This window comes from Callorhinus ursinus, unplaced genomic scaffold, assembly GCF_003265705.2.
Source record: "Callorhinus ursinus isolate GAN/ISIS: 27379988/994484 unplaced genomic scaffold, GSC_fseal_2.0 scaffold59, whole genome shotgun sequence".
In the NCBI taxonomy this organism is placed as follows: domain Eukaryota; kingdom Metazoa; phylum Chordata; class Mammalia; order Carnivora; family Otariidae; genus Callorhinus; species Callorhinus ursinus.
The window spans coordinates 5,347,520-5,471,199 of NW_027397121.1; the positions used below are offsets into that span (position 1 = coordinate 5,347,520).

Below are 123,680 nucleotides of genomic sequence, written 5' to 3' on the forward strand. Positions count from 1 at the left end.
GCTGACAGGCTGACCCACTCTCCTCATGTTCCAATAGTAAATGCACACACTGGTTAAGACTCCTTGAGTTCAAATCCTGCCTGCCTACTTCCTAGTTACAGGACAACCAGGGTACCAGTTTCCTATCTGTGAAATGCTTCCACCACATAGGATAAAGATGGAGGAAAAAAAGAGAGAGAGGGTTTTAAGTAGAAATCCTATTTCAGAACATACCAGCACCTGACTGGTCAACTTAGGGGAGCTCACCTGTTTAAAAAGAATCTTCAAAGCAAATATAAAAAGAATCTTTAAAAGGTTAAAAACTACCACTCAAGTTAACCCACCACAGCAATCTTTTCCATCATGATTCTCTGCACCCTCTTCCATCATTTTAAAATCCAAATGGCAGTACCGCCACTTTTCTACCACTCCCATGACAACTGTCTGCCCAAATACAAAACCACCCTAAGGCACACTCACCCAACTTCTTAACTAATTTCTTATTCTTGTTGAGTTTCTTCAGCGCCTCAATATCCATGTGAGGAATATCCACTGCCTTGGCCTCATCACAGTGCTGCTGATCCCCCAAAACACATACGGAGAACTTGGGGCGGGGAGTGGACTTAAGCCTGCGTTTTGGGGGACAGAAGAGGTCAAGCCCAGCGTGGGGTTCCGAAAGCAGGTGAAGGGGCCTGGGACCGCTGCAGCCACGGAGCCTTACCCAGAACGTCCACATTCACCAACAGCTAGTGTAGCTTCTCAAACTAGCCGGCGGGCTCGGCCAAGGCCTCCCCACGCCTCCCCTCTTATTTTAAGACCCAGGGTGGGGGTCCGTCCAGCCACGCCTGCCCGGGGCAGGGGGTCTGAACTACCCAGGCGCGTCCGTGCCACCCGCGCCCGCCCGTCTCAAGCTCAACAGGAGCCTGGAGGGTGGCGACGGGCACGGGGGCGCACGGAGAGCTGGGTGGGGTCAGAGCGGTGCCAACCTGACGGTGCCCGAGAAGCGTTTGTCCTTCTGAGGGTCATAGTTCTTCAGACTGATCTGCAGTTCCACCGTCTCCAAAAACCTTAGAGAAGGCGACAAAGTCAGGCGGACGCCCGCGGCTTCCACGCCGCCGCCCTGCCCCCCGAGCCCGGGCTTACCTCCGGCGCTTGCGCTGGTTCCCGTGCAGGACTTCCCGCACCGCCTCGTACAGGGTGTCGCGGGAGACTTTGCTGCTGCGGGAGAGACGCAAGACGAGCGCTCGGCACCTGGAGGCTTCGGCGCGGTCGGAAGCCTCGGGCCTCCAGACGCACCCCACCCGGGGGGATTCCGGACACCACGTCGGGCGATTTGGGCGCAACAATGAAGCAAGCCCCGAGGAAGAGATACCCTACCGGGGGCCGGGGACTACAGGACGACGCCCGGCGAGAAATGCCCCTCAGCGAAACAGGGGCAAAGACCACCCCCGATTCAGCCCGCAAATCTCCCTCCTTACCAGGGTGCCAGGAATCGCGGATGGGGGCGGATGGCTCCCCCAGCGCCACTCACCTCATAGTTCTTCGCGCCGCAGTAACCGGAAAGGAGAGAATTCATTCGCGCATGCGCTCAAATAAGGCTCTTGTTCTCGCGAGATGCCTTTTCCTGTGGCTTCCTCCCGAGCCCGGCCGGGTAGCTCAATCCCGGGGAGCGCCGCCGTCCGCGGCCGCTAGACGGCGCTGCCGCGCGCTGCACAACTAAACTGGCTCCAAGGCGAGGAGGTGCGGCGGTCCCGGGCGCCCCGTGGCACGCGGACAACATCCCCATTGGCGCCTGCTACTGCCGGCCACTTAAGAGGCTGGTCCTGGGCACCGCAGCGTGATGGCCGCTGAGAGCGTGCAGTTCCCGCATGTTTGTCCCTCCACCCTTTTCTGCCCACCGCATCTGCTTCGGGTCTCAAAAGCAGGCTTTACTCCTGACCTCTCCCTAATCATCTTGCTCTGGGGCTCATGGTTTCAGAGAAGTGGTGAGAAGGGAAATGTCGTGAAAGTTCTGTTCCCGGCCCCTCGAAGCCTGCAGTGGGGAAGAGCTGGGAAGGTAGCTGATAGCTGATTGAATCACACCTACCCAGTTAAGTGTTTACTATGAACAAACCTTCTGCAACTCCAGACAGCTGCACCCACCTTCAAGGCCCTATTCCCCAGGGGTCAGTGCACACTTCACCCACTCAACAGACAGCTCTGATAGGGCTGAGGGGAGTGGTATCACACATCATCGCCAAGAACCTGAATGAATGAACTTGAGAACTTTGTCACCTTCACCAGGAAAAAGATGCCCCTTGTCACTGAGTAGGGTGGGTGGTGGTGGTGTCTGTTGGGTTTCAACAAATACCCAGAGTTCATAGGAAGGCAGCCGTTGCTTTGAAGAAAATATTAAAACTTCCTGCTTTTTATTAAATAACTGCTTTTTAATAAATTATCCAAGTCAGAACACAGAGGGTCATAACATACACTTGAGCGCAAGAGATTTGTGCTGAGGACACAGGTTACCTCAGGGATCCTGAAGCATCATTCATCTACCTAGGTCTGCTTTGACCCTACTGAGGCCTTTCAGAAAGTTTCTGTCCCCACGGTCTGAAGTAAAAGTGACAAGGAGTGAGCCCAAAGTCAGCATCCCTTGGAAATAAAGCTCATCAAGGCTGCTTAGCCCAGGACCTTCCCTGCTGGCTGGGAGGCCAAGATGTCCTCTCTGCATCCTGGAACAGGGAGGCAGCGGACCCCTGGGTTGGCCAGGCTCAGCCTTTACCCCCAGGCAAGGGGTCAGGATGAGGTGCTGAGGGCAGAAGTATCCTTCAGGCAGCTGGTGAGGGAGCTCCAGGAGTGTGGTCCCTTAGTGCATGGTCAGGGGGCCAGATGTCTCAGGGCGGCCTTCAGGGACTTCCTCAGGAAAGTGGTGTTGAGCTCTAGGGCTGTGGCCAGGCCCAGCCTCTGGATCTCAGTGATCTGAGGAGAAGGAAGAATCATATCAGGACTCCAGCAACCGATCCTTCCCCTTTCCCCTCTGCCCCATGGCACTGTTTAGGAGGAAAGAGAGAGGAATCAGGACACAAGGACAATGGAGGAGATATCTAAATGCATTACTTTTACTTCACCATGATTATACAAGGTCTTTGTGTTCAAGTGGACCTGCGGTCAAATATTAACTGTTCAACTTACTAAGTCAGCCACACTAATAACAGATGACAATTATTGGATGCTTACTACGTAGCAACACTTTATAAACATAACTTCATGTAATCTGCACAACACTCCCATTATACAGATGAGAAAACTGAGGGTCAGAGATACTCCGTTGTGGCTGCCACATTCCTTATGGGGCCTGCTATTTCTTCCCTGACCTACCACTACAACCTCCTGACAGGTCTCTGCCATGTATCTTCTCTCCAGTCTCCACTCCTTATAGATGCCAGAGACTCCTTTATAAAATGCAAATCTGACCAAGTCACTCAAGCTTCAGCGGGACCCTGGGATAACTACCAATGTCTCATATTGGAGGCCCTTCTTCCAGGATCTACAGGGTCTCCAGAGGATCCAGGAGCCTCCTGAAATTGCGCATTAGATGTGTGTTCAGATTTTCATTTTTCTGGGAGGATCTATAGCTTTCATCAAGTCATCAGATGGGACTGTGACTCCCCAAAAAAGGTAAAGAGCCAACAGCCAAGAACACCTGACCGTCAAGATAAAGTCCATGCTCCTCATCATAACCTACAGGGTCTTCCATAAGATGCTAGCATGGCCTGGCCATGGGACCTTGGGCAGGTCACTTTAATCTTTCTGGGTTTCAACTTCCTCATCTATAAAATGGAGCTAATAATAGTATTTTATCATTGGGCCAACACACGGAATAAACTAACAAGTTAACATAAGCAAAGGGCTTCGAACAGTGCCTAAGCCGTAGCAGGGGCTCTGTGGTATCAGCTCTCAGTGTTTTAATTCTGACGTCTAACCTCACCCCTACCACCAACCACTCTCATGTTTTTAGGCCTCAGCTACTACCCGTAGATCCCCTTGGACGCTCATCGCTTATACTGTTTCCTTTGCCTGAAATGCCCTTTCCTCAGCCTTGGCCCTTGGCCACCACTCACCCTTTCAGAGCTGAGCAGCCTGTCCGAACTCCCAACCACAAACAAGGTTTAGTTGCGCCTCCTCCCCCTCTGCAACCAAATGCCCCGCACACACCTCTCGCCTGGCTCCTTCCAGATACTGTGCTGATCTGGTTATCATCTCTCTCCCGCCTCACTGGCCTGGCACCGGTGGAGAGTGTCAAGTCAAGGACAGGGACTGTGTTATGGACACTGTTGATTCCTCAGGGCCCCATACAGCATCTGGCTCATGGCAGTGTGGGCTGGATGAATGAACTCCTAAGCAGTCTCGTTCCCCCCCAAGGCTTGAACTTGTAGTTTCCCTGGCTAACACTCAGGGTGTCTTCCCTGGCAAACATCTAGACGTACGCACTCGTGGCATACTCAGAGCAGCAGGACCAGCCCTCATGGCCCTACCAATACTCACACTGGCCTGATACTTGGTCATCACCGTCAGCATGAGCTTGGCATAGGCCACAGATGTGGTGGCCACTGGCCCCTCTTTACAGAGCTTCTCCATCAACACACTGAACTTTTCAGGGGTCATCTCCACCTGCACACATTGGGAGATGAGACAAGAGAAGAAAGTGCCCTGGATTCAATTCCGACCTCTACCACTTTCTAACTAAGTAACCCTAGACAGGTCACATAACCAAACAAAGCCTCAGTTTCTGCATCTGTAAAAATGGTGCTCATGATATCTAACGCTAAAGACGGTAAAGAATTAAATGAAATAATACACATAAAGCCTGGCGCACAGGTCTCAGCCTCCCTTGGTGGTTGAAGATATAAAGGCGCAAGGAGTCCCCAGGGTACTGCCAGCATAATAACAATAGCTCTCCTTAATAATAATTTAATAAATACTTGTTATGCATCAGGCACCGTTCTGAGCATTTTACACCAATGACCATTTCGACCACACCCCGGCCTTGTGTGGTATATACTATCATCACTCCCATTTTGTAGAGGGGAAAACTGAGGTGTAAAGAGGTTAGGTCAGCTCCCTAAGTTATAAACAAATGAGGCAGAACTTTAGGTAGTCATATGGCAAAACTGCAAAAATATACTGTAAGTTAAAAAAGCAAAGTACAGAGCACTGAGCTCGGTGTGTTGCCATCTACGTAAAAAAGTAGGCAAAAAGTCAACTTAAACACGTGTTCTTGTATATAAAAGCATCTCTGGGAGAGTTCCCCTGAAACCCACTAACACTGACTAGCCCTGGAGAGGGGAGTCTGGATGGCGGGGAGGGGGCGGCATTTTTCACTATATCCTTTGAGCTTTAAAATTTGTGAACATAGAGGCACCTGGGTGCCTCAGTCGGTTAAGCATCTGACTCTTGGTTTCGGCTCAGGTCATGATCTCAGGGTGATGGGGTTGAGCCCCAAGTAGGGCTCTGCACTGAGTGGGGAGTCTGCTTGGGATTCTGGCTCTCCCTCTTCCTCCGCTCCCCCCACACATATGCACTCTCTCTCTCTCTCTCAAGTAAATAAGTAAAATCTTAAAAAAAATTTTGTGAGGGGAGCCTGGGTGGCTCAGTTGGTTAAGTGTCTGCCTTCGGCTCAGATCATGATCCCAAAGTCTTGGGATTGAGCTGGGATCGAGTCCCGCATCAGGCTCCCTGCTCCACGGGGAGTTTGCTTCTCCCTCTCCTCCCCATTCGTGCTATCTCTGTCTTTCTCGCTCAAATAAATAAATAAAATCTTTTTTAAAAATTGTGAATATGTTTATTATTTATTTATTCAAAAATAAAATTAAATTTGGGGTGCCTCGTGGCTCAGTCAGTTAAGCATCTGACTCTTAATTCTGTTCAGGTCACGATCCCAGGATTATGGGATCGAGCCCCCTGTCAGGCTTCGTGCTCAGCATAGAGTCTGCTTCAGATTCTCTCTCCCTCTCCCTCCTGCATTCACTTGCTCCCTCTCTCTCAAATAAATAAAATAAAATAAAATAAAAATAAAATAAAACAAATAAAATAAATAAAAAATTTCACACACACACACACACACACACACAGTCCCTCCCCAAGGCCACGCAGCTAGGAAGAAGTGGAGCTGGGCTCTACCATGCAGTCCTCTCTCGGCTACTAGCCTTTCAAGCCTTAGGACTCACCCACTGTCAAGAGCCCAGCTTGCTGCAGGGCAGCTGTTCCGCTTGCCTCCATCCCCGGAGGGACCAGAAACCCAGGAGGCCCACGCCTGTCCACAGCACTGCGGCACGTCCTCAGCCACCCTTCCCCAAGGCAGCCTGCTCACCTGCCGCTCCAGCAGTGACTGCAACACCAAGAAAGTGTCCTCTTTCCAGGGCAGCTCCAAGATCTGTCTACAAAAAGCACAGGCCCCGCTGAGGACAGCCCACATCTGGGTATCTACTGCTCCTACCCTCAAGGCAGAGCAAGGCCCCGGAGACAGCCAAGATCCCCCAGCCATCAGAGCAAGTAGTCAGAGCCACCCCACCCCACCCGCCGACCCATGTTGGCGGCCACACAGTAGCCAGTCCACACTAAGTGCTTGGAAGGCTACAGCCCAAGACTCCTGGGGCAGACCACGAAGGATCTGGCGTAAGGTGCACCAAGGTTTCCTGAAAAGCAAGCAGGAGTGGAGAGTGCATCGTGGGTACAGAAGGTGAGGGTGACCCAGGGAAGAGGGTGATGGTGCAGTGAGAGGCCCATAAGGCTTTCTCGAGGGCAGAGCCTGGCCCACGGGGACGGCCACTCCAGCCGTGCTTCCCGGGCTAGGGCAGTCCTCTACCCGTGTGGAAAGGGACTGTGTCACACCCGGGAGCAAGCAGTGTGGCCTCTTGGCTGCACAGCCTTGAGTCTGATCCCAGGCTTTATCACTTGCCTTGCTGGCTCTGTGACCTTTGGCCCATGTCCCTTAACAGCCCTGGGCTTCAGGTTTTCTGTCTCTAGGGCAGCCACGGCACCCACCTCACAGCACTGGGTGAAGACTAACTGAGAGAATGACTGTAAAGCACAGAGAAAGGACTCGATCAGTGGTGGCTGACGTGACTGTTCTGACTGTCCCCTTCTCATGTGAGAGTCAGCATTTTATAGTTCACTTTAGTGTCAGTGGGCTCTTAGCTACTCATTTGTTTCTACGTGTCTGGATCTTGACTCCCCAGTTTTAATACCCAAATTGAACACCAATTTAATGACAATTTTTGAGCACCAACTCGGGGCCAAGTACTGTGCTGAGGTCTATATGCATTATCACATTTAATCTAGAAAAACACATCTAGAAAAATCCTACCGAGTAAATATCAGCCCCATCTTTCATATGAGGAACCAGAGGCTCAGAGACATGGAGAAAGCTGTTTGAATTGACCCAGGGCAAGGCTGAGATTCGAAATCCTGTCCGCCTGGCTCCAGAGCCAGAACTCTTAACCATGCTCGGGTGACCACCAGCCTCTCCCCTGTGCTCCCCAAGGCACCTGGCCCAGAAGCCTGGAACCCGGCACCACCTGCGCAGGGTCCCGGGATGGCAACTTGCACAGGCCCACGGGGGCAAGGCACAAGCCAGGCTCGGGCCACAGCGAGAGACTGTTGCAGTCACTGCTGGACCGCTGCCCATCTTTCAGGCACAGGACCTGCTACCCAGGCGGCTCCAGCTCCAGAATGCCAGGAGCAGGCTGGGCCAGTGAGAGGGGCTGGGAGTAGGGGCCTGTACACTCACCCCAGCATTAGAAGCTGCATGTCTGGCTCCAGGGCCTCATCCTTCAGGAGGCAACACAATAACTCTGTTTGAGCTGGACCTGGGGAGGGGACAGCAGAGTGGGGGGGTCTGGGGGCAGATGGCAGGAGAGGATGGAACAGAACGCCTGGCTCGTTATAGGGGGGCATCGTCAGGGAAGCAAGGTATCTTTACTGACTGAATACACAACTGCCAAGGTCCCCTGGAGTGAAGGGTGCTGGGAACCCAGAGGGCAGAGCTACCAGGCCTGGGGCTGGTTCCAGAATTACCTGTTCCTGGGGCCTGGAGCACGGGGCCAAGAAGGGCTCTGCAGACAGGATAGGCATACTTGGCACAGAAGGAGGTCAGGGCAGTCATGAGCAGGCGGGAGGCTGAGGAAGTCAGGGAGAGAATCTACAGCCAACGGGGAGGAAAATATTAATCCATTCGTTTCTTCTTCCTTTTAATAAATGTTTACCAGACATGTATTTAAGATGGTGATACATGTTACAAAGAAAAAACAGAAGTTCTTTTATCTAGAACTCACATGGATTCCCCCATTGGAAAAGACACAAAACTTCCTTCCTCAGCTCCGAAATCCCTTCAGCTTCTGGGAGGGTCTGGGGCCCACAAGGGAGGAATCTGATGCTGTGTGGATAGATGGCCTAGAGGTCCATGCCCTTCCCTTGCCCCAGGCTGCCTCGACTAGCCAGACGCCTTACAAGGTTGGGAACCTGCTCTCCGAAGCGCCACCCTTCTGAGGGCTCAGATTCTCTCCCCCATAGTCCGTAGCATGCCAAGTGTATCGCAACACACCTACCCGTCTAAGGAAGAGGCTCTTGGTCAGAACGGTCGCATTGCTAAGGCTAAGATCTGGTGAAACGGACAGGAGCCAGGTGCAGAGCTGCAGGAGAGCTGGGTCCGAGAGCTGCGGGAGCTGCAGCTGGGCACACAGCAGGTCCATCTGCCAAGTAGGAGGGATGACACAGATGCACTCAGTCTGCCCCTGCTAGGCTGTCTCAAGCTGACCTGGCAGCAGAATGGGCGGGGCAAGGACACTCCAAGGTAAGGTGAGGCAGGGAAAGCTACCCCTGTGGTGAATATCCAAGGGCTAAAAGAGAACACACAGGGTGCCCCCTACCCAAGGGGCCAAAAACCCCAACAAAATCCCCTCCCCCAATTCCCATATGAGGCAAGGAAACACAGACTTAAATGGAAAAAGGCTGGGGAGAGGGGATGTACCCTCAGGGCCAGGCAGTCTTTCTGGACTCACCTGGCTAGGACTGCATTCATGGAGAAGCTGCAGCTCAGGCGGGGGGGCACCCTCCGACCCCTGGAAAGGCAAATCCATGTTCGTGCTGGCAGAGCCCTTGGTGACGAGTCAGAGACCACCCCTTTGTCTGGCAGCATGGGTGAATGAGGAGCCTGGATGCTACCAGAGGAGAGGGACTTGTCTGGGGTTAGATGATGTATCTGTCCTTGGGCCAAGACAAGCCCCTGCAGTGACTGTCCTCAGACCCCCACTCCAACCCCCCGCTGTCCAAACAGTCTGTGCTTCCCTGGGCAGGGCTGAGGTCTAGGTGGCAGGTGGACGAGGGGCAACGGTGAGCGGGGGCCAGGTACCTCCCCGAAGGTCTTGAGCAGCTGCTGCAGCCTGGGAACCTGGTCCTGCAGAGGAGAGCCCAGTCACTGCCAAGTTCCTACCAACACGGTGTGGCCCCAGGCCATCCTAGCCCCCTCTCCCAAGAAGGCCCCGGATCAGTGGGAGCTAGCAGGCAAGGATGATTCAAGAGAGTCAAGAACACGAAGCCTAAACCTTGAGAGGTGCTTAAGAACTCGAAGTCAACAAGGCCCGTGGAAATGCAGCTGCTTAGACTTGTCCTCCCTGCACCCACCCTAATGGGTTGGGAGGACTGGCTGGCTGGAGGCTGGCACGATTCCACACCCTCCACAGGACAGCTCTGGACCTTCTCTTCTTGCCTGGCAATCCCTTAACCTCGTGTTGTAGATCATTGAGGCCAAGGGACCCTCCCTTTCCACTAACTTCCTCACCACCCCCTCCCCAGAGTCTGGGGAGCAGAGACTACTCCCTTAATCCCACCCCTGCTCCGTGGACTCCAGTTATCCCAGTTGGGAAATAGTCTCCCAACCAGCTTTTGCCCTGGATAAACCCCTCCACTCCTGGAGGATCACTCTAAACCCAACCTCCCCCCCTCTAGTACCTGGACAGCTTTGGGCAACTCCAAATTCTCGGCTAGGCCCTGAGCCTCCTCCAGACTCTGACCAGCCTCCCTGGGCTCAGCTCTGACAGGCTGGTTCTTGATGGGTGAGGCACCTCCTCCAGCTGCCCGGGTCTCCAAAGATTCAGGTTCACGTCTCTCCTCCTCCTGACCTCCTTCCCCTTCCCTTTCCAAACGCCGGAACCTTTTGGGGGCCCTCTGGCCCTCAGGACTGGCAAGCTCTTCCTCTGGCCCCTTTCTGCGTTTCCCAGGCCGCGGGGAGTCCTGGCCCTCCTTCTCTTCCTCGTCGGGAACGGGAGCCTGGGCTAACTGCAGCCTCCGGCCTCCCTGGCGCAGCCGCCCGCACAGGCCCTGGAGCTCTCTCTGGCAGTGTGTAGACAGGGGGCCCGCTCCCTCAACCGCTACCCCGGCGCTCAGGTCCCTCCGCAGCAACTGCCCCAGGGCCCGGAGCCAGGCGTCGGCTTGTTGCGCTTGTTGTGCAATCTGCAGCACCGGGAGCAGGCTGCTCTCGGGCAGCGAGGGCCGGACAGCCATCAGCAGGGACATCAGGTTCCTCTGGCATAACGGGGGCAATCGCAGCAGCAGTGGCCTCCTGGTAGCAGGAGGAGGAGAAGCAGTTAAGAGCATCTTGCTGGAAGGAGCAGAGGACAGCCGGGGCAGAGCTAGAGGTGGGAGGGCAATGGACAGACAGGGCGGCTAGGAGGCGGTGCCTGCAGGGCAGTGGGGACGGAGGGGGTCAGCATGAGGCCTTCACTGAGCATGTATGTTTTGCTGTGGTGGTGAAGCCAGTTTGAGTTCCTTTTACTATTGCTAAACAGCCAAAAGTTCTCTGAGCAATTCCACTTTTTTTTTTTTTTTAACAATTCCATTTTGTTAAAGTTGAGCACGTATTCATGTATTCTGTGCTAGGCTCTGCTCTTCAACACTTAGTTCAGCTCAAAAAATTCACACTGAAACCTACTCTAGGGGCACCTGGGTGGCTCAGTCCTTAAGCGTCTGCCTTCGGCTCGGGTCATGATCCCAGGGTCCTGGGATCGAGTCCCATATCAGGCTCCCTGATCAAAAGGGAGTCTGCTTCTCCTTCTCCCTCTGCCCCTCCCCGTGCTGTGCTCTCTCTCTCTCTCTCTCTCCCAACAAATAAATAAATAAAATCTTAAAAAAAAGAAAAAGAAACCTACTCTATAAAGATCCTTGTTTTACATTAAAAAAAAGTCCCTTCCCCAACTTTAAATAAAAATAATACTCCGGGGCCCCTGGTTGCCTTGGTCAGTAGAGCATCTGACTTTTTTTTTTTTTTAAGATTTTATTTATTTATTTAGGGGCGCCTGGGTGGCTCAGTCGTTAAGCGTCTGCCTTCCGCTCAGGTCATGATCCCAGGGTCCTGGGATCGAGCCCCGCATCGGGCTCCCTGCTCCGCAGGGGGTCTGCTTCTCCCTCGCCCTCAGCCTGCCGTTCCCCTTGCTTGTGCTCTCTCTATCAAATAAATAAAATAAAATCTTTAAAAAAAAAAGATTTTATTTATTTATTTAAAATAAACTCTACACCCAACATGGGGCTCAAACTCACAACCCCAAGATCACAAGTCACAAGCTTCACTGACTGAGCCACCCAGGCACCCCTTAGAGCATGTGTCTCGTGATCTCAGGGTCCTGAGTTCAAGCCCCACATTGAGCTTACTTAAAAAGATAAATAAATTAAAAAAACTTTTTGGAAAGATTTTATTGTTTGACAGAGAGAGAGAGACTGCGAGAGAGGGAAGACAAGCAGGGGGAGTGGGAGAGGGAGAGGCAGGCTTCCCCCTGAGGAGGGAGCCCAATGTGGGGCTTGATCCCAGGACCCTGGGATCATGAGCTGAGCCGAAGGCAGACGCTTAACGACTGAGCCACCCAGGCGCCCCAATAAATTAAATTTAAAAAAAAAAAGAATGTGCTATGGGATGGGCCAAGACCCAAAACAAAAATAATAATAGTAGTAGTAGTACTCCAGGATGCTGTGCAGTGCTTACTCTGCAGCCCTGTGCTCACCTTGGCTATCCCCTGGAACTTACAAGGTCACAGCTGTCTAGCTTTGCCATTCCTTTCACCCCACTGAGTTCCTGAGAGGCAGAGGCAGATTCTCCTTTCTGCACGTCCCGTACCCAGCACAGCATCAGCCCATCACAGGGACTGGGTGCATATCTACTGAATGAATAAACTCTCCAAGAATAAGTGTCCAGAGGTTAGCCAGGCTACTGTGGACAGAGCAATGCAGCCATCTGCCATGCTGGCAACGCAAGAATCCAGATGCTGTGTGACCTGAGGCTTATTGGTGTGGCAAGCAAGTCATGGGTACATCGAGCCCACCTGCCATCATGCCTCTGCTCCTCTCTATGTGATTTTGCAGGGCTGCTTGTCATCACATACAAGGGGCACCTGGGATGTGTGAAAGAGAAAAAAAATCTGACTTTTATTTCTTTGTGAACAACAAACACTAAGTGAGAGAGAAAACTAAAGCAAAAATTAAAAAGATAGCCAATTTGTTGTAGAGGATATTGAGAAGTGCAGAGGTGGGGAAGACCCTACTTCAAAGGCTTTTAACATTTTTGTGTGCATGGACCCCTTATCAGAATAAGTGTTAAATATATAAGATAAAATACATGGGATTATGAAAGAAACCAATTATCCTGAAATAAAGTTCTAACCAGGGACCCTAGATTAAGTCCTCCTCCTATTCTGTCCAGAAAAAAGCATACAGCTGGATAAACATTTCTATGGCCTCCAATTTGGGGATGCAGAAAACACTCTCTCTCTCTTTCTCTCTTTAAGTAGTTTCCACGCCCAGCCTGGAGCCCAGTATGGGGCTTGAACTCAGGACCCTGAGATCAAGACCTGAGCAGAGATCAAGAGCCCCATGCTCAAATGACTGAGCCACCCAGGTGCCCCTCTCCTAATCCATTTCTTGAAAGAAATTCAAAGTGGGGTGTGGGAAAACAATATTAGAATTTCCATTTCTCCTTATCTAAAACGTAAGAAATTAAGCATTACAACTTAACGTATGGGGGGTGTGAATGGCCCTTCATAGTCTAGTCTCCAGCCTAATTCTGAGGGAGGGGTATCCAAGAGTGCAAAGCCGGCTCTTCAGCCCCCTAGAGGCTGAAGGGGGCACCTCACTTTTTTTTTAAACTTTGTATATTTTCGTTAATTATGATAATTAAATGCATTTATGGATACTGCATTATGTCCTTTAACAAAACCAACCTCACTAAATGGACATACACGGCTGATAAGGATGACTGAAAAGAAACCGAATACCATGGGGCGCCTGGGTGGCTCAGTCGGTTAGGCGTCTGCCTTTGGCTCAGGTCATGATCCCAGGTTTGTGGGATCAAGTCCAGCATCGGGCTCCCTGCTCTGTGGGGAGCCTGCTTCTCCCTCTGCCTCTCTCTCCCTGTCTCTCACAAATAAATACATAAAATCTTTAAAAAAAAAAAAAGAAAGAAAGAAAGAAACTGAATACCAGTAACGGAAGCCCACCAAATAAGAAAATGGCAGAGCTGACCCTTCTGCTCTGAGGAGAAATTGTCAGTTACATAAAGAGGCCAAAAAAATAAGAAATAAAGTTCAGAGTCACCCCAAAGACCATAAATGATCAAGAACACCATCCATAAGGAAAGTGATTTTGCCCTAAAATGTATACTCTGCTTTGAAAATTTGACATTATAAACCCACTCCGTCAGATGTCTGTTCAGTCACCATGTTTTAAATTTCTACTTTGTATACTTTATAATGTACGTATTTTTACCCTTGTGTCCACTCGGTTATACCTAAGTATCCCTACACTGGAGGTATGAGTTCGATTTCCTTAGAGAAGAAAGTTATATGATCGGAAGCGATTTGAGTCCACCGGCTTCTAGTTATTCATTTACACGCGGCGGGAGGCCTATGTCTACCCGCTCCGGCCGCACCCAGTAGGTCCTCAGTGAAGGTCTGTTGGATGCCCCCCGCCCAGGGTGCGCGACAGGGACGCCTGGCTGTGGGGAACTAATGAACCTCTCCGGGTCGTGGTCTCCTCATCCAGAAAAGTGGGGTGGCGCCCCGCGACCAGACGACTTACAGCTCCAGGCGACAGTCCGGGCCCTCCACGACGGGCTCCTCCCGGCACAGCGCCTCTAGGACGTAGCCCCAGCAGAAGGGTTCCTCGCCGCGACTGCCCAGCGCCCGCAGCAGCCCCAGGCCGCGCCGCGCCCCCTCCGGCCCCGACTGCAGCGCCTGCAGCAGGAACCGGGCGGGGGTGTCCAGCTGCGCCCAGGGCGCCGACCCCGCGTCCTCAGCCAGAGCGGGCGCCGCCTCCGAGGCCGCCATGCCCGGGGCTCCGGGGCTCCGGGACTCCATGGCCCCGGGGCTGCGCCGGCCGCCGCTCTGGTTCCTGACCTCAGCCTCGAGAACTGGCGAAAGGGAGCAGAACGCCAGCGCCTGCCCCGACGTGGCGACCAGCCTCCTCCCGCACCTGCCACCGGCCGGCCTCGGCGTCCCACACGGAGCTCAGCGGCCCAGAGCCTGACAAGATTCGCGCGCGCCTTTAGAAACCTACGAAGTGGGCGGGGCCGGACGTGAAGGGAGGGGGCGAGGGCAGGCCGGAAGGGGCGGGGCCAGTGGTGGTCTTGGCCATAGAGAGACGGAGGAACGGAGTAAGGGGGCGGGACGAAGGCCGAGGGAAGTCCACGGATGGGGCGGGGCCACAACAAGGGTGTTCGGCCGTGGGCGGGGTCATGCCAAAGATAGGGCGGGACTTGGCGGAGGGACGGATCTTTGCCTGCTGACCCTCACCTTCCTTCCTCCGCTGCTCCCTGCAGTAAGCAGACGAGAGGTGGATTCAGAATGGTTGTCAGGGATCCTGTTCTTCAGGATCCAAGAATCATTTAACTTTAGCTGATGTCCATATTATGTGTAGATCATGGATTTTGCGATAGGATTTTTTTTTTTTTGCGATAGGATTTGATCACAGTTTACCACCCTACCTTGACGTCACCTCCTCTATAGGCCATCAGTTGTCATCACTAGGGTTTCAGTCCTCTCCAGAAATATTTGATACACAACTACCCCTGAGAATGGGGTGGTAGTAAAACCTAACACTATCTATATGGCCAAAGGCCTTGCTGTGAACTTCCTCTGAAGTCCAGGAAGCCAGCTTGCTCTGGTTGTTTCTAAGGGGCCAGGAGGGGCTCCACCTCCGAATGTTTCAGTTTAAGGAAATCTGCTGGAGAAGGCAGACTTCCAGTGGAGTGGAGGGAAAGGAGGAATCACTGCAGAGGATAAAAATAAAGAGAGAGGGGATGGGGTGCCTGGTGGCTCAGATGGTTAAGCATCGGCCTTCAGCTCAGGTCATGAGAGTCGGGCTCCCAGCTCAGCAGGGAGTCTGCTTCTCCCTCTCCCTCTGCCTCTCCCCTTGCTTGTGCTCTCTCTGTCTCTCTCTCTCTCAAATGAAGTCTTTAAAAAAAAATAAAGAGATAGAAGAGCCCCCACAGCACCCATAAACCCTACTTTGGGTTCCAGTTTCTATTTACCATTCTCCCAGCTTCTGCAGCAACACACATCCATTCATTCAATAAACCTTTACTGAGCACCTAGGGCTGGGGATTTGGGGAACAAAACAAAGACCCTTCTCACTGTTGTTGACACTCTAGAGAGGAGAGACAACTAATAAGTAAACAATAGAATGTTTGATTGTGATTAGTGCTTTCAAGAAGAAGAATAGAGCAGGGAAGGGAGATAGGGCGAGGTAATTTTAAGTAGGTAGTCAGGCAAGATGAACCTGAAGAAGATAAGGAAGCAAGTGAGATAGAGATCTGTAGGGAGGCCATTTCAGGCAAAGGGGACAGCACATGCAAAGTCCCCGAGACATAGTGTGGCTGGAGCAGAATGTACTTGCTGGAGAGTAATCAGAGAAGAGATCAGAGAGGTAACTGGGCTAGATCTTGTGAGGCCTTGAGGTCATAAAGAGGACCTTTGGTTTTTCACTCTAAATAGTACTGTAAGCCATAGGAATATCTTGTTTGTTTTTAAGTAATCTCTACACCCAATGTGGGGCTCAAGCTCATGACCCTAAGATCAAGAGTTGCATGCTCTACCGACTGAGTCCGCCAGGCGCCCCTGAACAGTATGGTAAGCCGTAGGAATATTTTGAGCTGGATCTGATTTCCACTGGAGCCATGTTTTTTCCCAAAATAATTTTATGGGAGGTGTTGGTAAAGACTAAGGAGTATTTCTTAGTGACTGCCTTGCAAAGGCTTAAATAGCAGGAAAGAAGTTTTTTGCCAACACCTCTATCTCAGGTTAACTGTTCTAACTTCATAGAAGATATCTTTGGTCTTCAAATGACCAGCTGTTGGGGGAGAGGGGAGAGACAGGCCCTGACAAGTAGTGGGTAGGGTCAGGAATGCTAAATAACCTTCAGTGCTTTGCCAGTCCTCAACTCTCAGCTTTACTCTGCGATGGTGGCTCTGGCTCATGCCCACTAAGGTGGGCATTCTAGCCAATGGAAAGGAGAGCAGGAAGGAAAGTTCTAAGGGTGGTTCAAGAACCCTGGGGGATCATGGAGACCCTTTCATGGGATCCATGATGTCACTACTATTTTCCTAATACTAAGATGTTATTTGCCCTTTCCACTCTCATACTCTTAGGAGCATAAAGTGAAGTTTCACAGAGGTCAAGTGACGGGTGACATTGCAACAGAATGATTGCAGAAACAACCCGTGATTCAGGGGGAGGGCATCCGGGCTACGAGCAGACATTCTTTAGATACCAGCAATGATGGCTTAGATGCATTTTATTGGTTTTCTTTCAGAATCCTACAAAAGAACAAAGTTAAAAACCAAGTCCCTGGCAAGAGAGTGAACCCTTTCTCTTCCTCTTCCCTTGATCCCCAGTTGTGTCAGCACTGTTCTCCTTGGGCGTGGAGGGCTTGCTACTTTCAGCCCCCACCAAGCCCCAAGAGGGAAAAGACCTACCACCTAGCAACCGTTGCCCCTCAGCCCCATCCCCCATATGTTGATTCTGGTTACAGAAGGCCGAGGTAAGAATTATCGGGATCCAGTAAGAGTTCCGAACCCCAGAAGGCCATGGCCAAGGCACAGTCCATGAAGAACACTTCGTCTTCCTGCTCAGTGCCCCCTAGGAACCCTGCTGGGCCCAGCGCCTGGGAGTAGAGAAAGAAATCAGTGAAAACCCATCAACTTCAACCCTACTGCCCCAGGAACAAGAGAATCAGGGCTGACACATAAGGTCGGGCAGGTGGTACACAGCACAAAGATGCCCCATCTGAGTAGGCACCATTATCATTACGGACATGATGTGTATGGCTTTTACATTTATCGAAGACATTTACTGTAAACATGGCCAGCAGCCTCCCTGTCCCATATCCCTGCTGTTACCACCTCACTCCCAGAAGTCAGCTGCATACTCTCAGTCCAGGGAGGATCAGAGGTCAGGGCTTTATCCGGTTGCTGGTGCAGATAAATACAATCAGACTTGAAGGGGCAGCGGCCATTCCCTTGCATGAAGAATCGGCATCGGATCTGGCTATGAGAGGACAGAAGGAGAGAAGACTGTTGCTTTCAAGCCCTGTTGCCCCACGAAAAAAGGAGCACTCAAGGCTGACATGTAAGGTTGGGAAGGCTGTACATACCACAAAGCACCACTCCTGTGCAGCCACCCAGGGCATCAGTGTAGATTTTACTACATTTATTACAACTATTTTCCAGCAGATGGCAGTAAAGTGTCTTAAGGGATGCCTTTCTCTAAGTCTCACAAGGTCGATTTGGGCCAGCAGTGACCCCCGGAATCTCTTTTCCCTCTTTGAACTGTTTCAATAAAAGCACCAAACGAGTGAAAGGTCAGATACAGGAGAGGTTTGTGGGCAACCTGTGATCGGCTTACGTAGGACCAGCTTCCTTCTTGCGGAGAAGGATGGATGAGAGGCAGAAAGGAAAGGACAGATGCCTGTTAATAGACTTTCCTCTGCATTATCACTCTCTGCTCCATACCTTTGAGTCCTGCCCACTTCCTGCAGGCCCAGTGTGAATGCAGAACCCCACTGACTCCCCACGCTGGAAGCCTGGGAATCCCTCTAAACGACCAGCCCTTTCTCTTCTTCCTCATCCTATTTACCCAAACCTAGCGTCAGACAGGACCCCCTCCATCTGGACAGCCTACAAAAACCCCACACTCAATCTGTCCAAATCCCCCATCAGCTTCTCTCTCTCTGGGCTCATGTGATAGTGCCATAATGTGGCCACATATGCTGAGTAAGATATTCATCTTATATTTTTTTAAAGATTTTATTTGAGAGAGAGCACCAGAGCAAGAGAGAGCATGAGCAGGGGGGAGGGGTAGAGGGAGAGAAAGAAGCAGACTCCCACTAAGCAGGGAGCCCAATGTGGGGCCTTGATCCCAGGACCCTGAGATCATGACCTGAGCCGAAGGCAGATGCTTTACTGACTGAGCCACCCAGGCATCCCATATTCATCATCTTGAATCTTCCTTCTCCACCTCACGGTCAGTTGGCCACCCAGGTCTGGCCCTTTTTCCTCTCAAGTCCATATCCACCCCCGACCCCCTTCCTCCCAGGACGCACTAGGAGTCAGAATGCCTGGGTTTAAACCCCACTATTTCACTGAAGTCATAAAGACCATGCCTCAGTTTCTTCTTCTGCAGCATGAGGGTCGTAAGATGCCCTACTTCATGGAGTTGATAATGGGCAAAGTCTGTCATACAGATTAAGCCCTTCTGCTACCTTGTCTCCTAGCACCCCCGGGCCTGGGTGCTCCCTTCTGGCGGTTCTCAACTGGTACCCCAGATGCCAGTAGTTCCCCACTTTGGCCTGCCTCTGCCTGGAGTGCTCTCATTTCTCCCCTCCTGAGGGGCCCCTCCTTCTCTTCCAACACCCAGCTCAAATACTTCCTCCTCTGTGAGATTCACCCAAGAGTTTTGTCTCACTTTGTTGATCCAGCTATTATAGTTCACAGACAAAATCCAGGTGCCTTCTCAACAAGGTCGAATGTCTCAAGGTGGAGACAAGACCTTTTTTATCCCACCCTTTATCCAAATATACTCTGCATATGTTGAGTATAATTAACCCTTTGGGAAGGTGGAATTAAGAAGCTGGAATGTACCCAATTCCAGATCTGGATATAGGCCCACCCTCCCCAATAGATGAAAAATCTACCCACCTTTTCCCTTGCTCCAAGGGCTGACCTTTTGATTTCCTTCTCAGAGACCCCATGTTTTCAAAAATCATCTATGCAACAACACGTATTCCTATCAATCTACCTTCTTGCTTAAGAAAGAAAGAAAGAAAGGAAAGGAAGGAAAGGAAGGAAAGGAAGGAAGAAAGGAAGAAAGAAAAAGAAAAGGAAAGAAAGGAAAGGAAGAAAGAAAGAAAGAAAAGAAAGGAAAGAAAGGAAAGGAAGGAAGGAAGGAAAGAAAGAGAGAGAGAGAGAGAGAGAAAGAAAGAGAAAGGAAAAGAAAGGAAGAAAAGAAAAGAAAGGGCGCCTGGGTGGCTCAGTTGGTTAAGCGACTGCCTTCGGCTCAGGTCATGATCCTGGAGTCCCGGGATCGAGTCCCACATCGGGCTCCCTGCTCAGCAGTGAGTCTGCTTCTCCCTCTGACTCTCCTCCCTCTCATGCTCTCTGTCTCTCATTCTCTCTCTCTCAAATAAATAAATAAAATCTTTAAAAAAAAAAGTAAAGAAAAGAAAGGAAAGAAAGAAAGGAAGAAAGAAAGGAAAGAAATCAGAAGTAAAAGCCAAGCAGGGCTTTTCATTTTGCTGAGAAAACCAGAGTTGCCCTGCACTGACCCTTAGCCAGGCTGGCAGAGAAACTTGGGCTTGATCTGCTGCTGCTGTCTCTGTCACTTTCCGAAACAGTGGAAAGAGCTCATATCCTCATCTGCCATCTCCATTGCTCTGAACTTCTAGGATTTGGGGGATCCCAGGCTGGGAACCAAGGCTGAGCCGGAGTAGAGCAGGGGCTGCCTTCCCCTCTCTCTAAGCTGCCAGGCTCACCTGGTCCGAGCTTTGAAGTTCCTGATGAGTTGCTCCTTCGCAGCCCCCTTGCTCACCCAGAATTTGTGGGGGATGATGTAGCTGGAATGGACCCGGCACTGGGGACAGGCCCTGCGGGGGTGGTGGGGTGGGAGAGTGGTCACAAGCCCAGACCTCTCGGAGGGGTTTCCCTCCCTCCCGCCCAGCTCCTCCTGACACTGACTTGACGACGTCCAACGGGAAGGTCCGCTGGCTCTTCCTCCACGTGCGCAGGCAGCCCAGGCAGTGGGCGTGGCTACAGTTGGGCAGGATGCCGAAGATCCGCTCAGCCTCTGGCTTGTCCCACACCTTGTCCATGCAGATGCCACACACAACGTCCCGACTGTCCTGCTCCCTCTGCAGCCACACGCAGGGTCAGGGCACATCCACATCCACCACCTCACCGCCCCCCCCCCCCCCCCCCCCGACACACTGCCGCAGCACATACAGCCCCGGGGACCACAGAGCCCTCCTCCGGCTGGCCTGGGCGGCTCGGAGGTCCAGCCTGGCATCCTCGGCCACTGCCCCTCCCCCACAATCTGCTGCACCTCCTGGTCCAGGCTCTGAAGTGGGGCCACCAGCTCCCGGACGGGGTCTGACGTAGGCTGATGCTCGCGGGAGTCGCTGTGTTCGTCGTCAGCAGCTGTTGGGGGAAACTAGATCCATTCATTCATTCATTTACTCATTCACGCAACCTCCACCCGGCATCTGCTGCACACTGGGCTCTACAGGCACACAAAGTCCGGCCCCCAGAATCCAGGCAGAATTGTAAGTCTCTGGCACAACCATCGAGAACCATGCCGTCCGGTAACAGCAGCTACTGGCCGCATGTGGCTTAGTGAGCACCGGAGCTGCAGCTGGTCTGAACCGAGAGGTGCTGGAAGTGTAAAATGCACGTATTTTGAAACTGAGTACCAAAAGACTGTAAAATGTTCCATTAATAACTTTTTTATGTTGATTACAGATTGGGATATTGGATATAGAATCTTTGATAAATTGGGTTAAATAAAATATATGAAAATTAAACTTCACCTGTTGCTTTTTACCGTGTGTGTGTGTGTGTGTGTGTGTGTTTTAAGTAGGCTCCACACCCACACCCAGCGTGGAGCCCCACACAAGGCTTGAATTCAAGACCCTGAGATCAAGAGTCAAACCCTTAATGGACTGAGCTACCCGCGTGCCCCTGCTTTTTACTTTTTTTTAAATCCTTATTTGTTTCTTTCTTTTTTTTTTGAAGATTTTATTTATTTAACAGAGAGAGACACAGCGAGAGAGGGAACACAAGCAGAGGGAGTGGGAGAGGGAGAAGCAGTCTTCCCAGCGAGCAGGGAGCCTGATGCGGGGCTCGATCCCAGGACCCTGGGATCATGACCTGAGCCGAAGGCAGACGCTTAACGACTGAGCCACCCAGGCGCCCCTGCTTTTTACTCTTTTAACATGGCTACTAGAAACATTTAAATTGCATATGTGAATTGGGACCACTTTGGAAAAGAGTTTGGCAGTTCCTCAAAATATTAAACACAGAGTTACCATATGATCCAGCAATTCTACGTCTAGGTATATACCAAAGAGAAATGAAAACATATGTCCACACAAAAACTTGTACATACATGCTTATATCAACATTATTCATAATAGCCAAAAAGCAAAACAACTCAAATGTCTATAACCTGATGAATTAATAAAACAAAAGGTTGTATTTTCATATAGCAGAAGAGTATTTGGCCATGAAAAGGAATGAAATACTGGGGCTCCTGGGTGGCTCAGTCATTTGAGCATCTGCCTTGGGCTCAGGTCATGATCCTAGGGTCCTGGGATCGAGGCCCGCATCGGGCTCCCTGCTCAGCACGGAGCCTGCTTCTCCCTCTGCCTCTGTTTCTCTCTCTCTCTCTCTCTCTCTCTCTCTGTCTCTCATGAATAAATAAATAAAATCTTAAAAAAAAGGAATGAAATCCTGATCCATGCTACAACATGGATGAACCTAGAAAACGTTATGCCAAATAAAAGCCAGCCACAAAGGGCCATATGGTGGGTGATTCCATTTATATGAAATGTCCAGAACAGGCAAATCCACAGAGAGAGAAAGTTTAGTGTGTGCCAGTGGCTGGGGGTGGGGGTGTGTGACTGCTAATGGGTTTCTTTTTGGGGTGATGAAAATCTTCTAAAATTAGATAGTGGTAATGTTCATACTACTCTGAATATACTATGTTACATTGGATTGTATACTTTAAATTGGTGAATTTGCAAATTATATCTCAACAAAGCTGTTAAAAAATTATGTGTGTGACTTGTATTTCAGTTGGACAGCACTGAATTAGAGCAGTAATTAAAAAAAAAACCACATTTAGTGTTTACTCTGTGCCTGGTACTGTGAGCTAAGCACATCACATTTATGAACTCATTGCACTTCACAAGATCCTGTGAGACAGGTACTGTTATCAGTGTCCTTTTGTAGACAAGGACACGGACATCCAGAGAGGTTAAGTGACTTATCCAAGATCACACAGCTGCTGAGTGGTGGAGCCGGCATTTGAAACTAGGTGGTTTGACTCCACAGGCACCATGATACTCTGCTTCTAAAACATAGACAACGACAGAGCTGGAGGCAAGTTTCCCTCTAGCTGGGAATCTTGAGGTAGGAAAGGGGTAAAAGAAATATAAACCTTGTTCAGAGACGCACAGGAACCCTGGTCTCAGATTCCACCTGTGTCCCCCCCGAAGGGCCACTGATGACTTACATGACGGTGAGAGGGAATTCCAGGGACTGCCACCAACCTCCTCGGCCTTGCTGGCCAACCCAGCCAGGCCAGGCTCCATGCTCCAGCAGGCCCCGGGCCAGTCCCAACCCACAGCCACGGAGGGCAGGTAGGCGGGCTCGGAGCCCCTGCGGGTCAGCCCCAGCCGGGGTCTTGGCAGGGTGACACGTGGCTCCGAATGGCGCCGGCCCCATTCCAGGTGGCCAGGGGGCTGAGGGTGCTGATAGCTGCATTGGGAAAGAGAAGCGTGAGATCAGGTAGACCCTCCAGGGTTCGGAGTTAGCTCAGCCTAGAATTTGGAGCTGAGAGGGGAGAAGAGGCTCTGGGAAGATGCATGGTGCATGGAGGGAGGACTCCTCCTGTGTCCCCCACCCTTTTTCCCATTTGAGGAAAGGAGTGCTTACCTGCATTGGTCTCCGTGGAAGCAGAAGCCTCGCTGGAAGTATCTGCAGACTTGGGACACCTTCCTGTCTTGAGCAAAGTAGTAGCTCAACCCCCAACGATAGGCCCCTCGGGCAGAGGTCCTAAGAGATTGAGTCCTGCTCAGCCCCGGTTTAGTTCTTGCCTTTGTGATCCTTAGAGAGGCTGTAGGATCGCAGAGCACGGGCTCTGGAGTTGGTCCTGCCTTCAAATCCTGACCTTCTGGGGTGCCGGGGTGGGTAACTCAATCTCCCTAAAGCTTGGTCTCCTCACCCTTAAAATCAGGTTAGCAATGCTTCATTGTTACCTCAGGGTTGTTGCGGGGGGTTGTTGAAAGATTTTTGCACGATGCACGTAGTGGGTGCTCAGGAAATCACAGTGATTACTCTTCCTTCCTCCAAGCATGGAGTCTTTCTGGAGTCAGAACTCGGGGTTCAAATTCCAGTACCAGGGCCAGCCTCAGGGGCATAGATCTGTGTCGTCACACAGGGGCCCTGCCCTTGCTTTAATGACCTGCTGTTGCCCTCTTGAAAGGATTATATTTAAAAAATATTTTATTTGAGGGCGCCTGGGTGGCTCAGTTGGTTGAACGACTGCCTTCGGCTCGGGTCATGATCCTGGAGTCCCGGGATCGAGTCCCGCATCGGGCTCCCTGCTCGGCCGGGAGTCTGCTTCTCCCTCTGACCCTCTTCCCTCTCGTGCTCTCTATCTCTCATTCTCTAATAAATAAATAAAATCTTTAAAAAAAATAAAAAAATAAAAATAAATAAAAAATATTTTATTTGAGAGAGAGCATGTGCGGGTGGCAGGAGGCGGAGGGAGAGGGAGAAGCAGACTCCCCGCTGAGCAGAGAGCCCGACGCAGGGCTCAATCCCAGGCCCCTGAGATCATGACCTGAGCTGAAGGGAGCCGCTTAACCAACTGAGTCACTCAGGGGTCCCTGATCAGATTACATTTTTGAACAAGGGTCCTAATGTTTTTTGGAACTGGGTCCCACAGATTACATAGCCAGTTCTACCTGATACCACTCCTTGGTTGTGTGAGCTTGGACCACTTTTCCATGCCTCAGTTTCTTTATTTGTAAAATGGGGATAATATTAGTACCTATTTCATGGGGTGAGGTCAAATTTAAATGACACAATATATTTGAAAACAATATATGGGGCCATCTGGGTGGCTCAGTAGGTTAAGCGTCTGCCTTTGGCTCAGATCATGATCCCAGGGTCCTGGGATCGAGCCCTGCATTGGGCTCCCTGCTCGGCGGGGAGCCTGCTTCTCCTTCTGCCACTCCCCCTGCTCTCATGCTCTCTCTCACTCAAAAAAATAAATAAAATCTTCTAAAAAATAAAATGATAAAGACAATATATATAGCAAGCCCTCAATAAATATTAGCTGTTTTCATCTTCATCATCACAACTACAAGGGCTTTTGAGGGAGAAGGTAGCAGGCGGAAAAGGGAAGGAGGAGCCTGGTTGGGCAGGTGTTTATTGAGAATCTACTACATGTTCAGGCCTGGGCCAGGGCGCTGGGACAGTTGTCCACTCTTGTCATGTGTTTCCTTGCCTGGAGGGCAAACGAGACCACACATGAGGTGGCCAGGGCATCAGGGATGGGGACAGAGGCCTTATTCTAGTCGCAAGAGAACACAGACTGCTAGCCCAAGCTGAGGGTCGGCCGCAGAGTGGCCAGCACCATTCCCCAGAGAACCAGAGAAGGTCCAGTGGTGAGGCCCAGGCCGAGAAGCAGGCAGGGGGAGAGAACGATGGACGACAGGCCCGGGTTTGTGGGTGAAAGTACCAGATTGTGGGTCACATGCTCCTTCATTTACAACAACAGCGTGGGACCCTGGGATGAGGAACCTGCCTGTGGAGTTCCTGCCGAGGTGACAGAGCAGAGAACCAAGAAATCAGGGCCACAACTAGTGGAAGGGGAGCGAGGCATTCACCTCAGATACAAAATTTCAAGGGATGCCCCCCAAAAACCTAATACAAGAAATAATATCTTAAAGATCAAAATTCATGCCAAAAAAAAAAAAATCTACGTTGACCAAAATATCAAACTTTGAAACAAAGAGAGGATTCAGTCCCACACAATTTATCTGATTTGCATCCCCCAGTCCAGGCCCCTCAAGCAGGGCACAACCAACCCAGACAAGCACAGACCGTGAGAAGGGTTCAGCCAGGGACAGACAGCTGGGAAGGTGGGGACCGACTTTTGACAGGGTGGTCAGGGAAGGCCTTTGAGGAGGTGTGAGAGGTAATAATCATTATTCCAGGGAGGAATTGTTCTGTTATTACATGATAATATAATAATAATAGTAGTATGGTTGCTACTTTTATGAAAGCTGTTGTGAGGCCCAGGAGTGTAATGTAAGATCATTAAACAGTAATTACTGATGATAGACCACTATGTAAATTTTGGCATAATTCGGAGGAAATTCAAAGAATGTGCTTGTGTGCATGCGTGCTCTCTCTCTCTCTCTCTCAAATAAATAAATCTTTCTTAAAAATTGAAAATAGAAATTGATGTTGAACCCTGGCTTCTTCTAACAATAAGTAATATTTATGCATGGACACATGAGCTTTTGCGGGGGGGAGAGAAAAAGCAACTGTCCTGTCTATCTTAGGAGAAAATTTTCTCTTTTTGTTTTTTTTCTTTAGGAGAAAATTTTCTAAAGAAATTTTTTTGTTATTTAATAATTAACTGTTAAAGTATGTAATATATTTAAGTTGTTTTGATCAATTGAGTACTACTAATAACAACATCCAGGAAAAGCATAAGTTTCACAAATATTTTTGTTGCAGGAACATAGAATATTGTCATCAGTAAAAGATGGAATCTGAGAATAAAAATATGTTGAGATAAAACTCTGTGGGGAAGTGAAATAGAGAAGGCATTCAAGGAAGAAAAGGAATTATGTAAAACTGTGAGAGCCTGTATTTGGGGCGCCTGGGTGGCTCAGTCGGTTAAGCATCTGCCTTTGGCTCAGGTCATGATCCCCTGGGGATCGGGGATCAGGGATCAAGCTCCCTGCTCGGTGGGGAGTCTGCCCCTCACCCCACACTCTTGTGCTCTCTCTCATTCTCTTTCTCACTCTCTCATAAATAAATAAAATCTTAAAAAAAAAACTGTAAGAGCCTGTGTGTATATATATATATACACAAACACATATAAAATACATATATATTTTTTTAGATGGATGACATTATACGTAAAATCTCTCTGGTAGTTAGGTCCACAGGGGGGCTCAGCCCCTTTGATGAGCCACAAGAAAAGGGCTAGGGGCTTTGTGATCAAATCCATTTTGAGTATCTCTTCCTTCTATATTTTCTTAGAGTCATGCTGTATATCGTTTATTGTACGTGAACATATTAAAGGTTCTGGTAGGGGCACCTAACTACCAGAGAGATTTTACTGGATACATGAAAAGAATAATGTAGTACTTATTCACAGCCACCCTGCTCACCTGCCATTTCTGGTCAGCTGCCCACACAGCAAGTTCACCCACAAGACCACAGCCAACAGCCCAGAATATCTTGGATTGAGATTTCTACTCAGAATTGGAGCCTGCCCCAGCCCAGTGCTGCAAGGGGCCTTGTCACCATTCTCACTGCCTGGCTTGGAAAAAGTGAGAAGCCGATGCAGGACTGAGGGCAAGTTCTTGTGGGCTCAGGGCTTTGAACATATCCCTCGAAATCTTGCCTCAAGTGTCAGCCTTCAAGAGGAAAGATTCAGAAATGACAAAAAGCATTTGATTTAGTGATGTAACTTCTCTTTAAACACATCTTTTAAAAAGCTCTTATGGATTTTTTTTCCCTAAAAAGTCACTGTTTTATTTTAAAGTCGGACTATTTGGGGTGCCTGGGCAGCTCAGTCGTTAAGCATCTGCCTTCGGCTCAGGTCATGATCCCAGGGTCCTGGGATCGAGTCCCACATCGGGCTCCCTGCTCCGTGGAGAGCCTTCTCCCTCTCTCACTGTGTCTCTCTCTGTTAAATAAATAAAAATCTTTAAAAAAAAATAAAGGACTATTCATAATACTTTAGAAATGATCATCTTTGCAACAATTTACGTTATGATGCAAATCACTAGGTAACTTGGAACCTGGAGGGGACATGTGGTCTTCCAAATTTCTTTTAGGATATTTTGGAAGATACCTAGTCAGGTGTGTTTCTGCTCCTAGTTACAATGTGGGGAGTAAACAAGAAGAAGCTGGGCGGGGGTAGGGACCAGACCAGCGGGTGATAGGCAAAGTTCGGCAGGGTTGGGGACGGTGGAGGGAGGGGTGAGGGGTGAAATGGAAAGGAGAGTCACCATGGAAGCAGGAGTGACTCTAGAGGAGGAGCCAGTTACCCTCAGAGGAAGCACTTAAGGGTCTCCTCTTCAGTCCAACAATAGAATCCTCTGGAAGGGGAGATGTGCTGGGATGGCTTTGCTTTCCCTAAAGACCACCACTGAGGCCAACCTCCAAGACTGCCAAGAGAGGGGCCACCAACTACCTCCTTCACAAGCTGAGCGGCTCAGCGACAAGAGCTCCCCAAGTGTGTCCACCCTGTGTCACACAGGGGTGAGGGGGGCTCAGCCCCTTCGATGAGCCCCAAGAAAAGGGCTAGGGGCTTTGTGATCAAATCCATTTTGAGTATCTCTTCCTTCTATATTTTCTTAGAGTCATGCTGTATATCGTTTATTGTATGTGAACATATTAAAGGTTCTGGTGGGGGCACCTGGGTGGCTCAGTCGGTTAAGTGTTCAACTCTTGGTTTCAGCTCAGTCATGATCTCAGGGTGGTGGGATCAAGCCCCGTGTGGGGCTCCGTGCTCAGTGGGGAGTCTGCTTGAGGATTCTCTCCCTCCGCCCCCCCCAATGCTCTCACACACTCTAAAATAAATAAATAAATCGTAAACAAACAAACGGCCCATCTAACCCAGCATTGCTTAAACCTGTTTTTATTGCTACTTGTTTTGGGCCCTGCACCCGCCCACCCCTTCACGTGCCAGTGAAACACACGTTGCTTGTGGAAACATCAACTTAGTTCATTTCATCCTGAAAACAAGCCTTAAAAGTCAGGAGTCTTTTTTTGTTTTCCAAATCTGAGGCTCAGAGAAGTAGAGGAACTGGCCTGGGACTCGGAACAAGAGCTCGGACCCAGGTGTCCTCATTCAGCCCAATCGTTCTCTAGGTAACCAAGATTGACTTGTCAGGGGTGAGGGCTGCCTGACTGGGGGAATTTCTCAAGCCAAGCTCTGAGGCCAAGGGGGGGAGGGACAGAGCAGCTGAAAGGCCCAGGTAATCTAGGCCTGGGAGGCAGCAGAAGGAGCTTGGTGCCTGGGGGTGCTGGAGCAGTGAGCGTACCCAAAGGAATGACTCTCTCATGGTACAATGTTCAACCTGACCTGTTTCCATTCAAACGTTTACGACCCTCCGGCTCCATGCTAAGTCCTGGGGCTACAGAGGTGACCAGGACATCAGATCCCACCCACTGTTTAGTGTTTCCGGGCAGAGAGATCTTTGCTGAGTGGAAGAGAAAGAAGGCAACTGGGGAACGGTCAGACCTGAGCTAGCCCTGACGGAGCTGTGCAGCCTGGGTATGTCTTTTCTCCTCTCTGGTCTCAAGTCTCCTCCTCTGGACTATGAGGGCATGGGAAGTGATCTCCAGACCCTTCCAGCACTGGGGTGGGGGCAAGGAAGCCCCTCCTCGGCCTGATGCACCCCACATTCTTAGACACTGGGCTTTCGAAAGCCAGGCCGAACCTCAAACCCTTTTCTCCCACCTTCCCTGGGTTCCCCTGAGACCCAGACCCCTACCTGCATGGCCGCTGGGAGCCGAGGCTGCTGTCTCTACCATGGCCGCTACCATCTGCCCGCGTGGAGTCCATTCCAGGAGCAGCCCCCAGGGAGAATCAAGCAGGCGGCTCCACTGCACCTTTATCCTCCGTCTCCGGGCAAGGCCAAAAGGAGGAGGGGCTCCTCAGCCAGGACTGCCCCTTCCCTTGGCCCCAGGTCTGCAGAGGGGAGGGACAGAGGGCAGAGACAGGACGGCTGGGAGGGTGCGGGGTTGAGCAGCCCAGTCCAGGCTCCAGGAAGTGGGTGGGGTGGGGCATGAGGGCCTTCAGGGTCCCTAGGTGATTACTGGAGGAAACTGGGGAATGGTTTAAAACTTCAAGGGTGCAGAGGGGCAGGGTGAGGAGGGGGTACAGGACCTGGGACCTAGGACCAAAGGCCCCGGAGGCTGCGAGTCTCAGGGCTGAGGAAGTAATCTGTGGGGTCCGAGAGGGGTTTACAACTGAGGAGGCCAGAGTGGGGCCTCCCCCAACTCCAGGGCTACGTAAACCTCACATGTGGAGCTGAGGTTGGTGGAGAAATCAGAGGGTGGGCTGGGAGGCTTTGGAGTGTTCAGGGGATGGTGTAAGCCAGGCATGGGGTCCAGGGAGGCCTGTCCAGAGGTGGCCAGGAGGGGGTTTGCCCAAAGCTTTATCCAATGAGGACACCTCAGATTGGATGACAGTCCGTCCACCAAGCAGAGCCTCTCTCTTGGGCAGGATAAAGATCTGGTGGATCCATAGCTTGCCGTGGGGAGAACCATGGGCTGGGCCCAAGGAGGATGCAGAGATAGGGGAAGGGGAACTGTGAGGTTTAAGAGTCCTGTTCTATTTATTATTTTTTAAAAGTAATCTCTATGCCCAACGTGGGGCTCGAATCTCAGGACCCCGAGACCAAGAGTCACACATTCTTCTGGCTGAGCCAGCTGGGCGCCCCTCCGTGGTTCTATTTCTAAGACCCCTCAAGTCCCATCTTAGGCCTCCGAAGCCCGTGCTCTCTCCACTAGACTGCACTGTCCCCTATGGAAGAGAAGTTTAAGAACACCAAATAAGAGGAATTCACTTAAAAATTAAAGGAGCGGGGCACCTGGGTGGCTCAGTCGGTTAAGCGTCTGCCTTCGGCTCAGGTCATGATCCCAGGGTCCTGGGATCGAGTCCCGCATCGGGCTCCCTGCTCCGCGGGGAGCCTGCTTCTCCCTCTCCCAGTCCCCCTGCTCGTGTTCCCTCTCTCGCTGTGTCTCTCTCTGTCAAATAAATAAATAAAATCTTAAAAAAAATAAAAATTAAAGGAGCGATTTTAAAGTTGAATTTAAACAACTTAGTCTATCAGTACACTGAGATCGTAGATAGGGACCAATAGTCTTGGACATCTTTGTTATTTCCTTTACTTTTGTTGGATCAACATTATTATAAGACCACTGCTCTGAACACTGAGCTATGGAGCCCACTTGGGATCAAAATTATTACGTTTTATGTCCAGTTTTTATTTTAATTCCAGGTAGTTAACACAGTGTTATATTAGTTTCTGGTGCACAATATAGTGATTCATCACTTCCATCCATCACTCTGTGCTCGTCACAAGTGCCCTCCTTAATCCCCATCACCTATTTCCCCCCATCCGCTTGAGCCCCTCCCCTCTGGTCACCATGAGTTTGTTCTCTAAGAGTCTGTTTCTTGGTTTGCCTGATTTTTTTCCCTTTGCTTGTTGGTTTTGTTTCTTAAATTCCACATACGAATGAGATCATATGGTATTTGTCTTTCTCTGGTGGACTTATTTTGCTTAGCATTATCCTCTCTAGCTCCATCCGTATTGCCATAAATGGATCAAAATTATTTTTAAAAAATTTTCATAGGTGCTGCCAATCCTCCCTCTGTGGAGGCTGTGCTCACTTATACTCCCACCAGCAGCATGAGAGTGCCTGGTATCACACAACCTTGTTGCCAACACAATGTCATCACACTTGTTAGTACTTGTTAATTTGGTGATTTAAAAAACAGTATCTCAGGGCGCCTGGGTGGCTCAGTCGTTAGGCGTCTGCCTTCGGTTCAGGTCATGATCCCAGGGTCCTGGGATCGAGCCCCACATCGGGCTCCCTGCTCAGCGGGAGGCCTGCTTCTCCCTCTCCCCCTGCTTGTGTTCCCTCTCTCACTGTGTCTCTCTCCGTCAAATAAATAAAATCCTAAAAAAACAAAACAGTATCTCATTGTGGTCCTAATTTTTATTTCTCTTACTATGGGTAAAATTGAGCATCTTTCCATATGTTTGTTTTTTAGGTAAATGCTATGCCCAACGTGGGGCTTGTAATCAAGACCCTGAGATCAAGAGTCCTGTCTCTACTGACTGAGCCAGCCAGGTGTTCCAAGCATTTTTTCATATGTTTAAGAGGCATTTCTTTTTCTGTTCATATCCTTTGACCATTTTTCTATCAGTTGTTGACCTTTTATTTATTGATTTATAGGTGTTCTTTATATATTAAGGAAATTAGCTCTTTGATTATGTCACTTTTTTTTTTTACATGGTTGATTTAAAATGTCTTATGGTTTTAGCTCTGGGAATTAATTTTTAAGATGTATATATAGTAAGGTTTTTCATTTTTTATTTTATAGACTCTCTTAAGTTTTGTGTATGCTGCATGAAACTTAGAAACTTTTGTGTATATAATAGACTTGAAAGGTCTATCCACTTCAAGAAAAATATGGGGCCCCTGGGTGGCTCAGTTGTTAAGCGTCTGCCTTCAGCTCAGGTTCATGATCCCAGGGTCCTGGAATCGAGCCCCGCATCGGGCTCCCTGCTCGGCGGGAACCCTGCTTCTCCCTCTCCCACTCCCCCTGCTTGTGTTCCCTCTCTCCCTGTCTCTCTCTCTCTCTCTCTGTCAAATAAATAAATAAATAAATCTTTAAGAGATTATATAAAAATCTTTTCCCATGGGTTTCTTCTAGTTTTTTTACACAGTAAAAATATCAAGTGTATCCATTTTCCTGTTGATGAACGCTATTTTGTTTCCAAGTTTTTGTTATTGCTGCAGTGAAAACCTATGGGAGTCTTTATGTAGTTTGGTGGGTTTCACACCAGGGTACCGTGTCAGGTTGGTTTCTCCAGGAAATACATTTGGAGGGTTACTTGCAGGACACTCTGTGGGGAGTGCTCTTTGGAACAACAGCTGTAGGGAATTGGAAGGAGGCGGGATGGGGTAGAGAGAGAAGCTAAACTACGATGTAGTTGCAGCAGAAGCCTTGACTCTGGGGCTGGGGTGATCCTTCAAGCGGTCCCAAACTGGAGCAGGGTGGCTTGGCCTCATACCCCAGTGTTGGCTATAGGCTGCCCCTGGGAGGTGAGGTTATCCTGGGAAAGGCAGCTGCCTTCAGCAAGAGCACTTCCCTGAGAGGAAGTCAGCTGGGCACCCTGCAGCCATGGAAACTAAGGGCTACGTTCCCAGGGGGTGGAACATCCCTGACGCCCCCACAGCCCACGGGCACATTTAAGCTTTAGTAGGTTTTGCTAAGCCGTTTTTCAAGTGGATCATACCAACTTCTACTCCCTTCTCAGTGTGTAAGAATTTGTACTGCTGTTCTTCCTGTCGACCTCTTCCGTTTTGGTTTGCCTCTACTATTTTCTGGATAATTTCAGTAGGTCTTTCCTGAGGTGCAAAAATGACCTCTTTGGTGGTATCTAACCTGCTTCTTCTTCTTTTTAAAGATTTTATTTATTTATTTGGGAGAGAGAGAGCATGAGAGAACACAAGCAGGGGGGAGTGGGAGAGGGAGAAGCAGGCTTCCTGCTGAGCAGGGAGCCCCATGCAGGGCTCGATCCCAGGACCTCTGGGATCATGACCTGAGCCGAAGGCAGACGCTTAATAACTGAGCCACCCAGGTGCCCCTCTAACCTGCTTTTTAGATCGTTGGGTTTTTTTCTTTTTTCTGGAAGTTCTAGGTATTATTTTTTTAAGATTTTATTTATTTGATTGAGAGAGAGAATGAGAAGTGGGGAGGAGCGGAGGGAGAGGGAGAAGCAGACTCCCCGCTGAGGAGGGAGCCCCACACAGGGCTCGATCCCAGGACCCTGGGATCATGACCTGAGCTGAAGGCAGACACTTAACCAACTGAGCCACCCAGGTGCCCCTGGAAGTTCCAGGTATTTCTTTTAAAATGTTTTTTTCCCTTAAAAAACAAATTTCTCCTATGGTTTTTATTTTTCTCTTTGTATTTTTTAATAAATGTTTTTTTTTTTTTAAGATTTAAAATTTTTTTAAGGTAATCTCTACCCCCAGTGTAAAGGCTCGAACTCATGACCCCGAGATTAAGAGTCACATGTTCTACTGACCGAGCCAGCCAGGCACCCATATTTATTTCTTATAATATATCCAAGTTATATTTTTTGATGTCCCCAGGGGCTCTAATTTCACTGGTTGTTATGGCTATTTGTTTTCATGCAGGATTTTCATTTTTTTTTTTAATTTTGTGGGAATTCTGTACTTCCTGCCTGTACATGTCATCCAGAGAGGTTCTGCATCTGCTTCTTCCGGGCTCCCCAGGGATATTACCAGCCTGAGACCCTGTTTCTTTCTTTTTTAAAGTAGGCTCCACTCTCAATGTGGGGTTTGAACTCATAACCCTGAAATCAAGAGTCGCATGCTCCACCCATTGAGCCAGCCAGGCATGCCCCATCTTTCTTATTGAAATAAACGTATTGCATTAGTTTTTTTTTTTTTTTAAGGATTTTATTTATTTATTTGACAGGGAGAGAGTAAGAGAGCACAAGCTGGGGGAATGGCAGGCAGAGGGAGAGGGAGAAGCAGACTCCCCACTGCGCACGGAGCCCGACGCGGGGCTCGGTCCTAGGACCCTGGGATCATGACCTGAGCCGAAGGCGGACACTTAACCAACCGAGCCACCCAGGTGCCTTTTGCTGAAGTTTTAAAGAACTATTACAGGGTGCCTGGGCGGCTCAGTTGTTAAGCATCTGCCTTCGGCTCAGGTCGTGATCCCAGGGTCCTGGGATCGAGTCCCACATCAGGCTCCCTGCTCAGCAGGAGACCTGCTTCTCCCTCCCCCACGCCCCCGGCTTGTGTTCCTGCTCTCACTGTGTCTCTCTCTGTCAAATAAATAAATAAAATCTTAAAAAAAAAAAAAACTGTTACAAAGATAGTAGCTTCTAATTCTCTTAAGGTTGCCTTCTTCTCTTTCAGTCTATTTGATTCATTTGTCCTGAGTATCATTAAAAAGAGATCGACTTGCTCCCCAAGTTTTGCTCTGGGGTAAAAAGCAGAAGTCCTAAAGCCCCGGATCAATATGTCTCTTCCCAGCTGAGTGACCCCAGGCACACTTGCTAAGCTCTCTCATTGTGCGTCCTCACCTGTAAAGGGCAGGTGATAGTTATTTACCTGTAGGGTAGTGGTGAGAATTAAGAGATGACGTATGTAGAACGCCTGACACGAACTAGGAGCTTAATAAAGAGTATCAGTTAGTGATACTAACAATAAGTTGCCAGAACGAAGTGATGCTATCTCTTTGCAGCCCCGGAAGCCAGGTAACAACAGAAAACTTGCACCGAGACATACCTTCTCCCTCAACTGAGTGCGATCTAGTTATTTGGTATCCTGTACTTACCTCTTTAGTGCTGGGAAGAGGACTGGCCGTTAACTACTGAGCCAGTCTTCAACTTGACCTGAGCAAAATCAAGCAAGCAAACCAGAAGATTCCATCGTAAGCAAGGCTATCAATTTCAGAGATGCCCCTGTTCCAAGCATTCCTCTTCCTCCTCCTCAGGTCCTCCTGTTCCCCTGAGACTGTCCCTCTCCTGGCTGAGATGAACCCTATGGGACTTGACAGAGTTCAGATCGCTCCAGCCAGCAACAGAGAAAACAAGGAGGCAAGTGTCAGACTTGAAAGGAACTCTGAGGGCGCTTCTGGCGGGAGTGGCTGAGTTGGGTGGAGCTCCAGGCTTCCTGCTCAGGGCATGAGGTCCCGGGGGCAGAGCAGCGGCCGTAAGGGCTGGCACCCTGGCAGCCCTTGGTGTCATGAGCGTGGACTCTGGTCCTGCAGTCACCTCGGCGGGCAGCTCCGGGCTCCTGGTTTCTGCAGTGTCCGTGGGGATTCTAGCGATGCTGGCCACTAGATGATCCCATTTCCCACACAGCCCCGGGGCTGACAGTGTCTGCCCAGTTACTAACGGATGGCCTCAATTTCCCCCCTTTTGATCTTTCACTCCTTTTGATAGTTTGCTCACAATTCCCCACTCTGGAATGTTTTGGGGTGTCTGTTTTCCTGGCTAGACAAGCACCGAAGTCTGCCCTGAACTTGCCTCACTGCAGTAGAGCCCACGGGCTGAGGAGGGCCCGGCTCTCTGTGAAGGTGGCACCCCGGGAAGTAAAGGAGGGAACTAGGGTGCTGGCTGAGGAAAGCCCCGGTCTCTTGTGTAGGTGATGTCTCCTCCAGGGCCCTTTGGAGCCCCTCCCAGGTCCTCCTCACGCCAACGGGTTTGGTACCACGGCACCAAAGTCCCCCACCTTTGCTGACCAATGAGTGGAGAGCAAAGCAGGTGATGGGGAAAGGTGGATCAGCTCTCCTGGCCTGCACCCCCAAGTCTCATTTGCCCAGCCCTGTTTCCCCCTTTGCGCACTGGATGGGGGGGGGGAGGAGTCCGATCAGCCCCCAGGAAAAACCTGTAAAAAACGGAGTCAGCCTACATCAACTCTTAAATATTTAATTCCCATTTATTTAAAGTTCTGTCAGTCTGTGTACACTATTTATATTAAAAACACAGGAAGCTGGGGATCCTAGCAAAAATATACATTTCGATTTTGGAGATTGTGTTCAGACACTAAGAGCTATATCCTCAGCACCAGGCCTGGGCGGGGGCGGGGGGTGCGTGGTGGCGGAGAGGGGGTGGGGGTCAGGCACAGCATCTCTCCCTTCACAGCGCTGGCTCAAAGGGAGCACCCTAACCCCAATCCTTGGTCAGCTGGGGGTGGTGGTTGGAGAGGGAAGAATCTTGTCAGTAGAGAATGATCCTAGGGCATGGAAGGCAGGGGCAGATGGACGGGACTCCAACCTCAGGTCTTCCCCAACCTTTCTCAGAGACCCTCACCAGTCCCTCACCCTTCCAGGCCAGTTTCCTTCCTGGTGAAGCAGGCTGGGTGGGCTCTCTGACTTTCTGCTCAGACACAGCATCCAAGCTGGGCTTCAGTCCCTCCTCTGAGGCCGAATACTTCACCTGGGAGGAGGGGAACGGTAGATGCAAGGGCCAGAGGAGTGGGACTGGGCCTGGCAAGGTCCTTGGTCACCAGAGGCTGTGTAGGGGGAGTTCCCGGTGACTGGGCTGAATACAGGGGAAGGGGAGAGCAGCAGAACTGTTGGGACAAATGGATGTCACACTGAGCGGGATCAGTTTATCCCTTGCACCTCCCCCATGAGCGGGTGCTGGGCTGGTTCAGCAGGGCACCCCTGCCTACCAAGGGATCTGAGAACGAGGGCACAGCTGTGCCCGCTCACCTGGAGGCCCCTCTGGCCCATCTGCCTCGGGGAAGGGAGGGTGAGGGGTGTGGAACCAGGTAAAGTGATTCAGTGCTTGTGTGTGCTGGAGTGTTGCGGGGGGGGGGGGGGGCGTGCATGAGCTTCCTCTGGGCTCCTGGTTGAGGCTGAGGCCAGGAACTCCTGAGAAACAGGAGTCGTGGGTGGTGGCTGCTGCAAAGTGGTGGGAGAGGGGCCGCCCATGACCCCAAGGCCTGGGCTCAGAATTAAGTACACCGCTTGCTGCCTTTTCTGCCAACCTCTGCCTCCCTCGAGGCTTGCTCCTCTTCAGTGGGGGCCCCCACCTGAAGGGAAGCCCATCTCCTTCCAGGCTAGGGGTGTCCCCTGGCGGCCAGCGCAGGGGACCAGCAGTGACACTGGCCTGGAAGACTGGTGAAAAGAACAGAGAGGGCGCTGGTAACAGTGGGGCTGGGGCGTGCTGCTAGAGAGGGGTTGGCTGGGTAGGGGGAGGGGGTGACAGTCTGGGGGAGGCGTCCTGGCCCTCAGGGCAGGGCCCCCATGACTCGGGGGCCATTGCTGCAGTCAGCCTGGGCCCCGGTGGCTTCCCCAGGAAGCTGGGCCCAGAGAGCTTAGTGTTTCTTTGGCTGGCCCACGTCCTTTGCTGTGAAGACAGAAGTGAGGCGCCTACCCTGGCAGGTGACTGTTGGTGCAGAGGGCAGGCCCATTCCTTCCTGCTCCTGGGGGACAGGGGACGGGGCAGACGAAAGCAGAGGACATGTTCCATGCTGCTGGTGAAGTAACACAAACTGTCTCACAGAAAGAGAAAGGGGGGCAGACACAGGGATGGGGAGAGAGAAAGGGAAGGCCAGGGAGGAAGGAAGAGGGGAAACCTACAGAGAGACAGGAAGAGAGAGCGAGTGAGCGAAGAAATTAGAGAAGAAAGAGGATCTGAGAAAGAGGCAGATGAAGACGGGGAGGGAGCGAACGCAGGGAGCAAGGAGCCGTGTGTCTGAGCGCGGCAGTGTGGCTCCACTGCTCCGGGCCCGTGGGCGCCCAGGGCTCGGGGACTGCTCTCCGGGTAAGTCCCGAGGGCGGCGTCTGCCCCAGCTCTGTCCGCCTGCCCCCAGAGACCCCGGGCGCATGCCCTCAGTACATGTCCTTGTAGATCTCCTGGAGCAGGGGGTGCAGCGAGGTCTCTGTCTCGGTCTTCTTGATGCGCTGCATCATCTGCGCGTGCTCGGTGACCAGCTGCCGCAGGTCAGCCATTTTCTGCAGCAGCTTGGGGAAGAGGTACTGGGCGTACGGGTGGTTGGCCTGCAGGTGGAACTCGAGGGCACGCAGGATGGTGTCCTGGATGGCCTCCACCTGGGGCACGTTTATGAGGCCTGGCCGGTCTGTGGGGACACAGGGCAGAGGTGTGGGAGGGAGCAGGCATGCATGGAAGTCTCCGGGGGGTGGGGGTGGGCAGAGGAGCTCCCCTACCTCTACCCGCGTGGGTGACTTGGCCCAGGGGACAGCAGACCTACTGCTGTGACAGACCCAAGCCCTGTTCTGTCAGTGACTGTTCTACTATTCTAGCCCCTCCACCCCCCAGGTCCTGGCCCATCTCCTTCACTTTTTTGTTTTTTTTTCTTCTGAAAAAGGCAGTATGACCTCATGGTTAAGAGACTCACTGCCTGGATTCAACTCCCGTCCCTACCACAGGCTGGCGAGGAGGCTCTGGGCGGGCCACTCGCAGCCTCTCTGACTTCAGTTCTGTCATCTGTAAAACGGGGTGACAGAGGTACCCTCCACACAGGCTGCTGCGAGGATCAAATGAGTTATAATCTAGGAAAAGGAACCAGAACAGTGCCTGGCACGAAGTAAGCTCTATGGTACTGTGAGCACGATGATTATTCTAGTTATTGCACCGGAATCTGAAAAATGCAGGCAAAATACGGAGAATTTCTCCACCGTCAGAAATCATCCCCATCAACATACTGGCATATTTCTTTGCAGACTTTTTTCTGTCTCCTCTCCATCGAGAAGAGGGAGCCAGTCCTGCACGTAGTCGGAGCCTCGCGTGTCACACTGCTGTCATCACAGGGCACCTCCCCACGCTGTGCGCGCTTGGGCCTGGTGCCCTGCGGTGGGGGCCCAACCCCCAGTAGGGCTGCCCCACCCTCACCTACCTCCACAGAGAATGATGGCCGCAATGAAGAGAGCCAAGTCACTGTCATCAAGTTCCAGGGCGTTGAACTTGACCGCAAACTCAAACTTGGGCTCGATGATGTCACTGAAGGGCTTCCGGAGGCTCCGCAGGAACTCCCGGGTGACGAACCCAGTGCCGTTGGCCACCAGTAAGCCGTCCTTGTTGACGATGGAGGCCAGCATAGCGAATATGGCCTCATGCACACCGTACTTGAGAAGGGTCACCTGGTCGTTAAGGAAGAGGGTGCTGAAGCTGGGGATGCTCTTGGCGAACTCGGTGAGCTCCCGCACGGTCTCGACCGTGGTGCACTGGCAGCGGTAGAAGACATGCACGCTGATCTCCTTGTAGGGGGGCAGGCCGTTCACCAGCTGCTTCCACACCAGGCCCTTCTCTGCTTGCCACAATGTCTCGATGTCATGGATCACAAAGGGCTGAAAACCAGGCCCCGTTAGAGGCCAGGCCTTGGGGGGACCCCCGCCCATGTGCTCCCCATGCCCCCAGCCTGTACCACGAAGTGAGGGGAGGCAGGAGGCCCGGTTCTCCCAGCAGTCAGGCAGGCGGTGGCAGGGCCCAGAGCCCGGGGCTGCCAGGCCAAGCAGTGACACTCACCGCCGTGTGGCTGGCCTTGCCGGTGAGGATGCCACGGGCCTTCTTTTTGGTCATGTTGAAGTTTTTCAGGTAGGCGTTGTAGATGTGCTTGGAGAAGGCCTTCAGGTCAGCCACCTGTGGGTTGTGCTGATTCCCCTCGCTTGCCGTTAGCCCTGCCACCAGCTTCCTCTTCTCGGCCTCTGGCATCCGGCCAAAGCGGATGGCTGTATTGGGGGGTGGGGGGTGGGGGGGGTCATCGAGGGGCCCAGGCAGGAGCTAGCACCTCTAACCTCCTTGCCTCACAACAGGTACGTGGGCCAAAAATGGAGACACGTTTTTTGAGCCCAGGACCCTCAGAAGCTCTATGGCCAGCACACTGGAATGCTGGAGAACCCCTCCAGAATGCAAGCGCCGGGGGACAGGGGTTCTGTCTTGTTCACAGTGCCTCACATGCACACAAAGGCCCTAACTCAGGGAGTCAACTGAGCCACTGTGCCTGGAAGGCGGTGCAGTGTGACGCATAGGAAGACAGTTTCTGGTGTCAAAGGCCTGTGCCTGAGTTCCAGCTTGGCAGAAATAGGCAGGCTATTTCACCTTTATTCATAAGAAAAATGGGCTAATACTGAGATCTCACTGGACTGTCAAAAAATAAGAATATTCACACAGTAAGCACTAAAACGTTAGTCATTAGTAATGGAACAGGATAGAAATCTGGCTTCTCTAAGAGAAAAAGTGAGAAGAACTGAGTTGGCCCTGAGATCTCCTAGGAAATCCGCTCAGCCCACCCAAGGAACAGAGCCCGGGCAGATACAGACTGAAGGGTGGGACCAAACCCCAGACCTGCCAGGCCCCACCATCTAGGAAAATCTTCGGGTGGAGGGCTCGGGGCCCGCCACCATCTAAAAGGCAAGACAGGGTAGCTGTGAGTGTAGACATTTAAACAAGAGGCTCTCCCCAGTCCTCTGGGGGTGCACAGGGGTGGGGGTCTGACCCAGACAGGCAAAGGGGGCAGGTGGGCTCTGCAAAATCCTACTGTATGGGGTCTGAAGACAAGACTCTGTAGAAGGCCCGAATGCGGGGCAGGATCTGTCTCCCGGGAGAGGCCGGCCTCCAGGAAACTCCTGCCTGGCTCCCGGCAGCGGACCCATGTGGTCACTCCCTGGCTCCTGCCGGCCTTCACTAACCAAGGAGAGCTGAGGCGATCCCCGGCTTGGGCAGTGGCTTTTTACGCTGTGTCGGGTCATCTGAGCCAGGCTTGAGGTGCTGGGGTCAATTCCCAGTTTCCCTCTGGGCCAGCGGGGGTGAGCGCCCCAGGCGCGGGCCTCACAGCGGACGCGGAGCCGGAGCCGTCTGGGGAAGGCAGGTCTTCGCCGGCTGCTGCGTCAAGCCGCACCTGCTGCGCACCGGGCACCGCTCCGAGGGGCTCCCCTCCACCCCCCTGCCCCGCCCCCCAGGCTGTGCCAGGCCCGGGGTGGCTCTCACCGTTGTGCGACATGCCGAGCGCCACGCATTTCTGGAAGCGGCAGTACTGGCACTTGTTGCGGTTCTTCTTCTGGATCTTGCAGATGCGCTCACACTTCTCATACTCCAGCTTCATGCGGATCGTCCGGCGGAAGAAGCCCTGAGGGGCGGGTGAGAGGTGAGGCAGAGCCACAGGAAGCTCAGGATCCTGCTCTGCCCCGTGGGTTCTGTGACATCAGGAGCCCCAGTTTTTTTTTTTTTTAAGATTTTATTTATTTATTTGATAGAGACACAGCGAGAGAAGGAACCCAAGCAGGGGGAGTGGGAGAGCGAGAAGCAGGCTTCCCGCTGAGCAGGGGGCCCGATGCGGGGCTCGATCCCAGGACCCCGGGATCATGACCTGAGCTGAAAGCAGATGCTTAATGACTGAGCCACCCAGGCGCCCCAGGGGCCCCAGTTCTGTGTGTAAATGTCAACCTTTGTGAAATTTGGAAGTAACTGGGAGAAATTTCTTTTGGAGGGGAGGGAGGAGGATAGTAAACAACTCTAAAGCCTTTGAGATCTATCTATATTTCTTTATTTTAAATGCTTCCTTGTGAGTTTGGTCACCTAAAACTGTATTGTGGGTAATCTGGTTTATTCATAAAGGTATCTGGTTCTGGGTATTTTCTAGGCGGTGGTGTAGTAAAATAGTAAGTACAATTTTGATCGGCGTGCAGGTAGGAGGATGAACCAAAAGCACCCCTGGAGAAAGAAATGTAAAGTTTCCTTTTTTCCCTCAAAGAGGCCCTTCCGGGCCTTGAAGTGCAGGAAACACTGCCATCAGGGTGATGGTTGAGCCCAAGATCCTCATTCTGCCCAGCCGGTGTTCTAGAGCTACGTCCCCAGGGGGCGCCAGCAGCCAGCCAGGCCACATGAGAGGCTGGGACCAGCAGGACCCAGGGCGGAGGACCTGGAATGGGCCCAAGGGCCTGGCGGCCTCCCAGGTGGGAATTCCGCAGTAGGGACTGTGAGGGCCCGGCCTCTCTGGCAGGTCAGCTCTCCGTGTAAACACAGCCCCAGCCGCCAGCCACCACTCGCCGCAGGCCCTACCTTGCAGCCCTCACACGCGTGAACACCATAGTGGAAGCCTGATGCCTTGTCCCCGCACACACGGCACTCCATGTTGAGGCTGCCACACGAGGCCCCGTCACAGCCCATCTGCAACTGGTCCAGCAGTGAGGGTGGCGAGGAGCTCCGGGAGAGGTCTGCGGACACACGACATAGGGGTGCCTTCATATTCGGCCAGGACGGGGGCCAGGGGAGGTGACCAGAGCCCACAGGGGGCAGGGCAGGTGATGGGAAGAGCCCATGTTTCTCAAGCAGCGCTCACTCAGCTCAGACACTTAACAGCTATGTGACTCAAGGAGTCAACCTTTCTGAGGGTCGGTTTCTTCATCTAGACCATGGGGCTTTTCCTCAGACCTGACATACAGCAGGTGTTTGGGAAATGGCAGCTATCACTATCGGGGCCTTCCTGGGCTGTACTCACCACTGGGGAGGAGGAGGGGTGTGTGTGTGTGTGTGTGTGTGTGTGTGTGTGTGTGTGTGTGTGTGTGTGTGTGTGTGTGTGTGTGTGTTGGGGGGGTGATTGTGTTTTGGTGGGTGTGGGTGTGTGTCTTGGGGGGATGATTGTGTTTTGGAGGGAAGGGAGCAAGAGGAGGAAGATAGAATCTCTTCAGACTGAACTTGGGAAGTAGCTCTCCTAGCTTAAGGGGCTCCACTGTGTGGGCCCATGTAGGGTTGTATGAAATGAGTGTTAGGGAGACTGCGGCCTTCCACCCACATCTCCTGGGAAATTCGATTCTTGTGTGGACTCCAGAGATGGTGTAAAGGATCTATCAAGAAGCTCAAACCCATTCTTACAAAACTTCTTGCTCAAGTAGAAAGAAGGCAGGTACCATTCATGCTCACTGGACAACATACTGAATTTCCCCAGGTTTTTTTTTTCTATTAAGTGTACGAGATGTTTGAACCAGATGTTGTGAGTATAAGCAAGGAAAGCACTAGACTAAGGCAATGACTTCAGGGTGTATGTGCTGTCAGCTGACTCGGTAAGAATTTCTGGGAGTCTCTTTGGAATCTCTCCCTTGGACACTCAGCCATGAGCCCGGCCCTGAGCCTCAGTCGCCCGGCCCAGGGCCAGCTGCATGACCCCACATGCCGCCTGTCCTGCCAATCTGCTGTTCTCTGCTCTCTTTCCTGATGACTGAGCAACCTCCTCAGGGGCAGGGGCCAAATCCCCAGACCAGAGAGTCAGTGGCTCAGAGCAGGATGGCACCTTAGGGAGACCCAAGCCGTGAAGCTGAACGCAGACTTAACATTTCCCAGGCTGGTGTTGCTCCTTGTCTGTCACCCAAATATAGGTCACTCCACAAAATATCTTCATTTCCCTCCCACGGAGTAACCCACCCTCCCTAGACCAAAGTGTACTCTACTCTTCTCATACCTTTCTCCACTCCCCCTTGGGCCCTAGGAGTGACAGCAGGAAAGCCTTCAGCCAGACCCTACCTGGGCCACAGGGAGGGGAGTATGAGCACCAGACCAGACCACAGAATAGAGGATCGGACAGCCCACTGCCCTGCTGGGCTGGTAAGGGCAGGGGTGTGAGGTAAAAGAGCCCATCCCGTCCCAGGGCCTTCGCTCCCAACCTTTGGTCATTCCAGGGGATGTAACCACCCGCCTCAGCCCACAGATGGGGGAGAGTGGGCTCCCTCCGTCTCCTGGGCACAGTGCTGCAGGGGAGCCTGCAGCCTGGGAGGGCAGAACCACTGTGGTTTTCTCCATAGCCTTTGCCACCACATGACAGTCCGTGTGTGTTCACTCAGTGTTGGGTGCCCTCTACCACAACGTAAAGGCCACGGGGCAGGAACTCTGCCCCCAGGGTGCTGCTGTGGGATGGGGAGCAGGCAGTGACTGTGGGGTAAGTAAGTGGAACTCAAGCTCCCTGGGTTGGTCCTGCACTCAGCGCCAACCGGCTGCAGGGTTTGGGCAGTCTCCGCCATGCCTGGAGGCCTCAGAATAGGGGCAAAAGAACTCACATTATGAGCTGTCGGGAGAAAATGAGATCACGTGTGAAAACCCTTTGTCGGGACCTGTGTGGAGGCTGAGCAGGCGGGTTCCGGCCCTCCCCGCTCTGATCTGTGTGGCCTGTGTGCATGTTCGCTTTGTGTCACTTCGTGTAAGCAGTTGTGTTTTTGTGGCTTACACATCTGCCTCCTCTGCTAGACGTGGGACATCTCTAATCACACCGCCTTTGGATCTCTAAGCTCACCTCCACCACCGAGTCTTGTCCACAGCCACCAACCTTTTGGTGGTGCCCTCTGTGTTCTCCCTCCTGGCCCTGGAGGCCGGGCAGGGGTCTGGGCACTTGCACTGCACGTGGCAATGCCACCCTCTCTTTTCATTCAGCGGACATTTGGTGAGCGCCTGCTGTGTGCACGGCAGGACCCACACCCTGCCCTCGACTAGCTGAGGTGAGAATGAGGTAAGAAAGCGGGAATACGACACAGCGAGTGGCAACACTGGCTGAGGAGCGGGCAGAGGGAGCAGGACTTGGAAGGCGCCACCACCGAGCCTGAGGCTCTCAGGGAAGGTGACTGCTCCCCTCTTGGGGCTCAAAGATGAGATCTTTGGGAGACTCCAAGTCAGCTTCCAGATGCTCGGGAAGAGCAGGCATGAGGGTGAAGAATGGGACTGAGTTCAAATTGGTGTCTTAGGCTCAACACCCAGCTCTGCCCTCTGGGCCTCAGTTTCCTCCTCTGTAAGATGGAGGGGACAGGAGTATCTATCTGAGAGTCATGGTGAAAAGTAACAGAGTTACTACAGAGAAGAGCCCTCGGACCTGGAAGTTCACATCAACATCGGGGTGAGTTAGGACGGTGCTTATCAGAAAGCTGCAATTCTGCACTCCCCAAGCTCTGTACCCTGCACAGGCAGGGGCCGAGACCTGTCCTCCTTCTGGCTGGCTGTACCTCTTCCCCCGCAGCTTCACGGAAATCCAAGGTGGGGGGTGTCTCTGCTTATTGAGGCCCGGAGAGCCCCCAGGACCAGACCAAGCCTCCTTTCACTTCCCCTGGCCTGCCACTGACCCGTGGCTCAGGAGCATGAGGATCACTGGGAACCCTGGGAGAAGCCAAGATGCTCCGGCCCCACCAGCCCGAGGCGGCCTGAGCTCTGGATCCCGAGGAGACACCCCGGGCAAGTGTCTCAGAGGGAAGTGCTGCAAATGGGACTGTGGAGAAACAGGCCCAGGGCACTATCAGGGCGCTGGGCCATGGCTGTTCCACCCCTGGGTCGTGAGCAGACGCAGGCTGCAGAACCTCAAAGCAGTTGGCGATGCTTGGTGGTGGCTGGCTAGTGGAACAAGGGCATCCCCTGCCCGTTTGGAATAAAAGAACAAAAATAACTGCCAGGCGGAGAGGCAGGGGCGATGAGGCGCTAGGATGGGCAGAAGTGTATGCATCCCCCCGCAGGGGAAGGTTTTGTGCTGGAGTGCATGTGCAGTGGGGATACTGAAGTGGTAGGGGCTTGGGAGTGGGTTTTCTTTCCTTTTTAAAAAAATTTTTTTAAAGATTTAATCTATTTGACAGAGAGAGAGAGAGAGCACATGTGCACCAGAGGCAGAGGGAGAAGCAAGCTGCCCACTGAGCAGGCAGCCCGACATGGGGCTTGATCCCCGGACCCTGGCATCACGAGCTGAGCCGAAGGCAGACGCTTAACTGACTGAGCCACCCACGTGCCCTGGGAGTGGGTTTTCTAAAGATAAAGGTTCTGTTTCTTCCTGGCTGATCACCTGGCTTAGGGTTTTATCCTTGAATCTTGCCCAAAAGTAATGATGGCAGAATGCTCCCCATTCTAGGGGCCAGCTTCTGAAGGTCCCACTGCCTTGCCCATGACCTCCCGGTGGGAGACTGGGGTTCTGAGAGGCTGTCCCCCTGACCGGGAGTCCCTGCCCCTCAGGTATGCTGGCCGGGGACATGGGCCACACCAGCCTCAGGGCTGTCTGCCTGCACAGCGGCTCTCCCCAGCCAGCCCAGCATTGTCCTCCCCTGGCTCCTCCTCAGCTCTCAGGAAATATCCTTGCTCACCCGATGGCAGCATCCGGGCCCTGCCCTGCCTCTGAACTTCCACTCCAGACACACCCCGCCTGACCCCCCAAGCATCTCATGAAGGCCCACCTCTCCTTCTACCCCAGGAAGGGAGGGGGAAAGAACCAGCATTTATCGCCCGCCCCCCAAAAGCTTGTTAGTATCATTCCATATCACCTTGGAAGATAGTAACTGACACCATTTAAAGTCGAGGAAACTGAAACTTGGTGAGGTTAAGGGGCCTGCCCAAGGTCACCTGTCTAATACCTGGTGGGACTGGGCCTTGAACCTAAACCTGACTTCCCTGTAAAGAGTGCATGTCTATACTAATAATCTCTTTTTTGTGCATGCCTCCTGTGTACCAGGCGCTCTGCTTGACACTTTATACCATTAATCCCATGGGAACCTTAAAATAACCCTTCAAACCCCAGGTCTTCTGACGCTTTGATAGGTAAGGTTAAGTAACATGCTGACAGTGGCATTAACCAGATCATTAATTTTATGTGTCACCTTGGCCAGGCCATGGTACTCATGGTGATCAGTTTTTGGTCAAACACCAGTCTAGATGTTGCTGTGAAGATATTTTTTAGATGGGATTAACATTGAAATCATTGCTCTCCATAATGTGAGTAGGCCTCAGCCAATCAGTTGAAGGCCTTATGGAAAAAGACCGAGGCCTCCCTAAGGAAGATCCAGGAATTCTGTCTCTGGATTGCCTTCAAACTTAAGATACAGCATCAAGTACCCTGGGTCTCCGGTCTGCTGGCCTGTCCTGCAGAATTCAACTTGCTAGCTCTCACAGTTGTGTGAACCAATTCCTTACCTGTGCACACGTGTGCGTGCGCGCACACACACACACACACACTCTCTCTCTCTCTCTCTCTCTCTCTCTCTCTCCCCCTCCCTATGTATGCACACATCCTATGGATTCTGTTTCTCTAGAGAACCCTAATACAATAACAAGAGTTCAGAATCAAAACCTAGAACCACCTAAGCCCCGGGGCTGAGCTCTTACTATTCATTAGTACTAATCAATAATTCATGATCATGATAACCGATCAGACATGTCACTGCTGAGGAGGACACCATGCCATTATTCAAATGTTTAGGCTCAGCGTAAACACTAAGCCCAACACCCAGGGAGTGAACTATCAGTTGCACCATCTTGGATTACAAGTTCAGCAAATAGACACTATTGACCTTACTCACATCATTTACGTATGGATGAGAGTTCTCTTGCATACCTAGTCTCTACTGCTGGAGGTATGCTGCTGTCATAGCTGTGAGAGTGGCCAGGAGGGGTCAACACTATTTACTTTGCTGGCAGAGTCCCACAGGCAAATAGCTTCTGAAGTCAGGGCCAATTCTGTGGGACTCTGGAGCTGGGTTACTAAGCAGCCTCCTTAAATTCTGTCGTCCTGTTCACCTGCACAGTGGGCTTCTCAGGGCTGGCGTGCAGCCTTGTCCTCAACTGAAAGGCCAGCCCTTGCCTGGACACCCACTGAGTGCTTGCGGCGAGAAGAGGTGCCAAGGCCAGGAGGAAGGACACTTGATCTTCCTCAGCCCCAGTCCGCACCAAGACCCCTGACCTCTTCCTAGGGTGTGGATGTGATGCCCATCACTGAAGTAGGAGGGGACAGCTGCCCCCACCCCTATCCAGCTCAGGGACCCTGGGCGTGTGAGTTGCCTTGCTGCTGAGTGCTAACGGGGAGATCTGTCTCGCCTGCCTCTTTGTCAGGTGTTGAGCTCGGGACAGAGATGCAGAACCTCTGAGGGGTCAGAAGGGAAGCAAACTGTGGGTCTTCTTGCTGTTTCAAGGCTCTAGGCTGTGTCCCATCCTCCTCAATTCCTGAGGGGACTCGAGGCCAAAGTCATAGACTCATGGGGCAGGGCAGAGAACCTTACCCGGCCAGCCCTTGAGGTGGGCAGACTTTAAAGGTAGAGACTGAGAATGGAGAAGTGAAGTCACCAGCAAAAGCCATGGCTGACAGTCACAGACCTGAGATTCCTGCCCTGGTTTGTGTGATTCCCAACACAGGACGAAGCTCTGTCTCCAGGGCCCCTCACCTGTTGGCCTTTTTTGGGAAACAAAATTGCTTTACCTTTTTAAAGAAAAGCCATGCGTTTGCTTCTTAAACGGTGAGAGTACTGTAGACTTGAGAATAATGCGTAATGGTGCGCACCACTGTATGACGCATCCTCTCCGCCATGATCCTAGTCCCGAGTTGACGGCACAGTCCTTTGCGTGTATGCTCTTCTAGTGCCTTCCATGATACTTAAAGATTTTTAAGCAGTGGGATCCCCCATTTGGCAGGAGCTCTTTTTCCTGTCAGTAGATTCAGACCCACCCTATACTTGTTAACGGCTACAACAGCATTCCACAGTGTGGCTCTACCACAGTTTACATAACCAATTCCCCACAGATGGTCGCGTGCCAATTTTTTGCTTCTCTGAGCAGTGCTGCAGTAAATAAGTGTGGAAATCTCTGTGCACTCTGCGCGAGTACTTCCATGGGATACATTCCTAGGAGGGGAACTGCAGGGTCAAAGGAATGAAAGAAGTGTTCTCCTGCATAGCCAAGTTGCCCTTCCACCCTTGGTGGCTGGAGGGCCCTTAATCTGACATGCTAAATGACATCTCATTTTGAAGATATCTTCTTTGATTGGTGAGTAGACTGAAAACATTTTGTTTTCCGGCCATTTGTATTTGTCCAACCATGAACTGCCTGTTTCTATTTTTCTGTTGTTTGTCTTATAGAATTTGCGGGAGCTTTTTCTATACAATGGCTTTAACACATTAATGATTATATTAAAAAACCTCCTCCTGTTTTAATTATTGAACAGGGAAGTCTGTGGGGTGGGCCTACTCCTCTGCCCTCAATCACCACCCGTGAGCGGGATCTCCTTCAGCTGAAGCCAGCGGTGAGATCAGGATGTCCCTTGCTAGAAGTGCACCCTCTCGTGACCCTGAGTTCCCTCTGAGGGTAAGGGAGCAAGACTCAGCTGTATGTGCTGGCACTTAGGTGGAGGGAGAAGGAGAGAAGCTGGGGGGAGAAGGGGCCAGGGACAGGGAAGGGGCAGCATCAGCAGCAGGGAAAACCAGGGGCCAAGGAGTGGATTCTGGGTGCCCCTGAAGGTGGACATAGCATGACGATGATGAAGAAGATGGGGCGAGAGTAACACAGGGCTCCAGAGAAGAATGTCTACACTGCTACTAACAATGGATAAACAAAAGGGGAACTGACAAGGGAGATGAGAGCAGCGAAAACTGGCTGGCTGCACAAAAGTCACTTTAATTATAGTCATTCAGACTAGCCGCTTAGCATTTATGCCTAATTACAGTGCCGCTCAATGATGTGTGTCATTAGCACCAGATCAACGCAGCTGGGTGTCGTGACTGATCGTTACAATCACAGGTACAGCTGATCTTTCCCGTGTGCTGTTAATGCAGCTTGGCTCTGGATCCCTTGGGCAGCAGCAGTGGGAATCAAGCGGATGACGACACGCATTACAAATGCTAACTCATTTAATTCTCACAAAAGCCCCTGTCCACATCCCCTGCAGGCCCCATGGTTTTCACAGAAAGAAGAAGTGCAACTGGCCCGAGGTCCTGCAGCTGAAGGGCAATAGAACAGGGGTGTGAACCCCAGCTGTCTGGCTCTGCCCCTCTGTGCCCCATAATGCTGTCTGCAGAGGGCAGGGTTCCTGCTCGGCCCACTTGGCTTCCTCTGCCCTGTGTCCCCCGCCACCCCCTCCTCACCTGTATAGCTGCTGGAAGGAAGTGAGCGCTCTGGTCCTCCATTGAGTTCTGGGGCTCCTTCTGCCTCTGCCACTTCCTTTTTCTCCTCCTCTTCCCGGACCTCAGGGGCTTCCCCCGGTGGCTGCTCCATGGCTGACATCCCCTCGGCACCACGCCTGCAGGCCCGGTCATAGCTCTGGCATCATCTGGGTCTGAACGCAGACGGACCTCTACAGGGCAGCTGCCATCAGCCTGGGCCAAGGGGCAGACAGGGAGAGGATGAGAGGGTGTGAGAAGGGCATGCGAGAGGGCTACCACCGGGCGGGGGTGGGGCAGTAGGGAGGGGGCTCCCCTGCTCCTGCTCCTTCACAGCAGGCACGCCGCCTCCCTGTAGTGCTAACCCATGGGCTCTGCTCCTTGCACCCCGAGTCATTTCCCCTTCTGCCCTTTGTCTGCTTGGTTCCTGAGGCAGGTCTGTGGGGTTCTGAGCAGTCTCCACAAACCAGACAGGGTGACACACCCCTGGCACCACCTTTCCCTGCCTCCTCGGCCCCATCCTGCTCTTGGCACCACATCAGAATGACTTCAGGGGCTTCTTCCAACTCTGCGGTCCTTCTGGAGGTCCTGATATGCACAGTACTTCCTAACTCCCGCCCTGTCCCCTCCAGCACTCAGGCTCTCCTACACCGCAATTCTTGAAGGGAGTAGGTCCTATCCTTCCTGTGTTTGGGTGTGTGGGGGGGGAAAAGACCGGAGCCCCTGCGGTGCTAGGCTCACAGTTGGCAGCAGATCTGCAACTGGACCCTCAGCAGCACAGCCATCAGGTAAGGAGAGAAGTGCTCTGTCCAGGAAACTTTCCGAGGTGGGGTTACTGGGTAGTGACTCCTGTGTGGAGAAGGCAGTTCCAACCCTCGGCAAGTGACATATTGCCCGCAGATGCCACCGTTAGTGGCAGTAAGACCATGAGGTGTTGTGGGGGAGTCGTCCTGGCAGGGAACAGTAGGGAGACCCCTTGAGAGTGGGGTGGATTTTGACCAGAGATGGCACGGAACTTGTCTTGGGGACAGAGCATGAGAAAAGACTCAGAGGCGGCACAGTGGGGAGCAGTGAGGAGTCCCGGTGGCCAGGAGTGAGCACTGTGGGAGCGAGGATTTGGAAGGATGGCCAGGAAGGTGGGCTGTGTCCAGACACGCATGCGTGACTGACTCTATCCCAAGGCAGTGCAGGCTGTGGGAGGATCGAAAGCAGAAAAGAGGGCGCCTGGGTAGCTCAGTTGGTTAAGCGACTGCCTTCGGCTCAGGTCATGATCCTGGAGTCCCGGGATCGAGTCCCACGTCGGGCTCCCTGCTCGGCAGGGAGTCTGCTTCTCCCTCTGACCCTCTTCCCTCTCGTGCTCTCTATCTCTCATTCTCTCTCTCTCTCAAAGAAATAAATAAAATCTTAAAAAAAAAAAAAAAAGCAAGCAAGCAGAATAGACCTGCTTTAGGGAAATCCAAGGATCTGTGGGCCTTCTGGATGTGCCACGGGCAACTCGAACTCAACCTATCCAAACAGAACCCACCATCTGCCCCCAAACCCGCCCTTCTTCTGGTAATCCCTACTTTGGTGACCCGCATGTCCATCTACCCGCTTATCAAAGCCAGAAGGCAGGGGTCAATGGAGACTCTTCCCTGTCCCACGCTGCTCTACACTTGCAAACTTGGCTGGACACTGCAACCACTGGGGAGTTTTTCAAAATATGGATGTCTGGGCCTGTCCCCAGAGATTCTCATCTGATGGTGTGGGGAGCTGCTTGGGCACTGAAATCTTTATTTTTAATTCTCCTGGTGATTGTCATGTGCAGCCGAGCTTGAGAACCACTGCTCCACAGCAAGGCCACTTCCAGCAGACAGTAAATCTTCCCTCTCTCATCATTGCTCTCCAGCAGGCTTTCATTTTCCCTTGTTTGGACTGACGACAAGTTTGTCAACGAAAGGCAGTTTGGAAATTCAGCCCTCGAGTCTAAGAGCTGGGGAGTTGGGAATCTGGAGCTGTGGGGAGCATCCTCATCGACTTTGACAGTCATGGAAAGGGATTCAGTTCACCAGTGGAGAAAGCAACGTGTCAAGGGAGGTCAGGGGAATAGGCACTAGAGCAGTGGCCGGGTGCAGGAGAGATGTGGGACAACCACACAACTCAGAGTCATGGGAAGGGCTGTTTCACGGGGGAGGGCTCAACCGTCTCAAATGCTGCGGAGTTGGAAGGGTGATAAACTGACACATGACCCCCGGATTCAGTGACCGCCTGGTCATCAGTGACCTTGTGAGGCAAGTTTCAGTCAAGTGGTTAAGATGGAAACTGGGGCTCTGAAGAATAAGTGGTAAGACAGGAGGCAGGACAGTGAATGGAGACTAGGTTTTTGGTAAATATGTCAAGGAAATAAATGTACTGTCTCGAGAAAGTGGCAAAGCCAGGAAGTTTTTTGGACTAGAGGAGACTCAAGTAAGCCGTGGGTAGAGAAGAGGTCTGCAGAGAAAGACCGTCTGAAGATTCCAGGGGGGAAGCTGGGGCAGAATGACTGATGGGAGGGGACTAATTCAAGGGCACAGGAGGGGGAAAATACAAAGAAGTATCATGGCAATTGGGGAGGGGGTGATTAAAGCTCATACGGGATGGCCTCACTCTTTTAGTTAATAGAGTAGGAGGGAAAGTTGTCCACTGAGAGTAAAAGATGGGACTTGCAGAAAGCAAAGAGGCTGGGTGGATGCACTTTGGCAAACACGACAGGGAATTAGCTGGAGAGCAATAAAAAGAACTGTAGCAAAGCCACAATAATTGAAACTGTGTCATGCTGGCACACGAACAGACAATCAATGAAAGAATACAGAGTCCATAAATAGATGCAAACACACGTGGAACTTTAACATGTTGCAAAGACAGTACTTCACATCAACAAGAACAAATGGATTCTCCAATAAAACAGTAATGGGACAATGGAGTAGCCATCTGGAAAAATTAAGATGGATCCCTACCTCAAACCTTATATCAAGATGAGGTCCAACTAAATAAAAAAAAATTTTTTTTAAGTTAAAACAAAAATATGCATTATTGCGCACCTGGCTGGCTCAGTCCATGGGAGCACACAGTTCTTGATCTCAGGGTCGTGGGTTCAAGCCCCATGTTGGGCATAGAGACTACTTAAAAAAATTATATATGTATATGTGTGTGTGTGTACATATATATACACACACACATATATATAAACTTTCTACATGGTAAAAAAAATCATAACAAAAACAGACAATAAACTGGAAAAAATATTTGCAACTCTCATCAAAGGGCTAATATCTCTAAAACATTTCCTATAAATAAGTAGAAGCAGGGCACCTGGTGGCTCAGTCGTTAAGCGTCTGCCTTTGGCTCAGGTCATGGTCCTAGGGTCCTGGGATTGAGCCCCGCATTGGGCTCCCTGCTCCGTGGGAAGCCTGCTTCTCCCTCTCCCACTCCCCCTGCTTGTGTTCCCTCTCTTGCTGTGTCTCTGTCAAATAAATAAATAAAATCTTAAAAAAAAAAAAGAAATTAAAAAAAAAATAAGCAAAAGGCCAGCAATCTCATAGACAAATGCGCCTGGGATATGAAACATGTATACAGAAAAGGTACCCATTTGAAAAGCTGTGAACATCACTCATTAAAAAAAGAAATACAGGGTGCCTGGGTGGCTCAGTTGGTTAAGCAACTGCCTTCGGCTCAGGTCATGATCCTGGAATCCCGGGATCGAGTCCCACATTGGGCTCCCTGCTCAGCAAGGAGCCTGCTTCTCCCTCTGACCCAACCCCCTCTCATGTACTCTCTCTCATTCTCACTCTCTCAAATAAATAAATCTTTAAAAATAAAATAAAATAAAATAAAGAAATACAAATTAAAACAATACTCAAATACACTTTTTACGATCAGATTAAAACAAATGCTAACACGTTGCTAAACACGTGGGGAAACATAATCTCACACATCCCTGGTGGAGAGGTAAGCTGGCACGGCCTCTGAAGAGGGTAATTTGCCTACATTTATCTAAATTACAGGTGCATATACCCTATGACCCAGAAATTCCACTTCTAGGTTGTATGATCTTTGTGACATTTCTGTAACCTTCCAGTTTTTTCAAAATAGAGTTTTTTTAAAAAGCTAAAAAAATTCTGGCTTTCTGGTTTCTCTTGAAAATTGGGCAGACCTGGCCACTGGGTGCCTGCCTGGACCCGACACCACCCTGGGAGCTGAGCAGTGGCCTCCTCTTTATGTGGACAGGCGCTTGCCGCTGACACCTACGGTCCCGGCTACTTCCTGCGGTCACTCCCTAGGCTGCTTCACTCATGTGCACTGCATGAGGTGTCCCCTCCTGCGGGAATCTGAGTCTGGTTAGCATAAATCAGTTCCTCAAGGATCAATCACTGATCATCAAACTAGACCCGGAGCAAGGCCAGGGAGGGGTTCCCGCCACGTGGCTCCGATTACAAGTGGCAGCCTTCTCGTTGCGTTGTTTACCTAATGCCATTCCCCCTTCTTCTTTACTGAAGCCCGATTTCTTTGGATCAGGCACGTGCTTAGCTAAACGCTCCATTTCCCAAGATCCCCTGCAGCTACTGTGTTCATGTGACACAATGCTGACCAATACGTAAACAGAAATCTACTGGGAAGGCCTTCTGAAAATAGGTTTTTTCCCTGATCAAAAGAGACAAACGTTTACCGTCCCCCGCTCCTGCCTGGACTAGGAATAAGGGCCCGGAGTCGGAGCAGCAGAAGACAGGTTGAGAGGGCAGGGCAGGAGGTGAGAAGAGGTCTCGGGCCGCTGCTGAACCAGCCGTGGAGCGCCTGTCTCCAGACCCCTTGCTGCAGGAGACAACGAAACGCCTGCTTTATGAGGCCCTGTTTGCCAGACTTCAGCTGCAGGTAGCTGAACACAGTCCTAACTGAAACAACACGACATCGGACACTTAGCTGAAGAGGAGAATGGGGTCGTGGAAGGGGGCTGACGCCAACACTGGGAAAAGGACCTTGGCGATCACCAGGGGCAGTTTGTGGACATTGTGGCATGGAGTAAACTCTCCAAAAACATCAGTTATTCTCTGAATAACAAGGACCAGAGACACCGGGTCATCATGCTCCACAGGGCTGAAAAGTCTGGGGCAGGTGAGGGGTGAGAAACCCTCAACCAGGCTTGTGCCTGGAGGGGCTACAGGAGGCTTCTGAGGAGGAGCAGCAAGAGTCTGGGCAGCGTGCTGACAGAAGGCTCACACACGTGACTTCTACGGAGCTGCAAGCACAGCCGTGGCAATGACCACAGGGTAAGTAGTGTGAGGCTGAGAACAAACTGTTTCTGGATCTGCGGAGCTTGGCTGTCAGTGGACACGGGGAAATGCACACCAGGACTGTGATGACGAGAGCCGGGGAGAGAGGGACATGAAGATTTGGGGTCCCCCTTAGCAGCTGGAAACAGAGGAGGGAAAACTACAACCCTGTCTTGTATAGATAACTTGACAAAATATTTTCTCGCTCATTCCCTCATACCCTCTGATCCTCTGGGTGACTCTGGGGAGATGGGACAGAGTTCACAGTCAGTCCTGAGTCCTGGAAGGAGGGGTGGGAGGTGACTGAGTTCCCGCTACACGTCACGTCCGGTGCATGAAAAACAGGCTCTGCTCACTCCTCCTGAGCTCCCACAGGCGAGCCTCGTGAGCTGCCCTGGGGAGAGGAGGGAAGTGACAAAAAGCTCAGGCCTGTGGAACCTGACAGAGTGTCTCTCGGAGAACAATGCAAAGGATAAAGCAGAAGACCACAGGGTTTCAGACACAACGGGGTCTGAGCCTGGCCAGGCTTCTGAGGAGCCGCGTGCACTGGGCCACCTTACGCACCTCTGACACCTTGAGGCTCAGCTGCTGCTTCCATATACCTACTGGTAGAAGGTTCTTTCACATGACCAGAGGAACTGTTATCAGCTTCTGGGAGGTGCAAGTGGATGCCTCTTGAAACAGATGCGGTTCTGGGCTCTGGCTAGAGTTTTAGATTTGGGGCCAGGGTCCCTGGATTCCAGGCAGATGTTCATCCCCTGACTGGAGTTGTCTCTTCTGGCTGGGACCAGCGGAAGGGGGAGGGGAGGAGCAGTCTGGTTGTTCTAAAACCCACACACATCCCTTGGGCTGTTTCATGTTTAGAGGTAACCGCTGTGCTGCAGCCCATCCCTGCATTTTGCCAGAAACCATCCATTTTCACACAGCCCCGGCTCTTCCATTTACAGCTGAGGTCTGCCCATCTCCCGGCAGCCATGGCCGCCCCACCCCCACCGCTGTTCTGCGCTTGCCAGGTCAGGAGCCACTTTGATCCGGGGGGCCCTCCCTCCACCCCACTGGGCCCAGGCCCGCAGGCTGGCCCTATCGCTGCAATGGACCTTATTTCCCTTCCTTTCTTCAGCCCTAGCACTTAAAGTAGCACACCCTGGCACCAGGTCTAACTTTGGTGTGGCTGAGAAGCCCAGGTTTTTGCTACTGCGACCCCCATTACTGTGCTAGAGCCAGAAACCCCCGATTGTGTCCCAGCTTCACCCCACTTACGAGGTTGGTGCTGTCAGCAGAGAGGACAAGGGTCCTGCAGCCAGAACGAGGAGGTGCTGTTCTGTTGGCCTTGGACAAAAAATGGAGTCTCTAGCAAAGGAATTTCTTATAAAACAAATGCCCGACTACCCTGATTCGGGCATGCACACATGTGTGTTGTTTGCATACATGCTCACACAAGCCTGTAGTGCAAGCAAACCCAGTGCTCCCATTCCAGTACCCTTCTTTTTTTAAGATTATTTATTTATTTGAGAGAGAGAGAGCGCGTGTGTGTGAGCAGGGGGAGGGGCAGAGGAAGAGGGAGAGAATGTCAAGCAGACTCCATGCTCAGCATGGAGCCAGATGCATGGCTAGATCCCACGACTCCGAGATCATGACTTGAGCCGAAATCGAGAGTCCAACGCCTGACTGAGCCACCCCTCCAATACCCACTCTCTTGCCCCAAGAAGAATGTCTGGCCTTCTGGGAGCGAAGGTGGGGGGGAGGCGCACACTCCATCCATTTGCCATTGGGCAGGTCTAGTTCATGGGCGGAGGTAGTTAAGAGACTGGCCCAAGTGACCCAGAGCTGTACAGAGGCCTGGTCTGGGGCCGGAGTAACCAAGCCACCTAGGGCCCTAATCCATCCCCCAAGGCCTGGACATCCTCAGGAGGTGGAGTGCCCCTGCCACCCACCAGCAGGCTGCATGCTCTGACTGGGGTCAGGGAGTGTGCTGGAGCCCCACTCATCTCTCAGAGCCGGGGTGCAGCCTGACAGGCTTCTCCCTGCACCAGAGCCTAAGCTGGGTCACAGCTCTAAGCCTCCAGCTCCCCACCTCCATCACAGTGGTACCGGCTTCCATTCTCCCAGGGCTTACTATATACCAGGCTCTGTGTGCACAGACTAATCCTCACAACAACCGTAAGAGTCAGGTACTGTTACTACATCCATTTAACTGATGAGGAACTTGTGCACAGAGAGGGAAAGTAACTGGCTCAAGGTCACACAGTAACTGGAACAGCAGGATTGGAGTCCAGGCAGGTTGGTTCAGGTGTTAATCACTGCACTGTGTGCCTTGCAGGTGGTGCTGGGTACGACTGGTATGTCCAGAAGATGGTATGTGCCTGCCCTGTTGGATCTAGTAGCTGCTCTTAGCCTCGGTCTGGAGCCATCACTGTTGAATTCTTTGTCTAGTTGCCAATCCGCAACTGTTTTCCTGTCAAGAATACCCTGGGTCAAAGTCCTTCTGGATACTCCCTGCCAGAAAATGACTGCTGTGTGCTAAAGACAGACATAGGCTCTGGTCCCTGGCTCCTTCTCCAGCCCCATCCCACTCGCCTTGTGCGCCAGCACCACTCTCCAACCCTACAGGCTCGTACTGGCCTCAGCCTGGCAAGCTGCCCCCTCCACCTCTCTCCTTCAAGAGTGGGCTCTCCTGCACCTCCTCCCTGTGGAAGCTCTCGCTGACCAGCCCCATTCTGTTCCTTCCTAAGGCAAACCTGAGCCGGGGCCCTCCAGATCTGCGATCACTGCAGCAAACTGCACTGTCAGGCAGCTGGTCTGGCCTCACCAGGCTGTTAACAGTTTCCCAGACAATGCCCTCTATCTTGCTGAGGTAGGTCCCCAGCACCTGGCACAGTGCCTGGCATTCAGCGAGTGCTCAGCACACAGTTGCTGGACAAATACACAGACATTAACTTTAGGCACAGTGTTTTCAGTCTTAGCATTGCCACTGTATCGGTTTTCGTGTATTATCACCCCTGAGATGCAATACTCCATAGAAGTTAATTCCAGGCGCTTCTGTGTCAGGCTGGATTCAGACCTTGGCTCTGCCCTACCCTCTCTGTGACTTGGGGAGGAGACTAACTTCAGAGTTCCTCAGCCCGACATCTGGGACGCTACTCCCTAGCGTAAGCAGAAGTCAGGAGGTTTAAATAACCACACAGCCGGGGCTGAGTAGTGTTGAGTATATGGTAAATGCCCAACAAATAGGGACGGCAGCTGCTGCCATGATCATCACTGCTGGCTCATCTTCAGGGATCATAGGGAGCAAGTGACATTCCAGGTCTAAAAATGGGCTAGCCTACTGGAATTCCAGGGACCTAAACAGACCCCAGAATTTCCCAATTCCCTGCCTTACAATCAACTGTGTAGAAGAGAACAGACAGGGAGCTCCCTACTCTGGGCACGTGCTTCTCCTTCAGACAGCTGGGCCCAAATCTTCCTCCACTTCTCGTGCTCCCCCACCCCAACGCAGATGACCAGGTTGCTGCCCTTTCCCCCCTCACCCACTGCAGGGGGATGAGGGTCAGCAGTCTCCAGATCAAGGGCAGAGGTTGCCCCATATCCCTGGCGAGCGCTTTCAGGATCAGCAGTGCGAGAGGCCATGGGAGAGTGGGCCTGCTTGGCTCTGTCCCAAGCTTTCCCATCAATCATGAATCCGGGTACTGACCCAGTGCCCTGGTTTTCCAGGCCAGCAACTCCATGGGGCTCTTTGCTCCCCATTTGCCAATCCAGGTCACCCCACCCCTCTCAGGGCATAGGAGAGGTCTGTGTGGGCTTCTTGCTGGCAGGCCACCTGAAGCCAAGCCCCCAGAAGTAGCGTGGGGGCTGGTTTTATTCAGAGAGATCTGGAACCAGAGAAAACACAGGCAGGAGGCCACCCTTGCCCCTCACATTATCTAACTTTTCCAGTTCCACCAAGAGTCAAGCCCCTAAGCCCTGCGGAGTGGAGCTGAGCTAAAATAAAAAGAAAAGCCACCTCAGGGAGCTACTGAGAGTGTGGCAGGGAAGAGACGTGAGTGCGAAAAAGAGGGCTCTTCACCCGGATCCGTGGGACCTGAGCATGCTGGGGGGCCCAGACCCCCAGCCATCACCTTTCCCGCTGTAAGGGTTAAGGCGCTGAGCACTGCCCTGGCTGCCTTGGGCTGGAGCCACTGAAGACTAAGGAGATATCAAAAATCTCCAGTTTTGGGGCACCTGGGTGGCTCGGTCGGTTAAGCATCTGCCTTCGGCTCAGGTCATGATCCTGGGGTCGAGCCCCACGTCGGGCTCCCCGCTCAGCAGGGAAGTCTGCTTCTCCCTCTTCCTCCCCCACCCCCAATAGTGCTCTCTCTCTTGTTCACTCTCTCTCTCAAATAAATAAAATCTTAAAAAAAACACAACCCTCCAGTTTTTACAGACAACAGAATCTCAGTGATGTCAAAACATGTACATAAGGCAATAGAAACAAAACTGGAAAGACATGGCCCAAACTGAATGGTATTTTTCTCTGAAGGGTCCAATTACGTGCTTCTTGTTTTCCTATATTTTTCTGTGTTCTCCAGTCTCTTCACCATGAGCATAGGTTACTTTAATGATGGGAGGGGAGGGGAGGGGACGTTTAAAGAAGTGTGGTAGACAAAGAAAACGGGATCATATGCTGAGATGCTGCTGAGGTGAAAGAAAGGCCTGCCCAGAAGAGAGCCAGACCTCTCCTCCTGGAAGCCTGAGGGAGGAAGGAGGACCCACCGCTGCTCAGAGAAGGCTCCTAAGGTAAGGGTGCTTGTGCCAGTGGGCAGAGGGCCACACTGGGGGGCCTTTCCAGAACACTTCTCGTCTGAGGACCTCAGGTGCTATGGCTGCTGATGCTGTCAATGCCTTCCATTCTTCTTCTGGGCCCTGCCAGCTGCTTTCATTCACTCACTCAACAAATATTTGTTAAGTACCTACTATCATGTGCCAGGCTACATGAGGCAAGCAACCAACACAAATATGGAACTAGGAACCACGACCAGGGCTCTGAAGGACAAAGGCCAAGCACAGTGGGGGCACACTCAGAGCGTGCTAGCCTAGCGTGGGTGGTCAGGGGAGGCCTCTGACTGAGAGGCAGGCCTGCCTGCAGGGTTCTGGGGCCATGGGGAAGAGAGATGTGAAAAGGCCCCACGGATAGAAGAAGATGGCATGGTCCCGTAGAGAGCACAGGAAGGCTGGTCTAGCTGGGGCTAGAGATCACTTCGGGCTTCAGAGGGCAAGCTGAGGATGTGGGTGTTTATCCAAAGAGCAGCAGAGCGCTTAGGAGGGTTGTGAAGAGGATGGGCAGTGTCAGAGCTGCATCTAAACATGAACTTCTCTGGCTGCTGTGGAGGAAGCGTTGGAGATGATTTCGGCCGGGCTCTGAGAAGCCAGGGTTACAGCAAACCTAGCTGGGCACCTATGGGAAGGAGGCCACCTCCCAGAGCCCTGGAAGGCAGGGCATGGGACGCAGCCGCCTATTCATTCCTGGGAAGATCTGCACGACAGAGCGAAGGGGTGAGGCCCTTCCACGGAGTTGTGTGCTTCTCCAGCTGCCCTATCTGTGCCTTCTCAGTAAAACATCAGTGCAGGGTTAGATGACCTCCAAGGCCCCTTCCTGCTCTGACTTCCTTGGCTCCAGCCTCCTAGCACTGTCCTGGCCTTACTGATTCCCAGCTGTGACATACACACGGATCTGGGGAGCAGACGTGGCACTTGGCACTGCTTGGCAGGAGGCTGACTGCCACAAGCAGCCACGTTCCTGGGCCCGACAACTCCATCCAAGCCCCCCAAACTCCCGACACACAGCTCTCGTGACCAGCACACCAAACTGTGGACCAGTGGTCCCCGCTCTGGGAGCTACGTGCTTACAGGGCACAGACCAGATGCCACCACACATACCCTTTTCTTCTTAAACAACGAAGACCAGGACACCGGCCAACCCTTTAAAATTCACGAAGCGCCTTCGGGTACACAATCCCACTTAATCAACCTGGTGGGAGAGAGGCAGACAGGGCTAATGTGTGTTGAGCACTAGAATGGATTATTTCACTTTAAAACCACGATGACCCTCCCAGGGAAGCTCTAACTCCTGCTGGCCACATGAACAAACTGGGTGAGGGAACAGAGGCTGGTGGCCAAGGAGGGGCAGCGCACTGAGGGGGTGGCCAGGTCTAGCGAGAGGGAATGAAGCTCTGCCCAGCCCAGGAGAAATGGGACTCACAGTTGGAAGGGAGAAGCGGAAACGGGGGTCAGCAGGGTTGAGTGACTTCTGAACCTCTCCAAAGGGAGGGGAGACAGGAAAGAGCCCTATAGCTAAGCCAGGATTGGTCAGTGCTGTCCAGAAGAAACTGTGGCTCCCAAGTTCAAACTTCACCTTTAACAGTGTTCATGTCCTTTGACCTTGTAATTCCCCTCATAGGAAAACGCACTGCGCTATTCAGGGCAGTGTTATATTTATAATAATGAAATCATTTTTTAAAATAATGAGAAATATTTATAATGAAAAAGAACAGAAATGACTCTATGCCCAATACAGGAATGGTTACATAAATTAGGCACCCCCTGAAAAATGGAGTACTATCCAGCCATGGAACTCATGTTTCTGTACAGTATTTAATAACTTATTTTTAAGTGAAAAGTAATAAAATACAAAACTACATAGACAGCATGATTCCCATAAAAATGACAAGAGAAAGAATAGAAGGAAGTTCCCTCGTATGCATAGGGTGGTAAGCGATTTACTGTTTTTATGTTGCTGTACTTTTTGAACTTGATGTACCAAACATATATTATCTTCATCTTACACTTAACCCATCAGAGTCTGTGATACCATTGCTGGATCCTCCCTCCTTTACAGCTTTTCTTACTTGGCTCCCAGGCTGCTCCTATGCAATCTCTTTTGCTGGTCCCAGTCAACTCCCAGTCTGAAGGTCTCTTTCATTTTCCAGCTACACTCGCTCCCTGCATGATCTTAAACTGGCTCGTAGCTTTCAATACCTTCAATAAATATGCTTATGACTCCCACATTTATTTCTCCAGTTCCAGCTTCTCTGACATCTCCACATGGATGCCCAATGGTATCCAAATGGAGCCCCTGACCTTCCCCCAAGGTCTTTTACATCTCAGTAAAGGGCATCTCCAACCTTCTAGTTGGTCAGGCCAAAAACAGTGGAGTCAGCAAATCCTGTGGGCTCTGCCTTCAACAAACACCCAGAACAGAATCACTTCTCACCACCTCCACTGCTATGATCCTGGGCCAAGCCAACATCCTCTCTTGCCTGGATTATTCCAACAGCCTCCCAACTGGCTTCTCTGCTTCTGGCTTTGCCCTCTACTCTCCACACAGCAGACTGATCCTTTTAAGTCAGATTCTGTCCTTCCTGTGACCAAATCCCTCCAGGAGCTTCCTGCCCATCTCTACAGTGGCCTGCAAAGCCTTCCGGAGCGGGGGCCCTGCCCTACGGCTCCCTTCCTGGCACACTGTGCAAAGGCACATGGCCTGCCTGCCGGTGGTCTTTGCAGCTGTTCCCTCCAGCTGAAAATGTACTTCCTCAGGGCTCTGCTCCTATGTGACAGTCAACCTGATGTCGGGGAGGGTCACTGGCAATGAAAAGATGTGACCGGCAATGGACCCGTGAGCCAGACCCAGGTGACTGAAAGCTCCTCACCCCCTTCCCAGTCTTTGGAATGTGGGTTCTGCTTGTCTTTCCCGCTCTCCAGAGGCTGTTCCAAGGACACGGCCTTGAGATAGTGATGTGGTACTGAAAACACCGGCGAGGTATACATGACTGACTCCAGTTAAGACCTCTTTGTAAGTTTTTAAGATTTGGTGGGTGGATGTGCGGATCCATTTGTCTTGCTGCCACCCAAGATAAGCCTTGCGTGTAAGCTCCCTTTCCTTATTCACACTGCCACTTACTAACCTGGAGTGGCCTGCCTCTTTCTTCGGTCTCTGCCTGCCCTCTGCTCGAAGGGACGCCTGAGCACCTAATTTAAAACCATCCCAGCCCATCCCCTGGTAATTCCATTTCCCTTCCTGCTTCAATTTTTTCCATAGCTCTCACCACCATCTGGAATGGTGTGTGCGCAAGTGTGTGTGTATGTGTGTGCGTGCGTGTATGTGTGTGCGCGTGCGTCTGTGTGTATGTGTGGGTTCTGCTTTCAACAAACACCCACACACACAAGTTATTTTTAAAAACTCATTTCTTGGGGGGCGGAGCAAGATGGCGGAGGAGGAGACCTAGATTTCCTCTGGTCTCAGGAAGTCAGCTGAATAGGGATCAAACCATTCTGAACACCTACGAACTCAACAGATCGAAGAGGAGAGTAGCAACAACTCTCTGAACAGAGAAGCGACCACTTACTGGAAGGTAGGACGTGCGGAGAAGTGAATCCAAGGCGATATTCGGGAGGATAGACGGCGGGGGAGGGGCCTCCGTCGGCCGCTTCTGGCAAGTGATAGAACCGTGGAGCACAAAATCGGAACGTTTAGAAGTCGGCTCCGCTGAGGGACGTCGCTGCAGTGGCTAAGCGGGGGGGTGGAATCCTCGCGGGACAGTGTGGTCTCAGGACCCTCGGGGTCACAGAAAGACCGGGGGTGCCTGAGTGCGGCAGAGCTCCCAGGTATCGGAGCGGGGAAGCCGGCTGCAGAGACGGAGCCGAGGCGCAGGCTCTCAGCTCGGGGTTGCCCTAAACTGTGATCCGCGGCCCAGTCGGGCCACTGCTCCTCCAGCAGGGACCCAACAAGCGGCAGAGCCGGGGAGACTCCCCTTCCTTCCTGGGGAGGAGCGGCGCAGGAGCGCAGCGCAAGGATCTGCTGGGTTTGGAGACTCCACACGGGGTCGGGTGCGGAGATAGAAACGCTCGGTCACAGGCCGGGTGAGCACGGAGTGCGGCCGGAGACCAGGGAGACGGGAGTGACTGCTTTTCTCTGGGGGCACACTGAGGAGCGGGGGCCCGAGTTCTCAGCTCCTCCGGGTGGAGACTGGGAGGCCACCATTTTTGCCCTGGTCCTCCAAAGCTGTACCAAGAGCTTGCAGGGAACAAAAGCTCCTGAGAGCAAACCCATGCAGCTTCCTTAGCCCGGACCAACAAGGGCGGGGCAATTCAGCCTCCGGCAAAGTCATTTGAAAACCACAGCAACAGGCCCCTCCCCCAGAAGATCAGCACGAACAGCCAGCAAGCCAAGACCAAGTTTACCGATTAGGAGAATGGGAGAACTCCAGCGCTAGGGGAATACTGCACATAGAATTCATGGCTTTTTTTTACCATGATTCATTAGTTCATCAAAGTTAATTTTTGTTAACTGTTTTTTTTTTTATTTTTCTTTTTCCCTTTTTCAACCAACATCTTATCAATCCCTTTTAAAAAAAAATTTTTTTTTATTTTTCATTTTCAGAGTCATATTTTATCCCTTCATAGTAGTTACCCTCATTTTTGGCATATATATATAAGTTGTTCTCTCTTTAAAATTTTGAGATACAGTTTCTTCTAACAGATCAAAATATACCCTAAATCACTAGTGTATGGCTTTGTTCTAGTCTCCTGCCTGATCACATTCTCTCCCTTTTTCCTTTTTTTTTTTCTTAAATCTTCTTCTTTCTTTTTTCAAACAACTTCTTATCAAGTCCTTTTATAAAAGGAAATTTTATAATTTTCATCTTTACAGTCATCTTCCATCCCTTCATTGTATCAACCCTTATTTTGTACATATATGTCTTTCTTCCTTTAAAATTTTAGGAGGCACTTTTTTCTAACAGACCAAAATACGCCCAAAATCTAGTGTGTGGCACTGATCTATGCACTAGCCTGATCATATTTGATCATATTCTGCTTTTTTGGTATTGTTCTGTTTTTGTTTTTATCTTTTTTTTTTCTCTTTATTTTTTCTTTCTTTCCCTTTCTTTTCCCCTGGTTTCAGGTCTTTTCTGATTTGTATACAGTATATTTGCTGGGGACGTTGTAAACCTGTTAGCATTTTGCTCTCTCAATCATCTATTCTCCTCTGGACAAAATGACAAGACGAAAAAAAATCACCTCAGCAAAAAGAACAAGAGGTAGTACCGTCAGCCAGGGACCTACTCAATACGGACATTAGTACGATGTTGGACCTAGAGTTCAGAATCATGATTTTAAAGATACTAGCTGGGCTTGAAAAAAGCGTGGAAGTTATTAGAGAAACCCTTTCTGGAGAAATAAAAGAACTAAAATCTAACCAAGTCGAAATCAAAAAGGCTATTGATGAGGTGCAATCAAAAATGGGGGCACTAACTGCTAGGATAAATGAGGCAGAAGAGAGAATCAGTGATATAGAAGACCAAATGATGGAAAATAAAGAGGCTGAGAAAATGAGAGAGAAACAACTACAGGATCACGAGGGCAGAATTCGAGAGATAAGTGATACGATAAGACGAAACAACATTAGAATAATTGGGATCCCAGAAGAAGAAGAAGAGAGAGAGAGGGGCAAAAGGTATATTGGAACAAATAATAGCAGAGAACTTCCCTAATGTGAGGAAGGAAACAGGCATCAAAATCCAGGAGGCACAGAGAACCCCTCTCAAAATCAATAAAAATAGGTCAACACCCCGACATCTAATAGTAAAACTTACGAGTCTCAGAGACAAAGAGAAAATCCTGAAAGCAGCTCAGGAGAAGAGATACGTAACCTACAATGGTAGAAACATTAGATTGGCAACAGACCTATCCACAGAGACCTGGCAGGCCAGAAAGGACTGGCAAGATATCTTCAGAGCACTAAACGAGAAAAATATGCAGCCAAGAATACTATATCCAGCTAGGCTGTCATTGAAAATAGAAGGAGAGATAAAAAGCTTCCAGAACAAACAAAAACTAAAGGAATTTGCAAACACGAAACCAGCCCTCCAAGAAATATTGAAAGGGGTCCTCTAAGCAAAGAGAGAGCCTAAAAGCAGCAAAGATCAGAAAGGAACACAGACAACATACATTAACAGTCACCTTACAGGCAATACAATGGCACTAAATTCATACCTTTCAATAGTTACCCTGAATGTAAATAGGCTAAATGCCCCAATCAAAAGACACAGGCTATCAGATTGGATTAAAAAACAAGACCCATCAATATGCTGTCTGCAAGAGACTCACTTTAGACCCAAAGACACCCCCAGATTGAAAGTGAGGGGGTGGAAAACCATTTACCATGCTAATGGACACCAAAAGAAAGCTGGGGTGGCAATCCTTATATCAGACAAACTAGATTTTAAAACAAAGACTGTAATAAGAGATGAGGAAGGACACTATATCCTACTTAAAGGGTCTATCCAACAGGAAGATCTAACAATTGTAAATATCTATGCCCCGAACATGGGAGCAGCCAATTATATAAGGCAATTAATAACAAAAGCAAAGAAACACATTGACAACAATACAATAATAGTGAGGGACTTTAACACTCCCCTGACTGAAATGGACAGATCATCTAAGCAAAAGATCAACAAGGAAACAAAGACTTTAAATGAGACACTGGACCAAATGGACTTCACAGACATAATCAGAACATTCCATCCCAAAGCAACGGAATACACATTCTTCTCTAGTGCCCATGGAACATTCTCCAGAATGGATCACATCCTAGGTCACAAATCAGGTCTCAACCAGTACCAAAAGACTGGGATCATTCCCTGCATATTTTCAGACCACAATGCTTTGAAACTAGAACTCAATCACAAGAGGAAAGTTGGAAAGAACTCAAATACATGGAGGCTAAAGAGCATCCTACTAAAGAATGAATGGGTCAACCAGGAAATTAAAGAATTAAAAAAATTCATGGAAACCAATGAAAATGAAAACACAACTGTTCAAAATCTTTGGGATACAGCAAAGGCAGTCCTCAGAGGAAAGTATATAGCAATACAAGCCTTTCTCAAGAAACAAGAAAGGTCTCAAATACACAACCTAACCCTACACCTAAAGGAGCTGGAGAAAGAACAGCAAATAAAGCCTAAACCCAGCAGGAGAAGAGAAATCATAAAGATCAGAGCAGAAATCAATGAACTAGAAACCAAAAGAACAGTAGAACAGATCAACGAAAGTAGGAGCTGGTTCTTTGAAAGAATTAACAAGACTGATGAACCCCTGGCCAGACTTCTCAAAAAGAAAAGAGAAATGACCCAAATCAACAAAATCATGAAGGAAAGAGGAGAGATCACAACCAACACCAAAGAAATACAAACAATTATAAGAACATATTATGAGCAACTCTATGCCAGCAAATTAGATAACCTGGAAGAAATGGGTGCATTCCTAGAGATGTATCAACTACCAAAATTGAACCAGGAAGAAATAGAAAACCTGAACAGACCTATAACCACTAAGGAAATTGAAGCAGTCATCAAAAATCTCCCAAGAAACAAAAGCCCAGGGCCAGATGGCTTCCCAGGCGAATTCTATCAGACATTTCAAGAAGAATTAATACCTATTCTCCTGAAACTGTTCCAAAAAATAGAAATGGAAGGAAAACTTCCGAACTCATTTTATGAGGCCAGCATTACCTTGATCCCAAAACCAGACAAAGACCCCATCAAAAAGGAGAATTACAGACCAATATCCTTGATGAACATGGATGCAAAAGTTCTCACCAAAATACTAGCCAATAGGATCCAACAGTACATTAAAAGGATTATTCACCACGACCAAGTGGGGGTTATCCCTGGGCTGCAAGGCTGGTTCAACATCCGCAAATCAATCAACGTGATACAATACATTAACAAAAGAAAGAACAAGAATCATATGATCCTCTCAATAGATGCAGAAAAAGCATTTGACAAAGTACAGCATCCTTTCTTGATCAAAACTCTTCAGAGTATAGGGTTAGAGGGTACATACCTCAATATCATAAAAGCCATCTATGAAAAACCTACAGCGAATATCATTCTCAATGGGGAAAGGCTGAGAGCTTTTCCCCTAAGGTCAGGAACGCGGCAGGGATGTCCACTCTCACCAGTGCTATTCAACATAGTATTAGAAGTCCTAGCCACAGCAATCAGACAACAAAAAGAAATCAAAGGCATCCAAATCGGCAAAGAGGAAGTCAAACTCTCACTCTTTGCAGATGATATGATACTGTACGTGGAAAACCCAAAAGACTCCACCCCAAAACTGCTAGAACTCATACAGGAATTCAGTAAAGTAGCAGGATATAAAATCAATGCACAGAAATCAGTGGCATTCCTATACACCAACAACAAGACAGAAGAGAGACAAATCAAAGAGTCGATCCCATTTACAATGGCACCCAAAACCATAAGATACCTAGGAATAAATTTAACCAAAGAGGCAAAGGATCTGTACTCAGAAAACTATAAAATACTCATGAAAGAAATTGAAGAAGACACAAAGAAATGGACAAACGTTCCATGCTCATGGATTGGGAGAACCAACATTGTGAAGATGTCAATCCTACCTAGAGCAATCTACACATTCAATGCAATCCCCATCAAAATACCATCCACTTTGTTCAAAGAAATGGAACAAATAATCCTAAAATTTGTATGGAACCAGAAGAGACCCCGAATAGCCAGAGGAATATTGAAAAAGAAAAGCAAAGCTGGCGGCATCACAATTCCGGACTTCCAGCTCTATTACAAAGCTGTCATCCTCAAGACAGTATGGTACTGGCACAAAAACAGACACATAGATCAATGGAACAGAATCGAGAGCCCAGAAATGGACCCTCAACTCTATGGTCAACTTATCTTTGACAAAGCAGGAAAGAATGTCCAATGGCAAAAAGACAGTCTCCTCAACAAATGGTGTTGGGAAAATTGGACAGCCACATGCAGAAGAATGAAACTGGACCATTTCCTTACACCACACACAAAAATAGACTCCGAATGGTTGAAAGACCTAAACGTGAGACAGGAGTCCATCAAAATCCTAAAGGAGAACACAGGTAGCAACCTCTTCGACCTCAGCAACTTCTTCCTAGAAACATCGCCAAAGGCACGGGAAGCCAGGGCAAAAATGAACTATTGGGATTTCATCAAGATAAAAAGCTTTTGCACAGCAAAAGAAACAGTCCACAAAACCAAAAGACAACCGACAGAATGGGAGAAAATATTTGCAAATGACCTACCAGATAAAGGGCTAGTCTCCAAAATCTATAAAGAACTTACCAAACTCAACACCCAAAGAACAAATAATCCAATCAAGAAATGGGCAGAAGACATGAACAGACATTTTTCCAAAGAAGACATCCAAATGGCCAACAGGCACATGAAAAAGTGCTCAACATCGCTCGGCATCAGGGAAATCCAAATCAAAACCTCAATGAGATACCACCTCACACCCGTCAGAATGGCTAAAATTAACAAGTCAGGGAACGACAGATGTTGGCGGGGATGTGGAGAAAGGGGAACCCTCCTACACTGTTGGTGGGAATGCAAGCTGGTACAGCCACTCTGGAAAACAGTATGGAGGTTCCTCAAACAGTTGAAATTAGAGCTACCATTCGATCCAGCAATCGCACTACTGGGTATTTACCACAAAGATACAAATGTAGGGACCCGAAGGGGTACGTGCACCCCAATGTTTATAGCAGCAATGTCCACAATAGCCAAACTGTGGAAAGAGCCAAGATGTCCATCGACAGATGAATGGATAACGAAGATGTGGTGTATATATACAATGGAATATTATGCGGCCATCAAAAGGAATGAGATCTTGCCATTTGCAACGACGTGGAAGGAACTGGAGGGCGTTATGCTTAGTGAAATAAGTCAATCAGAGAAAGATGTATCATATGACCTCACTGATATGAGGAATTCTTAATCTCAGGAAACAAACTGAGTGTTACTGGAGTGGTTGGGGGTGGGAGGGATGGGGTGGCTGGGTGATAGACATTGGGGAGGGTATGTGCTACGGTGAGCACTGTGAATTGTGCAAGACTGTTGAATCACAGAACTGTACTTCTGAAACAACGCAACATATTTTAAGAAAAAAGAAAAAGAAGAAGATAGCAGGAGAGGAAGAATGAAGGGGAGTAAGTCAGAGGGGGAGACGAACCATGAGAGATGATGGACTCTGAAAAACAAACTGAGAGTTCTAGAGGGGAGGAGGGTAGGGGGATGGGTTAGCCTGGTGATGGGTATTAAAGAGGGCACATTCTGCATAGAGCACTGGGTGTTATGAACAAACAATGAATCATGGAACACTACATCAAAAACTAATGATGTAATATATGGTGATTAACATAACAATAAAAAATTAAAAAAAATAAAAACTCATTTGTTTACTGATTGTCTCTCCCCAAAAGAATATAAACCCCACAAGGCAGAAATTTTCACATGTTAGATTCACACTGATCTTCAAGTCTTACAGCCAAGACTGGCAGATAGTCATTGCTCAATAAATATGTACTAAATGAATAACTTCTTATAACTGAAAAAAAGATTTCCATTCATGGCCCAGCCTGAAATAGCCCCACAGAGATCTGTCCTCAGATTCTGTTTTCCAGGGGTATCTGAGCCTGCTTTCCAGACCATTCAAGAGAGGAGCTCATCAGGATTACAATAAACAGGTAGAAATGTACTGTAGGAAAGACAGGAGTCCAGAAACAGCTGGCTGAGGGTACCCAGGTGTGGCCCAGGCCAGCTCATTTGCTAATCTGTCAGGTGACCTTGGGAGGAGGTGGTTCATTTTTCTTGGCTTAATTCACCTCCCCAAGCCCCCGGGAAGGAGTGTTGGGTGCATCTATCTCCCACCAAGCCTTTGATTCACTGAGGAGACCCCATGGGTAGTAGTCAATGGAAAAAGGCCTAGGTCACTCACAGGCTTTAGCTTCTCTCAGGGTAGGGGGTGGGGAGGTGGTGACAAATCCTCAAGTGCCTTTAAAGTGCTTACACTCCAGTCAAGGAGGAAGAGAAGACCATACCCACAACAATCTCAGGGAAAGCTGCGCACAGACCAGAAAGGGGTGGGGGGTGGCTAAGAGGAAACGGCTTCTGCTGGAGGCCTCAGGGAAGGTTCAAGGCTAAGGAGAGCTGGGTTGTCCAGAAATGATCTCAAAAGTAGAATATGTTCATCAGAGAAAACATTTAAGAATTCAGAGGAGAAAATAAAATCAAGGAGTGGGGAGATTGCTTTTTAAATACAGACTGAGGGGTAGGGTGTTCTAGGTTGGGGAAATGCAGGGTCTTAGGCCCAGGAGGGGGTAGATGGAGAGCGACACAAGCAGACAGGGTGGCAGGGACCAGAAAAGGCTGGGAAGGAAGTCATAGCCAAACCACAGCACACAGAACCTCCTCTAACTCTCACATGGGACCTACCCAACTTCTGCATGAATCACACCGTACAAAGCGTTTCTATGTGCTGGGCATTATCGTAAGCTCCTTACATGTAGTGACTCACTGGGGCTTCACAAGTGAGAACTATGAAGCAGGTACTATTATCATTCCCATTTCCCGATAACAAAACTGAGCAGGAAAGAGTGAAGTAATTTCCACGCCCAACTAAAGCCAGGATCAGGATACAGAGCCATGAGCCAGTCTGCCTTCAGGGTGGGAGCTCTCAACCTCTCCACTGGACTGCTTCTTGCCTCCACTCCTGAGCCCCTCTAGTGCTAAAAAGGCTCCTGTATCCTGGCAAGTAGACCCATCCTCCAGTGAACCTCCACTCCTGGTCCGGTCCTGCCTGATCTCTGGTCACCATGTCCCTACCTGCACCTCCCCCCGCCCCAAGCCGTCCTGTCCAGGTGAGACCTCTCAGTTACCACCGCAATGGGCATGGGACCCGTTCTCAGCCCTCTTCCTCCTGCGTTTATCCTGCCCTCCTACTGTGTGGCTCCTAAAACCCCCAATGGTCAAGATGAAGCTAGAGCGTTGGAGTGGCAATACTTTAAACCTATCTTTCCTCCTAAGTCAGTAAGGGGCCAAGGTGTCATGAGATGCTTTCCTCTAGGTGCTGTTTCTTAACCTTTGGATAAGGCAATTCAACAAATTACAGTGACTGCCTGGGCCCTGCTGAAATCCAGACCCCCGGCATGACTCTTCTCTGTCTGGAGGTGAGAACAGAGCGGATACAGTGGGGAGAGAGTTAATGCTGGGCTATATGGCAAGAGTATTCCCAGCTCGGTCTTTAATATGCCGTGTACCTCTGGGCGACCTTCTAACCTCTCTGTGCCTCAGTTTTCCCATCTGTGAGATGGGATTAGGATCCCCATGCCTTCCCCAACGGAAGAAGCAAGGCTCTGGTGAGATATTCAAAGTGAAAAACATTTGTATTATACAATTTATACACCAAACTATCAATGGTGGTGATCTCTCAGGGGTAATATTTGTTTCTTCTCTTATGGCTTATGTGATTTTTCTAAATTTTCTATAATGAACATGCGCTGTGTTTAGTAAGCAAAAAGAAAAAAAAAGTTTTAAAAGCATGATACAAACAGGAGACATCATTATTTTAGAGAAGCAAGATGAAGCAGAAGAAGCTGAAAAAGTCAATCTCATGATGTGACATTCTGGAACATTCCTGCCACGGAACTCTCTGCAGACCCCCCAGAGCAGCAGGTGGCCCACACATGGGGCCATGGCAGGATGGCCCTGATACGCCGCTAGGAGGGGATGGCGAGGAGTCACATCTGCCTCACACCCATTTCGTTGAAGACAATGATACAGAGCCGACACACGTTTGCCCAGTAACACTGGGCAACTGCAAAGGGAAATGAGTCAGGAATGGGAGGGAGGAAGGAGGTGTGTGACGGTGGGGAGATTAATAGTTTTTATGAGTGTGTAGTTGTAATTGTTTTTAAAACAGGCATCAATGTCTTTTGCAAGGAAGCTGAGGAGAAGAGCCAGGAGTCTCCTTCAAAAACTTCTTGCTTTCTCCCTAACGAAAGCTCTGGATCTCACTTGAGTGAAACCAGCTTGGGAACTAAGGGTGAATATGGACACCGGAAAAAGCAAAGCTTGCCTGGTGTTGGATCTCAAAAGACATTTTCAGAATTTGCTTTCTGTTCTCCCTTTCCTTTTCTTTCTTTTTAACATTATTGGAGAGAGGGAGGGAGAGGAGGGGCAGAGGAAGGGAATCCCAAGTAGACCCTCCCTTCCCACCCCCCCCGCCCCCGAGCGTGGAGCCCAACATGGGGCTTGATCTCACGATCCAGAGATCAAGACCTGAGCCAAAACCAAGAGTCAGATGCTTAATGGACTGAGCCACCCAGGTGCCTTCTCCCCCCTCCCCCCGCTGCTCTCCTTTTCAAGTACACACCTATGTGGTTGCTCTCTAAGGTCCCAGATAAGGGCCTAGTTAACAAATATTTGAAAAGCATGAAGTCCCCCAAAGAGGAAAAGGAGAACCAGAGGTGAAGGAATGAAAGGACAAATCAAACAAGAGTATTCAAATCTCAGGAACACCAGAACATACTTTTTCAACATCAAAGCACCTTAGAGAGTCAGAAAACTGGCCCATGCCGTCACGTTCCAATTTGCGAATCGTTTTGACAGCAGCTTCTGGATTTTACGCCTGCATGACAGACAGCCTTCAGAATTCTCAGTGGGAAAGCTGGTCAAAAATCTGCCATCTCACTTCTCAGGACTCAGAACCAGGACGAGGGATGTGCAGGACAAGATGGGGAAATACCAGACATGGAGCGACTTAGGGATGACACCTGGGGAATTCATTCAGAGAGCAGAAGGCCTCACATGTTGGGTCATGTCAGGATCCTGATACGGATTTCTGCCCTATCCGGCAGGAGGAAGAAGGGGCTCCCTTGAAAGAATCAAGTAAAGCACTGCCACTGTTCCCTGAGTGTTACCACCAGTGATGATGGGGCGTCTTGTCTGTTCCTCTGGGGTTCTCTCCAGGAGGACCCTCTGTCCCTGCCTACCTGGGGGTCTCTCCAAGATGCAGTACCCAGGGAGGCCATCAACCGGGGTAGAAGAACTCCCCAGAATTCCCCTCTGGGCCCACAAGGCACAGCTTGCTCCTGGTCAGGCCACTCTGGCCCTGCCCTGAATATTTGGCCACTTCCCGGGAGGCCTGTGAAGATGAACAATTCAGGGAGAAGCAGCAGGAACTTGGGAAGGCAGACTCTCCTGGACTCTCAGCTCCACAGCAATAAGACAACATGGTCCTGACAAACCAAATCCTGACTGAGCCAGAGCCACTGTTTTCCTCACAACATCTGCTCCCAGGAAGGGCATGAGGAACAGATATTACTCACCAAGTGCTCAGGTGCTACTTGCTTTGGAGAGAGCTGCTAACTGGGAAGATGTCAGTCTGGTGGGCTGGTGGGCCGCCAGAGCAGCCCTGGAGTACTCCAGAGTCACTGCCACAGCCTTCCTTTCTGTTGCCTCCTTGAGAACCTCCACCCAAATCCTAGGGCGTCCAGAGCACGCAGGCAGTGTCTCCCCACCCACGGTGACCTGCTTGGCAAGGTTCTGCACACCTTTCCCCCATTAATACTTCCTGTTTCCCTCCCTCCCTCCCCCCAGGAACACAGGCAGGCTGAGGCAGTACCCCCTCCATCCACCTAGACTGTCCTTGGAATTCACGGGCCAGTTTGGGGATCCTGGGCACTGATCCTAACATAAACGAAGGCCAGGTCCAGGAAACCTGCACTTACCTGTCTGGGGAGGCGGGGGCTGGAACGGGGCCAGTAGCTCACCTTTGTAACATCCATACAAAAGCATTTATTCCAAAGGTGGCTGAGCAGAGTCCAACAGCCCGCCTACCAGCTTACCTGAGGTGCCCAGGCCTTCTTACAGAACAGCCTGCCACGTGCCAGGGAGGGACCTGCACAAGAGAGGCACCTCTCTCTTACCTCTCACCTCAGATCCTGCAAGAGCTGGTGTTCTGCTGGGTTCTGAGCATGAGTATTTAGAGCTCGCTGCCACCATGAGAATGCCTGAGGAGGCAGACTGACATTAAGGACAAGGGCAGGGCTCTGGCTCCAAAAGAACAGCCTGTGAATCCTAGCTCTGCCACTCACTAGCTGAGTGGCCTTGGGCAAATTGCTTCACCTCTCTGAGTATCTATTTCCTTTTATGTACAACTGTTCAGCCCAGAGAGATGATGTAACTTGTCTACAGTTTTGGGGAGAGATGGTTGTAGAGCTTGGTCCCCCATCCCAGTTTCCTGGCTTCCAGGGCCTTTTTGACAACACCAAGATGCTTCTCAATAGCAGGTGCAATTGACAGAGAAACAAGTCAGTGAAACGTTCCTTCCAAAGTTCTCTGCCTTAAAACAAAAGTAGCCTTCCCAGACACCAGTTTAACCAGGTGATTAAAGATAGCATCACCTTTACTGGGGCGAACTGGGACCATCATGTTGCCTGATGTGGAGCATCAGGAAGCACTCAATACCTATCCGGGTTCTCACCAAAAGAAACGATAACCAGAATCTACTCCCAAGGAAATGACCAAACAAATATGAAATGTGGACAATCAATGACACAATGTCAAGCAAATGAACAGACTGTTAGCAACTGGTGAATCTTAGTGAAGGAAACAGAGATGTTCACCACACTATTCTTTCTACTTGCCTGTAGCTTGGACCTATTAAATGAAAAGCAGAGAGGAAAAAGGCAGTTCTGCTTTCAGCTCACCCATGACTCTTAACAAAGACTCAGTTGTATCATGTTCTGTTATCTATCCAGTGTCCGGAAGATAAAAATCCAAGCTTCTCTGCTTGTCATTCTTGAATGACACTTCTTGGCACAACAGAGATCTCACAGAGTTTTCTAAGTTCATCTTCCACAAAACTCTACAACCTGAACCACCTTCGTCAGCCACAGCTGTTTACACACTGCTTCCAAACAGCCAGCCATTAGTTGGAAACCCATTTACTGAGCCAACTTTCATGGAGTACTAAGGTCATGCACCCACCTTGGGTAAGGCACCAAGCCAGGCCCCAGAGACATTGTAATAGACGAGACTCGGTGGCTGCCCTGTGGAGCTTATCTGCTAGGGAACCCTACAATAGTTGGCACAATAGTTGGCTTTTGTCAAGTCCTGCCTTTTGATCTCTCTCTCTCTCTTTTTTAAGTAGGTTCCACACCCAGCGTGGAGCCCAGTGCGGGGCTTGAACTCACGACCCTGAGGATCAAGACCTGAGCCAAGATCAGGTCAGATGTTTAACCAACTGAGCCACCCAGGTGCCCCCTGCCTTGTGATATCTCTTGATTATACTTCCATATAAGTCTTGGGAAATTTACCTGTCTTATTTAATCCCCAAACTTGAGAAACATCAAATGAAAAGTTGGGAAAAATAGGAAAAAGTATGATAATACTCTGGTGAGAATTAAAGCTTAACAATCAATCTAGGGATGTTACTGGTTCGAAGGAATCCACTGACTTCAAGTCAAACAAGAGCAAGAAGCTACCACGAAGAGTTTCTCGGAACCAGGGCAGGAGTGCGAAGGAGAGAAGAAACATATTCTTACCATAGATCTAGTAATCCACTCCTAGGTATTTACCTAAGTGAAATGAAAATCTTTGTTCAAACCAGCATGTGAATGCTTTTTCAAAATTGTCAGGAACTGAAAACTTAAAGGCCCCTCAACTGAAGAATGGATAAATAAACTGTAGTCCATCCTTACCACAGACTACTACTATTCAACAATAAAAAGGAACAAATGCAGGCAATAACAACAGATGAATTTCAATACATTACGCTAAGTGAGAGATTTAAAAATGCTATGTACTTTATGACTCCATTCATATGACATCCTGCAGAAGGCAGAACTATAGGAAGGGACAGTAGAGCAGGGGTTAATGATATGGGGAGGTTTGACTATGAAGGAGTGGGCCAAGGGAATGTCATTGTTTTGAGGGGGTGATGGCACAGTTCTTTATCTGGATCATGGTGGTGGTTTATGGCTATAAACTGCCAAAACTCACAGAACTGCACACCAAAACGGATGAATTTTAGTGTCTGGAAATTTAAAAATAGAATTTTATAATTAAGAATAACCTTTAAATATTAAATGTTTGTGGTATTATCTTTAAATCATTCAATGATTTCTACTGGGCATTCATTTTGTGTTAATGTTCTCATCCTTTAACATTTTCTATTATCAAGTATCTGTATCAGGTAGAGATCATTTTTACATGTTAATATATAATATAGTCTTGTCACAATACAGTGTTCCTAATAATAATAAATCATGCATTTAATATTATACCTTTTTTCATTTTTTACAGAAAAACCTCTGAAACTTTTACTATAGAAAAATAATTCAGTTTACTATGGTCTCTCATTCTTATTTAAAAACTCATAAATCCAAGAAACAACAAGTGTTTCTGCCCTACAATCCAGTAATCGTACTACTGGGTATTTGCCCAAAGAATACAAAAACAGTAATTCAAAAGGATACGTGCACCCCTATGTTTATAGCAGCATTATTTTTCATATTATGGCCATGTTATGGAAGGAGCCCAAATGTCCATCGACTGATGAATGGATAAGGAAGATGTGGTATATATACAATGGAATATTATTCGGCCATGAAAAAGAATGAAATCTTGCCATTTGCAACATGGATGGAGCTACAGAATATAAGGCTAAATGAAATAAGTCGGTCAGAGAAAGACAAATACCATATAATCTCACTCATGTGGAATTTAAGAAACAAAACAAATGAACAAGTGAAAAAAGAGAGAGAGACAAACCATGAAACAGACTCTTAACATACAGAGAACAAACTGGGGGTTAGCAGAGGGGAGGTGGGGGGGGATGGTTCAAACAGGTGAAGGGGATTAAAGAGTACACTTGTCATGAGCACTGAGTGATGCACAGTGTTGTTGAATCATTATATTGTACACCTGAAACTAACATAACACTGTATGTTAAGTATACTGGAATTAAAATAAAAAACTCAATAAAAATTTAAAAAAATACAAATAATAAAAACTTATAAACAAAGGTTATAAAAAATAAAGAATAACCTGTGATTTGGGCAATTCCCAGGAAATTCAATTCTTTATTCCCAAATCCTGAAAAGTTAGGAGCTGTCAGGAATTTGGAAGCACCAGAGCCTTGACACTTTCCCAGGCAGCCTTTGCTATGACCCCCATGGTAACCTTCTACCCACCTCTAGCCAGAGCCCTTCTATTAAAAAATTGTTTACAGGATTGATTTGGGAACTATGTGCACCAGCAACTGACCTAGACTCACTCCTAAAGGGGGAGATGCCAAAAGGAGTAAATCAGAGACCGCCCCTGAAGACAGCTAGCACACACAGAGCTTTGTGATGGAGGTCACACGGGCAGTGGACACTTCGGAGGAAGAAATATTTCCAACTCAGGAGAAGCAGGGATCGTTTTGGAGTAATTGTTAGGGCCCTTCTTCCACCAGGCCAGAAGGTTGGCAAAGGCACTCCCAGGGAAGGCCAAGGTGAGCCAGGCAAGGCAGCTGAAAACACCAAGCACGTCTGGGAATGGAGAGCTACTTTTGGCTGGGAGTCCACCTCTCTGATGGACAGATAAGAGGCCCAATATGGGCAGCCTTGACTTCCTTTCTTCCTAAGTAGGACTTAATTCTGAGGCAAGGGGAAAGGCAGAATCAGAGAAGTGTTCTGGTTCCAATGCCTGTAAGACCAGAGAGAGACCGAGAGACTCTCACTAGGGGGTTTCTGAAATAACACAGTTGAGAGAGGGTGAGGGTCTGAAATCTCATCTCTCATCCCTTCCAAATGCTACACTGTGTTCACCTGGAACTTGCCAGCACATCAGGCTCTCTGCTCTGGGCCTCCGCACAGGCTGTTCCTTCCATAGGCGACACCTCACCCCTTTCGTAACCTAACATCCCCTCATCCTTCAAATCTCAGCAAATAGAACACTTCCTCAGATAAGCCTCCTGCAAAGTGCTCCTAAAGTCCCTGTATTTCTGCAAGCACAGCCCTTCCCACACATTCTTGCTACTGCATTTTACTCACTGATTTATTCTGGGGATATGCTATTTATTTATTTGCTTGTTTCCTTGCTTTATAACAGGAATATAACATACCCATGGTTACAGGGTGTGGTTTGCATTAATCTTCAGTGCGTAGCTCTACAGAGCCTTACATTTACATACACTACCACAAGATCATCACCCAGCTCAAGATCCCAAATGTTTCCAGCACCCCAGAAGGTTCTTCATACCCCTTCCCAGTCAGTGCCCCGAATAAGAGGTAACCACTAGTCTGACCTCTATGAGCATCAACTAGTTTTGCCTGTCATGCATACAGTGTCCCCTGGCTGGACAGTGAGGGCCCATGGAGTTGTTCTGTTGCCCTCTGGACCCCAAAAGGGCTGAGCACAGAGCAGGCCTGTGCAACATGTACTAACTGAATGATGAGACCAGGCTAGAAGGGGAAGCCAGAGTGCCCGGGCCCGGAACCCCGGCCATCTTTGCAACTCCATGCCTCTGCTCATGCACTCTCCTGCCTGAAATGCCCTCCCTTTTTTATAGGTCTCATTCCTACCCCCCATCTTTTTTAGAGGTTTGGCTCAAGTTCCATCCCCTTTGGGGAAGCTAGTCCTACGGCCTCCTCTGCCCGCTGCATTCATTCTGCAGATGCTGCTTCCCAAGTCCTTTCCGAGTATATGTGGATGAACCTCTCAATCCTGCTCCCCAAACAATCGGAGTCTCTCACAGGAGAGATGCTGTTTTACTCTTCATTAAATGAGAACCAACCTCTCTCACCTCCTCACTGCTCACAGAGTATCCTGAGCTGCAAAGATTTCTTCTGGTCTGTCTTCCTCATAGGGCTAGGAGGATCACACCAGAAAACAGCTGGAAGAATGTTCTGTAAGCCACAGTTCACCTGACATATCTAAGGCATTGCTGGACAATTACTGGCTAAACTATACATGCATCAAATGTACAACAATAAAGATTTAAAAAAAAAAGAATGCAGTGGCCGATGTGGAAAGATTTCAAAGATACACCTAAGCGAAGAGCCAGGTGTCCAAACACTTTAGTGTGCTCCCCACTGCCACAGGGGGGTAGAGGGAGGAAGAAGAAACATACATATACACTTGAGTCTGTGCGTGGAAAATTCTGGAAGAATACACAGGAAACTGATCACCCTCACCTGTACCCCCGGGGGGTGGGGCCGCGGTCCCACAGCCAGCCAGTCACTTTTGGTCCTATAACTGTCTCGCCTGTTCACGGGGTACTTATATATATATATATATATAGACATTTTAACATAAAAACAAGGTAAACTGACTAAAGTTCATCCTGAGGACAGCCTGTTGACACCTGGACTCAGACCCCAGAAGCCAGGTACACATTGCAACAGGCCTGGCATCAGGCAGAAAGAATTTCAGCACAAGTCAGAGAGATGACAACAGCCTGTGAGCTCACCCGGGGCAACCCCTGGGGCCTCGTAAGGAGCAACATCTGATGCAATTCTACCCTTTGCTTAGCAGCCCAAAGCTGGGAGCTGAGAGCCTGGTGCCGCAGCGGGAGCAAGGGATCCAGAGCCACAGGGGGCAAAGCGCTGCCCACCCTGCCGTGTGGCTCAAACTGATCTGGGCCTGGGAGGGGCCTGGCTTCCCCACCTCCCAACAAACATGCACAAGTAAGGTTGGGAGAAGCAACCCAAGGGAGGGGGCAGAAGGACCGGGGCTCCCAGGGGGCTGCTGGGCTTCGCGGCTCTGAGAGCTCCACACAGCACAGGCAGGGCTTCCAGGGGTGGGGGAGAAAGACTGCAGCAACCTTTCTGCAAGGGCCTGTCTGTCTCTTTCTCTCATCTGCAGGGCTGCCCATTCTGAAGCCTCACCCTTTACCTTGACGAATTACAGAACCTTCAAGGTCGACCAACAAACTCCAGCTGCCAGGTAGAGCAGTGAGGTGGATCCGTTATCACTTTCCTGGTTTATGTTTGGGTGGGCTCTTGGTTGACGTCTCAACCTTGACGTTAGATTCCTTGAAGCTATCCCCTCGCCCCCTAATGAACCCCCCAAGATCCACACACCCCAAGTACCCAATGAACCACGTACTGTTCAACCGAGTGCCAAATATCTCCCTGGATCACCTCAGCTGAATTACTACAACAGTCTCTAAGAGGGTCCCCTGCCTCCATTCTTTGCCCCCTCCCCAGTCTGCAACCAGAACGACCTTTTAAATCACAAACTGAATCATATCTACTTCCGTGCTTAGAACGCCTCAAAAACTTTCTGCCACCGTAAGACCGAACCCATCACTGCTGTTTTCACACACTGTGACCACATCCTTAGATCTCCGTCTGGGACTCCTCACCTGCTGACTGCCTGAACACCACAACGAGGCCTCGCAGGGCCCCGTCACGCCTCCCAAACACCCGTGATCCCCAGGTCAGGCCCCAGGTAGCCCTGCCCCTCATGCCCAGCAGATGACAAGTGCTCATGCCCTCTCCTGTTACCTCCCCCTGCAACTCCTCCGACGCTCCTGTACTTGTCCGTGGGACGCCATCCCTGTGTCACACGGGCTGAAACACCAGCATCAGGCCCTCCCTCACTACTGACTTTTCAACCATCCTCTGTCCCCTCTCCCGGACTTCGCGCCCCCACCTGGAACTGCCTCTAGGCCTCCCTTGCTGCAGTCCAGCCTCCCTCCTCCTGCAGGCTTCTTAAGCCCAGACATGATCTGCCACAGCCCTGCCCACAAGGCTCACTCCTGCAGCTCACTGTGCTGAAAAAATAAAATCCAACTCCTTCATGTGGCATCCAAGGCCTCCCACGCTCTGGCCTCAATCTATCATTCCAACCACCGCGGGTAAGAGCAGTCACAAGAAGTGACGTGGACCAAGTGCTTCCCACGTGCCTCTTAATCTCTGTAACAACCAGGACTACAATTTGGCAGATGAGGAAACTGAGGACAGCAGGGTTAAGTCACTTGCCCAGGGTCACAGTCAAGCTCATAAGGAGTGCACTGGGTCATAAATGACAACCTTTTAACCCATTAGTCTTCCCTAAAGATTACATCCTTAAGGGCCAGAATACACCTTTAAAAACAATCTTGGCAGCAAGCTTCCTGTTGCCTCCCTGCCATCCCAAAGGGAACTGGGCAAGGGGTGGAGGAGGAGAAAGGGCAGGTGGTGTTCCTGAGATCAAAATCAAAGAGACCACAGGTCAAGGAGACACTGGATTATTTCACGTGGATGAAATATTCATGCCTATTTTATGGGACTGGGAGAAAGATTTTACTCCTCTATAGGTTCATTTTATGACAAGCTGCCTGGGGCAGCACAGCATAGCCAATGCCAGGGGCCTGGTAAGGAACACCCGTCCCGATGCGGGGCCCGTTCCCGGAGCAGTGTCTCCTGGCAGTGCCACACCTGTCTCAGGGCAGGATGTATGGCTGCCGCCACCCTCCAACTGCCCGTGGGCCTGCGACCTGCATCTCCAGACGTGCAGCCTCAGCCCAGAGCTTCCCACTCAGCTGCCCACTGTTCCCACTTCCTCAGGTCCTAGGGGCTGTTGCAGGGCCAGAATGAAGGGGCAAAAACAAGCCCAGCAACGATGGGGACACCAATACAAGGGAGAGCGCGCAGAGGAGAGGGCACAGAAGGCGGGTGTGACAAACTCAGCAGACTGCCTGGGTGGCTGGGCGGGTGTGGCAGGTGCGGGAGGCGCGCTTGCTCGTGCCTTCCTCCACGCCACCCCTCTTCTACTACTCCCCGCACTGTGTGCTCTACTTGTTTAGGTATCCGGGTCCCCCTCTGGAAGGGGGACTCCCTGGCTGGTCCCAAAAACTAGCAGACCGTAGGTGCTAAATTCATGCTGAACGAATCGCAGCAGACCTTCCTTACAAGTTGTTAACCCTGTATCTACTCTCCCCTTGCCCCTTAGTTACAGAATCCTGATTTTATTTCAGGTGGCAATGTGTCCAGCTAAAAGACTTCTTGGCACCCCCTGCAGCTATGGGAGGTCAATGAGGGAAGTAGAAGCTATTGGGTGGGACTTCTAAGAAAGCTCCTGAAGAGGGAGAAAGACAGCTTGGCATAGGTCTTTTCTGTCTCCCCTCCCCCCGCCCCCGGCCTCCTTTCTGGAAACCTGACTTGATGGCTGGAGCTCTGCAGCCATCTTAGACCATGATGCAGCCCTGGGCTTGGAAGCCACACACTAAGGATGGGAGAACAGAGAGGCTGGCCCTAGACTGCCTTCTCCAGATTTCTTTTAAAAACCTAACAGAGAACAAACTTCTACTGCTTTAAGCCACTGCTCTTTCTGCTCTCTGCTTACCAACTGCCAAATGCAATTTGCAATCGATTCATGAATAAACCAATTAGATGTGTTTTCTTAACTTACTCATTGCTGACTTGCAGTTCAAAGGCCAGTCACCACCTCGAACCTCTCTGATCCTTGCAATAAAACAATGATTGACCATTAATTGGGATACCAGGAAGACAGAGGGACGGAAACAATACAAGGATGAGGTAGTACAAGGTGGGGGAGTAGGGGATAAAGATGGCAGCAGGACGGGCAGCAGGAAACTGAGGGGCAGAAGAGAGAGGGGTGTGGGGAGAAAGCAGGGTAGGAATAGAGGGCGAAGTGTGTCAGAGAAAAGGAAAGGGGAAGACGAGAAGCAGGGCAGAGACCATGCAGGGAAGGGGAAGGGAATGGTGTCAAAACGTGCCGTGACAGCAGTCACCACTCAGAGAGCACTCGCCATGGCCTGAGCATTATGGCAGCCCCTGGATGATCCTCTCTAGTCCTCATCCCCCTGAGATACGTGCTATCATGCCCATTTTACACATGAGGTCACTGTGGCTCTGAGATAGTAAATAATTTCCCCTCCGCCACAGAAAGCGGTAGAGGCAGAAGACATTCCTGAAGTAGCCTTAAAAGGGAGGGAGGGGAGACGTCACCCTTCCCTCTTTCTTTCTCTATCCTACTGCCTGGAATGCAGATGTGATAGCTAGATCGATGGCAGCCATGTTGGACAATGCGAAAGACAGTCACACCCTAAGAATGACAGAGCAAGGAACTGGAAGGAGCTTGGGTCCTTTATGACCTAGTGGGGCTTCCACAATTACCTGAGACTACAGACTACGTAACCCACTTGGAGTCCCGATCCATAAATCCACCTATAACGGCTTCAGACCTCAGTTTGCTCGACTTTCCTCCAATCCTCAATAACAAATTCCAAGGCCCACTCCCAGAGATCCTGATTCAGCAATCACTTTGAGATGTACTCTCCTAGAAAAATGGAGTCAGATTAGAACAGGCAAAGAAACAATCTGAGGGTCCACAGGAAAATCCCTGATGCCTCAAAAACAGCAACTGCTGGCTGGTGATCTGCCCCAGGAGACCAGCAAGTGCCACTGTAAAACTAACTTGTCATTACGTAAAGAAATGGAAGGAAGGACAAATTCATAAGGACACATTCTCAGAAACCTAAAAGGTGGCCCTAGTCATCTCAGACCAGTCTGTAACAGTGCTAGCAAATCACCCAAGAAAAAATAAACTGATGGTCCAAACCTCCCAAACAAGAGCACTAGGCTGTTGTGAGGGCCAGATTTGCACAGAGCAGCACCACTCAGAATTGGCCTCCCACGGTCGGCTCAGCTTCCTGCGGGCTAGAAATTCTCTGTTGTTACTGTTTTGGTGTCTTCAGCAGGAGGGCCCAGCACAGTAGTGAGCACACAGGTGCTTAATTCACAGCTACAGATTGAGAGTCATCAGGAATGAACCAAGGGAACCGGGGGTGTCGGCCGAGCTGTCCACCAACCCCTAGCCCTGTGCCTCCCCGAGCCGAGGTTGATTCCTGAAACCCCAGCCAAGGGGACTGAGAGTCAGTGCTATCACTGCTCATCCTTCCCACCAGACTACTGTCTGCCAGACACCCTCCAGGGAACTTCAAAGATCAGGTTCCCTTCTCTTATGAAGCTATTCCTGTTTTGGAGTCCCAGGAGTCCAGAGGATTCATGCAAAGCCAAAGAGGGCCGGCACAGGCCTGTTTAGCTCTGGCCCAGGCCTATCCAACCCACCCTTTCTAAGGGGCAGAAACCTTAACTGGGCTGTAAGTCATGGGCATAGATGACCCACAGCTCTGAACACCAGAGCTTTTACACCCTGCTCTCCTTGGAGGCCCCAGCACAGAATCATCTACTCTTAAAGCAACTGTCTCTTTCAGAAGTGCAGTCTTATTCGAAAGTTAAAGGTCCTTAGGGTCCACTAGGGATTATAATTAGTTTGTGCTATTCTGCCTGGCACTTGGAGAAGCCAAGTTTGGGGATGGAATGTGGGCATGCATCCTTAAGGCCGGAAACCACTTTAATTTGCAGGATTTCATGGCTTTTCCTGGCTGCTATCTTGCCTTAAGTCTCTGGCACCAGCAGCTAGATTGAGAACTGCTGCTACCTTGTGTCCCCGCCACACTCCCATCAACTTGGCATTAAACTTGCCAAAAAGACAAACTTCCTGCACTCTCTCTCTCTCTCTCTCTCTCTGCATTTGTGTCTCCTGCCACTCCCAGCTTGCTTCTATTCGACCGGAGAAATTCAATGCAGTTCAACTCCACAGGCAATACTGAGCAGCCACCAAGTGACAGACAGAATGCCAGGAACTTCAAACAAGGAGCTTCAAGACCCTGTTCTCAAGGGGCTCAGAGTCTGGCATGGAGACACAAACAAGCAGCCACCCCCAGAGTGATAATTACTATAGAAAGAGACTCCAATCACAGAACGAGCAATGGCCACTCTGTCAAGGGGGACCAAGGAAGGCAGTCAAGGGGAGACAAGCACTTCTTGGGAAGAACGAGCATGTGCAAAGATGCAGAGGTCTGAAGAGTGTGGCCCTACTGGAGACAGCAACCGTGGAGGGAGTTAACAGGGATTAGGTTACTATATGCCTGATGCTGCCACTTTACAGATGAGAACACTTGAGGCACAGAGATAGTAACTTGACTGAAACCACAAGTTACAAAAGGATGAAGACAGGTTCCAAAACTAACAGCTGGACTCTGAAACCTAAGTTTTCAAACATCACAGTACATAGTGTGCAAAGAGGTCAATTTGCTGAAGTGTAAAATTTAAGAGCTAAGTTTATGCAGGGGCACCCGGGTGGCTCAGTCGGTTAAGCGTCCAACTCTTGATTTTGGCTCATGTCATGATCTCAGGACCGTGAGATCCAGCCCTGCGTTGGGCTCCATGCTGAGCATGGAGCCTGCTTAAGATTCTCTGCCTCTCCCTCTGCCCCTTCCCCTGTTCTCTTGCCTGCGCTCTCTCAAAAACCAAAAACAAAAACACAAATTAAAGAGCTAAGTTTTTGCAGGACAGGCAGAGGCTGGACCATGAAGGGCTTCATACACTAAGGCTGTGGACTTGATCTTTCAGCAATCCAGTAGACTGAATTTTTATGAAAGAGCTTCCCCTTCCCACTACAGTCACACAGAAATACGAAGTAAAACAACAAATATCCTTCAACATACAGTCAAATTTAAAAGAAAGAGAAATACCCCATGTGCCAGAAATAACAAGAAAAATGGAAACATGAACAGTTAGTGGAACTGACACCAAAATGACCCATGGACTTTTGAACCCCATCTGAAGTGGCTGGCTGTGGCTGGGAGCCCCAATACCAAGAGGAGAGTCTCAAAGGGCTGCCCAGTTTAAGAAAGCAACAAGAAGCTGGCAATTTCTCCAAGGCTCTACTTACTGGAGGATAGGTCTCCCATAAGAAGCTAAACTACTAAGCTAGCCTCACCCACAGATATGAATCTGATTTGACACTAATAGAGTGGTGAAGAGGCGCCAAAATGAGAAATGAACTTAAAAACTGAGCCAGAGGACACCTGGGTGGCTCAGCAGGTTAAGCATCTGCCTTTGGCTCAGGTCATGATCTCAGGGTCCTGGGATTGAGTCCCACATCGGGCTCCCTGCTCATCGGGGATCCTGCTTCTCCCTCTGTCTGCTGCTCCCCCTGCTTGTGTGCTCTCTCCCTCTGTCAAATAAATAAATAAAATCTTAAAAAAAAAAAGAAAAACTAAAACAAACCAAAAAACTGAGCCAGGACCACTAAAACACCAATGGCCCCACGAGAAGCAAACTGCTCTTAGGGATACTTTCACAACCCAAGACACAACACTTACCCATAAAGCAGAGTCCTTCCTGAAGATGAGCTCACAAACCAAAGTTATAAACCACACAAGGAAATAAACCACCAAGAGGGAGAGACCAAAAAAGAGTAGTATCCTCCCAAAAATCAGAAATAATAAAAACAATCTGACACTAAGAAATGAGAACATTTAAGATCATTAAAGAGATAAAGCAGCAGAGAAAAAACAGATACAGAGACTTGGATGATAGAATGGTCAACATGCATCTAAGAGGAATTCCAGAAGGCCAGAGTAGAGAAAATGGGAGAGAGCCGAAGAGATAAATGACTGAGAATTTCCCAGAATTTTATTTTCATTTATTTTTTAAATTTTAAGTAGGCTCCACACCTAATGTGGGGCTTGAATTCATGACCCCAAGATCAAGAGTCACATGTTCTACTAACTGAGTAAGCCCAGTGCCCCTGAGAATTTCCCAGAATTTAAAAAAGAATTAAATGTAGATGTTACGGGGCGCCTGGTGGCTCAGTCGGTTAAGTGTCTACCTTTGGCTTAGGTCATAATCTCAGGGTCCTGGGATCGAGTCCTGAGTCCGGCTCCCTGTTCACTGGGGAATCTACTTCTCCCTCTTCCTCTGCCCATCCCCCTGCTCATTTTCTTTCTCTCTCTCAAATAAATAAAAATCTAAATAAATAAATAAATAAATAAATAAATAAATAAATAAATAAATGTAAGATGTTAAGTATCCTGGACTTCATGAGCCACGTGCTCCTCCAAACAGCCAGATGCCCCAAGATGTATAATTTTCAAACCAGTAATGGGAATAAAGAAAACTCAAGCAATCGAACAGAAGGCAGGAAAGGAGAAAAATAGGCAAAGAAGGAAGGTATATGGAAAGTACGCAAAAACATGATATATTTAAGTCAAATACCAAAAATGTAAATAATTATACTGACTTAAGACAGATTTCCAGATTTGATTTAAAATTTTAAATGCAGCCACATGCTATTTATGAAAGAAAACTCCTGGAACATGAGGACACAGGAGGTTGAAACTCAATGCAAAAAACAACCCCACGCTGAGGTAGCGCTAGTGTCATCCGACTTTAAGGAAAAAAGCAGAAGAAATATTTAGAAGGAAAAATTACCAAGACTTGGTGACTGAATAAGAGAGGCCTTGGGGAGAGGGAAAAAATGGGAGGGACACCATCAGGTGACTGGGGAAGTGGGGACATCCTAATAAGGCAGAGACTGCAGGAAGAGGAGGTCTGGCAAAAAATAGAGGGGTCATTTTGGGGCATGTTGAGTTTCAGGAACTCGAGAGACCCCCAGGTGACAATGTCCTGTGAGCAGTTACAGACAGTCACAAGTTCAGTGGGTTATTCTGCAGTTTTCCAGAGAAGATTCTTAACACTCAGTATTAAGAATGTACATAATTCCTGGGGGTGCCTGTGTGGCTCAGTCAGGTAAGCATCTGATTCTTGATTTTGGCTGAAGTCATGATCTTAGGGTTGTGAGACTGAGCCCCACACTGGGCTCCACACTTGGTGTGGAGTCTGCTTCTCTCCCTCTGCCCCTCCTCCCTCCCTCTCTCTCAAAAAAAAAAAAAAAAAAAAGGAATGTACACAATTCTTGTTTCTTTCTTAAAAAAAAAAAAAATCCAAAAACAACCAAACCCAAGTGCCAGTACCAAGACTTATAATGACCTTGGCAGTAAACCTGTGTCTCCTTTTGATGCCTGGCCCATCCAAATAAGGCCCCTGTTGGACGGTGAGAGAGGCAGTGATAGACTCCAAGGCCCAGGGCTTCTGGAGCCACTTTGGGTCCCATGTACAGAGTGAAAAGCTCTTTGGAAAAAGGAACCTTGTATCTCGCGGCCATGGGAAAAAGACTCGCTAGAAGCGGGGATCAGGAGCCAGAGGGTCCCTATGGTTTGCTAGCAGTGGGTTGACTACTCCCACTGCTGAATCCCAAGGTTCAACTCCAGTAATCAAATAGTTACCCAATGCCTGATCCTGCTCCCAGGGAGTGTGTGGTGGTATAAAGGATAACCATAACACAAGAAAGACTGTAACAACCCCCATAAGAGAAATACCAAGAGCTCTGGGTTTAAGAAGGACACACTCCCCTGTGCAGTTCAGAGGAAGAATCATGAGTTCACGGGAAGAGGCAGCACTGGAAATGTTCTTTCTCCACGTCCCCTTGTTACATAACTCCAGGGGCACCAGCATTCCTGCAGTTGTGCCTCCCAGGGGCTCAGGGCCTCAACGCACTTACTACTCCCCACAGTGGAAGCTGGTCATTCTAACAATATTTATTAGTGCTTACAAAGAGGCAGGCACGCGCTGAATGTTTTATGAGCATTCTTTCATTTAATCCTCTCAATTACCTCCTAAGGTATGTACCACTGTTATTCTCAGTTCACAGGTGAGGAAACTGAGGCTTAGAAAGGCAAAGAAAACCTTCCCAAGGTCACTGAGGTACGGTCACAGTGCCTGAATTTGAACCCAGGTCGGTATCCAGAGCCCACATTCTTTTTTTCATTAAGATTTTATTTATTGGGGCGCCTGGGTGGCTCAGATGGTTAAGCGCCTGCCTTCAGCTCAGGTCATGATCCCAGGGTCCTGGGATCAAGTCCCGCATCAGACTCCCTGCTCAGCGGGGAGCCTGCTTCTCCTTCTCCCTCTGCTCCTCCCCCCTGCTCATGTTCTCTCTCTCTTTCAAATAAAAAATAAAATCTTAAAAAAAAAAAGATTTTATGTATTTATTTTAGAGAGAGAGAGTAAGAGTGTGAGCAAGGAGAGGGGCAGAGGGAAAGAGAGGGAGAGAGAATCTCGAGCAGACTCTGTGCAGAGCCCAACATGACCTAAGCCAAAACCAAAAGTCGGAAGCTCAACCGACTGAGCCACCCAGGCACTCCCCCAGAGCCCACATTTTTAATTGCTCTGTCATACCACCTCACGTATGTATACATGCTCCGCTTACGCTCCTAGAGGATCACGTCATCACAGACCCTGGCCGCGGCTAGCACCAAGCACAAGGCACAAATGAGAAAGCGGCTGCAGGACGACAGAAGGAGGGGCTGGATTTGAGCCAGAGCTCCTGGGCTTGTCCCAGCTTGCGCGCTCGCTGTAGAGGCTGAGCCTCTCCAATTATAAAGCAAACAGCCTCAGGCACACTACTACATAACCTAATCCGCACAACAATCCATCAGCCCCATTTTCCAGAAGAGGAAACTAAAGCTCAAAGGGGATTCGTAATCTGTCAAAGGCCCTCAGCTAATGAGAGAACCAGGATTCAAACCCAGACCTACCTCCAAGGACCGCACTTGTAGCTGCTGTATATACAAGCCTTGAACATCTCCAGACCTAGGAGTGAGGGGGAAGAAGAAGGCAGAGAACCCTGCCTTTGGACTTGAGAAGATCGAATGAAATAATGAACACGGAATCACTGCAGACTGGGAACACTGTCCCTATTTCAGGCCGAGGTCAGCGAGCACAGGTTTGTACCTAGCCGCAGTGCAGGCAAGCACCCCACAAAGAGCCTTTTTCCAAAGAAGGTCACACTCATGGGTTCTAAGGATCAGGACGTGGGCTTGGGCAGTCACCTGGGCAGTCACTATCCAACCCATTAGAGGTGAAATCAGAAGAGTGGGGATAAACATGGAGAGGATGGGAGGGACACCTGTGGGTGGGAGAGGAGACAAGGGTTCAAGCTGTCATGAGGCTCCCGGGAACTGACAGAATGGCATGTTATGAATAGAAACGGAGACATGGGAAGGGCAGAGACAGCGGAGCTCTGCCTTGAAAACTGAACACTCCAGTAGCCAGGTGGACATGTAGGTCTGGCATTCAGCAGAAAAGGATTTGTGGCAAGAAGTTCAGTATTTGGGGGCGCCTGGGTGGCTCAGTCAGTCAAGCAGCTGCCTTTGGCTCAGGTCATGATCCCAGGGTCCTGGGATCGAGCCCCGCATCGGGCTCCCTGCTCCTCAGGGAACCTGCTTCTCCCTCTCCCTCTGCCCCTCCGCCTGCTTTTGCGCACACGCTCTCTCTCAAATAAATAAATAAATAAAATCTTAAAAAAAAAAAAAAAAAAAGGAAGTTCAGTACTTTTCCCTATAAGGGAAGAAGGTCCTGACCAGGAAGGGCCAACAGGGTGAGAGGAGCACAGAAAGGACAAAACACGCAGCACATTCACGTGCAGCCGGAGGAAAGAGGAAGAGGAAGCAGGGCAGCAAAGACACAGAGAGGAAGGAAACCGAGGCCAAGGCAAGGAGCGAGACGTTGATCTCTTTCTGCTGCCTATTCTGCAGCCTAGTACGGCAGCGGGCATAGAGCAGGCTGAAGTAAGAATCAAACAGTGAACGACTGTTGTGAGAGACCAAGTAGGAGAGATTTCTGAGACGCAAAGGAAAGAACTGATGGCCTCTGTAGTGCCTGTGATGTCCATGGTTCCAAGAGGCGGCATCCCAGGAGAGAGACGCAGGGGAGTGGGCGAAGGCTTGGCGGAAACTCTATGTGGAATGTGATCTGAAAGCCATGGGAGGTGAGGAAGAGAAGCAGTGAGCTGCTGTGGGAGAAGGTGAATTGCTAGGGCTCTAACTGACCCCACACAAGGACACAAGCACTACTCCGGCCATCCGGCTCTTCCTTCAAATCCTGCATATGCTCCATAGGCTGCCCTAGGAGACACGCAGATGCCTCAGCTCATCTGTGGAGATAAGGACTGCTGCCCCGACCTGGGGACACCTGCCTGCACCCCTGGCAGCTCCTGGGGGCGGCTCCTCAGCACGGGCGGGTAGCAGGCTTTCCCAGACAGGAACTATGCAGACAGGGGCAGGGACTGCAGCCAGTGGGTGACTCAGGCAGTGTTTACCAGCCATGTGGGTGCCCACCACCTTCAGAGGGGGCAGACTGGGCTGACGGGGCTGTGTCACACTTCCTGGAAGCATTTCTTCAGTTCTATTTTTGAAGACATACAACTTCCAGAGTGACATCTCTCCTGATGACTTCAAAAGGCATTTCAATCAGCAGCTGGAACCAACATCCTATACATACTTGACCAACCCAACTCTACTCACTCCCCAACACGCTCACACATGACAGGGCAAGTGGCCAGAAAATGCCTCGCAGCCTCTAAGGGCAATAGGGAACGGTGCAGTACCACAGGGCCATGATGAGGACCCAGGAGGTCAGAGTCACCATCTTACCCAACAGGCAGGACTTCTGTGGCCCACAGAAGGGGGCACGTGTGCTCGGACTCCTAAGCTAACTGGCTCACAGGTCAGAGAGTGCTGTATTACAAAAGATCACAGGGCTTCTTTTATAAATTAACTTTATAAAGTCAAGCACTCTTGTCGCCTGCAGAGAGAGGGTAAATTAACTCTCTGGAATTTGGCAGTTTGGTGAAGTTTATCGACAGGCTTCACATTTTGGCTCATTCAAAATTATATAAACACACAGACACTCTTAAAACCGAATACCTACCAAGTAGCTAGGAACGATGTCAGGGAGTAGGGAGACAATGTTACCAAGACAGACCAAATGGCTGTCTTCAAAGGGCTTCTGTTCTAGTCAGGAATTCAGACAGTTCAGAGATAAGGTTTGTTTGTTTTTTTTAAGATGTTATTTATTTTTTTATTTTAGAGAGAGAATGCGCATGCAAGTGCGCAAGTGAGGGGAGGAGCAGAGTGGGGAGAGGAGGGGGAAAGAATTTCAAGCCCCCTCAATGGGGGGCCTCAATCCCATGACCCCAAGATCATGACCCAAGCAGAAACCGAGAGTCTGACATTCAACCAACCAAGCCACCCAGGCGCCCCGAGAGTGAAGCAATAAATTAACAAACAAGATGATTTCTGAGTACAGGAAGCATTAGATATAATGGCAAAAGATGATAAATAACCATCAGCAGGACTGGCTAAATAAATAAGCTCAGATACACTCATAAGATGGAATACTGCTCTGCTTTGTTAAAAATGCATTCTTGGGGCGCCTGGATGGCTTCAGTAAGTTAAGCAGCTGCCCTTCAGCTCAGAGTCCTGTGATCGAGTACCCCCCACCCCCAGCCCCGCCCCGGGCTCCCTGCTCATCGGGAAGTCCATTTCTCCCTCTTTCCCGCATTTCCCCCCCCACGTGTGCTCTCTTTCTCTCTCTCGAATCTCAAATAAATAAATAAAATCTTAAAAATAAAATAAAATAAAAATGCATCCTTGAAAACTATATTCAAATTGTTAGTGATATAAATGTTTATTTTTTAATTTTTTTTTAAGATTTTATTTTATTTATTTGAGACAGAAAGAGAACACAAGAGGGGGTAGGGTGAGAGGGAGAAGCAGACTCCCTGCTGAGCAGGGAGCCCGATGCGGGACTCGATCCCAGGACTCCAGGATCATGACCTGAGCCGAAGGCAGTCGCTCAACCAACTGAGCCACCCAGGCACCCAGTGATATAAATGTTTACAGTATCACAATTATGTTTGGTGAAAGAAGACAATCGCAAAAGCACATATCGTATAACCCCATTTCTATGAAATGTCCAGAGAAGGCAAATCTGCAGGAACAAAAAGTAGATGAGTGGTGGCCCTGGGCTGGGGGCAAGGGAAGAGATAATGGGGAGTGAATGCTCATGGATACAAGACTGCCTTCCGGGGTGATGAGAAGGTTCTAAAATTAAATTATAGCAATGGTTACACAACTCTGCAAATATACTCAAAACCATCAAATTGTACATTTGATGGTGAACTTTATGGTATCTGAATCTGCTAAATAATAGTATCACAGTGACTTCAATGTGGTTTTCAAAAAGAGGGTGTAGGGAGGTGTGTGTTTGTGAGAGAGAGAGCGAGAGAAGGCATGAAAGAATGAATATTCATGAAAATATTAACCATGGTAATTCTCTGGGAGGAAGATTCTAAGGTAGCTTTTATTTTCTTTTTTATATTTCTCTGTATTTTCCAAATATTCTAAAATATAGACGTTAACTGTTTAACTGACCAATCAGCTAGGGTTTTAAAAGCTGTAAGAGGACCTTAGGTAGATCCAAGACACAGAACTAGAAAGGTCTGCCTGTTGTCTTAACTTGGATATACCTAGGGTTGTCATAGTCTTTGCACCAAAGATAACCAGAGGGCTAAGCAAACAAATTTTGTATTTCAGATAAATCAGACCAAATAGGTCCCAGTTAAGAAGGGTCTGCTAACCGCAGGCAGAGCTTACTCCCCTTTGCAAATGCTTTAAAAGAAAACCAGTGGGGCGCCTGGGTGGCTCAGTCAGTTAAGCATCCGACCTTGATTTTGGCTCAGGTCATGATCTCGGGGTCATGGGATAGAGTCCCATGTCAGGGTCTGTGCTGGGCGTGGAGTCTGTTTCTCTTTCTGTCTCTCTCTCTGCCCCTCTCCACCCCCCCCCCCCCAAAAAGAAAGAAAACCAGTTGTCACCATAAAGCTCAGATACTATCAAAGAATGCAGAAGAATATCAAAGATTTGAGCAGATGCGGTCAGAAACCTCCTGGACGTGTTAAAGGAGTCATTTCCTGGTTGTGAAGTGTGAGGCCCCCAGGACAATCGTTGTCAGGTCCCACTGACCCCTCTGATCAATGACCTCAGAGGCACCTTTCTGAGAAGTCAGTGGTCCCCCCAGTCAGGCTTGCCGCCTCAAGTCAATGGGGAGTTTTAAATGCAGATTTCTGGACATCATTCCTGGAGATTCTAATTCACCAGGACTGAAGCAAGGCCTAGGAATCTACATTTTTTTCCAAAATTCCCTGGCGCATCTACCAGCTGAGCCATGTCTGGGAATCATGGAACTAGATACCGTCTGAGACATCCAGCGACCAGGCCAGTCTGCACATCTGGCTGCAAAGCCACAAGGATCCCACAGGGCCAGCGCTGGGGATCAAAAGGGTACTAAGTGCAGAAAGGGAAACTCCATGGGGAAATTCCATGCATGTCTAGCAATGAGTGCTAGAGCCTGGGGAGGGAGCTAGCGAATCCCTGTGAAAAAGCCTGTTTTAGAAGGTTCTCTCAGGCCCAGTGATCTTGGATGTTCACCTGGGAAAAGAGGGTAACCAGTGCAACTTCTACTCTGGGAGACTAAAAGAATCATTGCCCTCTAACAACACAAACGTGAGCCAGAAAGCTCTGCAGCCCCCAAGGAATCGGAAGCAGAAAGGGACACGGTGAGGTGTGGCAGAAAGAGCTCTGGGTCTGAGTCACACAGCTGTGGGTTCAAATCCCTGCTTTCCATTACTGGCTATCTGTGGATTAAAGATGGCTACCATCCCTTTGCTACTCCTCCCGTCAAGATGTGGAGTCTAGTTCCCCTCTTGAATCTGGGCTGGCCAGTGACTGCTCTGACCAGCAGACTTTGGCAGAGGCCCCACCACAGAGTGTACAGGCTGCTGAGAGAATGTGTCAACCTAGTGTTTAAACAAACAACAATCCCACAGTAAGTACCCTTTCACCAACAAGCTCCCACTTTTGGAACCCTCTTTGGCCAAGGGTACCCCTTCATATACAAAGTACAGGAACTATTTACGATTCCCCTACAATGGGGAGGGATCCTGCCAACAAGTGCCCAATGTTCCAAGGATGACTCACCTTCTCCCACCACACCAGTGCCCCCTCCGGCCTCTCTTCTTCCTGCTTACAGTGTCTTCTTTGTCCTAGTCACCCGGGTTCAAAAAGTCAACCTCTCAGGCTCCTCCGTCTCTCTTCAGCATCCAGGAATGGCCAAGACTTCACCTCTCCAGTCACCCCTACCTTTCCATCCCCACGGCCCCCAAAAGACAGTCTTCAAGGCCTTCTTCAAGGCCAAGCACTACACCTGAGTGCTCTTCTGCAACTTACTAGCTGTGGACCATACACAAGCTTCTTATCTCTTTGAGGCTTAGTCTCCTCAGCTGCAAACTAAATTTGTAGTCCTTTCAAAGACAAGAAAACCTAAAGCCAAAGTACATAGTACAGAGAAGGTGCTCAGAAGCAACTGTTTTCACCTAGGTTAATACAGCTATCTCCTCAGCTAATTCTCTTGCTGTGTATCTCTCTCCATTTTGACCCCTCTAGTATGATGCTAGCACATTAATTGTCCAAGATGACAGCTACCACATTATTCTCCTACTCAAGGGCCTTCTGCTGGCTCCCACTGTTTTCACATCAATCTCAGCTTCTCGGCCAAGCGTGTTGGATTAGCTACAATAATGGCTGCATACTGTCCTGTTGGCCTGCCCCAGCCAATCCCATCCTCACTACGACTTGCTGCTGGAGGCAGCCTTCTAAAATGGCTCACAGTAATACCTTCCTCCTGACCCACAAAAACTGCAAGATCACAAATGTCATTTTAAGCCACTAAGTTCTGGGGTCATTTGTTATGAGGCAGTTGATAACTGATACTCTTGATTTTCCCGAACACATCTGAGCTGTTGCTCCTTCACTCACATTTGCCCTTCCCACATCCCAGCCTACTGCGATCCTTTCCGGCCTGCAAGGCCCACCTCGTATGCCAGTGCTCACCCTGAGGCCATCAACCAGCTTCCTCCAGGAGCCTTTCCCTCTCCCCCCACATGCTTCCCACACATCTCCATCTCTGCATCTGTCATGCAGTATCATTGTCAATCTGTTCATCTGTGTGCAAAATGACACAAGGCAAGGTTATTCACTACAGCAAAAGACTGGAAATCACCTGTACATCCGTGAATAAATAGAGAATGGCACACCCATACAACAAATGAGGGAGCAATTAAAAAGAATGAGGAAGTGCCACAGTGTACTGGTATGCCAGGAGGGACAACATACTATACGTGAAGCAAGGGGCAGACTAGTGATCACAGCAGACAGCCATCTGCCTGAAAAGTAATAACATAATAATAGAAAACATATAGGTACATGCTCATAAATGAAAGTGACCAAGAGGGCTGCCTCCACGAGGGGGTACTGGGCAGCTGAGAGACAGGGGAGGGAAAGAGGGAATACCTTCTGAATTTTGTAGCATGTCAATAATTAACTATTCAAAAGTAAACAGCTCCAAAGACTGACAGCTTTCCCCCTGAGATCAGGAATAAGGTAAGGACGTCCACTCTCACCATGTCTGTTCAATACTGTACTGAAGATTCTAGCCAAGATAATTAGGAAAGAGAAAAAAAAATAAAAGTTATCTGGGTTGGAAAGGAAACAGTAAAACTATATTACCAGATAACATGATCTTACATGACATGATCTTAGAAAAGCCTAAGAAATCCACTAAAAAGCTATTAGAACTAATAAACAAATTCAGCAAGGTTAAATGACACAAGATTGATATATAAAATTAATCATAAAATCCTCAACAAAATATTAGCAAACTGAATTCAACAATTCATTAAAAGGTTCAGATACCATGATCAAGTAGGATTTATTCCAAGGATGCAACAAGGATGGTTCAATATCCACAAATCAATCAACATAATACACTACATTAACAAAATGAAGAGTAAAATCATATAATCATCTCAGTAGATGTAGAAAAAGCATTTAACAAAATTTAACATCTCTTTATGATAAAAACTTAACCAAGTGGGTATAGAGGGAACATGTCTCAACATAATAAAGGCCATATATATGACAAGCCCACAGCTAACAACATACTCAGTGATGAAAGGCTGAAAGTTTTTTCTCTAAGATCAGAAACAAGACAAAGATGCCCACTCTTGCCACTTTATTCAACATAATATTGGAAGTCCTAGCCACAAGAATTAGGCAAGAAAAAGAAATAAAAGGCACCCAAATTGGAAAAGAACAAGTAAAACTGTCACTCTTTGTAGACGACATGATACTATCATAGAAAACCCTAAAACTTACACCACAAAACTAATAAATGAGTTCAGTAAAGTTGCTGGATACAAAATCAATATGCAGAAATCTGTTGCATTTCTATACACTATAATGAACTATCAGAAAGAGAAATTAAGAAAATTTACAACTGCATCAAAAAGAATAAAATAGCTAGGAATAAATTTAGCCAAGGAAGTGAAACACCTATACTGTAAAAACTATAAGACACTGCTGAAAAGAACTGAAGACAACACAAATAAATGCAAAAATATCCCCTGCTCATGGACTGGAAGAATTACTATTGTTAAAATGTCCACGCTACCCCAAACACTCTACAGATTCAATGCAATTCCTATCAAAATACCAATGGCATTTTTCACAGAACTAAAACAAATAATCCTAGAATGTGAATGATACCACAAAAGACCCTGAATAGCCAAAACAATCTTGAAAAAGAAGAACAAAGCTGGAGGTACCATGCGCCCAGATTTCAAACTACACTACAAAGCTACAGTAATCAAAACAGTGTGGCATTGGCACAGAAACAGACATAGAGGTCAATGGAACAGAAGAGAGCCCAGAAATAAACCCACACTTATATGACCAATTAATTTAAAACAAAGAAGTCAAGAATATATAATAGGCAAATCTCTTCAATAAATGGTGATGGGAAAACTAGACAGCTACATGCAAAAGAATGAAACTGCAGCATTATTACTTTCTTACACTATATACTAAAATAAAGTCAAAACAGATTAAAGACTCAAATGTAAGATGTAAAACCATAAAACTCCTAGAAGAAAACACAGGCTATAAGCTCTTTGACATTGGTCTCAATAATATATATGTGTGTGTGTGTGTGTGTATATATATATATATATATTTTGGATCTGTCTCCTCCGGTAAGGACAATAAAAGCAAAAATAAACAAATGGGATTACATCAAACTAAAAAGCTTTTGCACAGCAAAGGAAACAATCAATAAAACAAAAGGCAACATACTGAATGGGAGAAGATATTTGAGAATGATACATCTGATAAGGGGTTAACATCCAAAGTTTGTATGGGTTTAAAGAACTCCTACAACTCAACAGCAAAAGCAAGCAAACAAACAAAAAACAATCTGATTAAAAACTGAGCACCGGACCTGAACAGACATTTTTCCAAAAAAAGATATACAAATGGCCAACGGGCACATGAAAAGACACTCAACATCATTAACCATCAGACAAGTGCAAATCAAAACCACAATGAGATATTGCCTTACATTTATAATAGTTAGAATGGCTATTATCAAAAAAACAAGAACTAAGTGTTGGCGAGGGTATGGAAAAAAGGGAACTCTAGTATACTTTTGGTAGAAATGTGTACTGTTGCAGTCACCATGAAAACCAGTATGGAGGTTCCTCAAGAAATTAAAACTACTATATGATCCAGCAATTCCACCTCTAGGTATTTATCTGAAGAAAATGAAAACACTGGGATGTTAAGTTAAGTGTCCAACTCTCGATCTCAGGTCAGGTCTTGATCTCAGGATTGCGAGTTCAAGCTCTGCGTTGGGCTCCACACCCAGTGTAGGGCCTACTTAAAAAAAAAAAAATGGGGCACCTGGGTGGCTCAGTCATTAAGTGTCTGCCTTCAGCTCAGGTCATGATCTCAGGGTCCTGGGATAGAGCCCTGCATTGGGCTCCCTGCTCAGCGGGGAGTCTGCTTCTTCCTCTCCCTCTGCCCTTCCCCCGCTTGCGCTCTCACACGCTTGCTCTCTCAAATAAATAAAATAAAAACACCAACTTGAAAAGACATATGTACCCCTATGTTCACTGCAGCATTATTTACAATTGTCTAGATATGGAAACAACTTAAATGTCCACTAATATTCCACACAATGGAATACCATTCAGCCATAAAAAAGAATGGAATCTTGCCAAGTGTGATAATGTGAATGGACCTAGAGGGTAGTGTGCTAAGAACTAAGTCAGACAGAGGAAGACAGATACCATACAATTTCACCTATATGTAGAATCTAAAAAGCAAACAATCAAACAAAACAGAAAGGGATTCACAGATACAGAGAACAAACTGATGGTTGCCAGAGGGGAGTGGGGGGGAGGGTAGATGAAATAGGTGACGGAGATTAAGAGGTACAAACTTCCAGTTATAAAATAAACAAGACACGAGGATATGATGTACAGCATAGGGAATATAGTCAATAATATTGTAACAATATTTGTTCGGTGACAAATGGTAACTAGACTTACTGCGACTATTTTGTAATGTATATATTGAATCACTTTGTTGTACACCTGAAACTAATACAATATTGCATGTCAATAATCATTTTTTAAAAATCAATCATATTTCCACACACTAGCAGTGAACCAAGAAGTCCAAAAGTCCAAAGTCTATTAAGAGTCCTAGAAGTAGAGGACAGAGACATTGAAGGAAACAAATAGTAGAAAATGTCCCAAGGACTCTTCAGCCATTAGGGCCCTGCAAGGATTAAGGAAAGAAGACAAATACCTAGCTATATCCTGGTGATATGCCTAAATTCCAAGAATAAAGAAAATCCTTACATCTTTCAGAGCAGAAAAAGACCAGATTACTTACAAAATACCCAAAATCCAATTAACTTAATTATTCATACTGAAACATGGAGCAGTGACCTCAAAATTCTAATGATACTATACTCAATCAAGCTATCGATCATGAGTGAGGGCATGGGAACTCTTGTACACTGCTGTTGGGAATGTCAAACAGTGTAGCCACTACAGAAAACAGTATGGTGGTTCCTTAAAAAATTAAAATAAAATAGCACAGGATCCAGCAATTCTACTTCAGGGTATATATACCCCAAAACACTGAAAGCAGGGCCATGAACAGATATTTTTACCTCCATATCTACAGTAGCACATTCACATAGCAAAAAGGTGAAAGCTACAGATGAACGGATCGTCAACGGATGAATGGATAAACAAAATGTGCTAGAGGCATACCTTACACATGCTGCAGGTTCAGCTCCAGACCACTGCAATCAAGCACACATCACAATAAAGTGAGTCCAGTGTTTTTTTGTTTCCCAGGGCAAAGAAGGAAAGCACACACTAGAGCATTATGTCTTAAAAAATGGACATACCTTAATTACAAAATACTTTATTGCTAAAAAATGCTAACCATCATCTAAGCCTTCAAGGACTCATCATCACTGATCACACAGATCACAACAACAAATATAATACAAATGAAAAAGTTTAAAATATTGCAGTTATTACCAAAATGTGACACAAAGATGTGAAATGAGCAAATGCTGTTGGAAAAATGGTGCCCAGAGACTTGCTCCATGCAGGTTTGCCACAAACCTTCACTTCATTTAAAAAAAAAAAAAGCAAAAAAGCATTATCTCCAAAGCACAATAAAGTGAAGTGCAGTAAAACAAGGTATGCCCCATATATACATACAGTGGAATATTATTCAGCCTTAAAAGGTAAGGACATTAACATAACCAACAACATGGATGAACCCTGAGGACATTATGTTGAGTGAGGTAAGCCAGTCACAAAAGCAAAACTACTGGATGATTCCACTCATGACCTAAAGAGCCTGGTGAATGCCCAGAGACAGAAGTAGAACAGTGGTTGCCAGAGGCTGGGGGCAAGGGGTGGGGTGGGACATTATTTACAAAGTTTCATTTTCACAAGATGAAAAAAAGTTCTGGAGATGGAGGGTGGTGATGGTTGTACAACAGTGTGAATATACTAAATGCCACTGAACTGTACGTTTAAAAAATGGTTAAAATAGTAAATTTTATGTTACGTATATTTTATAATGAAAAATAAACAGCTAATCAACCTAATAAACAAATAAATGAGTGAGGGCACTGTGCAGCCACTTAGATAGTTCCTCAAAATATCAAACACACAGTTATTAGCACATGACCGGGCAATCCCATCCCTAGGTATATTCCCAAAAGAACTGAAAGCATATGTCCACACAAAAGCCTATTAAATGAATGTTCACAGCAGCCAAAAAATGGAAGCAACCCAACTATTGAATGGATAAGCAAAATGCAGTATTTCCCAACAAGTAGAAATAAAGAGGAATGAAGTACCATTACGTGCTACTTAGACAGCAAGTACACAGATGAACCTTGACAACGTTACACTGAGTGAAAGAAGACAGACACAAAAGGCCACACATTGTATGATTCCATTTATACAAAATGTCTGAAATAGGGAAATCCATAGAAAAGGATAGGTTAGTGGCTGAGGGGAGGGTGGTACTGGGACTAATTATTAATAGGTACAGGGTTTGTTTTGGGGGTGACGGGAATGTTCTGGAATCAGCAGTGATACACCATAGTAAGTATACCAAAAACCACTGAAGTGCACAGTTTAAAGTAGCGAATGTTATGTTATGTGAAGTAGATCTCAATTTTTAAAATGCTAGAGAAACATACAGAATGTAACATAAACCGGGCGCCTGGGTGGCTCAGTCGGTTAGGTATCTGCCTTCGGCTCCGGTCATGATCCTGGAGTCCTAGGATGGAGTGCCGGGTTGGGCTCCCTGCTCAGCAAGGGAGTCTGCTTCTCCCTCTGCTCCTTCTCTCTCTCTCAAATAAAAAAATAAAATCTTAAAAAAAAAAAAAAGAATGTAACATAAACTGCTCACAATCTGCCTCGTGGCTCAGTGATTCGAAAGCTTGTCTCTGTCCATGCCCTCTCGCCCTGCAAGGCAGCCTGTCCGTCTCCTCCCCCCTCTGTGTCCCCCGGCACTCTCTGGCTGCTCACCAGCCCTGCATCGCCCCCATGACTTCCCACTTTCTGACTCTTGGGCAAGGCCGGCCCCTGCCTCACCAGACCCACCCCTTTCCTGGCGGGTCTCCACCTCCTACACAGACCTACCCAGGACTGTCTGGAGGCTGACACACCAGCCCCAAGAGTCACCCCAGACGAGCTGCCCAATGACGGGGACTGCAGTTACAAGCGTGTGTCAGCTGAGGGATTCGGTTTCACGCAGGAACTTAATTATAGCTCAGGAGTGGAGGAAGGGAGAGGGGCAGCGCAGGCTTGAGGGGACGGACGGGAAGCTACCCTGCTCTGTGGTCCAGACAGTATCTGCCAGGTCGCCCCAGGACTCGGATCCACAGGAAAACAAGTATGACCCACAGTGAGGCCCACAGCAACACACAGCTTACGGAAATCAGCCTGCTCGTAATCATGAACGCCTGGCCCCGCCACGCAACACCAGCCTGTGTGCAGGCAGACCAGAGTGGTCCAGAAAACACCTGAGATGCCAAGTCTCAGTCACCCTCAGGGCTCAGATATGCCTTTTCCTCACCTCCTGCCAGGCACCCCATTTTACTCTGTGAGAAATAATGGGGAGGCATAGCCTATTCCTCCTAGAACACCCCGTCTTTAGTTTTCTCCCTGACTCTGGGCTGTTTTTCTAGAATGGAATCTGAGCTGCTGAGGATGCTGGGAACATCTTCCCTATGCCCGACTAGTATGCTCAGACCCCTGCCTACCGCCCAGTGAGGCACCACGGAGCAGCTAACACAGGGTGTCAGCAGGGCTGGGTCTACCGGACCTGTCAGACCACTTGGCCTGGGCCCCGCCAGGTGGGGAAAGTAGACCAGATGCAAGTTCATGGAAAGAGCAGGGCCTCGGTGGAGGAGCATGTCCCACCGAGACATATTTCCTTCTCCCTGTTTCCAACCCATATCTGGGCTCCTTATTCTCTACGCTTCTGCCTGGTCATCCTGTTTGCCCTGTCAGAGAGGAGACCACACTGCCATCCACAGCCGCCCTGACCCCCCGACCTATCATCCAATTCCTTCTCCAGAGCCAGGGACCCAGGCCCTCCTCTCTATTATTCTTCCCAAGCACCTCCCTCCCCCCAGGCTGAGGCACGATCCTTCCCATCTCCTCTCTGTGTACCTTTTTTTCTGAAATCATGAAAGGGTTCTCCCTAAAAGCCATGAAAAGAAACCTTCAGACTGGAGGCGGTATCCTTTCTGGGTTTCGTATGGAAGGAGAAAAAAAAGGCAGACAGGTGGGGAGGGACAGCAGACAGGGAGGGGGAAAGGGAGAAATACGGATGGGGAGAAATAGGCACCTTTTTGCCCTTTAAACCATCACAGCAATGAACAGTCATTCGGTCCTTCCCAGATGCCTCCCTTTGGGCAAGATGCCTTTCTTTGCTCAATCACAAAGGGCAGGGAAGGTTAGCGAGCAGACAGAAGAAACCACCTGAAAAATGGGAAAGGCAAGTCCCAGAACTGACTGTTAAATAAGATCCCACTTTTCAAAGAAAACCAAGTAAGTACACACATAGAAAATCTGAAAGAACATAGACTAAAATTTACAGCAGTCACTTATGGATGCTATGATAATGTATGACTTTTAGTTCCTTTTCCGTGCTCAGCTGTATTTTCTTTTCTTATTGAAGTATAATTGACATACATTAGTTTCAGGTGCACAACATAATGATCCAACATTTATATCCAATGCAAAAAGATCTCCACAGTAAGTCTAGTCACCATCCGTTACCATACAAACTTACAAATATTTTTTTCCTCTGGTGATGAGAACTTTTAAGATTCATTTTCTTACCAACTTTCAAAGTTGTAATACAATATTATTGACTATACTGCATGCTATCCATTATGGCCCCATGACTTAAGTATTTTTTTCTTTTTTTTTCAGACTTTGAGATATATATATAGAGAGAGAGAAAGAGTGTGTGCGAGCGCAAGCACACATGAACAGGGGAAGGGGCAAAGGGAGAGGGAGAAGCAGACTCCCCGCTGAGCAGGGAGCCCAATGTGGGGCTCGATCTCAGGACCTGGAGATCATGACCTGGACTGAAGGCAGGCTTTAACTGACTGAGCCACCCAGGCAACCCGACTTAAGTAGTCTAATTGTCTATTACGAATAAGCACTATTTATATAATTAAAACATTTTAAAATAAATTAAAAACCACACACATGGAAACGCTTGTGCCTGAGTGCCAGCTCCAGATCCTAAGAAACACTGTTTCCCAAATACCCATAATACTGGCCACTGGTGGTATCTGATTAACTTCTGAGCCCCCAGGTACAAGTTTCCAAAGATGTCCTTCACTGTTACTAGCTACAACAGCTTGCCAGTGGCAAGCCCCTCCTTCAGAACCTTGGGCCCAAGCACCCAGAACCACCTGGTAATGTATGCACCCATGGGACACAGGCCCCAACCCCTCCAGAGCTCACAACGCAAAGCCAGAGCCTCAGAAAGGTGCAAAAGCAAAATCAGGGCCGGGGGCTGTGGACTGTAGACAGCTGCCATGGGAATTACTCTGTGGGGCCTTGCAGGCAGTCACTGACTACAGTCAACACCCACTCCAGCCAACATTCTGATGGAAACAGGACAACCAATAGTCTTCAAGCTGTTCAGTCCAACCAACATTTACTGGCATCCACCTCGTGGTGTGAGGTGCCAAGGGTCCAGAGATACGCTAACAATAAAACAATCAACACCTAATGAGTGCCACAGCTGTGCCTTGACATGGACTAGCTCTTTTAATCCTCAAGTCATCCCTGAGGAGTAGGGTCTATGGTTCGCTCCCCGACGTTACAGACAAGGAAGCCGTCAAGGCATAAAGTGACTTGCCTAAAGCTACCGGTAGAGCCAGAACTTAGACCCACGGATTCTGGCTCCTAACCAGGACCCCATATTCCTTCAAAGTTATTAGCCTCAGAAACAACCAGTGAGCTAAAAATATAAAGAGTGCCACATGCTACTTCCTGTTCCACTCCAGGGGAGAGGCTCATTCCCTTCTGATAGGCAAAGAAATGAGGAGTGCAACCGTCCCTCTGTCCAGGACCCCCTGGGCCTATGGCTGACCTGAGGAGCTCATCAAGGCAAGCAGTTGAACACAGTCCCCAGAGCCCAGCCGAGGGCACCAAGGTGCCACCTAAGCCTGCCTTTGCCTCTTCTGATGCCCAATGCCTTCCTTGCACCCCAACCCCAGCGTCCAGCCAGGAAGTGGGAGCCAAAATAAAAATAGCTCTCTCAAAATAAACCAGGGATGGCAAGGTACAAGAAAGGGGAAAAATATAAGGCCACTGCTGGTTTGAGCCCAGTGTCCTGCTGGACTAGGTAGGGCCCACACTGCTGAGCAGGACAGGTATCCAGAGCCCTGATTTCCCCTTCAGCCTCTGCTCACGGCCTGCAGATGCACACTCATAAGCACATGGGGTCCAAAGGGTTTAAACCTCAGCTCTGTCATTTGTCAGGTGTGTGACCTGAGTAAGCTGTTTAACGTCTGTGATTCTACACCGCCTCATCTGTTAAATGGGTATACCGATACCCACCTCTTGCAGGCTGGTGTGAGGTACAGTGAGCTCATCCATGGCGTGATGTCTGGGCCAAGGGAGAAGCCGAATAAAGACAACTTCCCTTCCTTTCTTCTCTCCCTATGTGCATATCTGGGCCCCCTTCTCCTTCTTCTCTCCCTTCACCAGACTGAAAATGGGCTGATTGGTCACTTGGATCAGAGATTGTTTTTTCCCTCCTACAAGTCTCTTCTACTCTACATGCCTGGCCCACCAGTTGGCTGGTTATTTCTTCCGGTTTGAGGGGGACTGCATGCTACCTTGAAGAAGATCCAGGGAGACACTAAGTGCAGCCATATTCTCAGTAACTCCTCTTCCCACTGACCTGGAACAAGACTCTGCAGGGGGCTCCAAAGCCTGCCAACATTTGGTTCTGCTCAGTGACCAACAAGACACTCTGCTGTGCTCGAAAGCAGGGAGTGTTCTTGGAAGTCAACACCAGTCTGGCCAGTCAAGCAGGTACTTTCCAAACTGGAAGAATTAGATTCAACCATCTATCCTCCTTGGTGAGGCCGTGCTGTGTGGTCATCAAAGACACAGCTTTACACACCGGGGTTCAAATCTCAGCTCTGCCACTTACTAGTTGTGCAGCTTTAGGCAACTTTCCTAACAGTCTGAGCCTCTGCACGCTCATCTGTAGAAAGGGTGTGATGATTCCTACCTCTCAGGCTGACATTAAACAAGGTGGATGCATGTCAAGTAATTAGCACAATGCATTCAATACCTGAGAGCCACAGCCTCACTTGGCTCCTGATAGCTACTGACTTCTGTCGGGAATGGGAAGGGGATTAGACACAGGTGAGCCCAGCTCTCAAAAGAATTCACAGTCCGAGCCTAGAATGTGGACAATAACTCCACCATAATATACTATGGTAGGTGCTGAGCCAGAGGTATGAGAAAGGAGCCTTACTAGGACCCCGAGTGGAGGAAGTGGAGAGACGGAGACATATGGAAAAGATTCTGACAAAACCAAAAACCTCATTTGTCTCCACTAAGCTTCAACCAAATGGAAGAGCAAGAACTAGGAAAGGGGGCCTTAAGTTTCCTTCTACAGATGTCTGACTGCTGCCCCGTGAAATGACTTCCCAGACAGGGCTCTGGGGTAGGTTAGTGCCAGGGCTACTCTGGGAAGCAAGCCACTTAGGCCGGCCATCCAGGCACTCTACTGTCTGACAAGAGCTCGGTGAGCACCTCTGCACAAGGCACTTGCCCATCAAGGAGCCAATTTCTGGGGAGATGATCTAAGTGATAACCATAAACATGCAGTGGCACCAGCTTGTGCGCTTTGCTCTCTTTTTCCCTGCAGCCCTGAGCCTCCTGGTTGGGTAGCTGGGGAGAAGGCAGGCTATAGGGCCGCTCCTGGGAGGAAGGGTAAGGGAGGTGAATGAGCTGTTAAGAAAGAATTTCAGGTGGGCATCTGTGGGACCACACTGAGTAGCCCAGGTAGAGTGGAGTGGGAAGAAGTAGCAGGCATGGGGGCCTGGAGGTTCTCATGGAGCTGACATCACTTCAGTCACTGCTGGTCTGAGCCCAGTGTCCTGCTGGACTAGGTAGGGCCCACACTGCTGAGCAGGACAGGTATCCAGAGCCCTGATTTCCCCTTCAGCCTCTGCTCACGGCCTGCAGATGCACACATTCATAAGCACACGGGGTCCAAAGGGTTTAAACCTCAGCTCCGTCATTTGTCAGGTGTGTGACCTGAGTAAGCTGTGACGTCTGCGCCAAGGGAGAAGCCGAATCTAATCCAGAAGCTGACCCCCAGGAACCACCCCAGAACTGCCTGGGGAAGAGCGGAGCGGCCAACCTGCATTTCTAGGAACACGGCTCCACACTTCCACGGACAGTGGGGCTGCTTTTATTATTCAGCAAGAAGAGGTTGCTTTTTTCCCTCTTCTAATATTTTAAGTTGACTATATTTACCTGCTGATGTGCCCCAGGTATGATGTGACAAATAATCTATGGAAAGGAACTGAGGAACACAGGCATAAAGACTGAGAGGGGGTGTGAAGGGGAGGAAAGGAAGGAAGAGGCTAAAGGCCAGGTGAAGTGAGAAATTTTACACTTCTGTAAGGTCAACAGTGATCTGGCCCCAGTCACACCTCTGACCTCATCTTCCAGGCTCTTCTCCCCTCGTTCCACTCCAGCCACTGTGGCCTCCTGACTATTCCTCAAACACACCAGCCATGTTTCTGCCTCAGAGCCTTTGCACTTGCTTTCCCTCTGCTTGTGAGATTCTTCCCACACATGGCTCCTTCTTCTCTTTGAGCTCAAATACTACCTTCTCAGTGAGGCCTTCCTCAAGCCCCCTATTTAAAAGTGTGACTATGCTTTCCTGCCTTTTCTTAAAAGATTTATGTATTTATTTATTTGAGAGAGAGAGAGAGAGAGAGCGCTCGCGAACAGGGGGCGAGAGGGAATCTCAAGCAGACTCCACACAGAACCCGACACCAGACTCAATCTCACGACCCTGAGATCATGACCTGAGCCAAAACCAAGAGTCAGATACTTAACCAACTGAGCCCCCCAGGCGTCCCTTATTTTATTTTTTTTTAAAGATTTTATTTTTTATTTTATTTATTTGAGAGAGAGAATGAGATAGAGAGAGCATGAGAGGGGGGAGGGTCAGAGGGAGAAGCAGACTCCCTGCCGAGCAGGGAGCCCGATGCGGGACTCGATCCTGGGACTCCAGGATCATGACCTGAGCCGAAGGCAGTCGCTCAACCAACTGAGCCATTCAGGCGCCCCCTTATTTTATTTTTTAAGTAAGCTCCACACTGAGCTTGAACTTATGACCCTGAGATCATGACCTGAGCCAAAACCAAGAGTCGGACACTTAACTGACTGAGCCACACAGGTGCCCCTTCTACTTTATTTTTTACGATATAGCATTGACCACCATCTGACATGCTAGCTACATAATTCTGGCTCTCTCCTTGTTCTCCACCATAACCACCATGAGAGCACGGGACTTTTTTATCTGCTTTGTTCACTCCTTCAGCCCCAATGCCTAGCACACAGGAGGTACCCGATAGCTGCATATTAATGAGTGGAAGATGGAAGTGGAGTCAGGTTTAAACTAATCCTGGAGCCTCAACAGTCTGAAAGAAACCCTTTCTTACTCATCTGACTGAAGGTGTGGGGTGACTTCCAAAAGCAAGGATCAGACACTACCTGAGGCCTTTTCTTTTACTCCCCAAGAACTCCCTAAAAGGTTCCTCCAAAGAACATATTGCTTCGAATACTAGTCTGGGAAAAGGCAGGACCTAGAATCTTGAACTGCTATAAAAGGGGTGCTCTACTACTGGGTATTTACCACAAAGATACAAATGTAGGGACCCGAAGGGGTACATGTACCCCAATGTTTATAGCAGCAATGTCCACAATAGCCAAAATGTGGAAAGAGCCAAGATGCCCATCGACAGATGAATGGATAAAGAAGTTGTGGTATATATACACAATGGAATATTATGCAGCCATCAAAAGGAATGAGATCTTGCCATTTGCAACGACGTGGATGGAACTGGAGGGTGTTATGCTGAGTGAAATAAGTCAATCAGAGAAAGACATGTATCACATGACCTCACTGATATGAGGAATTCTTAATCTCAGGAAACAAACTGAGTGTTACTGGAGTGGTTGGGGGTGGGAGGGATGGGATGGCTGGGTGATAGACATTGGGGAGGGTATGTGCTACGGTGAGCGCTGTGAATTGTGCAAGACTGTTGAATCACAGATCTGTACTTCTGAAACAAATAACGCAACATATTTTAAGAAAAAAGGAAAAGAAGAAGATAACAGGAGAGGAAGAAAAGGGGAGTATGTCAGAGGGGGAGACGAACCATGAGAGATGATGGACTCTGAAAAACTGAGGGTTCTAGAGGGTAGGGGGGTGGGGGGATGGGCTAGCCTGGTGATGGGTATTGAGGAGGGCACGTTTTGCATGGTGCACTGGGTGTTATGAACAAACAATGAATCATGGAACACTGCATCAAAAACTAATGATGTAATATATGGTGATTAACATAACAAAAAAAAATTAAAAAAAAAAAAGGGGGTGCTCTAAGACTGCCTTGAAATAAGAATGAGGGCCAGCCACGTCACCCACTGGGCCTGGAGTGGTTTCCTATTGCCACTGTTACAAATTACTACAAACGTAGTGGCTTAAAACATATTTATTCTTTTACAGCTCTGGAGGCCAAAGTCCAAAACTGGTTTCACTCCAAAATCAAGGTATTGGCAAGGCCACGCTTCCTGCAGAGGCTCTCGGGGAGCATTTGCTTCCTTGCCTTTTCCAGCTTCTAGAGCTGTGTTCCTGGCGCTCCCTGGCCTCTTCCTCCATCTTCAGAGCCAGCGGGGTAGCATCCTGCTGCAGCAGTCACGCTGCCTTCTTCTGTAGCAAATCTCCCTTTGCCTCCGCGTTCACAGGACACCCGTGACTGCACTTAGGGCCCACTCGGATAATCCAGAATAATCTCCCCATCTCGAGATCCTTAAATTAATCGCATCGGCAAAGTCCATTTTGCCGTATCAGGTAGCATCCACAGGTCCCAGGGGTTATGGCCTGGATACCTGCGGGGGCCATGACCCCGTCTACACCACGGCAGACAAATCCCAGGAGTGTGGAAGAAACAGAGTTCAGACCTCTGGTCCACATGAAAGAAGGACCAGAGCAGGAATCTTGGCAGTGTCCTGGGCCAGGGTCTTTCTTTTGCTATCACTGCTTGCTATTATCTAAGGGGTAGGGAATTAATTTCATGGAACTGAGCATTTTGGCCTTTGGAGGGCCTCCTTAGAGAAGAAGGGTAATCTCCAACCTGGACCTTCCAATGGACCACGCAGGAGTTCATCCTAAGATGTAAGTGCTGAGGGCCAAGGGGAACCCACTGGATCTCTGGACTGTCCTAAAGGCTTTTGCAGGAGGGGAAGCTGGAAAGAAATGACCCAGAGAAGCTCACGATCAGGGACAGCAGGTAAGCCTTCTCTCCTGAGAACTGCCTTGGGTAGAGGGTTCTGAGAACCTATGTGGCTTCAGAGAGAAGAGGAAGACTGCTGTGATCAGAGCACCACATCGGCTGGTAATGTCTGATACCAGGAACAGACAGGTTAACGGTAGTCTACCTGCGACATAGTACCAACTCTATTCTACACGGCGCCTCTGGGAGCTATAGGAAGGTGGTTTTGGCCCAGACACTGACATACTTGGAAAAGCAAGACAAGACAAACACAACCACTCCAGGACATTGCTTTCCACCTTTGGACACTGTCCCTCTGTTGCGCGGATATCAGTTATGGCTTCTTCCTGAGTTGGAACATGCTAGCTCATTGTGAATTATTCACAGTTATTGACAATGATTATCATTGTGAATTATTTCACCCCTCCCCAAACCCTCAAGGGCCCAGTGAGGTGACTGAGGAGGAAACATTTCCAGTGTAAGAGCTGCATGCTTACTGTATTGGTTCTACTGATGTGATATTCCCCAGGGGGCCCAGATGGCCAGGAATATTTAGTAGGCGAAGCGGCAGGGCAAAGGCTATCAACGGGGGGGGGGGGGGGGGGGGGGGGGGCCCCGGGGGGGGGGGGGGAGAGTTCGCCCCCTAGGGGGTATGTGGCAATGTCTGAAGACATTCTTGGTTTTCATAACTGCTGCAGGAAAGGGAGGCAGAAGCGGGGGAGACACTATTAACATCTAGTGGGTACGAGCCAGGGATGATGCTAAATATCCTACAATGCACAGACAGCCTACTCAATAAAGAATTCTCCTGCCCAAAATGTCTCTAGCACTAGAAGTGAAGAAAGTAAGAGACATGAACAAGGCAATGTTGGAAGCAATTAAGGGAAACTGAGAAAAGCATACCTCCTTTGCTTGTTTGGAAAAGGGGATGATAGGTAAAGCTCTGGGTTCTGGCACACTGAAGGACGGCCTGTTTCTGAGGAGAGGGTGGGCCTGCAGACTGCTACACATGTAGGGTGGCCTGCTTGGCGAAAGCTGCCATCGGCAGAGCAAAGTTGGCCCGTACTTCCATTGGAGTGGTAGCCAAATAAATGTGTGCCTCTGAGGTTACAACTCTCGGATGAGGGAAGTGCCAGAAGCAGTAATTAGACAAGGAGCAAAGAGTTATAGAAGATTACAATGAAGGCAGTGAAAATCTGTTTTTAGGCACCTGTTAGTCTAACAGTCGAGAAATGAACTCAAGCATGAAGTGGTTTTCCCACAACACCAGGAGCCTCTCCCTTCAGGCTCCTCCCCATGGGAGCACTCTTTCACAGGTGTGTCACCAGGAGCTGTGGAGAATCCGCCAACGGTCTCGGGGAGCTGCTGAGGTGATGACAAGGCTGGGTGGAAGTTAGGCTTTGAAGATTGGACTCGGAAAAAAAAAAAAAAAGAAGGGGTGTCACGATACACTGCCCAGAACACCAGCTGTTGAAGAGAACCTGCAGGCTCCCCCACACTGAGGCTGGGCTCCCGGGGCCACAGCTGGAAAGTCAGGGAAAGAACTGTTTCAGACAGGCATGTCTTTCTGAGCTCCCCACCTCAGAAGAAAGGGGCCAAACCAGCACCGCCCGAGGTTCATTTTAATCATTAAGTCAGGACCCCATACACAAGAGCGAAGAGTCATCCCAGGTCTGTCCGACAGCAAATCCGCTCCAGCTCTTCCCATGGCCTCTTCACAGACAGAAAAGCCAGACAGACAGGGTGAGGAGGGGAGGTGCGGAAAGCCAGAGGCCAGGGCCCCAGGGAAGCACAGAAGGAGCCGGCTCTCCGCCAGCTCTGCCGTCTGCCCAGAGTCGTCCCTCAGCTGGGAGCAGTTCCTCCGATCTCGCCCTCCTTCAAGCTCCTTTTGCTGCTTGCTCCTCTTGACCCCCTTCTTTCTCCCCCTCCCTACCATTCCCGAATTTGTCCCCCTCTTTCTTCCTCTCACTCTTCTCCTAGCTTCCTAGCGGTCTATGAGCGCCAAACTGGGGTATATTTTAAAACATCGTCAGTGGCTGCACATGAAGCTTTAGCTTTCTTTTGCTTTTTCTTTTAACAAATTATGATTTGGGGCGCCTGGGTGGCTCAGCTGGTTGAGCGTCAAACTCTTGGCTTCGGCTCAGGTCGTGACCTCAGGGTCGAGGGACTGAGGCCCAAGTCAGGCTCTGGGCTGTGTGTGGAGTCTCCTTGAGATTCTCTCTCTCCCTCTGTCCGCCCCCAGCTCAAATAAATAATGATTAACCTCTTATTGTGCCTTGACAATAAAGCCTAACTTTAGTTGCCTTCTACCTTTTGTGAAGCTTTTGATCTCTCTCATGTATCAGCACCCCTAAATAAGGAGGGAGGCGGGGTTCCTCCAGCCCTGCTCTGAGTACTTCATCTGTGTGGCTGAAAGATCAAAATCAGTAATTTTAACAGCAACCAGAGGAACTCAGATTTAATATGAGGAAGAATTTCCTTCCATTCAGACTACTGCAATAGTCTCCTACCTAACCTCTCTACCTCTGTTCTTCCTCTACTCAATCCACCTTTATGCAATACTGACACAATCATTCCTTGCCCCAAAACCATCAGTGGCTACCCACTGCTCCAAAAACATACAGTGCAAATTCCGTCACCTGGCATTCAGCCTGCTAAGAATTTCCTAACTAAAGGTGGTCTCCAGGAACGGAAATCGTGAGAAGGTGGACTTTTCTCCTGGAAGTGTTACTCATATACAGGCCAGGCTACCTCACATAAAGGATGCTCAAAAGTTGTAGTCGCTAGTCTCCAAGGAGCCTTCTCTCCCTCCCAGTGAACCGTGTCTCTTGTTATTCATACCCTTGTATAGTCCTCTGCATCTGAACCAGTCCTGTGACCAAGAAAAGACAAAGGAATGGACACCGTGTCACTTGCAAGGCTAGGTCATAAGAAACCTTGCCCTTCATGCCTGGATCTCTCAGTATACTCACTCTTAGGAAGCTTCTGCTCAGAATCCAGCCACCATGCTGTGAGAAGCCCAAGGCACATGGACAGGCCACATGTAGGTACTCCAGTCAACAGCCAGCACCAAGTGCCAGCCACGTGAGTGAGCCAGTGTGGACGTCCAGCCCGGCTGAGCCCCCATGACTCCTACCCCAGTCTCCATCTGACTAAAGCAATACACCCCAACTGAGAACTGCCCAGATGAGCCCAGTCAATCCAAAGAACCATAAAAGATAATAAAGTTCCAATTTCACTTAAGAATGTCCTAGACAAGGGGCATCTGGGTAGCTCAGGCAGTTGAGCGGCTGACTCTTGATTTCAGCTTAGGTCATGGTCGCAGGGTGGTGGGGTCGGGGCCCCACGCACTCAGCAGGGAGTCAGAGCCTGCTTGAGGTTCTCCCCCTCTCGTCCTCCCCCTCTTCCTGCTTGTGTGCTAAGATAAATAAATCAATCTTAAAAAAGCTGTCCTGGATGAGACAATTAAAACCTGACTTTATTAAATTGTGACTCTTAAGTACATGTCTTTTAAATATTCTTTGTAACAAATTAAGAGTGACATGGTTGTCTCAAGAAAAACTGTGAGACTGAGCTGTAAGCTAGTCATTTTTTTCATGAAACAACATTTTTACTTGAAAGAAAAAAGTAACATTATAATTATTTAGACTTTGAGTATTTGACAGACTTTTTCTTGAAAATGGAGATTCAATTAAAAAAAACCTGACAGCATGGGGACACCCAGGAGTGGCTCAGTTGGTTATATGTCCTACTTGTGGTTTTGGCTCAGGTCATGATCTCAGGGTCATGGGATCAAGCCCTGTGTCAGACTCCACGCTCAGTGGGGAGTCCGCTTGAGATTCTCTTTCTCCCTCTGCCCCTCCCCCCCCACGTGTGCATTCTCTCAATAAATAAATAAAATCTTTAAGCAAACAAACAAAAAACCTGACGGTACGTTACCAGTGATAAAAATCAAGCTTTCAAGAGAAAATCCAAATTATGGAAAACTTGTATCCACCACTCTGAGCTTGACAGCTTCCCAACACTTGAACGCTTTTCTGTTGAGATCAGTGGTATTAATATGATTTATTGATATTATAAAATGAAACATGTCAACATTTAGAAGATTTATATGACTCAGTGAACCAATATTTTCCGGTGACCAACTTAAAGTAAAAGATCCATTTAAAGTACAAGATGGACCAGTGGATTTTAATGTTACAAAGTATGAAAACTCCGTTGGTAAGGTTTCAGACTCCACATTCCAGCTAATCTTTAAGAAACTACCACTTGTCCAGTTTTGGTATCGTATCAAAGAAGAACACCCACAATTAACTGCAAAAGCTATTAAAAGCTATTACCCCCCTCTTTCTCAACAAGCTATCTGTGTGAGGCCAGATTTTCTTCATAGCCTTCAAATAAAACATATCTCAAGAGACTGAACATTGAAGCAGTTATGAGAATCCAGCTGTCTTCTATTAAGCCAGACATTAAGAGATGGCCAAAAATGTAAATCAATGCCACTTCTCTCAACTTTGTTTTGAAAATAGCTATTTTTTCTTAAAAATGTCATTTGTGGTAAATGTAATGGGTTTATTATTATATTAAATGAATTAGTAAGTTAGTAATTTTAAAAAATTCCTCGGTTTTTAGTTTCTACTATGGTAAACAAAAGTTCTCGGGTCCCTGGTAATTTTTTTAAGAGTGTAAAGGGGTCTTGAGGTCAAAAAGTTTGAGAATCCTTGTTTATGACGTTCTAAAGTTGACCTCAGCAGCACCTGGGTGGCTCAGTCGGTTAAGCATCTGCCTTTGGCTCAGGTCATGATCCCAGGGTCCTGGGATCGAGCCCCGCGTCAGGCTCCCTGCTCTGTAGAGAGCCTGTTTCTCCCTCTCCCTCTGCCTCTCCCCTTGCTTGTGCTCTCTCTCTCTCTCTGACAAATAAATAAAATCTTAAAAATAAAGCTGACTTCAAAATAAACCAACTTTCTTTCAAGGCCCAATCTGAAACCCAGTTTCTTCAGGGACAAAGCTGATCCAAAGTGATGACCTGCTCCTCTAAATGAGTATCCCTGCACAGTATGTTCTCAGTACCCGTCAGCTCTCTTCATATTTTCAAAATCTTTTTGTACATATGTCTTCTCTCCCCAGCTAGACTCCACACACTTGGGGGGGGGGTGGGAGTAGGGGAGCAGCCAAGGACCGTATCCGAAACATCTGTCACAGGACCTGACCCACAGAAGTGCCTCAGATGGGAAAGACTAAGATACCCACCAAACCACAGTCTTCTGAGATTAGCACTGAAAAATCTGATAAAGCCCTAGCCTCACTTTTGTCGGTGGAAACTAAGAAAGAACACTTCTCGCTGAGAGTGGGAGCTCCAAGCTCAGAGATCAACTGGACAAGTAAGCCCTGGACAGGTACAACTGCTGCCACTGTGACCAGCTGCCGCTGGAATGAGTGACAAAGCAACGGACTCAGCAGCTCTCCCTTCTACCTGACCCCTCTCAGGGAACCTCCACAGCCCCCCACATCCCCCTTCTTCCTCATTCACATTTCCTTCAGACGAGAGGACTGGGTATGGGTTTGACAACAGGAGGGGCCCCTGCCTGAGCCCTTCCTGCAGGATCCACAAACGACCTGACCACCGCCCCCAGACTGACAGACATATGGGCTCAGCACCCTGTCTGGCAACAGGAAAACCCACAGGGTGTCAAAGGCAGAGAAAGGGAAGTGAAGCCCATAAACAGCTGCTGGAACCACTGAACTTCAGAGATTAAAACAAATCAGACAGGAGCCCATGTTTCCCCTGGCCCCCAGCAGGGACCTCACCACAGCCTGGCCTCCCAGATAGTTGAGACAATGAACATCCAATTCCCTGCAGCTCCCCTTCTGGGAGTTTATAAAATCCGCCAGGCATCCTGAGAACAAACAGGGAAACAGTAACGAGCGGCCCAGAGCATTGTTCAGACTGGTGAAGACCTGCTACACCAGCAGAGATGGAAGAAAAAACTCTTGTGTATCATGCCCAGATCTCATATGTGCCAACAAACTTTGGACGCATGAGGCAGGAACTGCATCTGGGTTTTTTGCTATCATCATTTTCCACGTGTCTAGTACACTGCCTGGTGCACAGTAGACACTCAGAAATGTCTGCTGCATAAAGGAAAGAATGATAGACACCATCTTTGCGGCCTGGCATCCATACGGACAGAGAAGAAAAGTTTGAACACTGATTCATTCAACAAATATTTGAGCATCTCCTCAGCACTAGGCAGTCCTAGACACAACAGGAAACAAAATAAGTCCCTACCCTTGTGGAATTTATGTTTTAATGCATGTAAAGGTGAGTAAATCTCAATGCTCCCCAAAAAACTACACAAGCCATAGACATTTAATAATTATTTAATAAGTGCCCACTATGTGGAAGCAATGAGTATCAAATTTTATGATAGGCACCTGGGATCTGGGAACTCAGCCCTAGTGAAATTGTTTCATCTTTTAGGTCAGGATCCTAAATCTGGGATGACTCAGTCGGTCGGTCGTCAGAGGTCCTATGTAAGGAAAACGGGATTACCTCTTTGGTGCATCTGTCCTCATCTGTCGGTGAACAGAAGCCACTGCGTGAGTACCACGTGCATGCCCAAAACACCACGCAACACTGCAGGACAGAAGGAAACCCAACATCTTTAGCTGAGAGCCACCAGGGGTCAGAAAAGCAGCGTTAATGTAAACACTAGAACTCAAAAACCGCTCATTGGTAAGCTGGCTCTTTCTCTGTCTCTCACACACACACACACACACACACACACACACACACACACACACACACACACCTACCCACCCACCCACCCACCCACCCTGAGATGCTGTTATTCTGAGCCTGAGTCAGCAAATATTTCCCGATCCTGGAAGTAGTCTGCTCATCTCCAAGTAATCAGACACTGGCTTGGCTGATTTTACCGGGGTGAGGCAGAAGGGGCTGGCAAAGTGAAGAAGGACCTGGAGCCCAACATCCTCCACAGGTGGCAGCTCAGAAATGGGAGATGCCCTGAGTCATGCTTGAGTCCTTGACCAAAGCCCTGTGGCAACAGGACTAGAATGACACCCGAATCGCCAGCCTCAGAGCTATGAAGGCCAGGAACCAATTGCCAAGAAGAAGACCCACATGGCTGAAACCTGATGCAAGGGGCCATCTCCTCCCTGCCAGGCTCCAGCACGCGCCCAGCTCTCCTCTGACGTGGTGAACTGCAGCTGCTGTGAGTGGCTCCTCCCCCTGGACCCAAAGGCACAGCAAAATGCTCAGGGACATCAGACCATCTACAAGAAGCAGCCGCTGTGCCATCTGGGACAACGTGGCACAGACGAGGGCATCGCACACAGAACTTCTGACATGACACAAGCCAGGGCCTGGGGGGACAAAGTCCATGGAGATGCTGGGTGGGGAGAGGAAGATCCCAGCGTGGACAGTGCAGGGCAGTGGGGCAACTCCTGGCACTTCCAGGCCCTACTCAGGCACTGGAGGCAGGCCCTGCAATTCAGCTCCCCAGCCAGCAGGGAACACCCTAGGAGGTGGGCCGCAAGGACAGGCGCTGGAGCTGAGGCCTTTAGAGGTGACAGGTCTGACTCCTCCTGAGAGAGAGGAGCTGCACTGTCCCGGGACATGCCGGGATCTGCAGGCCCTCGGGACGGCTTGCACAACAGCCAGAACGGCCGCACTCTATCCAAAGCAGAAGGCTACATGCTTCCCAGGTCAGCGTGCAACCCTGGCTAGCCTCTATCAGGCCCTGAGGGAAGAGATCTGAAGGGCCACAGGTGGGGTAAGGGCCATTCTTCTGGAAGGGTAGAGACATACACCAAAGGAGGAAAACAGTGGAGAGGCAAGAAGAAAGAGCCAAACAAAAAGAACAGTCCATTAAACTAAGGAGTTGATAGCCTATACCCTCTGTAGAATAATGTCTGGGGCCTGCCCCTGTCTGCCCACACCTTTGAAAAAGAGAGACGGCTGACCCAAATTCTGCAAAACTCACTGAATGGGAACTTGGGTCATTGATAACCCTGACCATCCACCTAGGCCGCAGGGTGGACAAGCTGCAAGAAGCTAACCAGCCAGAGCTGGCGGTGCCCAAGCCACTCCATAAGGACTGGACTTGACCTCTTCTTAAGCCCCTCTCACCTGCTGCCTCGATGCAGAGTACCACTAATGGGTAAGCAAAAACAGAGGAGGAGCAAACCTCTCAAAAGAGTCAGGTAAAGTCCTTGGGAGTCAGAGACTGGACTAACTTACTGCCAAACACATGACCTCAACTTCATCAGAATGACCCATTAAAACCCTGGAGGGATGCTTTTCATAAGAACACGGGACCCCTTTTGGTCCATTCTGCCCAAATCCCATCCAAGTACTGCTTAGGGAGGGGCTCAGGGGTCAATGGAGTGGGGACTGGCTCAGAGGCCCACAGTCCTATTTCTTTCACAGAAAAGGGTCAGTGCACAAGAGGATTCCAAAACTTTAAAGTCTGGTCTAAGCTCGTTCACTTGGCTCTCCACCACAGCTCCTGAAAGTTGCCAATTCTGTGTCCAATTCTGGCTCAAAGACAGAGAGCACGATCCTCAAAAGAGAAGACCTAGAAACCTGGAGCCAGGTGAAACAACAGGCCTTCATTTCTAAACGTGAGAGTGGGTCATGCTTTCAGAATCCTCCAAGATCAGACTGGGCAGAAACAGAGGATAATGTTATTTCCTAAAGATCTCTCCAGGGGACCAATGCCAAATAAAGGGGCTCAGATTGAAGGCACCTGAAAAGAACGTTTTGCCTGACAAGAAGGTTAAACCCCCAGAAAGACCAGGAAGGCAGCAGGCTTTCTGGCCCCAGAGAGGGCATCTTTGTGACTGGACAGAGACACTGACACCGTCTATGTAATGCAGCCCCACCACCTCCCCAGGCAGATATCCACCTGACAGGGCAAAGGGACCCAGAACTTAGGGTCAGCCTCCCACTTGGATCCACAGGAAATTAAGTTCTCAAGGAAAATGGGAGGGAGAAGAACCTTCGAGAGAACCTGCTCAGTGACTTACAACAGAGGCTCTAACATTCAGTGGATCAGAGATGCACAAGTGAGAATCAGAAGCTGGTTCCGCGGTGACCAGTAAATAGGACAGATGCCTGCTAGCCTCAGGGCTATCGGGCTAGCAATCTATTTCAAAACTCAAGTAGGAAAAAAATGTCTTGGGCCAGTACAGAGGAAAAAGTTTAAGGCATTCTCTGGGGCACAACTTCTGGCCACTCCTCTTAGCGTTTGGGGACAGGGCACAGGGTGAAGGGTGGGAGTGAGGGCACAGATAACCTGGAATATCGTGGTGTAACTGTGCTTGGTAGATCCAGAGTGGAAAGACACAGAGCCCTGTTTCCTGGAAGGGGAAAAGAGTTGGATGAGGCCTCCAGCTACCCCTGGCACACACCCAAGTCAGCGGCTGCTCTCTCCCCAAGGGTTCCTGGAAGTCAACAAACCCATAAAGGGGAAGTATTAAAGCTGAGATTATAAGAGTGGTCTACAAATTGGACACCATTCCTGATGCAAAACCCAAGTAAATACTCCCACAAAGACACGCCTGTTACTCACCTCAGCCCTTACTTCCATCGGGGGCTGGCCACCCCCCACCCCACCCCAGGGGTATCTCAATAGCAAGTCAAGGGAAAGCAGAGTAGTGTGTGGAGCTAAGGCTTCTCCGTGAAGGAGAGGCAAGGGACTGGGAGGGAACGGGAGGTAGATGACAGCAACACAGGGGACAGGGCTTAATCAGAAGGAAATTAGAGAGACGGGCAAAAATAGGGCCTCTGAGGGTAGCCAGACTTAGATAGACAGGGATTGCTGGCAAAGGGCTGAAAAAGCCTAATGACACCACGAAGATGACCGGAAACCGTATCCTGAGAGGGGCCAGGCAACGGGGGAAGGAGGAGACCGGGATGGGAAAAGAGAGCAAAGACAGGGCAAGGATGGGAGGCCGAAGGCACGAGATAAAGAGAACGAGAGGAGCAGAGAAGATCCCCCGAGAAGACCCTGGGTAGAGAGGGCAATGGCTTTGGAGACACCAGAGAAGGGATGAAGGAAGAGGTCAGAGGCAACGGGAGGGAATGAGAGAGGACCCCGAGCCTTAGACCCGGCTCCCGGACACAGAAGTGGGAGGAGACGGAACCACTAGGCCCAAGAGGGGGCACAGAGTCGGGTGGGGGAGGCCCGCGGTTCGGGCTCAGTGATGGGGGACCAAAAGGCCAGGGGCTCAGGGGCGCCAGGAGAGCCACAAACCACCGCGGACCGGCCAGGGCCGGGGCCGGGGTGTCGGAAAGCCGCAGCAGCTCGGCCCGCAGACCCCTGCCGCTCCCCCCATCCCACTCCCCGCCGGGCCTCGCGCCCCGGCCCCACTGGCCGCCTCAGCCCGGGCCCGCCGCCTCCTTCCGCCGCTTGCCTACCGCTTCCCCCGACCCGGACTGACCTGTCCTGGCCGCCTCCCGCGCCGCCGCTGCCGTCCCGCAGGCTCCGCAGGATCCTCCGAAGCCTGCCAAAACTTTTCCCATTAATCCCTAGCTCCGCCGCGGCCGCGGCGTCACACGCTGCGCGGCCCGGACCCGCCCCCACCATCCTGACGTCACCGCGCAGCCCGGGCCCCCCCCCCCCCCCGCCCCCTTCCGCCCCGGCCGGGGCCAATCACCGCGCGTCCTGGAGTCTCCCCTGATTCTGCACTCCGCCCACCGCAAGCTCCCCACGGCCCGCCTGCAGCGCCCTCTGGTGCAGGCTTCGGGCGCGGCAGCTGAGGGAGGTGCAGGAGCGGGGATGTTCCAGGACCAGTAAAACAAGTTCGGCAAGTATCACAAAAGGGAATTTAAAGCTGGAAGGGAATGTAGAGGTCGTCTCATACAGCCTCCACGTCCTTCCAGTGAAGAAACAGTCCCAGAGAAGGTGAGTGACTTGCAGTGAGAAGCAAGGCAGGGGTTAGAACATGGGTCTCCAGACACCCCTGGAGGAGTCATTGAGGCTTATAATTTTAATGAAAGGAATTTCCTCCCTCCACAGGCTTCTGCAACTAGAAATTTATGGTTATGGAGTTTTCACCTATCTTCCCTATGTACTTATGTAATATTCTTGCCCACCTAAATGGGGAGCATCCTCCTTACTGTTGTAGCAAATTCTGCTCTTGCTTCCTAACCTAGTTTTTCGAGACCTGGAAGGGATCTGTTATCCCAACCTGTCCCTTCAGATATACCATCAAAAGATACCGAGCAGCTAGTAGGTAGTATGGAAGAAGTTGGGTTTGTCGTCTGGCGAGGAACAAGACTTGACTCACAGGTATATGAGCAATGGGTAACTGCTTTCTCAGCACCGTCTTTAAAGTTATGGCTACCTCTTCCCTCTGGAATACATTCCTCAGGCCACACCCTCGTAGAACCATGAGTGATTTTTACCCCCTGCTTCTCTTTCTCTCTTTTTTTGCACTTTTTGAAATAAATGTGCATTACTTTTGTAATTCAGAAGTCAACCTCCTTGCCCTTTGAGATTGAAGTAAGAGTGAATTGTGGAGGTCAAAGCCTTCCCTAGATTTCTGCAAATTTCTGGGGATTTGTGTTCTTCCAAATCTCGCTGCCTCCAGGCTCTTGTTTCTGCCAGGCTGTTGTAGTGCCACAGTTTAAAAATGTAGAGATGAAACCCAGCCCTTCCTGAGAATTGCCCACCCGTCTTCCCACACAAAACTTTCATGGGCAGAGAGGACTTTATGATGCTTTGGGCCCTGGAGCAGGGTCACGTGATCACATGATGCGTCGCAAACAGTTTAGACTCACACACCAGACATTCTTAGGGTCTTTTCTGAACAATCCATTTGAGGTTTTCTAACTGGCCCTTCACCTTCTTAGGGTCTTGCCTTCTCCCGAATCACTACCTCTCCTCCCTGCCCCACCAATCTCTCCTCTATCCCACCCTCTCTGGAGAAAAACAAATTCTTCCTGATTTCCAGGCAGATAGAGACAACTTAACCCTTTGTTGCTAGGGTTCCTGCCAACACTCATGCCCTAAAGATCTTACTTTCTACCCCTAAGAGGCTTATTTCTCATAATAAAAATAGCTCCCTTCCTAAGAGAAATTCTGGGAGTACTCTCAAGATATTACATTTTCACCTCATTTCATTTTTATATTAAAAAGATATATAGAGAATATTATATTTAATAAGTATGTATTAATATTGAGATCGCATAATTCCATTGCTCATTGCAATATTATTTAAAAAACAAAAACCTGGAACCAAGGTCATTGTCAACAACAGAGAAATGTTTAGTAAATAATGTTGTATGCTCCTGATGGAATATTATGCTCTGTAAAGTTGGTGTAAAAAAAGGGGGGGAATATTATCATGTGATATATGTGGGAAAATGTGATGATATATATATATATAGCATATATAGCTATGTATACTGTTTGGGAAACAAAGATGGATAGGAAAAAACTGAAAGGAAACACTAACATGTCAGCAGTTGTCTTTGGGGTGTGTTTCTAGGAGTTATTATCTTTCTACATTTTTATTCTGAGCATTTCTTTTTTTTTTTTTTGACAGAGAGAGACACAGCGAGAGAGGGAACAC

General features: G+C 49.2%; 3 protein-coding genes across 9 annotated transcripts in view; all 3 read right to left on the bottom strand.

Moving 5' to 3' along the window:
* RPL10A (ribosomal protein L10a) overlaps positions 1-1,570 on the bottom strand; it is a 2,455-nt gene extending 885 nt beyond the window's left edge. Inside the window, exons 1-4 of one of the 2 annotated variants that reach the window (XM_025862457.2) lie at positions 1,458-1,570; positions 1,123-1,197; positions 966-1,046; positions 460-608 (exon numbers count right to left, since the gene is read on the bottom strand). In XM_025862457.2, coding sequence (XP_025718242.2) covers positions 460-608; positions 966-1,046; positions 1,123-1,197; positions 1,458-1,555 — 403 coding nt within the window. In that variant the 5' untranslated portion in view covers positions 1,556-1,570. The remainder of the gene's footprint in view (positions 1-459; positions 609-965; positions 1,047-1,122; positions 1,198-1,457) is intronic. The other variant, XM_025862459.2, reaches the window with a different exon arrangement.
* Positions 1,571-2,019: 449 nt separating this feature from the next.
* Positions 2,020-14,536, bottom strand: FANCE (FA complementation group E). Of its 6 annotated transcripts, none has more exons than XM_073884761.1 (11): positions 14,080-14,536; positions 12,330-12,398; positions 9,970-10,579; positions 9,371-9,415; positions 9,021-9,080; positions 8,568-8,711; positions 8,038-8,161; positions 7,751-7,829; positions 6,332-6,398; positions 4,507-4,632; positions 2,020-2,940 (listed from the first exon to the last, which is right to left on the bottom strand). In XM_073884761.1, the coding sequence occupies exons 1-11, from the start codon at positions 14,355-14,357 to the stop codon at positions 2,839-2,841; spliced, it is 1,704 nt and encodes a 567-aa protein (XP_073740862.1). In that variant the 5' UTR covers positions 14,358-14,536; the 3' UTR covers positions 2,020-2,838. The 6 variants fall into 6 exon arrangements, 3 of the variants coding, with proteins under 3 accessions (XP_073740862.1, XP_073740863.1, XP_025718300.1); XR_012375893.1 differs by having other exon boundaries at positions 2,922-2,940; positions 6,332-6,394; XM_073884762.1 differs by lacking the exon at positions 9,021-9,080.
* A 21,194-nt stretch (positions 14,537-35,730) lies between these two features.
* Positions 35,731-121,682, bottom strand: PPARD (peroxisome proliferator activated receptor delta). The gene is made up of 8 exons (XM_025862428.2): positions 121,545-121,682; positions 117,631-117,714; positions 49,635-49,865; positions 41,839-41,993; positions 40,768-40,906; positions 39,307-39,509; positions 38,678-39,128; positions 35,731-37,900 (listed from the first exon to the last, which is right to left on the bottom strand). Exons 3-8 carry the CDS (start codon positions 49,771-49,773, stop codon positions 37,653-37,655), a joined length of 1,335 nt encoding a protein of 444 aa, XP_025718213.1. The 5' UTR covers positions 49,774-49,865; positions 117,631-117,714; positions 121,545-121,682; the 3' UTR covers positions 35,731-37,652.
* Between the last annotated feature and the right edge of the window lie 1,998 nt (positions 121,683-123,680).

Excerpts from the sequence above, each read along its gene's own strand:
- PPARD (XM_025862428.2), bottom strand. The coding sequence starts at position 49,773 with ATGTCAGCCATGGAGCAGCCACCGGGGGAAGCCCCTGAGGTCCGGGAA. Across the intron at positions 41,994-49,634 it reads TCCTTCCAGCAGCTATACAG|ACCTCTCCCGGAGCTCCTCG; the intron begins GTGAGGAGGGGG and ends GTGTGTCCGCAG. Across the intron at positions 40,907-41,838 it reads ACGCGTGTGAGGGCTGCAAG|GGCTTCTTCCGCCGGACGAT; the intron begins GTAGGGCCTGCG and ends CCCGCCCCTCAG.
- FANCE (XM_073884761.1), bottom strand. The coding sequence starts at position 14,357 with ATGGAGTCCCGGAGCCCCGGAGCCCCGGGCATGGCGGCCTCGGAGGCG. Across the intron at positions 9,416-9,969 it reads AGTTGCCCAAAGCTGTCCAG|GACCAGGTTCCCAGGCTGCA; the intron begins GTACTAGAGGGG and ends TCTCCTCTGCAG. Across the intron at positions 6,399-7,750 it reads ATGCAGCTTCTAATGCTGGG|ACAGATCTTGGAGCTGCCCT; the intron begins GTGAGTGTACAG and ends TGCTTTTTGTAG.